General features: G+C 39.3%; 7 protein-coding genes across 10 annotated transcripts; 3 read left to right on the forward strand and 4 right to left on the reverse strand.

Annotated features, from left to right (window-relative positions):
- The first annotated feature begins 9,294 nt into the window (after positions 1-9,294).
- Positions 9,295-11,717, forward strand: tmem230b (transmembrane protein 230b). The gene is made up of 3 exons (XM_028457260.1): positions 9,295-9,595; positions 9,749-9,871; positions 11,014-11,717. Exons 1-3 carry the CDS (start codon positions 9,500-9,502, stop codon positions 11,152-11,154), a joined length of 360 nt encoding a protein of 119 aa, XP_028313061.1. The 5' UTR covers positions 9,295-9,499; the 3' UTR covers positions 11,155-11,717.
- Positions 11,718-18,314: 6,597 nt separating this feature from the next.
- Positions 18,315-53,563, forward strand: igsf9b (immunoglobulin superfamily, member 9b). 2 transcript variants are annotated; one of them, XM_028457258.1, is made up of 22 exons: positions 18,316-18,911; positions 30,515-30,610; positions 33,569-33,778; positions 42,039-42,185; positions 43,335-43,486; positions 43,648-43,765; positions 44,065-44,206; positions 44,342-44,487; positions 44,575-44,717; positions 44,800-44,940; positions 45,128-45,244; positions 45,331-45,481; positions 45,590-45,701; positions 45,799-45,974; positions 46,919-47,157; positions 47,263-47,347; positions 47,422-47,592; positions 47,677-47,713; positions 47,820-51,164; positions 51,315-51,484; positions 51,992-52,164; positions 52,381-53,563. In XM_028457258.1, the coding sequence occupies exons 2-21, from the start codon at positions 30,550-30,552 to the stop codon at positions 52,150-52,152; spliced, it is 6,024 nt and encodes a 2,007-aa protein (XP_028313059.1). In that variant the 5' UTR covers positions 18,316-18,911; positions 30,515-30,549; the 3' UTR covers positions 52,153-52,164; positions 52,381-53,563. The 2 variants fall into 2 exon arrangements, with proteins under 2 accessions (XP_028313060.1, XP_028313059.1); XM_028457259.1 differs by lacking the exon at positions 51,992-52,164 and having other exon boundaries at positions 18,315-18,911.
- A 597-nt stretch (positions 53,564-54,160) lies between these two features.
- Positions 54,161-74,698, reverse strand: gatd3l (glutamine amidotransferase class 1 domain containing 3, like). The gene is made up of 9 exons (XM_028456520.1): positions 74,692-74,698; positions 62,740-62,744; positions 59,152-59,273; positions 58,247-58,299; positions 58,041-58,154; positions 57,614-57,745; positions 57,441-57,533; positions 54,388-54,553; positions 54,161-54,292 (listed from the first exon to the last, which is right to left on the reverse strand). Exons 3-9 carry the CDS (start codon positions 59,266-59,268, stop codon positions 54,161-54,163), a joined length of 807 nt encoding a protein of 268 aa, XP_028312321.1. The 5' UTR covers positions 59,269-59,273; positions 62,740-62,744; positions 74,692-74,698.
- tmem127 (transmembrane protein 127) lies at positions 65,047-68,344 on the reverse strand. The gene is made up of 3 exons (XM_028456521.1): positions 67,641-68,344; positions 66,456-66,620; positions 65,047-66,367 (listed from the first exon to the last, which is right to left on the reverse strand). Exons 1-3 carry the CDS (start codon positions 67,882-67,884, stop codon positions 66,057-66,059), a joined length of 720 nt encoding a protein of 239 aa, XP_028312322.1. The 5' UTR covers positions 67,885-68,344; the 3' UTR covers positions 65,047-66,056.
- On the forward strand, positions 69,722-73,872 carry ciao1 (cytosolic iron-sulfur assembly component 1). The gene is made up of 7 exons (XM_028456519.1): positions 69,722-70,114; positions 70,998-71,146; positions 71,246-71,357; positions 72,191-72,279; positions 72,361-72,562; positions 72,663-72,729; positions 73,518-73,872. The coding sequence occupies exons 1-7, from the start codon at positions 69,967-69,969 to the stop codon at positions 73,747-73,749; spliced, it is 999 nt and encodes a 332-aa protein (XP_028312320.1). The 5' UTR covers positions 69,722-69,966; the 3' UTR covers positions 73,750-73,872.
- Positions 73,873-89,617, reverse strand: snrnp200 (small nuclear ribonucleoprotein 200 (U5)). Its single transcript, XM_028456518.1, is given in 46 exon segments — positions 73,873-74,347; positions 74,433-74,525; positions 74,609-74,690; positions 75,305-75,465; positions 75,546-75,722; positions 75,803-75,946; positions 76,054-76,175; positions 76,265-76,429; positions 77,224-77,413; positions 77,493-77,601; positions 77,685-77,793; positions 77,885-78,036; positions 78,119-78,297; positions 78,373-78,564; positions 78,664-78,891; positions 79,028-79,188; positions 79,300-79,473; positions 79,548-79,737; positions 79,814-79,968; positions 80,052-80,170; positions 80,254-80,360; positions 80,482-80,565; positions 80,716-80,796; positions 80,868-80,906; positions 80,909-80,944; positions 80,946-81,023; positions 81,135-81,332; positions 81,401-81,589; positions 81,676-81,918; positions 82,004-82,153; positions 82,261-82,384; positions 82,935-83,128; positions 83,201-83,371; positions 83,467-83,622; positions 83,707-83,844; positions 85,211-85,384; positions 85,482-85,559; positions 85,663-85,799; positions 85,882-85,981; positions 86,083-86,235; positions 86,783-86,881; positions 86,992-87,047; positions 87,521-87,713; positions 87,825-87,996; positions 88,976-89,139; positions 89,332-89,617. Coding segments are annotated over 46 exon segments (6,411 nt in total). The 5' UTR covers positions 89,377-89,617; the 3' UTR covers positions 73,873-74,197.
- Positions 89,618-94,112: 4,495 nt separating this feature from the next.
- On the reverse strand, positions 94,113-100,979 carry zfand5a (zinc finger, AN1-type domain 5a). 3 transcript variants are annotated; one of them, XM_028457268.1, is made up of 7 exons: positions 100,728-100,979; positions 100,551-100,641; positions 97,624-97,785; positions 96,605-96,707; positions 96,432-96,517; positions 95,941-96,069; positions 95,624-95,772 (listed from the first exon to the last, which is right to left on the reverse strand). In XM_028457268.1, the coding sequence occupies exons 3-7, from the start codon at positions 97,781-97,783 to the stop codon at positions 95,624-95,626; spliced, it is 627 nt and encodes a 208-aa protein (XP_028313069.1). In that variant the 5' UTR covers positions 97,784-97,785; positions 100,551-100,641; positions 100,728-100,979. The 3 variants fall into 3 exon arrangements, with proteins under 3 accessions (XP_028313067.1, XP_028313069.1, XP_028313068.1); XM_028457266.1 differs by lacking the exons at positions 100,551-100,641; positions 100,728-100,979 and adding an exon at positions 98,673-99,044 and having other exon boundaries at positions 94,113-95,772; XM_028457267.1 differs by lacking the exon at positions 100,551-100,641 and having other exon boundaries at positions 100,728-100,967.
- Positions 100,980-113,304: the final 12,325 nt, after the last annotated feature.

Raw genomic sequence — 113,304 nt, forward strand, 5'->3', positions numbered from 1 at the left:
TCTAGCCAGTGTACTAGTACTTGTTTTTTGTTTTAAATAAAAACTGCTAAACTTTGTACTCTTATTTTATTTATTTGCTATGTATTTGACATTTATTAACGTCATTGCCAATAAGAATGACAATTATTAAAGCTGATATCTGGAGTTACTGAGAAACGTCTCTTTGTCCCGCCCTAAACAGCCTCACTTCCTCCCACTGCCTCTGCCAATCTACCAGAAGCCACGCCTCTACTTTTCTGCATGCGCATAACATAACAAGGGCTCGCATTGATATAAGTCTATGGGTCAGGTAAGAACCAAAATCATATTGACCTGTTTGCTGTAGTGACGAGCGCCTTGTTTCCGTGCACAGTTCCACATTCATTTTAATTGACAGTCTCAAAAACAGGAAGTCGAAGCCTATTGGCCGGGCGAAGTCGGGGATCATTTTCATTTGTATAGAGGTCTATAGGACGAAGGAGGGACTTATATAATTAATGTATATGAATGACCAATGGCAGTAGACCATAGTAAAAGACTAGTTAGGTATTTTTTCGCATTTTAAAAGAATGATACATAGATTTCTCCGGATATCAGCTTTAAACGGTCAAATAAAATTTTTCAAAAAGGTTGAACTTTTCCTTCTACAACAGATTTTCATTCTGTTAAGTTCTTATTAAAAAAAAAAAAACTGAAGTAACTACATACATCAATAAAAGTGCCCAGTATGCTCTAGTGTGCTAAAGTTCAATCAACTTCCAAGCTAAAATGCATTGAGGAGTGAGGTAGTTTGACCGGCCCTTTAGATGCTATGCAATTTGAAAAAATTGATTTGGACGTTTTTTGGATCGATGCGCTAATCGCCTGGTGAAACATAGCAATATATTGCCAAATCAATTTTTTCTTACACTCTTAGTAATAAGGAAGCTGCACTGATTGTAAACATTTAGTGATTTTGTAATCCTTTGCTAGTATTTATTTTTGTTCTTACTCTCTGCTCTTGTGTTGCGGCAAATGTGAATTTCTCCTCTGGGGATCAATAAATGTGTATTCCATTCTATTCTATTCTATTCTATTCTGTTATGGTTGCCTTTGCTCACCACCTTGTTATGGAACACTTTTACTGAAGCATTTTGCAAAGGAACTGGACTTTATACATCATAATATAAACCCAGCAGAATGTGTTTCATCATCAGGGGAAGTAAAGCTATACATCCCATTCAAGCTCAACTTACATCTGTTGCACAACCCAGTCGATACTCATTTGTTGGTGTTTGAGTAATGCTAGTCAATTTTAATTTTTCGCTTGTAACTTCAGTGGCAACACTCGTGTTCATCACCTGATCAGGGGCCTTTCCCTGATTTCTCAATCGATCCGAGCTCAGAGATGAAGCTGCACCATGTACATCAGAGCAAACACAGTTAAAGAAGGTACATTGATTTTTCTCTCCTGTCTTTTTTCCCATCGTGGACAAATTCAAGGTTCAGCCAGTTGGAGCGTTTTGGTTTTCAGGCTAGATTCGGATCTCTGTCTGAGGTAGGTCAAATGAAAAGTTTTGCAACTCTCTGAAAAAAGCACAGGCAGTCACTGTCTATTCTGTATGCATATTAAATTTAAAGATCAGCTTCCATGTTTTCCTGTCTTTAATTTGTGTTGAAATTGATGTGAAGATTGAAAACTTCTATTGCAGCTTGCGTGTGTCTGTCACCCTTTGACACATACAGAATGGGTTCTAAATATGTATTCAACAAATGAACAATTGGCAAGTGATAAAGTCCCCCTAAGATTACAGCGGAGTTTTAAAAAATCAATAGTAAATTAGCTGTTTAATGACTTTCACATTTTTCGTAGCTTTCAGCATTTGATTTTAGTGCATTTGCGTCTTGTAAGCATCCATCCTGGTATCTGTTGGAAAAATAATTGCCTTTCTGAGCAGTCCATGCAGTGGCACTGGCTGCTGAGTTAGAAACATATCGTAAAATCAATACCTGGGCTTTGGAAGTAACATTTTCCATCACGTGGGCAACAAACCCGAGCCAGACATTCACACTAATGTCGGTATTTACAGTTAACTTTACACTCAAATGCAGATGAAGCCATTTCTTCTGAGTTGGACAAATCCTTAAGATGAATCAACAGATACACATTTCATTCATCACAGCAGGAACGTTCACACTACAGCTGATCTGCAGCTCAAAGGAAATCCTCCCAATTAAAACTCCAGGTTGATATTTACATATCTCACTGTCACCCCTCTTCTTACAGCCTTTGAAATGGTGTGAATTAATTAAAAAAAAAGTAGGAAATAAAAGAGGAAAGATGTGAAACTGATTCTGGCACTCCTTATATAGAATAGTTAGCTGTCCACCCACTTACCAGCTAACCTGCGGCTCACACCTGTAATGTAGATCACCAAGTAAACAGAGCTTGACTCATATGAGGCAGTGGACAGAATTAGAAACACATCTTTGCACATAAGCTGCAGCTGTATTCCTTTTACACAACACCTGGAAAGATTAACAACATCCTGATTTAATCAAAGGGGACCGACCCTTTTATATTTCATCGTCCAATCAGTTACACGACTGTGTTATGGCTGTTAATTTAACAGCAGGAGATTTCAGTGAACCACTATGTTCACTGAAGCAAACAGACAGTCATTAAGTGTGATTTGATTACATTAGTGGTGTGCATGTACGATAAAGGCCATGATGTATGGATGCAGGATTCTTAAATGTCTTTTCTGTTTTTAGTACGCTACACAGCCAGTCATCACACACACACACACACACACACACACACACACACACACACACACACACACGCACGTTTTCGAAGGAAATGCTGGTGGTCCTCACAAAAGAGCAGCACACACACCTCTGGCACAAATCAGAAAGGCTGTGAAAGCATTTGACACACACACACACACACACAGACACACACACACACAAACTCTAAAGCCATGAGCCATGTTCATACTGAGCAAACGCACTTACTGAGGTAAGCTATAATATAAACTACTATATACTGAATGAATGAACAAAGGTGAGATGATTTATTGTGAGACAAGATAATGAATAAAACATCACACCCTCACTGTAAAACAATCTATTCTTCCCCACCCTTTCTATTTCCTACCTTGAGTCTCTCCTCCCTGCTCCCTTTCCCCTCCCCCTCCCTTTCCACTTAGGTGTAACACTGCTCTCCCTTTTTATATCCTCCCTATAATTAAAGATTTCTTACCCTTCCTTAGGGAGGGCTGGTGATGGTCACAATTAAGCAATAAAATAAATCAATTTATTTTATTGCAATAACAAAACATGCATTGCTGTCTCATAATGATTGCACTTCTTGTAAAAAAAAAAAAAGATGATAAAATGTCACAAGATCATCACTGGTTCAAGTCAATATTTTTCAACCTTGGGGTCGTGACCCCATGTGGGGTCGCCTGGAAATAAAATAGGGTCTCCTAAAATGTCTAGTAATAAAAAAAACTAATAAATTACTGATTCCAATTTTTTTTTCATTGTATATATTTATTCATTTTTATTTAACGATTTTGCACGATTAAAAAAAACAATACATACTAGAGCACTCGGAGAGCACAGACCTCTATGTACAGCACAAGTAGTAGGCGGGACATACACACAATGCACTTCCCTACCACTACTACATTACCCATAAGCCACCGCGCTTAAAGGAGCAGGTTGGGGCACAGCTCCTATATTTTATGGTATTTTCTCATCTTTGGTAATCCAGAACATCACCGATATTGAATCACCTCACTTGACCCATTCTCAACATTTCCTGAAAATGTCATCCAAATCCGTTCATAGAGAGACAGACAGACACAGATAAACACAGGGTAAAACAACATAATCTTCCGCTTTGTGCTTGGCACTAGGCAGAAGTAAATATCACAGACAGAGCAGAAAGAGAGAAGCTCAAAGAGCTTAAAATATTTTTTTATTTGTTTGTTTGTTTGTTTGTTTGTTTTTTAAAATGAAAACACCACATGCAATCTCAAACAACTTTATTCTATACTTTCACATTCTCAAATATAAATCTAGTTTAAATAAAATGCATATAAAAATAGCTGAGCTGGCACGTATTGTCACTTTGTGCACTAATCCTTACTAGTCTGTATATGTAACACAGTATAAACAATATAATTAAAAAAAAATGTAGAGAAAAAAAGTATCTTGGGTCGCCAGAAATTTGTGATATAAAATGGGGTCATGGCCCGAAAAGGTGGGAACCACTGGTATAAGTGGTATTGCGATTGGGCGGGCGTCGTGTCAGATTAAAGAAATCCACATGAACACATTTTTTTTTTTTTCATATACTCACATTGAGTTGAAAAAGGTATACCCAGAGTAAGCATGTAGGTCCAGTGTTAAAGTCAAATAAAAGCGTCAACATTTTTACAACTGCATTTATTTGGTCTTTCTTCCTTTATAAAACGTCCATTCATCCATCTATCTATCCATCCATTTTCTGACCCGCTTTTTCCTATTTCAGGGTTGCGGGGTTCTGCCGGTGCCTATCTCCAGCTCCCGCTGGGTGCTGGGTGATGTTTTTGGGTTGTGTGAGAAATCCAGAGTACCCAGAGAAAACTCACATGGCACGAGGAGTACATGCAAACTCCACACAGCAAGGACCCAAGTGTCCACCCCAGGACCATCTTGCTGTGAGGCGCACGTGCTAACCACTAATCCACCATGCGCCTTTCCAAAACATATTGTATCATTTTCACAAACCAATTATCATCTATTGTATATTTAAAGTCAGTGTATCGCTATACATCCAGCTTCACATTTTGTTATTTTGTTGACTACATGGTATATATATTGAATTATTAGAGAAGCATGTGTGCGTGTGTTGAATTACATTTTAAAATATGAAATTATTTCCTATTTGTTGTATTCCAGTGATTGTTTTATCATCTGCAACTGTTGTAATAAAGAGTGAACTAATTCTATTCATAGACTGAGAGCAGTGCTATGAGCAGGACACTAATTATAGCCCTAATGAAGCTCTCTCACTGGTTTGTGTCACAGTCTAGGTCATTAAGGGTTGATTGTTGCACTTTGCTAAACATGTAGACTATAACACACACGCGCACACACGCACACACACAAACACACACCAAAGTGCTCAGCCGTTAGTGTGGTATACTGTACTGTAGAAGGGATTAGCCATTATGACAACACTCTGCCCCCCACTGAGTGGTGACAATCTTGCCTGCCTATTAATAAATTAATCACATCACCAGATGTCTCCTGAGAACTATTGTTCAGTTCATAAAGGAAAACAGTGATGATAACAATATTTTTTGGCCAAAAACAAAACTGAAATTGATGAAATCATTGAAAAAAGACGGGTGAAGAATGAGGCGATGTCTGAAAATGAACTGAAGAAGAGAAAACAGTTTATGACTCATGGATTCAGGTTCGGTCTGATCTCATTTTGTTTTGAATTTATGAATCTCAATTAATAATTAGTGTGCCTGTTGATGCAGATAGACCGACTCAAGGTTATAGAGCAGGAAACGGAAATGCCATTTTTTTAATGTCACTCTCTGAAATTGCAGTGGCCTTGACTATTAAGTAATACTAATAAATAAAAAAAAAAGACAAAAAACACACACACACACACACACACACACACTGCATTAGCTAATGAGCTTTTGTAATGCAGACATGGCACGATAAAGTGAAGGTGACGTTTAGTTCTGAGCTAAAGATTCAGGAGGAGCTTCAAGTGCTGACAACATCCCTGTAACATCTCAGAGACATCACTGGCTCACACTAGAGGACTGATTGATTTTAAATTGCCTTTTAAAACATTAACTCTAGTAATAAATAGTAGCCTTAAAGGGTGTGTAATTATCCGTATAGCCTGTGCTTTTAAGAAGGAACAGGTAATGTATGTTGCATTATGCTCGGCATGCAGTGAAAATTGCAAGAATGTCAGATTGGAAGGAAGGATTTTAGAGTTTAGGTTCCTCCAGAGATTCGAGAATGGCCTCAGATTACGTCAATATATGACTCAAGGTCACTAAATGTACCGACCATCTCTTGAGACTCATTCCCTGCCAACATGAAGTGTGTTACTGGTGTACGTCTACTCCAATGACGTGAAGTTGCTCTGTTCTCACTGTATATCCAAAGAGTGGCACATTGCATGCTTGTCATCAACATTTGTACATTATGTTTTGTAGATGTGTGACTCCAGAGCCAGGCAGGGCAGCTATCTCCCTCTCTTCCTTAAGGAGGGCTAGTATTTGTCTAAAGTGGCAGTTCAATTTTCCACAGACCTGCGAGGAACTGCTGAAAACAACTTAAAATGAAAAATGAACAGCACAATCACAACAGATTTAATTATTCATTTCCTGGGGATTGTAAAAGGAGCCATAGATTGTGCGCTTTGCTTATTTTACGGTCAGCTGCTCAGGTTTTTGTTGTGCATGACTAGAAAAACAACAGTATGTATGGATCATTTAGCATGCACTTAATGTTCCACATGGAGCAGCGCAATGTTTACCTGAAGTGTAGTAGGTCTACCAGGGATATGTTCTCTGTCTGACCACCTGATCTAATGGCCTTTTTTAATCATACAGCAGTCTAATTATGGCATCATGTGAATGTGTTTTTGTAAAAACGTTAGATATTTGCATGAGTGTAAAACAGATACTTTTGGTGCATTTCAGGCTTACGACTGTATGGAGTGATTGTTCCAGAGCTTTTATCGCACGGAATTGTTTTAAAACCCAAAGCTTGGATGGAAATGTAATCTCCAGAGAACACCTTGGGATTACAATGAAGTCTTTCAGGAACATCTTATGAAAGGAACATCCACACAAAGAAATGACTCCTGACCCTAAACTGCCAATGTGCACCTTCTGCATGTCCAAGGTCCTTTTAACGCAGCACAACAGCGCAACTTTGTGGCAGACATGTGCAGTGCAGTATGTTAGGGAAAAGGGTTGAGAACATTGTCGAACTTTGCCGAAATGAAGAATGGTCAAAATTAAACAATGTAAATTTAAATAACATCAAACACAGTTTTTTTTTTTTTTTTTTTTTAAAGTGTGCCACTAAACACGTTAAAAACTATCGTTTTATTTTTAAAAATGACATGGCAGCCCTGGTTAAAAGATTTCATTTTTGAGCTAAGTGTCTTATGTATGAAATAGTGTAGCGTGAAGGAGCAAATGTGTAGCAGAATTGCAACTAAAGTGCAAAGCAGCGCTTTTGTTCGTTATGTTACTTTGGTTTAAGTCTATGTTCAAGCAATGGGTAAAAACTGTAACATCTCTGCTTGGATATTTATGCTTATTTTGTCATTAAATAAATGTGTAAAAAACAGGCCATTTTAGGGCACTTTTTACAGACATTTTTTTTGCCCTAATGGCTTTGGTGGAACTGAAGGAAGCAGTTCCTGTCTGACTGCAGACACAGGCCCACATCACAAACCGTACACTTCCAAGCAGTGTTCTAATCGCAAACCTTGCAGTGCCGTCATCCCATGCTGGATCTCTGGGATTGGGACAGTTTGATGCTGCTTGTGGAGACAGGGAGGTGTTGATGTGTTACAGGGAGGAGCTGAGGTTCAATCTGAGAGCCGTCCACCATGTTGACCCCAAGGAGATGTGCAGTCAGCTCCTCCTGGAACTGTTGCCTGCTCCTGGGCTTCATCATTAGGCTGGCACAGTGAAGGACAACCATGGTGGGCCATCGTTTGGTTTCCTGATGTATTAAATTGGTTCCAATCATCTGGTCAGATGTGTCTACTTTATTCATGTACTTATTAGAGATGTCTCGATACAACTTTTTCACTTCCGATACAATACCGATATTGCAGCCTTGGGTATTGGTCGATACCGATATCGATCAGCACAAATCAGACATACTTTTATGACTTATTTTGTAGTGTGGAATGTTAGAAAAGGCTTGATCAAGTGATGTTACTCAAACAAAGAACAATAGTCAGCAACAGTAGGGATGAGAAAAACTGACCCATTTATTATTAACCAATTGGTTACATAAATTTTAACCTTCAACATAATATCTACAGTATTCTACAATTGAATAAATGTAATATAACATATATAGGAGATTATAGATGCAGTCCGATAAAATTCAATATTCCTTTTCTGGCTGATATCGGATCATTATTGGATGGGGACAACCCTAGTACTTATAGAACTCCGTGACCACGGTTGGCCTGGCGACAGAGATGTTGTCCATCACCAGTCTTGTGCTCTGTCTGCACTGTACACAGGGTGGACTGTGGAGCACAAGTTGCAAAAGTTTCTACATATATCACTACACTGACACAGCAGATTTCACTCTACACTACAACATCTAACCTCTATACCCTTGTGTTTTCTTAATTAAACACAAATAGCTTACACATGTCGTATATGTTTCATATCCAGTTTTGATGTTTTGTACCGAGTTTATAGCTATTGCTAAATTCCAACTCTTGTCCCTAGTTGGGCTTTCACATAAGATATAATAATCAATGCACTATAATGTAAATGTAAAGATGCTAAAACAATATTGTACACACATATATATAAAAGCACATACAATTATCACAACACTATATGAATACAAGTTAGTAAAATTGTGATTGAACTTCAGTAATTGAGAATGTAATTGTTATTGACTTTAAGGGAAAAAATAGTAATTTTGATTTATTTGTAATTGTAATCATAATTGAATTGTAATTGAACATGGATTATAGGTCGAGAGGGATAAAAACGTAGACGAGCTCTAAAACAGATCCTTCTCACAAACTCGGTCAGTCTGTTGATATTTCAAACCTAAAAGCGTTTGTATTTTTTGTCCAAAGATCTTAGTGTTAATATTATTAATTTTGCCCATATTCGGACCTACGGAGCAGACATGATATGGTGAAGAAGAAAAATACATTTTGGTCAATGAAGCGATTATTTTTCGCGGGTTTGTTACTAGGGAGGAGGCGTGATTACCGTAATGGTTGGCAGTAAAGTGCAACATCTCAGCTCTCAGAAAAGTATTTTTCCCGATAAAGCGAGTTACGGTCGTTTTAATGCGCGCATATCATTTAAAAAAATAAAATAAAATTGTCAACAGGCCTAGTCATCTGTGAAAATCTCATTGTAATTGTAAACACTAAAGCCTTTTGTTTCTGTGCAAATTTCAATGATTTATTTAAAGTTTCGTGTCACCGTGGCTCTGTTTAGTGTTTACGGTCTTTTTCCTTGTCTCGCTCCTTAAATATGATTGGACAGCGTCGCCAACACCATTAGCGCATGCGCAAAGCCATTCGACTCAAAACACGGAAGTATCTGTACGTTAAAGATTACAGGCAGTATTTATCGTCTGAAAACGTGTTTTGTTTGAACGTAAACAGCTCAAGTCTCTTCATGGTGGCTATAGCGGCTTTTGGGTGAAGGGTATTGCTTTTTTGGGCAATGGTTTCCATTTCTCGGGCGGAGTTTTAAATAAACATCCAGCAGCTGCAGAGATGCCTGCTCGTAGCGTGGTGACGGAAGGTCTACCTCACAGTAAAGTGCGCTATTCTCGGCTAGCCTCTGACGATGACGGCTACACTGATTTACAGGTGAGATGTAAAGCTGGTCAGTTTTAACCACATTTATGAAGGGACAGTTACATATACCGTGTGTCTTAATGAGCTGTAGCAACAGGATCTCACAACATGTGCTGATGTATGTATCACCAGTCCCTCACAGGTATTATTTGTGTTCCTCTGCAGTTCAAAAGGAGTCCACCTAAAGTCCCCTACAAAGCCATAGCGCTCGCCGCAGTCCTCTTCTTAATCGGCTCAGTCCTGATCATCATCGGTGCTCTTCTCCTCGCTGGATACTTTAATGTCGAGGTCAGCGTCATCCAAACTTTATTTCTCCTCCTTTCCATAGTAGGGGTCAAACCTTTCTAAAACTGTGAGATACTTTATTGGTACTGTATAGTCTGAAGGACTACCTGTTAGAAAAGCACTTCTTAAATATTACATGTTCAGGGTTTCACCTTAATTAAAGGGTAAGAAAGGAAGGAATTCTAGCAGTAACTTAAAAAGGTAGGAAATAATTCCAGCAATAATACATAATTCCATCTTTTTGTCTCTTTTTTGAATAACATGTTAAGGTTTAATTTTTTCAGACAACTTTTTTTCACATCAAAGCTTTCAGCAGACACCTCTGAAGAGGGCTGGCAGTCGAAACATGACAGGAGATCAAAGTACATTTCCTGAAAAACAAATTGTCTGAATACATGAAACCGTAACGTATTAAAAATGGAAATGGTGAGGTTTCAGGATGAAACACTTTATTTCTCCTAATTTATGCAATTGTTTTCATTATAGTTTATAGAAAATCCACCATTCATTTTTAAGAACATTGTATTTATATATATATATATATATATATGAGTGTCTAGAGATTAAACGTAGCCATAGCCCTCGGGACTGTGGATGGCTGAGTGGTCTAATGCAGCGCGTACAAGGATTCTTCCTTCCTCTTACGTGGGTTTGAATCTCACTTTTGACACATACATTCTTTTATTTTAATATATTTAACAATGGTAAATTCCACTTTTATAAATACATATCTGACAAAAATGTAAGGGTATTTCCTGGGTTAGGGATAGGTTTAGGGCTACAATAAAAGGGTTAGCGGGGTAGCTAAAAATAAAAATGAGCTAAAATACAACTGACGGAACTTTAAGTCACGTGATAGGTGCACCTATCACGTGACTTAAACTGGCCAATGAGGGGCGCTGCTTATTAATTAACTGACTGTCTATTGATACGTTTAACGTATCCATAGCCACGGCCTTATATATAACATACCACTGACCACACACCTGATCTGCAACATACATTTGTCACAATGTTTCACTTAAAATAAACATTTAAAGATGGTTAATTGAGGGCCCCTCACATAGTCCATGAGGGCTACATGTTGGTGACCCCTGATCTATTCTCTGATGTTGCTGAATAACCCTCTTCTTCCTCTCCTGCAGCACTCAGACCGCACCGTGCCTGTCCTCATCATCGGGATCCTGGTCTTCCTACCTGGGATTTATCACCTGCGGATAGCCTACTATGCATCAAAGGGTTACCCAGGATACTCCTATGATGACATCCCCGATTTTGATGACTGATCCACGCATGACTCTGTTTCAACTGTGCTTTTAGACAATCACAGACTTGCTTTTTCCAGCTACAGCATCTTAATAGGGTTTTTTTCCACAAAGCTTCTGTAATTCCTCGTCTATATTTAATCTATTTACGGACGGTAAATATCCTTTACATTACTAAAATACAGGCATCACACCAGAGTCAAAAAGGATGCCAAAACATGATTGGTATGAGATGCTTTGTGCCATAGTTTGCTTTACATAGATATGCTGCTGTTGTTCAGCTTTGAGGCAAACTTACCTTTGGAGCTGAAATGAATAAAGAGATTTAAAAATAAACCTGTTATAAATGATCATATATTCTGCTGCAGATTGACTTCATCGTAAGAATTTATGCTGAATGTTGTGTAATCACATGAATTGTTTTAGGCTGTGTTTTGTTGTGGTACATTTTTGCCAGGATGCTCTTAATATTATAAATAAGTTAAATTATATTTGAGTATTACCTGATTACCTAATAAACAACATTTTAAGTAAATATGAGTATAATTTTGATCCCAAGTATTGATTAAAACCAATGAAATTCACTCACAACTAATCTGAGTACTCTTCACATTGTTCACATTATTTTAAAGACACACATATATGAGGTTAGGGTTATTATACAGTATATACAGCAGTACATTCTGCTACAGTGACAGAGCTGCTTGGATTCAGTGTCTAACCCAAGAACACTGATTAATTCGCTGTCAAAATTGGAAGTTAAACAATCAAATCTAATAGGATAAAGAGGTTTATGACAAAACACTGACAAGAAAACAGTTTTTTTTTACTTCAAATCCCCATGACTCAAAAACTAAGGCATATTGAATACCTTTTTGTAACCTGAGCTGGAAGTTTATTACAATTAAAATATATAAAATGACAAATTAAAGCATTTTGTTCTGATATATACAATGTCAGATGTAATGCATTTGGTGTCAAAGTTGAGATTTTCAGTTCAGCTAATGTATTTGTTGGGTGCAGCGATTTTTGAAGAAGCTGAGTGTCTATTATAATCAGAGTGTTTTTTACAGGAAATAAATAATGCATGAAGACTCCTATTATAAATCTACTGTACAGCCCGGTCTGCTCTCTCCAATGTATTTGAAGCCTCCTTAACTATTTTGGTTCTACTTTCTTGTGATTAATTCCAATCCTTTGATCTCCATATGGTGCATTTAGTCTGAGATAAAACACTGTTTACAGGACGTGCACGAGTAAATGAAACCCGTGTTCTAATGACCTGCATAATGCAAACTATCCCTTGACATCTTCACTCACCAGTTGAAGCACCTTCCAATATTTTCACTACTAATAGTGTTGCCACTTTAGTTTTCTGTGCAGACATGTTTCATGTATTAAACAGCCTGTGAAGGACTTTAATAATCCTTTTAGATGCTCTGGCAGCCTGCTGTTTTCCCAATAACTCGTTTTAAGGACAATTGCTTGGGTTCCTTTTGTGTTAATGTTCCTGCTGACAAATGTGCACCCTTAATCAGGCATCTTTATCATTCTGTATTAAATCAGATTACAGGTTAAATCCGCTTTTTTGCTCCTTATATTTCTTTCAAAGAGACAGTCGCATATAAAGCCTCTTACAGAAAAGTGGGGATCACAGGCAGCATTTATCCTGGTATCAGGGCTCCATTTTCACAGATTGGAGAAGAATATGGACCCATTCACATAAGTATGAAGATTATTATTATTTTTATCTCAGAATAATTAACTGTAGCCTACTCATTAATTCAATTCAGGATCTTAATTGAAAGTCTGCAGACACTAAACTGAAAAATAAACTTCCTTTGCACAAACAAATCATCATGTGGTGGTAGAATTTGTTGTTTTCTAAGTGTAAGGTTTGTGGTTTGATTAAATAATTTGTGCCATTACATTTTATACATCTAGAACTTTGCTATATGGTAATGCAAATATCACTAATAAAGTGACATAGACTATTTTGCTTTCTGACATAGATGCTGTTTCAACAAGGAAAGCATTAATGCAGCCTATATTACAATATATTGACCTATATCATATGAAATTGTTCAGTTAATCCACTCATGAAAGCTCCCTGTATAAAACATCCCTAACACGAGGAAAGACAATGACCTTTTCTGGTCACTAGTCATAATATTGTGGTTCATCGCTGTATTTTCACAGACTTACAATGTGAGCTTTTAATGCTGTCTGAAGCTAGCTGTTAATTTTATGAAACATTTTTGGACACACTCCTATTTTCCCGAGTACAAGAACTAACACTGGATCACATCCAAATACATTTATTCAGTTTAATCTGGATTAGATAATCTCAAAGGGCTAAATACTGGGGTAAACACTTTATTAACTATAAAAGGTTGAGTTTTTACCATAAACACTATTGGAAAAAAAGAAGTATTTACAGGTTCTACTTCCTACAAACATTGGGTTTTATCCAAAGTGGTTAAATCTGGCCCAGAATGCCACAGATATGATGGAGATTTGGGGTAAATCTGTAATATAATATGGTGACATTAATAATTGTGGATTATCTTTTTACCTAAAATCATTTTTTTTTTTTTTTTTTTTTTTTTTTTTTTTTGCAATGTGATTGTGGTGTTTTTGTTTGTTAGAGATTTTAATTTGAATCCAGCATGTTTTTGCCCCCCTTGTGTGTGTGTGTTTGTGTTTGTGTGTGTGTGTGAAATGCTTTCACACCCTTTCTGATTTGTACCAGAGGTGTGTGTGCTGGTCTATTGTGAGGACCACCAGCATTTCCCACGAAAACGCGCTTTTGTCTGGGGCGCTAAGTACCAACTTTATCAAGGCTGCAGACATAGCAGGGGAAGTGGACTATTGTACCTTCAAAATAAAAGTGAGTCCGACTCCAAAAGGTAGCTCTAATATCTAGAGTAGGTCCTCTTTTGTGTTCTTTATTAAAGATAAGTCACATTGTTCATTAATTGTGTCTGTTACAATTGGAAATGTAAGTCATTCATTCTCGGTTTACGTCCAAATTTAGTCATCAGGACTGTTTTAGTTATAGTGTAGTTTTAGTCGACTAAATGACATTTAGATTTTAGTGGAGTAAATCTGTTATAGATATAATCGACTAAATTATAAAGCTTATTATTTCATGCATTTTTTTTTTTAAAGAATCAGTTACCATTTATCAAGCTGATATGTGATGGTATTAATAATGTCTGTAAATACACTCATGTGACAAAATTATAGTTTTGTTTTTAATAGTCAACATAAACATACATTTATTTTTGATATAGTTTTCATCAACATGGTTTAAAAATCAAAATCTAGTTATAGTCACTTAAAAAAAAATGCAGTAGACAAAAACAATGGCAAAGTTAACACATATGGCACAAATTAATGACTAGCCAATTACTTTGTAAATGATCTCATTATTTATCATGTGATCTTAAAGATAAACTGATAACAGTTTTTATTATCATCATGCATTGTTGTGCCAGTGAAATCACTGCACCCTATGACAATAGTCAGCTTAGCTGGATTTCTCGTACTTTTGGAAAATACTAAATTAGGCATTTCTTAAATCCCAGAAGACACCTGAGAAAAATCTATATCAAGCTTTAAACGTTATCAACTAAAAAAATCTCAAATGTCATCAAACCACATGACTTCTGCTTACACCAGTATATCCATATCAAAACTACAAATAAATTTAACATTATACGTCAATAAAAAAATATCTAGTAAAACCAAAACAAAACAAAAAAACCCAAAACAAAACAAAACAAAACTACATTTAATTAGTGAGGATCCGTGACCTTAGGTTAACTTTAGGTTAATGCTAACGCTAGGCTAATGTAAACACTAGGCTAATGCTAATGCTAATGCTAATACCAGGCTAGGCTAATGCTAATGCTAATGCATAATACTAGGTTAATGCTAACATTAGGCTAATGCTACCATTAGGCTAATGCTAATGTTAAGCTAATACTAAAGCTAGGTTAATGCTAACACTGCATATTTGCATTTCCTTCAGGAATATTCTAATTTAATTTAAAGTTGTTTTAATTTTTTGTTGTTGTAATTTGCCAAAAATAAAAAAGTAGAATCAGAGTCCACTTCATTTGCATTGTTATTAATAAGGAGATACATCTTGCTATAGATAGAATTATGTAGTTCATCCAAAATAGTTCCTAATTGAGTGTTGTCCTTTGAAATTATTATTCTTGTTTACAGTCAAACAAAACCAGAAATCTCATTGGATAGTCCCACGAGTGACCAAAGGAAAGTCATTGAGTGCATCACAGAGTGAGAGCAGTGGGAAGAAGTAAAGAGAAATATGGTGTGTGATCAAAGTCCAGTTCTTAAGCAACAGTTCAAAGGTCAGAGGTTGGACTGAGTCTGGATTTAAGCACCTGAGGGGTATTCCATAAAGCGTGTTATGTTCAAACTCTGAGTATGTTCAGGCTCAAATGAGGGAAACTCTGAGTATCTCATTCCAAAAAGCGAGGCATGTTCTTCTCTGAGTATGTTACCATGGCAACATTATCCGTGAACTAAACCTGGTCGCTGGCAGGTTTTATCAAAGAAACCCTGGGTTTCTACCTGGCTCCGCCCACCTGAACACCGTTTCTGAACACTTTAATAAACTTTAACACTTTTCTATGAAACACATTATTAACATCACACATCACAGACGTGTTCACATCATTACTAATGTTGTGTTGCTTTACGTCTTTTTTTTTTTTTTTTTGTGTTGTACAAACGCTAGTTTTCTTTATAATATTGTGGATACAGATCATTAAGTGAAAGTCACTGAGAGGTTGATCTGCATTAAAACATCTACTGACGTCTGTAGTAAAGTTCTCTAGATAAAAACCTGTAGATAATATAAAGGAGGAGATGATCATTTAAATAAATCAACTTTTAAGGCTCGATTATTGTTTTATATTGTTATACAGTTAAATCTGTAGATCATTCATCTTTGAAGGTATGATGGTGCAGTGAAGTGTGACGCTGCTCTTGAAAGCGATGGGTCGTGGGTTCGCGTCCTGCTTCAGTGTTTTTTTAGGACGTATAGATGACTGGCGACAATATTACATTAAAAATAAATATAAATGATGTGATATGAAGCAGTCTTTATATCCAGTGTAACAGGAGGGCTCTCTATGTAGTCAGCCTATGCTGCTGCCACGTCTCCTCAGACACATTTTATTCATTCTATTCACCGCTCGTCACATCACTGAAGTAATAAAGTGATGAAGTGACCAAAAAGTGTGACTAATTATGGGTGATTTAAGCCACTATAGTCACTGAAGACTGAACGCACCTTTAGAACAGGCTCTTATTCCTCTAACACTGGCTTATTTCACCCATCAGGGTGAATAAATCACTATCTTCCATTTGGTTGTCATGGCAGTTTGAGTATTCTTTGATCCATTGATGATGGCTTTTTATCGCGCGCGTGCACGTAAGTAACCCAAGGTTTACATACTCAGGGTTGATTAACCCACTTCATACCAGCTTTAATGGAATCCGATACCCAGAGTTTATGGATAGACTCAGAGTTTGTAAACCCGCCTTTATGGAATACCCCTCTGATGGCTTTGGGACAAAGGTGTTTACCAGCCTGCTGCATCTTGGATCAGTTGCTTGGACGTGTTGGCTTGGCAGTGACAACAGCCAATGTGTAAACAGTCCATGTTGCAGGTGAAAGAGCTCGGTGACAAAGCTGTAGTGTATGTGCACAAACTGAGGGCCTTGCCCTTCTCTCAAAGCGTTTACAAAGAGTATATGTGTAACAGGGGTGGACAGAGAGGGAACTGTCTGCTCTGATGAGTCACAGAACATGAATAGAAGAGGAAGAACAATGCAAGGAAAAGAAGGCGACAGCCGACTCCTGTGAAGCCCTGAGATAGACTAGTCCTATCCAGGAGGGTTTACACTGTCCTACGCCCTATCTCTGCTGGGAAAGGCTCCAGCATCCCATACAAGCCTGTACAGGATAAGCAGGTATAAAAGATGGGACGAGCCTGCACCTGTGTTTCAGCCAATGATAATTGTGATTAGAATTGATCAGCTGTGTAATGACTGGCTGAATTTGAGACTGCTGATTGAAAAGGAAGTAAAACTTAGCATATAGCTATGTACCAATTTCTCTATAACCATAGCTTTAATGACAGATGTCAAAAAGAGAAAAATAAGCATTCATACATGTCTTTTTAACATCACCACTAAAAAGTAAACTGACAGGGAACATATTCGTGTAGCCAGTAAACACTTTATTATTTATTCTTCTAACCTAGACATGGGTGACTGGTGGCCCGGGGGCTACATGTGGCAGCCCCCAAAATATGCAAATAAAATTACAGAAAAATGCACAAATTAACAACAAAAATGACTCTAACAACACCTAAACACAAAACACTCCAAAAACACACAAAATGAGAAATAATATACAAAACAACAAAAAAAGCACCCAAAATGACTCATACCCTTTGTTCTTTCCTTTATTATTACTCACATTGGTCATTATTCTAAATGCTGACATGAATGTTCATAATGTGGCCCTCGGATCAGATATAATCACATTTTTGTGGGCCCCACTGTAATATAAAATACTAAACTCTGACGTAACCTAACCCTAAACAACAAGGTTATAAAATATGTCATTATTTTATGCCATTATTTTCTATGTATACATGAGATGGGGGATTTGGTCTAATTATTTAATGAGAGGTTAGATTTTTGTACTGTTACCATTGTTATTATCTCTTCCATCCGATATGAGGAAACATGCATACTGGGTCGCATGTGTCTGCAATAAGATTATTACTTAGACTGTTAAAAAGTTGGTTTAATAAATTCTCCTGACTGATAATCATGTTTTTAGTCAGACTCTGGGACTCTTAACAAAGTTCTCTGTTCATGTGAGGTATGCACCCTCTGCCTAGTGCAGTTTGTCTAGTTTACTCTAGTCTTGCATTTTTCAAATTCTCCTGCACTGACCTGTCAATCACCTGGGTGGCACTTGAATTGTCCAATCAGGTTCCAGAGATAGCCCATGCCTTCCTGACCACCTCTTTGCCCCCGCCCCGCGCAACAACTACAACAAAGATTTCACTTTAACTCTATTTTGACACAGTTGGGAATTAATAATCGAGAGAGTAATCATCCATAGAGTGTTTGGGAAGCTTTTGAAATATTCCTGGGAGTGAGCAGGTGCAGCTTTATTTTGAAGGGTCAGGGGCGGGGCTTCGTGTCCGTCCACGGTGACTTGACTGCGGTGAAGCAGTGATGGTGAGTGTGAGTGAGTATCACAGACAGGCTGTAGTCTACTCTCTACCACAGTGATAGTGGCTGTGCTGCTGCTGCTGGACTCTTATTCCACCATTGATAAACTTCCACACAGTGTGGAGGACGCTTTGGACCATAAACAGGTGCAGGACTTGGACGGAAAGGCGTGGAAAGTTTAGGCAGACTTTAAACGGGCTGATGAGGGACCGCTGAGAACGTTCCGTTAATGGACGACAGTGAAGAAGTGAAGGAGAGCAGGTGAGCTGTGACCCAGGACATGTGAAGAACACCTGCACCTTCTACTTTTGGAGGCTGTTTTTTTTCCCCTCTCTCTCTCCTACTATTTACATCCTACATGTTGTCCCTCGTGGGGAAATAGACCAACGTGTAAATAAACCCCACGTGCAAGTACTACCAAAACAAGAGATTCCATGGATTGAAAAACTGGATTAAAAGCCTGGATATAAAGTGCCTACAGCAAGGTAAGCCAACATGGAAACCATGCTGGGATTTACTATATATTTACAGCACAAACAAACAGTCTATGGATTAATGCTGTCTTTGTGTCCTACTGTAGGCTCTGAATTATTCACATATCCCTATAATTTAGAAGCATCATCACACACACACACACACACACACACACACACACACACAGGGAGAGAGAGGTGTGTTAACCCTTTAATATACACTATGTTGCTATTATTAAATCAATATTTATTTATTTTTTTCTGTGTGGGATTCTCCCTATCCAGCACACTCCCTGACTGAGACAAAAGGTGCACCTGTTTTCTTTTATTATAGATCTGGGTGGTGACATGCAGTGAGCATCAAAGCCCCCTGTGGAGGAGCAGGAGGACATGGGTTTAGTGTGTGATGCTCACCACACACATGATGCTCTGCAAAATCAGTTTCACACTGGTGAAAGCAAAGGAGTGCAGCTTTTATTGTTCCTGAGTAAAATGTAGGTTCCCCTGTCCTTTGGTTTTTGTTGTGCGTGACATTTTTGCTTCAAGGGAATGGGGCGTGTGATTCCCCTGATGCCTTTAATTCCTCGTGGAGTTGGAGAAGGGTTTGTCCAAATTTAGACTCATTTTAGGGGCCAAATACACACCAGTTTGCTCTCAAATGGGCCACAGATCATAGGTGAAGAAAATAAGCAATTTGAGCATTAATGGACGCTTAGTGGTTAGTACGTTAGCCTCACAGCAAGAAGGTCCTGGGTTCAAGCCCTTGAGTCCTTTCTGTGTGAAGTTTGCATGTTCTCTCCGTGCTGCGTGGGTTCTCTTCCGGGTACTCCAGCTTCCTGCCATGGAGGTAGTTGATTGGAGTCTCTAAAAATTGCTCATGGGAGTGAATACCAGTATGAGTGGTTGTCTGTTTGTGTGTTGCCCTGTGATGGACTGGCGCCCTGTCCAGAGACCCCAAAAAACCTGAACAAGAGGGTCTGAAGATGGATGGAAAATAAGCAATTTCCTGTTTGCACTTCCATGGATAAATAATAATATGTACAGTATGCAAGGCACTGGGAATATTCAAGCAATAACTGACCTTAGACTTAAACTCACCAAAATTTCCTTGATTTTCTGACTGATTTGAGGAAATCTTGTTGAAAATTTAGAGGAAAAATTGCAGGATTTGGGAACAAATGAGTGTGTTTTTAACAATTTGAGATTGAAGCTGACTGCTTTCATGTGATATAAGCATGGGTAAACTGTGAGCCCTGGTAAATATTGTTGGCTTTTATTGAATTTGTGTATTTGGAAGGGCTGAGATATCTATTGTAGACCTGAATTATTTGTTAATTTTCACACTTTTCTTTATCATTTTTGGATCCACATGTCCTAGAGGGTCGTATTCCTGCGTGATTAGATGTTTCCTTTCCCAATGGTTTTTTTTGTCGAGCTGGATCTCAGAACTGCTGAGCTATGGACACCCATGTGCTAGAGTGAAGCTGTGAAGCTACAGGAAAACCCCTCTTTACTTCACCATTCGCATCAAATTCAATCCGTTTTGTATGATGTTACATTTTAAAAAATTAACACCCAACATTGGATTTTCAGGAAAAATGAGCTACAGTTGCCAATTACCATCAATGTGGAGACAGCTTTGCTTCAGTTCTTGCATCGGAACACTTTAGTAATACTAAGCCCTGCAGTGCACACCCCACCAGATCTGCACTGGTTCACCAGTTGACAAGTTGGTCCTCTTCAAACTGGCTAAAATGCTTTCACTTGACCTCTTTTTTTTACGTTTCTAAGACATCAACTTTGAGGATAAAATGCTTATTGCTGCCTAATCCATCTAACATGCTACAGTACAGAACAGTGTAAACTGGTCAGTAGGGGGTGTTGGGGGAAGGAGGGGGTTTCTTGTCCAAGAAGATCAAATCCACTCTGTTGTGTATATAAAGTCTCTGTGGGCTAGTTGCAAGAACTTTACTTTACGTTTGAAGAGTATTTGAACATCTATAGAACATCTATAAACATGATTCTGAATTCTCTTTTCCTTTCACATAGAAAAAGACACAATGTGATCTTTAGCAATTATTTCTGTGAGAAACCTGTCCGGTAATTATCAGCATTATGAAGGTTGCTGTTCCAGTTGGTTTTCATCCCACTAGAATGTGGTCATCCTGACTGAATGATATTAATGATCTAAAACCAACTTTAAAGTACAACAGTATACACACCCTGATCAATAGGCTACAAGCTACGTCTTGATATCTGTGCAACTGTAACGACTATAAGTATTTCAGTAATCTGTGCATTGTAGGAATCACACTGATAAATAATGAAGGCAATAGTGCCACAGCTAGAATATTTAAGAGCAGCTTAATGAGCAGATCGACCTGCTTAAGGACATCGATTGCACTAAAAAAACAAATTATTCATGAGGTGAAAGTGGTTTCTCCAAACTGATGTGTGTGCTGTGTTGGTAAATCAATAGAGGTGACTACAGGAAAGCTGTAAAATAGATTTGACCTTGTTATCAGCCAAGACACTAAATTCATTCTTGGACTCACGATGTAAATTCAAGATAACATAAAAATAATCACCTCAGCTTCTACATAGCTATAAAGATGACTGTGATTTCACACCAATCACCAACATTTACACTTATCAAACTGCCATAAAATATAAAATACCCCCAAACTGCCAATCAATACTCTATTACTGGGCTGAAATTCAAATAGTACCAGTGTCAACAAACGTCTCCAACTCAGTTGAACAACATTTTGGAATATTACCAGCTTTATTATTATCGGTTTATATTTGTATTGAGTTGAAGAGGTCATACCCAGAGGAGTAAGTATGTATATATTTCCAGATTCATAGTCAATTAAAACCATTTTTATTTCTCAAACTGCATTTTTCTTTCCTTTCTAAAAAAATATTGTATCGTTATCGCCATTATATTGTGTCGTGAACTCAGTGTATCGCCCCACACTATATCTATTGATCTAACAATAAGTTGCACTTGCACCCATTATCTGGCAGTAGCAGCCCAAGGATTAAAGTGGAAAGAATAGTTTTCTTTAGTTTTGCAACTGCTAAATAATTCATCATACAATTGCAAGTTTATTAAAATCAAATATATTAAACTTTAGTAGTGATCTTGTATATATTCATGGATATAATTTATCTTAGTATCACAGAGGCTTAAATATTGTATTTACTAGTTCTGGGCGATATGGACCAAAACTTATATCTTGATATTTTTTCTCGAAATTGTGATATACGACATTAATCTAGATTATTTTATAACTCAAGTCTGACCAGAAAGACCATTCTGGGTTAAATTTGCTGATGCAAACTGGCACACAGGCACATGTATTAACAAACAGCTGCACAATATGTGCCAACTGTGTGTGGGACAGCATGTGTGAGTGAGTTCTATAGTGTGGCTTGTTTAGGGGAAGGTCTGCCTTAGAACACACTCACAAATGTATCTCGCTGTACTTTTCATGCTGTTCTGAGAAAGAGTGAAAGCAGGCTGTATCATAATTCTAGTTATCGCCGAAATAGAAATCTCAATATATCTTGAATCTTGATATATTGCCTCGGCCTATTTATAACCCATTGTATTGATTGTATTGATTGAGTCTTCCCTGTTAGAAATGATCCTTTATTATTACACGCTGACATCATCCAAGCCTAAATGAGCAGGACAACACAACAAACTCAGCACTTATTCTTTCATGGTCCTTTGTGTCTCATAGAGCTCCATGTTTGCGCGCTTTCACGTTAGACCACTGAGTTCATGACCTTGTCTTGAAATTAGCTTTATGGACTGACCTGCTGCTAAGAGCTGGGGTGAGGGTAAGAGAGATGCACTATGGATTAGGGGGCCATGTTAGCAGCTTCCCTTTCTCTAGATTCTCATAATTCTTCTATCCCCTGTGGCGTCTGAGCAATATGAAAGTAAATCATCCTTGGACACTGAAACACAATCATTCCAAACAGATTTATTTGTGCAATTTGTTGCAGCATGTGGTTGCTGCCAAAGTTGCTCTGTGAGAGCCTGCTTTCTGCTGACCTGCCACTAGGAGGGAAATTCAAAAAATACCTTAATTATGGGCGTTACCGCAGTCGCAGCAAGACACGCTCTCTCTGTCAGCCCATACCGCTGTTTGCAGAGACAGTAATACACACAATGATGTGTCTGTACACACACACATAGCGAGTTCATATGTCATTACTACCACAGGCGCACACACAATCACAACGTGAACCTCACGCACGGCCTTACAAACACCACTCAGGTGCAAACAACCCTGCTCTCGCGCACATAGCGATAAAAGGACACACACGTCCTCGCACACGCAGAGACAGACGGGAATACACTCACAGCATGATGTGTCTGTACATACACACAGCTTGATTAACCCTCTGATTAGCACAGAATCTGCTCTTTATTGAAGCTCAGAGTCAAAAACATCATCGTACATGGAACACAGTGGACTTCCTCATTGCCTGTCAATCAATGCTCACTGAGGGCTGTGACTGGAGGAAACCCTCTCCCTCCTCTCAGGTTTTATAGGAGAGGCGGGGCCAACAGTAAAAGTTATGACGCAGGGGAACCTGGAAGAATCCCTTTCAGCCATTAGCAGAATTCAGTTGTAATAGCCGGCATTCAACCCTTAGTGGCCAGTATGACGGACATTTTACAGCTAAATACGCAAAATAAAAATAATTTTACCAAAATGGGAAGAGCGGGACTAGGATCAATCAACAGCACTACTTAATACTAGGGATGCACCGAACCCTAACCCTAACCGAATATTGCAAAAAAAAAGCAACATTCAGCCTTCGGTTTTGTGAATTAAAAGCAAGGCCGAATAGTAGCGTGTGACGCAATGATGCAATCAAACAACGTGCAGTGATTTTGAGTCGGTAAAGTGTGTGCACGTTGCTGCAGAACCAGCAGCAGCTCCTCCTTTCCACGCACAAACACAACCAGACTCTCTCCTTACCGCTCTCTGTCGTCCGTCACCGCGTAAAAGTTGGAAACCGTCCGTTGTTAGTGTTGTGAGCCACGAATCCATAAACATCCCCGTTGTTTCCGCCTTACACTACACCGGATGTCGCTGCATAGACTGGTGTAGCATTAGCATGGAGTGCTAACAGCTGATGTGTGTAAACAATGGGTCCATGGCTCCAAGCAGTGACTCCCAACATGATCGCCAGCAGAAAAAGTAGTGCAGTTTGGTCGTCCATTAGTGCAGTTTGCATTTACATATAAGGCAATAAAGAATCATATATTCTATATTAAACAGCAGTGTTGTTTTATCTGTAAAATAGTTGGAGAGGGAGGAGCTCACATTCTAGGAGGCGTGTTAGGTGACGTCACCTACAGCGTGGGCAAAATCCAACTCGCCCATTTGGAGCTGACTTTGTTTTTACAAAATGTGGAATAACAAGGGATGGAGGAAACAGAACTTTTTCAACTTTGTCCCTCTGAATGAGGCTAAAGGGATGTATATCACTGTATAAAAACCATTAGAAAGTGATTTTTTCATCATACCTCCCCTTTAATGCACTTTAGCTTTTTTTTTAATGCATGTTTTGTTTTATTTGAAAGGCTAATATAAATGAAAAACTTTGTTGTGCTTTTTATGAAAAGCAAAGGCTACTGGAATATTTAAAAAATGTCATATTATTCAATAAACATTTACTTTCTTTAAAAAACATGTCTAAAAATGTTTTCTAGGCTATTTATGCACTTTTTTAAAAAAAATAATGAAAAACTTAACAACCGTATTCAGTATTTGGCTTCGGCCTCAAATTTTCATTTCGGTGCATCCCTACTTAATACCCAAATACAGTACATATGTATTCAGCAAAAAAAAAAATCGGTTTTTGGGTTTAGTTTCTCTTTAAGCTAACATTGTGTGACTGAATAGTCTGGCATCACTTTTTAATATATTTGATGCTCAGCAGTAGCATGTGTCAAAAATCATTGTGTTAATCCATATACAGTCGACGCCCCCTTAGAGAAAAGACCCCACTCTGTGTTCAATGTGTGCTCATTTCCTTTAGTTCAAGTAAATATCAATGGGGTTTCTAAACTGGGTTGACCAAATCCATGAATTGAGCATTGCATTGCTCTGTGCTGGGCTGGTTGGTCTCCCCAGCAAAGGTTGGATTGATAGTTTTTACTCATTCCTTTGCTGTGACTCATACGTCTAGATCTTTGATCTCCTTGCCGTCGTGTTCTTAGATGTTTCTCGTGAAGCACTGGAGATTTTTTGCACCTGTGTGAGATTTGGCTCAAGTATAACACTTGAACTTCTCGCTCCAGTCTTTTTTTGTGCTGAGGCTACAGCCTTTCGGGATTAACAAGGATTACTAGGGGAGTAATGCTACTGCTTATCAGGCCTGTATCTGTCACTAGCCTCACTAATGGATCTGCTTAGGTACAGAGGGATAACACACGCAGAAACCAAGACACAACTTCAATATCTATAGGGGTTCAGGGAAAACTATAGAAATGTAAATAACCTTCACAGACAGAAGGAGTGGATGGATGACTGTAATTCTGGGTGTATATTTTATTGTCGGATGTCCTATTGGACCTAATGATTTGTTTTTATTACGTATGATTGTATTCTAAATCACCCTGGGCGACCTTTCTTTATTTACTTTGTACGGTGTATTTATATATATATATATATATACACAGTATATATATGTGTTTTCTAATGTAATTCACTTGACCTTCTATATTTCGTTTCGGGATACCACTTTTTCACTTCCGATGTGATACTGATATTGCAGCCTTGAGTATTGGCCAATATCGATCTGATACTATATCAGCACGAATCATACGTACTTTTATTACTTATTTTGTAGTGTGGGATGTTAGAAAAGGCTTGATCAAGTGATGTCACTCAAACAGAGAACAATAGTCAGCAACATTAGGTATGAGAAAAACTGACCCATTTATTATTAACCAATGGCTTACATGTAATAATTAACCTTTTAGAATACGAATATTCTATGATTTAAAAAATAAATAAAAAAGAAGATGTTGAAAAAATAAATCCAAAAAAACAATATATATTATATCGGAGATTTTAGATGCACTCCGATGAAATCTAGCTGATATCTGATATCAATATCGGATCAGGACACCCCTAATTTTGTTCTTTGTTTTGTAGCATAAAAATCTTAATTATGAGCAGCAAAAGATGTACCAATGTATGTTGTCTGACAGTGTGTACTGTATTTTAATGCTCTCACAAAACGAGCACGCAGAAGAAGAAGAAATAAAAACTGTAAAAAAAAGAGACATAAATAACATCAGTTATTTATATATTTTTATTAATAAAAGCTATTTATTTAGACAGTTACTCACCAACTAGCAGCAGTATAATGTGAACTCATGAAAACAGTATCTTAACTTGTGCATTATTAATAATGTTTGAATAACATAGTAGGGTGGGGGAGATATATAGATATAGGTGGTTTAGACTGACCAGCTGCTAGCTCTCTAAGACTCATTTAGTCATTTAATGAAATTAAATGAAAGACTTTTTAAAAGGTGATTTAAGTATTTATTGTGTCATCTGTGTTTTAAAAACAATATTCTGGACTTGTTGCTAAACGCCCATTGACAAATAATCACCTGTTTTATTACACTTTAATCTATAGTTTCATTATCAACAGATCAGAGGTATAAAGACCCAAAATGTGAGTGGAGGACATAACATCATAGCACTTTAACCGTATCACCTCCACCACCAGTGCTGAGTGCGGTATCCCAGTTGGCAGACTGGTGTGATCTGATTTAGCAGTGATTCATCACGCCACCTCACAGCGAGATGACAGAGTGTCCTCGATTCGTTTCACCAATTTGATCGCTAATTTAATTAGACCGTTAACACTCTGAGCAGCAGGGTTGGATTAGCCTGGGTGTTACAAATGTACCGTCCACAGGGTTTAGTCATGTTTGGATCAAAAGCGATTTTGTGCCAAAGGAATCCCTGTGCAACACTGGACCAATAACGTGTGTCCATATCCACAGTTAGTCTACTTTTCCTCACATACCCTGGTGAGGAGATTATTGTGCAGGTATTACCACGTTTCACCTGTGACTGACATGCACAGATACACGCCCACTTTCTTGGACAGAGGCTGTATTTAGAAGTTAACTAAAACATGTAAAATAATAATACCTAAAGAGCAGTGAGTGGTAATCGTTTGCAGCAGTCAGACAAACTATCAGAGATAGTTGGTAAATATATATCTAACTTTACTATTATATAATATAATATACAGTTTTATTTTCAACAAATGCAATAACACAAAAAACAATATTACAATAAACAAACTATTTGATGCGGATGGCTTCCCTCCAGAAAAAACCCAACAAAAACAAAACAAATACATATATTACTGCATACACATATCTTTATATGATTTCAATTAAATACCCCCTCCCCCCAAAAAAACAACAACAAAAAACAAATTACACACTTTCAAAATTGTCATACAACGTAAAGACCTTTTCTTTATATTTTCATCTAAATGTCTTGATATTTGTACACTCTTTAATTTGAATCAATCTTATTTCATACACTGATATACAAAAGCTTTTCCTTGTTGTCCGCACACTCAGACCTAAGATTAATTATATTTCTCAGGTTGTAAGCCCCTTTCCTCTCAAAGAGCTTTTGAATATTTTCAGGTAATAATTTATTCTTGGCCTTAAATACAACTTGAAGAGTTTGAAAAACAACTTAATCTGAAAATTTTAGTCACTTTGACATTGGAACAATGGGTTTGTATGATCTAAATATCTAGCGTATACAGTATAGCGTATTGCTCTGTTTTGAAGTTGAACTATTGATTGTAAATTAGTTCTGTAATTATTTCCCCAAACTTCTGTGCAGTATGTGAGACATGGCAGTACCAGTGAACAGTAAAGAATATAAACAGTGATCTTTGATCTAAAACCAGCCTTGCTCTACTGAGGACAGCAACACTTTATGAAACCTTTTTTTGCACGTACTTGTACTCGTACATGTGATTGTCAATTAATTTGAATGTCCATAATAACACCTAAAAAGCTAATTTCATTGACTTGTCTAATGTTATTACCATCCACTGAGACAATAATTTCAGCATTTACATCCTCCCGACACAAAAAATGTGGAAGGGGAGTATAGGTTTGAGCTCCATCCGTGCGTCCGTCCGGCCAAGACAAAGGGGACAGCTTTTCTCAGAAACTGTTTAAGATGGGATAACCAAATTCAGTGTGTGGCTTCAGGGTATCAATACCTTGATGGAGTTCGAAAGTGAGAAGTGTGAAATTAAATTCTTCCGGGGTTATTGCCCTTGTGCCATTTTTTTTACTCTGTTCGAGGTATCTTCAAAGGGGACAGCTTTTCTTAGAAACCGTTTAAGATGGTTAGTAATTTTATATTCTGATGTGATAATATTTTCTTATGTATAAATCTAAGTTAGATTTAGGACATTTAGGAAAAGGTTGTGAGTTTTAATGACAATTAATCTGGCGGAGGATGTTGATGACTGTCTTCTTGTTTGTTCTATTTCCAAAATACATAAATTTTGTGTTATTCATATTCAAGGATAGTTTACTATGGTTTGCTTCTGAGGTTTCTTATGTTCCTCTTCACCAAACAAAATGGCTTTGTAGTCGGTGCTGCCTGAGGAAATAGCGTGCCTGTCCTCTCATGCACCTGCAGACAAAGGCCTCCTACAGGTTTCCCTTGTCTGACTCCATGAGACAGTAATGCATTATACAGACAGAGTAACAGCTATGCAGTAGGAAGCAAAGACACGGAAGGTTTGTGGGCTGGCTGACGTTGTTTAATCTGCTCTTAACTTAAGCATCATCTGCATTTCTGAGAAGACAAATGCTGCGAGGTGCAATCACGTTCAACATTTCTTTGCCTGCAGGGATGGCACACAAGTCGTCTTAACCTATAATTGAGACCTATATGTTTCCACTCTCCTAATGAGTGATCATTTCCTGCACTGCACTTAAACACAGAGACCTTTGACCTGTGCTACTTATCCCCACCACCCTCCTTTTCTGAGTTCCCAAGGGCATGTATTTTAGGATCTGTTGTTTTTCTACGCTTTGCAGAGTTGTAGTATAAACTTTATTACAGATCACATTGCTTCAGCTACAACTGTCTACATATTTTTAAATACTACCGGTATATTCATTGTCTATACCAGGGATGGGCAACTGTATCATAGCGGGGGCCACAAACACGTGATTGAATTTGTTCCGAGGGTCACATGATCAATAGTCATGACAGCATTTTTCTTTGTCTGTGGTTTTGATGTTTTATAAGTTTTTTACTCGTGTGTTTGTTATATTTTGTGTTCTTGGTGTAATTTTGTGTATTTTTCTGTCATTTTCTACATTTTTGTTGTGGATTTGTGCATTTTTGGGGCCACTTTCTGTATTTTTGTTGTTGTTGTCTGCATTTTCCTGCCATTTTGTGTCATTTTCTTAAGAGTTTGTGTGTCTTCGAAGCCATTCTGTAACGTGTTGTTGTTTTGTGTGTTTTTGTAGTCATTTTGTTTGTTTAAGTGGTTGTTGTAGCTGTCTTTTTTTTTTAAATTCTTGGTGTGTACTTTGTGTTTTATGTTGTGCTACAACTTATTGAAATACAATTTTGGGGGATTTGCTTTCCCGGGCCACCACTTGCCCATGTCTGGTCTAGACCCATTGTACCGCTTTGCTGCTACAACAACCCTTTGGTTGTATCAGTGGCTAATATCCCATACCTACCTGCTCTATAGAAGAACAAGCCTCTGCTTAGGTTTCCAAAACAAACTGGGGTCAGGAGTGATTCAACCCACTTTAAAGGGCCCGAGTGCTGCTGTCATTATGTTAGAATAATAAGTTGTGTGTTAAAGTGGAGGGCCTCACAAGTGGCAGCAGCTGCTCTTATCTTTCAGGCTGTTAAGTCCCTCTATGTGTAAGTAAACTACAGTTGCTGGCTTCCATTTTAAACCAAAGAATACATTTGCATTCATTAGTCAGGTGAATCACACTTAATGCTGCAGGCTGCTTAGCCTATAACTTATTTCAAGTTTTTGCTTTGATATATTAATGGGATAACATCTGGAGTCAGGGAAACCCCTCTCTTGTTAGCTGTCGACAGCTGTTTGCCTGGTTAGTACATGACAAGACAAGACCCCTGGATCAGCTGGACCAATCACTGCTATGAGGTTAATCTGTTCGCACATTCAAAGCCATCTACGGTTTTTCTCTCTGGCCACACACAAACACATGGATAGATATACACACACCTTTGCATCCCTTAAGCATCTTATGCACCCTGCTCTCTCTGTTTGTAGAAAATAACTGTATATTACTTTGATCCATCCTAAAATCAGAGATTATGTGTTTTCAAAGAATAAAGAGGTTCAGTGACCACAAAACATCTGGAATATAGTGTAGTTGTTGGATAATGATTAGACGTGTCCACTCAGAGGATTACAGTAACGTGTGGGGGGTGTAGTGCAGAGCAGGATCTGTCAACTTTACAGCAGCATTCTGCTATAGACTAACTGGGATGTGTGGTTATGGTTTCCAGGTTGGGAGATGTGTGAAGGAGTGTGACGGACGGCCATGGGACTGGGGAGACGCTGGTTTCAGGCTGTCACCACTGCTGTAGCCATCTGTCTGCTAAGTAAGTACACACAAGCAAATGTGGATCACATACACATACATACATATAGTAACCCTTTGATATATAATTCTTTAGTAATAAATTAAGTCATAAAAATAAGGTAAAATAATAAATGAGGAATTAAAAATGTAATTGTGTAAGGTATATTTTAAGATGAAAACAGAAAATAAATTATGCAAAGCCTGAACTGTCAAAATTCCACTTTGAAAAGTGTTTCCCCTCAAAAAACCTCCCTCCTCTCCAAAAACAACAAAAAACATTGGGAACTTCATATACATATACTGTATATATTTCATTCCAGTTAAAAAATATCAGATTTGTTAATTTTATCAAATAAATAGAATTTTTAATTCCGATTTTGTTAATCACATACAGTATATTGGCTTTAAACTGGCCTGTCCAGGGTGTACCTGTGCAGTCTCCCTGAGTCAGCTGAAACAGGCTCCATCACACCACGGCCCTGAACAGGATAAACTCGCATAGAAAATGAACAGATGGGCTTAAAGGGTTAAAGCAATAAAAAAAAAAAAAGACACAATCATGAAGGTCTGAGATTAATAAAATCAGTAGACTTGAACTAGTTTTACCTTAATTTCCAATAAATAGATAAAACATAATAATGGGTGGAGATTACATGAATTTTGAATGATTTATTTTTTAAAGTAGCTTTTAAGTCATTTTTTTGTTTGTTTTTTTTTTTTTTTTAGCTCAAATTGCAGCAATAAATACTAAACCCAATAAAATCAAATTCTAACTTTTTATGGTGTTTTCTTTTGTTTTTATTTATAAACCACAGATTGGCAGCTAAGAGATGTTGCCCATTAAGCTGCCTACATACAGTTTATGGCTGTGATGAATCTGGCACACCTCCATTTGCCTTACGCAGGAGAGAGTGAAGGGGTTAAAACTCAGAGTGAAGGCTGGAGAAATGGGGCCAAATTACAACTTAAATAATATCTCTGGGTGTGGATTTAGATCAATCCTGGATTTATGCAACCCCCACCGCCCCCAACCCAGGGCATGCTTTGGTGTGTCCCTGCGTGTGTTAGTCAGGGGGTTGGTGGTGGGATTGATTGTGCTGGTCACAGACCATGTGTGGACCCCGGGGGGTGGTGTAAGGGAGGACGGCTGGAGCCGGCACAGAGGGTCCTGCTGTCCTGCATCAGAGTATCAAAACCACCACCCCCCCACATCTGAGATTAAAGTAATCACCAGGCCAGATGAGTAGCAGAGCAAGCACTAGCAGTCGCACACACCCACGTGAGCACATGTTAGTGATGGAGGAAAGCGCCCGCTCCAGGTGTCACTAATGGGATTGCTCTGTGTTTGAAGGCTTTGCAGCTATGTGATCTGGCCACTAAATGGCACAAGACTGGTTTACATGTCCTCTGATGGCCTACCTTTTTATAGACTGGGAACGTCAGGGGCGGACTAAGGAATATTTGTTCCAGTTTGGGATGAACTATTAAAGCAGTGTTCATGTTTCTGTAGTTCTTCGTCTTCTTTTTATTATTATTATTATTATTATTATTATTATTATTATTATTATTATTATTACCAAAAGAACAGAAGTTGTTCTGGTAGCTGGAGAGGTGCCAAGGCACTTCTCAAGCACTGCCGAGGTGCCCTTGAGCAGGGAACCGACCCCCAACACTGCTCCCTTCATTGTAAAGCGACCTTGAGTACCCAGAAAAGCGCTATATACAATTGATGTATAATAATAATAATAATAATAATAATAATTATTATTATTATTTATTATTACTCACTAACAAAAAATAAACATTATGAGTGATTATGGGTTACACAGCGGAGGATGCACACAGTAGTAGGGCCCTATAAAATCCATTTCATTTTTTCCAAATTCCGTTTTATTTTTTTCCAAATTCTGTGTTCTCCGCATTAGTTTTTTAAAGTTCTGGGTTAGGGTTTTTTTTAGAAATATTAATACATTTTTTCAGAAAATATTAGTTTTAACTCCTGTGAGGAAACAAAATAAAAAAGAAAGCCATGATTAAGCAAAAAATGATGTCAAAAATAAAAAAAAACACAATTTAAAACAATGAGTAAAATACAATTAAAAGGTAAATATAAGTTGTACGTAACATGGATTATTTTGACTGCTTTTTAATTATTTATATGTCTTGTAAATATGTATCAGAGCAGCATTTATGTCACCCAATTTCCCCTCCGGGATCAATGTTTTACATTCTGTCAATTTCCATGTTTAACAGTTTCATTGGTCAATTCCGTGATTCCTTCCTCGATTCCATTAACGTGGATTTTATAGGAACCCACAGTAGAGCTTTAATTCGGCAGAAAAAAAGACCTTAACTTGCTCGAGAGAACACGGCCCGAAGCTGTCCGACCAGAATGAAGTCGAAGTCTCTTTAAGCCAAAACACGTTTCAACCAGACGGTATCACATCCATGCACGTGCATGTAGAATGATCCGTTGTTATAAACACTCACGTGTTGCTACACGCTATGTCCCGGTTGAAGCACACTGTTTATATTGGATGGTGATAATGGTTACCAAGCGGAGGATGCACACAAATAACGTCGTGGGCAGCTAAGCGGCTGTGGGGGTCCTCGGGGTCCGCAGGTAAAGACGGGAGCAGCCGAGCATATCGCCTGTATTAAATAGATGGTGGGGCTGGAAGTCCCTTTTGTGTCCAAGTCTGCAACAATTATTACAACAGTACCCATTAAAGAAGGAAAGAACTACAGAAGATCCCCCTATGCTGCTGAAAACGCGCATCACTCCGTAAGGGAGAAAAATTACAACGTCAGGGGCCCGTATGCTCAACAGCGCTGGCAAGTAGCCTGTATGGCTATGTCAAAAGAGCATGATTTATATGCTTCTTAAATGTTTATTGCATATATCCTTCTCTGCTATCAGCAACTGATCACTATGTCCTCATTGCTTCACCTTTATCTTATACTGTTGTCCTTCCAGGTGTGTCTCAAGGAGTGGCCTCGTTGGTTCGTGCCCGAGAAGGAGGCTCTGCAGAACTCAGCTGTAGTTTCACGTCTCCTCCGTCCAGAGAAGCCACCTCCCCAAACCTCTTTCCACTTCACGTCGTGGAGTGGGTGCGTCTCGGTTACAATGTTCCCATTCTCATCAAATTTGGAGTGTACGCTCCTCGTGTACATCCAAACTATAAGGGTAAGTGCCAGTCATTTATGATTAGTTACGCTGCCCTCAGAAAACTGCAGATCTTAGATATTTCCTTCTTTTGCTTCTGTGGTCTGATTGCACTGATCCCATAAAGAGCTTCAAAAGCATTTCTCGGTTGGATAAAAGAAGAGCTGAACTTGAAGCTACAGTGCTGACATATTACGACAACCAGTTGACAGATTTTTCCGGTCATGCATCTGGTGGGGGTGATACTATCTTGCAGCTAAACATTTTTTTGCGCTCTTCTGCTTCCTGGTGGCTCAGGTAGACTCAAGAAGTTCAAAGTAGTAATTATGAGGACTTTGGGGGGGATGGAAGAAGTTTAGACGAGACAACACCCCCAATACATTATCCACTGACAGAGCAGTCCCTGTAATTATAGCTAGTGTTCAGTTAGTGTTTCCTGGGTGCTTGTGCACTTCAGGAAAGGGAAGGATGAGAAAGGGTTTAATCGAGGCAGTTAAAGGGGGTGGGGTAGCAGAGCAGGAGGGGGATACCAGCAATGCTGCTCATGCAGGGATTAGAGGTGTAGGTGGGGGCTTTGTGATCTGATGTCCGTGCTGTATTAGTATGCTGTAGGGTGACCCAGTAAGAGGAAATTGTTGTCCTGGAAGGAGGATGGTTGAAGCACTGGAAATAATGGGAGTTTTCTTGCTGTAGCTCGATAATCCCATCATTGTCTGCCAGAGGACAAAAGACAAAGAGGGGTATCACGAACTCTCTTAGTTCCACCAAAGCCAACAGGACAGCTAGGGCACCCCAAATCCTGTACTGTCCCAGCTAGACCCCAAATAGGTCACTAAAATGTGTAGGCAACCTCTTCCTGAATCCAAAATAACTTGTTTTTAAAAGCATGTTGGAGATGCTGCAGAGACATGGAGCTTCTGATCCATAACATGTTTTCAGACATGGCATGAGCCTCACTAAAGGTTGAAAAGATCCGATTGACAAACAACATCCTCTTGTCACCCGTGAATTGGACTACTTGGGGTTCGGCACATTAACCCTTTTGTAGGCCATGTCATTGTTTTTAGCCAGTCATCTGCTGCAGAAGCTGCTGTAATGAAGTAAATAATACTGCAGCAATATAGCTGCTGGTTGCTATATTGTTACGCAGTGTACCAATGTTTTTCCATATTCATCTCTTGTGTATACATGTCTGGTGCCGGCTCTGCTGCTGTCTGCCTCAGATCCTCATATCTCCCCTCCCACTGGAGGCAGATGGCAGTATGTGAAGCGTGTCAGAGATGTGAGGTCTAATGTATTCTACCCTCAAATTAAAATGTTGTGGGGTTTCCAATTTGAAAGCTCAAGGCCGTCAAGTTTCTTGGTCTTTGTCTTGACTTGTCTGAGAACGGAAGCAAGATGAGCCATATGGTCTGCATTCACAAATGTATTCTCAACACACTTGTACTTGCAACAAGTATTTGAATTATTAAATATCTGGCCTTAAATTCTTTAATTGTCCCATTGCAGTAAAGCATGTTAAAATGATCCAACTGAGGTACTGTTGACAGCTGTCAGTCTGGTCTTCTGCTCTGTCTCATCCTCACTGACTCTATTTGCAATTTTTAGCAGATGAGATCAAGAATCAAAGCAAGCAATATCTTTATTCCCTTTTCACATCCATTAAACTGCCATTTTTTGATATGATATCAGGTGTACTTCAGATTGCACTTGTATTTTAGGAGTCTTGCATCAAAAGCACGGCGTCCTTCTGTCGACCCCATTAGACATGAGACTGTCTAGACCTCAAAGATCGTCTCTTGCCTTTCTGTTGTGAATGAGGAAACAGCTTCGCTTTTCCTTTCTGCTTCATGTACAGCATACCCAGCAGGGTTGAACATTAGTCAGCTCACAACAAAGAGGAAACAACCAGATAAACTCTGACTGACACTCGATTATAGCTCCTTTGAGTTGTATTCGCAGGAACAATATGCTTGAGTATCACAGTGTCAGGATGGTTTACTGTTGCGAGGCCAGATCAAATGTCTGTGGGGAGTTGAAGTAAAGCAGTAGAGACTGTGAGCAGGCGGGACTTTGACCTGAGGTTAGAACGACAATGAACAAACCTCCAGATCTCAGCAGGCCTCCTTTACACTATCTGTGTGACCTCTGAATACTGGAAAGGTTTAGCTTGTATTTGCATTCAAAAAGTCACATTCACATTTTTATACTTGAACAAACCAACTGTATCCTTTCAGCCATTGAATATCATGACTGAAGATTCCCAGAAGAGTGACTGGGAATTGGCTAAGAAGTGTCTGTCTCCACCTCAGAGGCAGAAACTCAACTGAAATGTGAAACTGATCGCTTTACCATCTCCAACCAGTTTTTCTGCTATGGCTTGACTGGATTGAACTTCACCAAACAATTCACACATTATGAGAACAATGTGTGGCAACAACCTGGGGATTTCTTGTTTTCTGCATGTATTTTTCTAATTACCACATTGCCACTGGCTAGACTCACTGTTATATATGGCATTTGTATACAAAATGAAATACAATGTTTTATTAATTCAGTAAGATTTACACAGTTTTTGTGAAAAGTTGCATTTTTCATGTTATTTCACAGAAATAATTAAAAATAGTCGTATTTTGCAGATTAAACAAAATCCATTGGTCTGGCACTAATTAAAATCAGCATTTTGCCCCCCTCCTCTCACTGCACTAGACTTTAAATTTGATTGCAAACCTTGCACTGGAGCACAGAGTACAGAGTTGCTGAGTTGTTGCACGTGAGTTGTTGCTTTTGGAGGTTTGCAGAGCTGGACGAAGCGAGAGGGACAGAGTTAACTGTAATCTATCTCACGACAAAGAGCTATTCATAAGAGGGTTAAACTGATTAGGGGGACAGGAGGATTGAAGAGAGAAATTTGGGGGAATGGGAGGGGTAAGCAGTCAGAGGCTGGGGGCCGGCCCCAGACTTATGATTGTATTCAAATCAAAACACATCCCATAATGCACCACTGCTCGGCTCCCTTATGCACATACGGATGGACAAAGAAAAGCAATACTGATGCTTCTCCAAACAGAATAATCTGTCTTCCTCCATCGTGACCCTGTTATTGTTACACGGCCCTCTCATTACTTCATGAATTACTTCATGAGCAGCAGTGGGACTCCACAGTGTGGAAAGTTAATTTATTTCTTTTTAGCAGAAGAAGCATTATTCAGGTTCAGGTATTTGTTATAATCCTTAAAGTGGGCCTTAGATATGGGTCAGGGAGCAGATAAAAACAAGCATCAACAAACACATGTAGGACAACAGCCACATGTTTTTAGTAATAGGGGTTTATGACCATTTTAGTTATTAATTCCTAAAGTAAGGGTAGCGGAAAAACATTTGAATTGGAATGAAATGGTCTGTTTTATGTAGATAATGATGAGCTATCATTATTATTATCCAGTTATTGCACTGGAAATGATAGTTTTCTAACCATTTGCATCTAGCTCGAATCCATTTAAATTATCACTCTGATGGTAACATGTCAATGGTTCTTTGATGTTTGTCAGTTCCATGTGTTCTCAACCTTGGGGTCGCGAGACACTGGGAAGGGGTCGCCAGATGCTATAAAAAAACTAAGAATATTTTCTGAAGAATTTGTGCCCATTTTTGCTTTTTTTTTTATCCTTTTTCTGAAACTACACCAAACTTGCCATATTTTAACCTATTTTCATCACTTTTTCTTGCCATATTTTTGCCCCATTTAATTCATTTTTGCTACATTACTCCCACTTGTGAAACTTCTCCATCAAATTTCAATGCCTTTTATGCAAATTTACCACTTTCAAGACCTTTTTTAGCATTTATAAATAGGGTTGTCTCGATATAACTTTTTCATTTCCGATATGATACAAATTTTGCAGCCTTGCGTATTGACCTATACTGATATTGATCCGATATCAGCATGAATCATACATACTTTTTTTTTTCTCTCTCTCCTTTCTTTAATAAAAAATAATAACTACTTATTTTGTTGTGTGGAATGTTAGAAAAGGTTTGATCAAGTGATGTCACTCAAACAGAGAACAATAGTCAGCAACAGTAGGGATGAGAAAAACTGACCCATTTATTATTAACCTATTGGTTACATAAATTTTAACCATCAAATTAATATTTACAGTATTGTACAATTGAATAAAATAAATAAAAAAATAATTGCATGAAGAAAAAAAAATCGGAAATTTGAATCCGATATTCGTTTCCAGGCTAATATCGGACCGATATCAGTTTGGGACACCCCTACTTATAAACCCTTTTCACCACTTTGCCCACCTAATGTTATATAATTTGACCCATTATTGTCCCTTTTAACCTCTTTTCACCATATTTAATGCTTATTTTTGCCAATTTAACCACATTCATGATTTGTTATGAGCTTTATTTGCCAGTTTAAGCTGATTGTTCCTAGCATTACCCAACCCCAAAGGATTCTTTAAGATGACTATATAGTATGGCACAAATAATAAACTGGGTAACAGTGGATATTATTCAGATAAATAAATAAATGTGGTTTTCACACATTCATAGAACAATGGACGTTTTGCTGACTTTATGGATGGGCCCCAAAAAGTTTGCCCCCTGTCTCCACATGACTGTTCTTAAATGTTCATGTCTGTGTTCAACCACCTTCACCTACAGTCGGCTCCTTTATTTTGGGGGTTGTGGGGTGAAAAGTTTGAAAACCTCTAACCTGGGCAATCATGGAGAAGGGCTAAGACAGACTCAGTGAAACATTTTTAGAGGTGTACTTATTATTTTAAGGTGATACATATTGACATCCTAATTGTTGCTAAATCAAACATGGAGTGAAGGACAAGTGGAAGAAGTGTCTTGTTTCTGGTTGAATTGGTTTAAGTGTCTTCATCTACAACACAAGTGACATTGCTTCAGTGCAGAAAGGTGAAACATGAGATCACATCAGACAGAAACGACCAGCTACTGGTTAGAGAGACCCTCTATTGTTGCCACCCATTGGGTGAGAACCTGACTCCTAACATGAAGACGGTCTGCTTCAGCGGTTCAAAAAGCCCCGGTGGATTATTGCTTTCATTTTTTACCCCTGACTGCACTGCAGCCCAACCTGCTGGAAACAGAAACTCATTCTAAGATGGACTGGAGCTGTCATGTGATAGTCGCTGCAGGAAAAACAGTGTGAAGGTGAAGGAAGATGAAGACCAATGTGTAGCAGAACCATTGTTGGTGTTTGTGGAGGATGACTCGTGGACATTGTGCTTTTGTACGACTGAGTGCAGTGATGAATGTGTCTGCTGGAGAGCAGAGTTCATTAAGTTCAACCTCCCATTGGTTGTCATTGGATTATCAATGCACATGGTACGACTCACCCCTGTGTAACCCCTCTTTCTCTCACTCTCTTTGGGCCGCTTGGCTTTGATGCTAGAGTTTGGTTTTTCCAGGTCTTTTTCAAAGCTTGTGTTTTTGTGCATCAGGCCTCCAGAGCACATGAAGGACTTTTTTCATTAAAACCCTAAACAGAGCACCTGCCAAGTAACGCCTGAGTTTTCACTTTAAGACCCAAGATGCAACATTCAAATTTAAATAAAGCCCAATTTGTCACACAGTATGTCTGCGAGCTGAATAGACCACTCTTCTGTTATTCTGCGTCTCATTTATTTCTTTCACGTTCGCTTTCCTGCCTCTTGGATATTCTAGGTATCACAACATGTTTCCCCCACTTGTAATTTTTCAAATCGGTGACAGTAGAAACCCACCCCCACACGATTGCACCGCCTCTAACCATGTTTGGTCGCAGCATGTTTCTACAGCAACCGGATTCAAACATAGACCTACGGCCCGGGTATTCCTTCGTCTCATCGCTATGGCAACCCGAGGGAATGAGGAATTGGGGGCTGCCATCTCTTTGTAATGATAGACAAGAGGGAGGCTACAGGAAAGGGTTAACTGTTGGACAGGGAAAATTCCCCGGTGAAGAGCCAGGGGGCAGGGCTGTTTCCAAAATTTGAAAATCAACATGTATGCACACACCCCCACGTGTTTCTGAACACAAGATGAGTGCACATGGCCCGTGTGTGGGGATTCCACAAAGTGATCTTTAGTTTCACATCGTAGTTGCCCATGTGGCTTCAATGTAAAAGATTACAATTTCAATCTAAAAGAGTGTGACATTGCCAAGGACACTGGTTTTTCCTCAGCCTGGAGACTTTTCCCTGTGCGACGGAAACCTGCTTCAGAGGGATGAACCTTCATTGAGATAAAAGAGGAATGCCCACATTTACCCTCATACCTGTTATCATCCGTCAGCACATTTCCTCCTTTCCCAGCCCTGCCCAGTCATTTGAACGATGCTGACCTGAAATCAAAGGCCATGGTTTTTTAGAGCCTCCACTTGTGGGAGGTCAGTCAATTATTAAACTTAACCAGGAAGCACAGCAACAGCCCCGGCCAGGAATGCAGGGTTAATTGTTAGCCATTGTAGCCTGCCTTTATTCTCAGTGTGCTTTTTACTCCGTCTGCCTTAAGGTCGTATATAGAGCTCAATAGATTTCATAGCTTTCAGACTCTGCTGTCTGGCGACTAGTTGGATATTGACGGCAATTCGTTTCTTATATTAGATATTGTTCTAATGTTGCAAGACATTCAAGTCCTGGTTACTACACTTTGAATGGAGTAGATGATTTTGGGTGTTTGCCTGAAGATGTTTTTTAATTCCAAGATGGAGTAGGTTGATTTTTTTGGTCTTTCTTTAGCTGAGTCCAATTGTTGGAAGAAAATAGAAAAACTCAGGCTGTTAAAAACTTCTTCAGGTTTCCTTGTTTACTTTCAAACTGCTTTGGCACGGGCTGTATGAACTGTGTGCGTGCGTGCGTGCGAGAGAGACCCCCACCCTCTAGATGCATCCTCCTGTCTTTTAAAGCCCAAAGATTGAAGGACGGAGGGAAAATAGAGTTCATTGAGGGATAAAATAAAAGGAGGCGCTGTACCCTAAAAAACAGGCTTCAGTCACCAGGCAACCAGCAGATCAAGTTTCAAAGGCTGATGAGGCATTGTAAGAAGTACAGAGTGGAGGATAGTGAAAGCGGAGTGTTTGTGTGTGTGCTCTTTTCTCGAATCCAGCTGCTAATGGCCCACACGTTAAAGGAACCATCATTTGTCGACCTTCTATAAACCCATGATGCATCCCATTCTGGTGGAGATGTCCTCTCTTTAAAGTAAAGGCCCAATGAAGTTTAGTGTTTAATATATTTATTGAACTTTCAGAAAAACATTGAAACATCGACCCAGCCCACACTGGAACATCTTAAAACCCATTTTCACATAGAGAAAAGTAAAAAGAAAAAAGCACAAATTACAAAGTTATAAAGCATTCATTTCCCACATCTTATAGACCCCTTAATGGCCTACGTCACAAGTGACGTCACAACTCTAGCTGGAGGCAAAAACAAACTGGTTAAAGACTGTGGAGGCTAGTAATATTACAGCTTTAGAATGTCGTCTTGTTGTGTGTTTGGGTGCCAGAATAGGAGGAGTAACATTAGTGGATGTAAATTAAAGTTTTATAGGATTCTAGTGGACACTCGTGCTCTGAAAAAACAAAAACATTTGTGGTTTTGGTTCCAGGCTAAGCCCCGCCCAACAAAATACGTCATAATGTTTACAAACAATCAAAGGGTCTGTACTGAAAACAAAATAACAAAAATAGATGAATGCATCAGCCAGTGTCAGTTTAAAACTAGTCTTGAACAGTGTTGATGAATGATCAAAAAATCGAATTTTCTCCAAATTAAGAATAGATATCACACATTGGAGATTAATGTATCCTTTTCCAAAACCTCAGCCCAGAGCGATTCACTGATATCCGTCTGTAGATCCTGCTCCCAACACAGTTTGATAGCTACGTTTGAGATAGATTCCAGGTGAGCTACCAGTTGTTGCAAGATTTCCTTTTTCGTAAGTGGATTGAAAGACATCAGCTGATCAGTTACTTCACAGTGAAGTGGCTTTTAACTTTCCCAAGTTTGCATGTCTTATTCCTCTGATGTAAACAAACCTCTAATGACAGGACATCATCATCTGTCATCTTGCATATTGTATCATAACGGTGATTTTTTCATTGATTCATGGACTTACTCCCCGACACAGAACTACTTACCTTCTGCATATTTGGGACCATACCTTTGTAAAGATAGATGCCCATGATCTCTCTATGCTAATCCCTGTGCCTCCATATGCTGACTCTGCTTGTCTGTCCTCTCCCTCATAGGCCGTGTCTCCCTGACCCGCGGTGCTTCTCTGCTTGTGGAGCGACTCACCCTGGAGGATGAAGGCTGGTTCGAGTGTCGCATCCTTCTCCTGAACAGCAAAACTGATGACTTTCGAAATGGCACATGGACCTTCCTCTCCATAACAGGTGCAGCACAGTAGGGCTTTGGGCAACCTGGGGCGTGCTCTTTTCATTGCCACCATCCATTTTTAGATCACTCTCAACCCGAGGCCTAGCGGGGTCTTTGAATGCAACAAATGATCTTTGCTCTGTTTGCACAAAGCAAGCTGCAAACTGATGTTTCTACATGGATAATTACACTTATTATAGGTCTCAGTTTCACACACACTGGGCCTAATGGTCACCAATAACCTTTAAATAGTAATTGACTAAACCTTTACACTATACTTAGCCATTGAAGCTGAATTAATTTGAGTTAAAGGGAAATAGGTTCAGTTAAGTATTTTGAAAGCAAAAGCATGACTTTTTTTTAAAATTCTAAATGGTTAATATATTTATCAAAAGAATTAGATTTGCTGCAACATTACGCACATACATAAATCACAATCTGTCATAGAGTAAAACGTGCAAATTAAAATCATCATATTAATATTTACGACTATTGAACTGAAATACACAAAATGTATGTACATATAATTAAACTCATCAAAAATATATAGATACATTAAATGAATGGATGGATGGAATGTTAAACAAATGTGTTGTACATGCATGTGTCATAAAGCATACATATTTTAGAAATACAACGTAAAGAGTACGTAGAAAATAAATGAAGAGGAAAGAATATTTTGAGGGTCAAATCCTCTTTAGATACGGAGTAGTATCTGCACTCCAGTGGAGGTTAAAATGGACTTACCTGTGCGAGGTAGTAGGAATAACATGATTGGACAGTGGTAAACAAAACATGATGGAACTGCTTTAAGTTACACTTGACACCCTTTTAGCATTACATTACACATATACGGATATCAAACAAACACGGCACTATAGTGTCTGTTGAGTACAAATATACTCAATCACAGCTTTGTGGCAGTGATATAGTTTGATAGGTTTTATGCATGTATGTATTTTTATGACTGAAAACGATATGAACACAAACCCTAAACACAGTCTGCACAATCTCTTGAAATAAGTGAGTCAGCTGCTATAAACGTTCATGCTACAAAGTCTGAAACACAGTTACAAAGATGTCCTTTGTGCAAATCTCTCAATGGAAGTCAATAAAATCTCTCAATGCAATTAACTATTACTTTTGCTTCGTTTTTTTTTATATAGCTCCACCTGTGTTTATTAAAACACCACCAACATTTGTGGAGGTTCTACTTGGAGAATCTCTGACGCTCAGCTGTGGAGCTCATGGCAACCCACGACCAACTATTGTGTGGCATAAAGATGAGAGCCCGATTGAGAAACATGAAAAAATAAAAGTAAGGAGGATAGCTAATGAAGATTCAGATGAAACACTTTATCATTTGTATGTTTGGACCTTTGTAGTTTCTTTGAAGCAGCGCTGCTTTGTAGCCTCTCGTGGCGGCTCATGGTCTCTGCAGCCTTTTCTTCATTGTTTTCACCTTTGCCCCCGTTTCAGGTGCTCAATGGTACCCTGTCTTTGGCATCTGTCTCAAGAAATATTTCAGGAGTCTACAAGTGTCATGTGTCTAATTCAGAGGGGAACCTGACTCACTCCACACAGCTGCAGGTCAAAGGTCAGAGTTGAACAATTAATCAGGGCTGAGACAGAAAATCTCAGCTTTCACACGGTTAATGTTTTTGACTGGAAAATTCAACATTACTGAGCATTTTGGGCAAATAAAAGGGTATTTTTTACAACTCATGGTCAAAGCATAGAATCTTATATTAATGGACATAATATTGGACAAAAATATTGCCTGTACTGCCATCTAGAGGCCAATCCTTGCATTACTATTACTCAGTCAATAACCAAAGCATCTGCCTGATGGCTCACAGAGTTTTATGTTGTGTTTTCTTCCTGCTTGTCCAAAAGGTCCTCCCATCATTATCATCTCCCCAGAGGACACGACTCTAAATATGTCCCAGGATGCAGTTCTGCAGTGTCAGGCTGATGCCTACCCGACAAACCTCACCTATGAGTGGCTGAAACACGGGCAGAACGTTTACCACATAGAGTAAGTAATTCAGTCCATCCAAATTAATTCATCACATTATTTGTAATGTGTTGATTTACTTTAAGCATTCTGCTAATGTAGTGGGATTTAATCAGATAATCAATAGAAACATTGTATTGCGTGCCTTGCTTTCAGGTCACTTAAATCCAGAGTTAAGATTTTGGTGGATGGTACTCTTCTCATCCCTAATCTTATTCCAGAAGATGCTGGCAACTACACCTGTGTCCCAACCAATGGGATTTTAATCCCACCCTCTGCTTCTGCTCATCTAAAAGTGAAACGTTAGTCTCTTTATTTTCAGGGTCCCTTGGCTGCATTTGAGGTGAACAGTTTTTGAAGTGCCTTTGTTTGCTAATTCTTCATTGCAGATCCTGCACGGGTAAGCCGGATGCCGAGGGAAACGTATTTGCCTGCTGGAATGGAAGGGTTAATTGTCTGCCCTGTCCAGGCGGATCCACCTGTGTTGTATGTCAACTGGACCAAGGACGGAAACTATTTAAATCTTGACAATGTAGGTCATTTGACAAGGGGCGATAATCAGTAAAAGCTCTGAACCAGCATGACTGTTATAACTGTCTCTCTCTCCTGTTCAGTTCCCTGGTTGGATAATGAACTCTGAGGGCTCAGTTTTTATAACAACCTCCAATGACAATGCAGTGGGCATGTACACCTGCACGCCCTATAACAGCTATGGCACCTTGGGCCAGTCCCAACCCACACAAGTCATTTTGCAGGTGAAGCTCAAAACAAGGAAAACTAACCTGAACTGATGTATTTCATGCAGATTTTTGATTAGCCCAGCTATAATCGATATCAAATCTACATTTTGGTGTAGTCTGAAAGCGTTGTTAGCAGTAGCACTCAAAGATCTTCTCAAATGTGAGCAAAGACAGAAGGGAATCATTTATTTTCCTGCTGTAGGATCCACCAACATTTCGAGTGCCGCCTCGGGCTGAGTATCTCCAGGAAGTGGGCCGTGTGCTGATCATACCATGTGACGCCACTGGGGACCCTGCTCCTAATGTAACCTGGAGCAAGGTACAGCAGGTTTTTCACTTAAACCAATCAAGAGTCAGCACCACATAATAAGTAATAAAAAACGTTGTTGATTGTCATCTTTCCAGATTGGTTCAATTCCTCGCTCCCCATACACTGTGTTAGCTAACGGCTCGCTCCAACTGCAGCCACTCAGTAAAGATCACCATGGCGGTTGGGAGTGCCTGGCTAGTAACCGTGTAGCGACTGTCAGTGCAGGCACGGTGGTCACAGTGCTGGGTAAGAGAAATAGTCTGACTACGTCACACAAGACAAATGTAAAATATAGCACAAGTTTGTGTAATTCTAACACGGATATTGTGACCGGGGTGTTCTTCTGTTCTGTAGGCACCAGTCCTCATGCTGTGTCCTCAGTGTACGTCACCACAGAGATGAATCAGGCCAATGTGTCCTGGGTGCCTGGGTTTGATGGCGGATTCACCCAAAAGTTCACTGTGTGGTCCGTAAAACACAGCACATAAAACGTGTACCACCTCTTCATTACTACCAGCAGCAGCAGTTCTGACTTTTTACCCTGTTTTTATTGTGTCTTTCAGGGTAAAGCAGGCATCCAAAGGGAAACATGAATGGGCGTCTTTGCCTGTGCCGACATCCAAACACTACCTGCTAGTGACGGGGTTGCTCTCTGGCACCTCCTATCAGCTCAGTGTTCTGCCTCAGAACAAACTCGGCTCTGGACCTTTCAGTGAAATTGTGACCGTGCGAACACAAGGTTTTTGCATTTGTTCTTTTTTTCTGTCATGTTTGTAATAAAGTTAATCAAAAATGATTAACGTGCAACATACACATAAAGGCCCCCTTTTTACCCTGCTTGTTGTTATATGTAGGTACGTTAGTATTGATTCTAGAAGAAAAAAAAGACATTTAACCAAACGTCAACCTGCCAATCATTATGCATCATTACTCAATCCCTCCCTCTAGATCATGCAGCCTAATTTTGTGGTAATATTTTTTGGTATTATTGCAAATATCTTGGAACTTGCTTGCATTCCTGAATGCTTTATTATTTGTAGCATATTTATGGTATAATTTGATTAATATAAATAGTAGGCATAAAGAAATGTACTCGCTACTATAGCAAATTTGTATCATTTGCTTTGATTTTTGGAAATGTAATATTCAAGGTTTTTGTAGGACTGATCATGAGTGAGAACCAAGCTACTGCATAAGGAATGACGAGAAAACAATTGTGCAATCGTTGAAATTATGCATTTACAGACAAAGTGACTTGTGGACAGCTTTTAAAGACTGCGTAAAGCAAATGCAGCCATTTTCTTCTAAACACATTAAATAAGTCATACATTTATTCCTTAAAACATGTAAAAAGCCCTTCAAACATTCATAATTTAATTGTGGAGCTCGGCTTCGCAAACTGTTTCAAATTTTTGTGTCTCAGGATTTAACCGGCGAGTCTGAATTCATAGCCGCGTTACGTTCCAGTGCCTCTAACTGACACGTCCCCAGCGTTTCAGAGCAGAGAGAAGTGCTTGTTTTTCTGTGATTTTGAGACCTAATTTTAAATACTTTTCTGTGGAGTGACAAACCCATAACAGTTTTATTTCTGCTTTACACGGACTTTAAGAGACACTATCTTAACTGATTTGCTCAATATTTTGTCCAAGTATAACCTTTCTCTGTGTTGCTTCTTCTCACCAGCTGTGCAAACGGAAGTGCCAACAGGAGTCACCACTGTGCCATTAGTGGATCCTCCCATGTTTCTTACTGCCAACCGGACTGAGCAGGGTGTTGTCCTGCAGTGGTTTCCCCCTGAAGCTCCTCTTTCTCCACTGAGTGGTTATGTGCTGCAGGGCCGTAGGGATCAAGGCCAGTGGGTCATCATCAGCAGCAGCATCGGTGCCAATCAGAGTGAACTTCTTGTGCAAGGACTGCTAAGGGTGAACAGATTATCTACCTGAAAACTAATGGGTTTCGCTGGTTTGACTGTTAAATTTGTGATGGATCATATTTATTATACAACATATCTGATGCCTTTCTCTCAGGACTCCAATTATGATCTAAGGCTGATGTCTCGCAGTGACAAACGGCTCAGTGAACCAAGTGAGTCTGTCAATGTTTCCACTGCAGGTAAGTGGCTTTGAGTGACTTACTATGAGTTATAGTGAGAACAATCAGGATAAAACAACGTGTGGTTATTACAGGGATGGAGATGTATCCCCTGCGCCCTAGCTTCCTGGAGGTCATCCCCGAGCCTCTGCTGGCTGGAGTGATAGCAGGAGTGTGCTTTCTGATTGTGGCCATCATCCTCTCGTTGGTTACAGCGTGCTACATGAGTCAGAGGAGGCAGCGCAGACGCAAAAAAAGAAGACAAGGTGAGGCATTCCAAACAAACTTTGTACAAGTTACGTATACTTTCGTCAACTTACTATTTTACCTCATTCTTTACAATATCGCAGATATACCAGCAGCCTTCCAGAAGAGTCCATCTCAAGAGTAAGTGTGGCATTTGATACGAAGTTACTTTATTCTTATAAGATGTAACTACTTTACAAGAATGCATAAATCAATTATTCCTGCTTTTTGTTTGTCTTTATCTCAGAGTTCGCTCACCGCCTCGTAGCCCTGACAGCGTCCTAAAGTTGAAGCTGTGTCCACCACTTCCCTTCTTTCCAAACTCCTCCTCCTCGCAGTCCAATCGCTCGTCTTTTGACAAAGGAAGTCGCGGGGAATACCATGACCAACGGAGACAGCTCTTAGCCAATTTTTCTCCACCCCCTCATTACACACACTTTGAAAGCCACCTAGGGTCGCAGGCCCTGTCGCCAACTGCTCTGGAGTCTATTTCCAGAGGTCCCGATGGACGCTTCACTGTCCAGCCAGTGCCAGAGGGCTCCAGTCCCTCTAATAAGAAAAACTTGAAGAAAGACATCTTGCACAGTAATGGATTGACAAGCGGCTCAGGCAGCAATGGGACGTCAGTTAGGGACTCACCAAAGTCAAGCATTCTGAGCTCAGAGAAGGATGATAGGAAAAGTTCTCCTCTGACGGTGGATGTTCCCGAGCTGAGTCGACCATCTTCCTCACCTGGAAGAGTCAGAGCCATGGCCAGAAACTTCTCACGTCATGGCTGCTTTTATTCTGATGATGAGCAAGGCTCAGAGGCTCTCATAAAAAGAGCCAGCTTTTATTCGGACAACAGTGAAAAGAAACCAAGTGATGCTCTGAGGAGGCATTGGGTGCAGGGCCCGACTGAGGAGTTGTTCCCTAGTTTAGGAAGGAGAACTAAGCTCCTTGATAGAGACCGAGATAGACTACACCAAGCGGGCTATCAGCCAATGGAGAGCATATTGACAAATAACAGCACCCTTGTCTCACAATTGGACTGTGAGCTGGAGCGGGACAGCATCAGCAAGTGTGCCCAACTAGCTAAAGAGAGGGAAGAGATTGAGACAGGATTAAAAAGTTTCACAGCCGAGCAAAGAGGGCACGGTCGTTTAAGGGAGGAGATTCTGGCAAACATGGAAATCTCCCAAAGGGAGAGTGAGGAAGAGCCCGTGTGGAAGCCTCAAGATGTCACTATCAGGCAAAAATACAAGCCCTCAGGGCAAACAAGTCATGTGTCTGACTACCGGAGGGCATGCTACTTTGGTAACACCAGCAGTCCTATGGACCGGCTACCTACGTCTCATATTCATTGGGACATCAGCCCTGTTACATCTGTTACGAGCCTCATTCCTGTACAGCCTGATCAAGAGGCCACATCGCCAAGGTCGCAACATCCTTGCACACGTGGTGAAACCACAAATGACTCTTTTACCATTGATTCATCTCGTTCTCCTGTCACCCAGAACACCTCCCTTCCTTTGCTCTCAGCTAATATGACCTCTGAAATGCCTGTTCTATGTCTACAAACACCAGATAGAAACAAGTCTGTGAGTCCTCAGAAAATGAAAGACATTTGCAGCAATGCGAGGGAAAAGACTGAAAATGGAGATGTTGCCTCAAGGTTGAGAAATTCATATGTCGTTGCTGGGAATCAATCCTGGGACTCAACTTCCAGGGGTACATCGGGCCCCAAAGAGGGGCCTGGAAGTTCAGCTTCTGCACCATATAATCAGCCTGAGAACCCAGTGGAAGGAGGCTACTGTGCCTCAAGGGATGCCAGTCCTTCTAGTTACTCTGCCTTAGCCTATGAGCATCATAACACAGGGACAAAGGTCAAAGACAGAGACACAGATAGTCAGAATGACCAGCAAGGCTCTGAGTTATATTCAGAGTTAGAGAGGGAAGGGGTTCGTGCACGATGCAGGCAGAGTGACCGTTGTCTGTTCTCTGATAGTCCTAGTCCCATCACAACCTTGACTCTTGTTGAAGAGGTTGAGAGTGACCAGTCTCAGTTTTCTGTCCCTAGAATGTCAGAGTCCCTTAGAACCAAGCCTGTGGCAACATCTCCCAAAATGTCTTCTTTACAGACAAGTGCCATACTGGAATACCTCAGCCTTCCAGGTTTCATTGAGATGAGCGTGGATGAGCCTGATGACAAAGCTGAAAAAAGAGACACTGACCAACAAGGTTTAGAACAAATATCAGAAAAGACTGTGGTAGCTAAGCCTGATGTTGTTCCTAAAAACTGGGAGGTTCATATTCAAGAAAACCAGGAAATCGGCTCCAACCAGAGGAGGATGTGCTTTGAACAAAGCGGTGCCGGAGATTCAGCACATTCTAGATTTGATCCCAGCCATAAAAATTACCGACATGTGGAATCTAGAGTTAGATTTCCGGATGGTAACAGACCATTCTCACCTGGTCCTGAAAAAACCAGCAGACAGCTTTATGAGGAGAAAACCCAAATTCGTGTTGGTAATAAAAGTCTAGACAGACCTGAGTCTAGACTGGGGTCCAGGTCAGCTCACACTTTAATAAATGCAGCTAAAGGCATGGCGGACATTGTGTCAAAGAGTTTCAATGGTAGCAATGAGTTTTCTTCAGATCAATCCCAAAGATCCCATTCTCAAGGGAGCAGGACTAACAACATTGTATCACGGATAAGTCAAGCACCTGTGCCATTTCTAAAGAAGTCCTTAAGCATTGGACCTTGCAGGACTCTCTCTGGAATGGGACCTCCTCGTCCTTTCCTTAAGAAGTCCATCAGCTTAGGCTCACAGAGGTGGGAGCACTTTGAGAGCCCAAGAACATATGTTTCTGAGAGATGTTATTGGGACGAGTTCCCAAATCCTGAAGTCAGGGTGAAGTCCTATAGTTTAGGTCGCATGCCGTCTTTCCTACCCAGACCAGGCCCCTCCTGGAGGGAGTATGTACCGCTCAGGCGACCCAGCTTGGGAAGCTTAGAGAGGCCTCATCATGCACAAAGGTTTTTACCCAGTCCTCCTTACCTGTGTCCCTCTGCGTACCCACCCAGACATCATTCGGTCTCTCCAACGCTAGAGCCCGCTGATACACGACGACAGGCCGCTGTTTTACCAGAGTCTTCCAGGTGGTCTCCCTCTTATCAAGAAACTCTGAGGTCTGCCCAGCATGCATATTTCCCCAAGCCCGGCTCCATCCCCATACCCCAGTACCAGCCCTGGCCAGGATATAGAGCAGAAATCATAAGACCAATAGACCCCAGAAGAGGACCGCCCAGGTCCTACCTACCTAGGGGCCTCAGCTGGCCCTCTCCTTACTCTGCCCCTTTCCCGCTTAGAGAGGTAGACGGCTACAGACATCCAGACAGGATGGATGGTAGAGGAGGTGAGACAGAGGTCAGGAACATCCGGGAGGTTGGCAGGGCCAGTTATGCCAGTCAGAGCAGCGGAAGGGGAAGTGCTGGCCTTTTCCAACAGTCACTGTCTGTAACTCCCACTCTGCTCAGCTCCCCTGAAACCATAGAGGAGAATGAACGGCACCAAGCTGACATGGAGCGGCCTGAGAGAAGAGCCAAAAGGTGAAACTCCAGCACATGTGGGAAAATCAGCGCACTGGAGCGTCCTCTGGGTGGACGGGTTCATTCACAATGCCAAAATATAATTACGGTTCTGTGTATTGTTATTTATGCTCACTGTTCTCTGACCATTTGTCCTGTGTGTCTCATTAGAAGGAACACATCAGTAGATGAGAGTTATGAGTGGGACTCTGCTGATGCCTGTGTGGACAAGGAGGTCCTGGAGGCCACAAAGTTTGGTCAGTCACAAGCAGGGTTTCAGAGAGGACGGGGGGAGCTCCGACATGACCAGACAGGTGGCCTCCAGGATCAGCCACAGCAAGGTGAGCATTTGCTTTAATTGATTTTTTTTCTATAGTTTTCTGTTGCATACAATATCTGATGTTGCATGTGTCATTACGTGCATAATGCTTGATGTGATGGTGCTGCATGTGATCACCCTGTGATTATTGTACTGTGAGAACCCAGTATCTCCCCAAAAAACATGTTTTTATTTAGTTTCTGCAAACTCAGATGTATGTAGAGCTAAATATATGCTACAGCATATACTGTAAGAAAGAGGCTTGTACTGAGGGTGTCCCGATCCCAGTTTGTATCGGATATCGGTCTGAAAAAAAAGTATTGAATTATAATGGCCTTCATCAAAAATCTCCGATACAAGCATGGACAATATTGTAGGTTTTTTCCCATACTCATGTTTTGCAGGAACATTTAATTCAAACATCTTTTTGCCTCCCTCTGAGACTGGGCCGTGCTGTGATCACTGTGAGTTTGTCCCTTGATGTGCACATCCATGCCTTTCCCCCCCCCGGTGCCTCTCCCCTCCCCAGGCCCGCCTCGGGATCAGTTCCCACGCTCCCTCAGTGAGGAGCGTTTCACCGCTCTGCGTCTGGAGTACCAGGAGTACAGACGGGCTCAGGAGTCGCTCTGTGAGCCCCGCCTCCAACCTGGCAACGAGTCAGACTCTGACTCCAGCTCGGCGCTGCTCTAGCAGCTCAACCCGGTCCGTTACTCTCCCTGCCCTCTGACCTCTGCGCTCTTTCCTCCTTTTTTTTCATCTCTCATTCCTGCTCGCATGCATCATCTCTTGCTTGTTTCTGTGCATGCAGTGTATTATTGCATGCCAAATCTTTAACGTTTTTTTATCAACATTGATTTCGTTGTTTCCGTTGTTCTGTTTCCTCACTCAGCTGTGCTGGTGTGTGTTTGCTCCTTACAGGCACATCTAAGGCAGCCCCCAAAAAGCAGTTTAAATGAAGAGATGGCCGCACTGTAGTCCTGGCCTCCATCTTACCTGACTGGTGCTTTTATATTGAAATAGCTCATTGTTAAACATGTTAATCCTGTGTTATAGCAGATGGATATTTATCTATTCAATGTTAACCTGCAGCTCCTCGGCTAGTTTTATGTTTTTGTTTGGAGAACTGAAACACTTGTATTTATTTTGATAATCGTGTTTTGGGGTTCGGAGAGCCTTGACAATCAGGCACTGAGAAATGAGAGAAGGTTTTGTTTTACACCGAAGAGTTCTTTACTGGGGAGGTCAAGCTTAGGACAATTAAAGATTTGAGTCCAAAAAGTGATCTGTTTGTCTTCCTTTCATAGGAATACTAAGTTAGTGATTCATACAATTCCCTTGTTTTATTTCAACATTTAAATGAAGGAGTCACTCATTCAGTGTTGTAATCTGGTTGCCTGCATGGCCTCACACTTGACTCTGTATTTCTCAGATCACCCCATGTGTGTTTAAAGTGTACAAATGTTGATACATAGTCTAATGTGAACGTCCCCAGTTGTTAAATTGTGTATTTCGTTGTATTCGTGGCTTCATCCGACGACTTTGTGCTACTTAACTCCACTTGTGATTAGACACTGTAACACACAAACGCAGGGAAACAGACTTGGCCTTATTTGAAATGAAGCTTCTGCTGTTAGTGCACTGTTACTGCCTGACCAGGGAAAGAAAAGCCCAACAGATCAACAGATAAGAAATGTAATGAATTCCTTTTTTTTTTTTTTTTTTTTTTTTTACATTAGCTTCGCTCACTGGATGAAGATTTCTGTGTATTTATTAAAGTGAGGTATAATATGCAACAATGTTTACAATTTACATCACTGATGTGAAGACACCACTGTGAATATTTCATCAACTTCTGATGCTGTGTTTGAAATCTTTTGTGCCCATTGGACAGCTTGTTTTTCTTACTAGAATATGACAGAAAACATTTTTCTACTTGACCAGACACAGATTTTAAGAGCACCTTTTGTTGCTACCCATTGCGATCTGTCACTGTTTGTATTATATTTGTTTAACAGATTTTTAAAATACCTGTAAGTGGAGTGAGTGTGCGATTCTGACGATGGTTGTGGATGCATTGTACAAGCTGGACATTTTTATGTCCCGTCACCGACTTGTTATTGTCATTTTTACATGTTTGTACTGAATAAATTGTTTTATTCTGAATTAAATTGAAAAAAAGTGTTATGTTTTTTCCTTCAATGATTTAAGAAAATGTGTCATTGCTGATATGTGTCCATTAATCTCTCATCCATACTTTATTATCCTGATTGATCAGGGTAGTTTAGATGCTGAAGCATAAACACTGAGAACAACCGTAACATGTAGAGTCATTAAAGGGTTTATTAATAGAACAACAGACAGCCACATGTACAGTTAGTATGATTTATTACTTTGTAAAGTGAATTTCTTGCAGCCTACTGTTATTGTTTTGTGTTTAAAGAATTATTGTTCTGTATTTATTCATGCTTTAGAAGTAATTTGACTTAAACTAAACAGCTTCTTTAGTTTAAGTCTTTACTTTAGTTTTAGTGTGATTGGACTTAAACTAAACAGCTTCTTTAGTTTAAGTCCAAGTCTCACAAATCCAGATTCCTTACTGGGCATGAGTTACACCCCACACATACAGTACACACATACACAATAACTCTATAACCCTTATAAACAGTTCTGCCTCATGTTAACCTCTTGCTTTGCATTATTAGGTGGACAAACGCAAGACGTGTTTCACCATATTCCCAATACCATCGAATATGTAGTGAAAGTGCTGCTCTGTCTCCCACATGAAGGTTGGCGTGCTGACCACTTTGTTCTTTTCATCCACGTAGACTTCGTGATGCACAGAGTTAAGGTCAAACAGATTGAAACAAAGGAAACAGTCTGATCTGAAACATTGCAGATTATGGTCACAGCTCTTTAAAAGGATATGTAGGGCTCTCTGACGTTGTGGCGAGCACCCATGCCTTTCACAGCTTGCACCAAGCTTGAATGAGGCCAGTTTCCCCAGCGGGAGCTGTCGTCCATCTCATGGCCCATAGTCACCTCGATACCAGGCAGTGCCCGACAGGCCAGTAAGGGAGCCATGCTGGCCAGACTGGAACAGAGTGGGAGAAAAATGAGTCACACAGGAGGGATTCTGACATACCACAATGACGTTTATATGACCCATTAAGTCTGATGGGTGCTGTGGAATCTGGAACCAAAACATTTTCAGGACATCATCTAAGACAAGTGTCAAACTCAAGACCAGGGGGGAACAAATCTGGCCCTTTAGAGCAGTACTAATGCTTGGCTAATGCTAATATTAGGCTAATGCTATGTTGATGCTAATGCTGGGCTAATGTTATTTTGATGTTATTGCAAGGCTAATGTTAATGCTAATTTTATTGCAAGTCTAATGTTAATTAATGCTGATAAGTTAATGCTAGCTCATGCTAATGGTAATGCCAGGCTAATGTTAATGTTAATGCAAGGCGAATGTCAATGCTACCAAATGTTAATGCTAATGTTAACTAATGCTAGTTAATGCAAATGATAGGTTAATGCTACCTCATGCTAACGGTGCTAGGCTAATGCTAATGCAGTGCTGAATGACGTGGGCTAGCACCTGCATCCTTACTTGTATTTTCTTTAGGAAATGCAAATATTCTGTTTATATATGATTCCTCAACAGCATAGGTAAAATTCAGAAACAATGTTCACTGTAGGGAGCATGGTGGCTTAGTGGTTAGCACGTCCGCCTCACAGCAAGAAGGTCCTGGGTTCAAGCCAGGTCCTTTCTGTGTGGAGTTTGCATGTTCTCCCCGTGCTGCGTGGGTTTCCTCCCACAATCCAAAAACATGACTGTAAGGTTGATTGGAGTCTCTAAATTGCCCATAGGAGTGAATGAGAGAGTGAATGGTTGTCTGTGTCTGTGTTGCCCTGTGATGGACTCGCGCCCTGTCCAGGGTGTACCCCGGCCAAGCACCCTATGAGAGCCGGAAATTGGCACCGGCAGACCCCTGCGACCCTGTTAAACGGGAATATGCGGGTATGGATGGATGGATGTTTTTTAAGTGCATGTAGGAGTAGGGGGTATATGGCTTCAGGTCAAATGTCTGAAGGGGTACGGGACTGTGAAAAGTTTGGGAACCACAGCATTCTTCTCGGCCCACAGGAGAAGTGAACAATGACAGAGAAAACATGAATCATTGTGTAAATTGTGGTCATATCCAGTTATAGAGATCTCAACCTTTCCAAGTACACAAATGCATTAAACCTCCACAATATTTGCCAGTTGCTCACAGCTTTCCCCATGTGATTACATTTTAGAAGCAAATTGTTAAATGAACTGCAATTTTACTCATAGATTCCTTAAGATACTACAAAGATTCCCTAAATTAAATTAAAAAAAAATGATCACAAAATCAAGGAAACTTCAGTGAAGATCCTGCAGGGACTACATTTTGTCATTTTCTTGCTTGCATATTGGCAATGGCTCGAATACTGTTGTATTATTTATGCAAAGAAGTGTGAACTATAAGGCATAATAATGTTGAAATTGCTGGTATTCCCACCTATAATCTGCAGCCCACTTCCGATCAAACTGGTCCGTATTTGGCCCCTGAAGTAAAATGAGTTTGACACCCCTGACCCTGTAATGTGTGCAGTGAAGCCTCAAATAACCTCAATCATCTGTCTAGACTACAGTACACTAGACTACACTTTTAAAGAATTTGGAGAATAAATCAAAAATCCTCAATTTACGAATGTCTTCCTCAATGAATTCCAACCTTTTTGTCATTAGGGGTACTTAATGCTGCTCATTATTAAACACCAAAAATCACACAAGTGTCTATATTTCCCTGTTTTTTACATGTCCAATATGAGACACAATCATTCACATGTAGCCTGTTTGAGGTGCCACAGTGAATCCGTCAATCATCCAGTTTTATGTTTCTATATGCTAGGACATTAGTGCAACATCAGCTGATGACGGGCCACATAAGGAGGTTTCCGTGGTAACACTATTGATGAACTGATTCTGAGACCAATATGTCCATATTAAAAAGTGAAGGGCTTCATTGGACATGTGATGGATGAATATTTGACATAAGGGATTTTTGAGAAATGACTGACTCTCAAATCCAGTAATCCAAACAAATGTGACCATTTTTTCTCTCTCTTTTCAGTAATACAATTTCTACTCAGCTCTCATCAATAGAAAAGCAAAGACAGATTTTAGGGAAAAACAAAAAAATGTAATTAAAATAAATTTTAAAAAAAAGATTGATTTAACTGGTTAAATTCCTAAATGTGGTTATAGGATGAGGAGGCCATTAAAGTAGATGTTTTATCTCTGTTTTGACAAAGAAAGAAGAATCTAAGTGAAGCAAAGTAAATATGTGAGAAGATGAGCTGCAGACAGTGAAGGTTCTTTCTACCATATTGTACAACACGGGAAAGTTCAACATTGCTGAACAGATTTTGGTCTTAATTTCAGCTCAAACAGAAGGTTTAGTGAGAGGATTAGAGAACAACACACATCAGTCGCTGAATTAAGATCCTCTAATCCTGACCTCAGACGTGTCAGTGATCCCTCACCTCTCACATGGTGACAATGACTCATCCTCACAGAATGCTGCATGGTTAAACCTCCATCCTGGGTGGAAGCTTTTTACCATCATTATTATTATAGATTCATCTGTATTAGACTGTGCGGCCGGTTGTTATCATTTCTTTTCTCTTTTATAACCTTTTTCTTACCTTTTCAGTTTTTAAGTTAGTACTGTAAATGATGGAACATAAAATATTCCCTTAGGTACACAAAGTAACATAACATAACAATAATATAAAATATAATATAATGATTATAATAATAATATTAAATATGAATATACTGTATAATATCTTGTATATTTGCTCATTTTTGCACATTATAAATCTCGATTTCAATTCAAATATAAGTATATAAATAAGTCCTGATATCAATGAGGTGATACCCGATGGGTTTGGAAGAGCGGTGGAAGTCTTTGAGCACTCTCTCCACATCAGGTTGCAGCTTACAGTCTTTTCCATCCTTCACGAAAGACGATCTGAAGAGATGACAAACATACAACGTTAGATCTACAGACACGTCGCTCCCTACGTGCTTTTCCCCATCCCTTAAGCTTACAGGTTCTTGGTGACGCCGTGGCCTCCAGGAAAGATAATGGCGTCAAAGCTGTTGGCGTCCAGCTTGGAAAGATCCTGCATCTGCATCCTTCCCTGACCATGACTGAAGCGAGCCGCCTCCATCATCATGTTCCTGTGTGAAAGTCAAACACAACCATCAATACTCTAATGTCATCGCTAATTTGGATCAACGCACAAAAAACTGCTTTCAAACAATGTATTGATTGAATTTATGTATGAAATCTTAAAGGTTAGACTAAATGAAAGTGTAGCTGCGTCAATAAAGTTAAAATCTGTGCATCTTTGCTGGAAAACAAGCTCAAACCTCAATGAATACTTGTGACAGGCATGAGAAACTCTTAAAATCAACTGTATGAACACAGGTCAGGCCATCTGAAATGTATGAGTGTAGCTCCTGATCAGCCCACCGGTTCTCTCCAGTAGCTGGTTGCTTCCTTGTGTGATCCATCACTTGCATCTGCTGTTGAACAGGTGCAAACATCTGGAAGCGAGCACCGTTACGGCTCAGGTGGTACATTGTGCTAAGGGCAAGGTTATAGAAAAACCATCAGTGCAAAACATGATTTAAAAAAAAAAAAGCTATATTAAGTAGGAGATCTGAGCTGGAACTCACTACGCGCCCTCATGGACATCAGTCCCATCCCACCATCCACATCCTGAGAACACCTAGAAACACATAAATGATTGAGTCACTGCAAAGACTCCAGTTTGCCTCTTTTTACTGGTCCAGCATTGATTTTCTTCACTTACCACCAGAGATGTAAAGAGCACTGATATATATATATATATACACAAGTAGAAGTACTGTGACTTAATTGAAATTGTACTCAAGTACACGTACAAGTAAATCCTACATGAAATACTGAAGCACAAGTAAAAAGTAGTTAAATGAAATAGTACTCAAAGTAAAAGTTACTAGTTACTTTCACCCCCCATGTTTATTTTTGGTCATAAATCTTGCCACGGTTCCCTTGCATACAGTAAACATCTCATGTATAAACTTAATAAGGAAGCGATTAAATCTTGCACAATTGGAACTTGATTTATTTTCCACTAAGGCATCTGTATAAAATAAAAGGTTAGTCAAAATGTACATTTCTTTTTTAAATAAAATAACACCAATGAATTTAATTCAAAATTTAAAAAAAAAAAAACAAGTATAAGTATAGCTACAATCATGAACTCTAAAACATAGAAAATAACCAGCATTCAATATTGGTGCCGTGCATTACTTTTAATCTGATGGCTCGGCTATGATTGTTGTCTGATTATTTCATTTTTTTGTAGTTTCACAATGTCTGTTGATCATTTTAAAACAAAAAAAATAATAATATACTCAGTCACAGTTGGATGTAGAAATGTAAATTACTTTTTAAACATACTTAAGTACAAGTAAAATACTGATTTAGAAATATAGTAAAAAACATAAAAAAAAAAAAAGAAGTACAAGTACCCATAAAAGCAATTAAATTACAATAACTTGAGTACTCGTAATCTGTTACTTTCACCTCTGCTTACCACTGCAATGTTAGTGTTTCCCCAGTTCCCATAGTCCCCTTGGTGAACAAAGCAGACCGGCTGGCGAGAAAGAAGAGCTTTAGTCTGTTTGGAGAGCAAAGTCCTGGAGGCCAGCATGGTTTCTCACAGTGTCACAGAGAGAGGAAGATGAAGGTAGAAGAGACGTTAGGTGGAAGGACCCACAGTGAGTTTGTCCCTATATATATACACGCTGTGGACAAAATGACGTGAGCATCTTAAACTTTCTTTGCCCTAACTGACATTTAACCTCCTGGAAAAACCTTCTCTGCTACCACATGGTTTACTTATCTAATCACCATTTTTGGCCAGAGAGCAAGATTGCAGCTTAACAAAGAAATCTGGACAAGCAAGGTGAACTTATAACCAATAGAATACATCCATTCCATGACAGTTCAACCACAATTTTAATGTTTAAAAGAACATATGCAGCGCTAATAGTCTTCCTTTTATTACATACTTGCACACAACTCTATTCCAATGCTGCAGAATGTCTTCTGAAGCAAACGCACAAATGTTGCCCTTTAAAGACAATTACATGCTAAGACTCTTACTCTGTAATGCCATGTTGTGTCTGCAATGTTCAGACTGTGAACCCTGAAATACCCAACGCAGACGGACTGTGTCAAACTCAATACAGCCTTCTGTCTGGAGGGAAAGGGATGAGAAGCATTGAGACGGATTGACAGGAGGATAGAGGCAATTTCAACTGAGGAAAAAGAAAGCACTGCTTCATCATGAAAGCTGTTATTATGTGGGTTATTATTCGGCAAAGAAAGCATTCTTTCTCATAACGGATGTAGAAGAAAGGAGTCAGGAATTGTAGAACATCCCAGTTTATTTGGAATGAGTCCCAGATCAGGGTGCCTGTTCTTCTAACAACTGTAGAGTATGGGATGGTACAGGGGCATTTTTACAGGAAACAACAGACCTGTAGTCTAGGGCAGGGATTCTCTACCTTGGGGTCACAAGAAACTGGGAGGGGGTGACCAGATGCCTTCAAGAAACTAGGAATATCTTCTGAACAATTTGAGCCCATTTTTTTCCCACCAATTTCTGCAACTACACCAAACTTCACCATATTTTAACCTATTTTCATTACTTTTTCTTGCCATATTTTTGCTCCTTTTGATGCATTTTTACTACATTATACTCCCATTTCTGCCACTTCTCCATCAAATTTCAATGCCCTTTCTGCACATTTTTTCCACTTTCAAGACATTTTTGGCACTTAGAAATCCTTTCCACCCAATGTCACTTTTAACCTCTTTTGACCATATTTCATGCTTAGTGTTGTCAACTCAACCACACTTACGATTTGTCATGCCCATTATTTGCCAGTTGAAACTAATTGTTCCAATAATGACACTTTGAACCCTTTTTTTTTTTTATTTTTTTTTATTTTTTATTTTAACCACTTTTTCTGTTCATTTTGGTCACTCTAATTTACAACTTTTAACCAATTTCTGTGGTTTTTAAAATCCCATTTCACCATTTTTTTCACCATTTTTGGTCACTTTCAAACCATTTTATATCCCTGGTACCTTTATTTTGGGGGTTTTGGGCTGAAAAGGTTGAGAACCCCGGTCTAGGGGTTGATTTACTTCTAATGACAGTGATATCTGTCAGCGAGACAATTACTTAAAAACTAGTCTGAAAAAACTAAATAAAAAAATTGTCTGAGATCAGTGTGAGAAACACAAAGCAGTGTTACCGTACTTTAGATCAGAGGTGTTCAACTAATTTTAGCCACAGATATTAGTGAAGGGGGAAAAAAAAGCAATTACAGCATCAAATACATTGCTCTTCTATGTATTAATGATATGTAGTGCATGGAAGGCACCAGCAATATCCAACCAATAAATGACAGATGTCAGTCCCTGCAGGATGTTCACGTAAATATCCTTGATACCATGGATAATTTTACTGTAGTTTAGCACTATGGTTTGTGAGAAATTGCAGGATTTTAGAAAATTTGAGAGGTCTTTCCACAACTTGTGAGTTAAAATGAGTGTGATATATTCACGAGAACATACAAGCTGTGCTACGACAGAGAAAATAGATGATCTTATCAACAGTGCAATGTTGTCACTGCACATAGCCCTGGATGCTGTTGCCCCACTTAAAAGGAAGACAATATGTTATAAAAAGGTCGCCACCTGGTATAATTCTGAATTGCGTCTTCTAAAACAAGCATCGGGAAAATTAGAAAAGAAGTGGCTCTTCTTAAACATGGTAGGAAATCATACTGCCTAGAGAAAAAGTTTGTTAGCTTATAAAAAAAAGCTCTCCACAAAGCTAGAACCTTCTATTATTCAACTTTAACAGCGGAAAACAAGAATAAACCTCAGTTTCTATTCAACACTGTAACCAGGCTCACCAAAAGCCAAAGCTCTATTGAACCCTCTATTCCTGTCAACCTGAGCAGTGATGACTTCATCAACTTCTTTACTGATAACATTAGAACAATTAGAAACAAAGCTAATGCCCCCCCCTGCAGGAGTGCTCAATAATTTCTTGAACAGCATACTTACATATCACATAGTTTCACTCCAATTGGTCTATCTGAACTGACCTCAATAGTTAGTGCGTCTAAATCAACAACCTGTCTTTTAGATCCAATCCCAACTCCACTATTTAAAGATGTTCTTCCACTAATCAGCACTAATATGGTGAACTGGATTAACACATCTTTAGTAACAGGTTATGTGCCACAGACCTTTAAAACCGCTGTAATCAAACCTCTCCTTAAAAAACCTAACCTTGATCCAAGTGACTTGTCCAATTAAAGGCCAATATCCAATCTCCCTTTTGTTTCCAAAAATCATTGCAGGTCAACTATGTGATCACCTACATAGGGCAATTTATACAAGAGCTTTCAGTCTGGCTTTAGAGCCCATCACAGCACAGAGACTGTCTTAGTATAAGTGACCAATGATCTCCTCTTAGCCTCAGACAGAGGGTTCGTCTTGGTTCTGGTGCTCTTGGATCTCAGTGCAGCCTTCGATACAGTAGATCATAATTTATTGCTGCAGAGACTGGAAAGTGTTTTTGGGATTAAAGAAACAGCACTGGGTTGGTTTAAATCCTATCTATCAGACAGAACCCACTTTGTTCATGGTAATAATCTCTCCTCAACTCACGCCATAGTTAATCCTGGAATTCCACAAGGTTCAGTTTTGGGACCAATACTATTTACATTATATACTGTATGATTCCACTAGGTAACATTATCAGAAACAAAATGTAAATTTCCATTGCTATGCGGATGATACACAGCTTTATCCATCAATGAAATCAGACGAAACTTATCAGTTATTAAAACTCCATTCTTGTCTTAAAAACATCATATTCTGGATGAGCTGTAACTTTCTCCTTCTTAACCAGGAAAAAACCGAAGTGATTTTATGTGGTCCAAAACACCTTAGAGAGAAATGATCAGAGCAAATAGTGTTTCTGGATGGCATTACTCTGTCAACCAGCACCACAATAAAAAAAAAACTTAGGCGTTTTCCCTATCAAAAAGGGAGCAGCATGTCAAACACCAAAAGTACTACCTCTCTCCAGAACCACCCCTACACCCCGCGTTCTTCCACCTCCGTAATATCTCTAAAATTAGGAATATAATGGCTCAGAGTGATGCTGAAAAAGTAATCCATGAATTTGTTACATCTAGATTAGATTATTGTAACTCCCTACTGTCCGGATATCCCTGTAACTCACTAAAAAGTCTCCAGGTAATTCAGAATGCTGCAGCTAGAACACTAACAGGTAATAACAGGATAGAGCATATTTCTCTAGTATTAGCTTCCCTTTATTGGCTTAAGGTAAAATCTAGAATAGAGTTTAAAATCCTCCTGTTAGCTCTACATGATCAAGCTCCTGTATATCTTAGAGACCTGTTAGTGCCCTATCGTCCTGGCAGAACACTCCGTTCTCAGTTTGCTGGTCTTCTTGAAGTTCCTAAAGGCTCCTCGCCTTTGGAACCAGCTCCCAGTCTTAGTACGGGAGGCTGCTACTCTCTCCACTTGTAAAAATAAACTCAAAACCTACTTATTTGCTAAAGAGTATATCGTTTATAGCAATAACCTAAAACGGACATGGGCTCATTGTTTTGGTCACAATCACAGACCATTTCATGTAAATGATCAACACCTAAGACCGTTACATTCAAAACCTACTTATTTACTAAAGCGTACACCGTATAATTGCCATAATTAAAGCAGACAAGCACGCCCTCTGTAGTGATCGCCAAGATCAATACGTGCGCCCAGTACAAGATGAAACCTCGTCAGTAGTGGTAGCATTTGAGCATGGAGGAGGCAGCACGTTTAATATTAATAACTGGATTAAAGACGGCCCATCGCACCTACGCCCGGACCACAGCCTGTGACAAGGAGGGAGAAAACGCACCACCAGGTGAATTACACTCACTGGAACAACAAGCCACTTAACTTATTTAACAATGACATCACAATAGATGGCAACTAAATATCGGCCTGCTACATGAACCCCCAGATGCAAAACACCAAACTGAAGAAATTTCTAAGATTTGGAAGTCATAAAACATCAAATTGAACTGTTAAAGTTGACAAAGAGACTAAGGGGCTCTGGGGGGGTATGTTAATGAGCGCCTTACAAGAAAAAATGCAAAGATTGCATGGCAAACGAGAGTATTAAAGAAGCAAAAACGGATTCAGGACACATGGACAAGGACCTGCAAAGTAATGATCAAATTAAATGGATCCCCACAGCAAGCAAAGGTGATAACTATAAGAGAAATCACGGATTTGGATCAATATATATAAATGATGCGTCTTTAGCTTGTCTCTGAGAACTAAAGAATATCTGAATTGATTCCACTCATCACATAAGGGAAAAATAAACCAAGATGGAAGAAGCTACAAACTTTAAGATGGTTAAATACCAAGATTACAAGCCTTATGACTTAGAAGACTACATTGACCCTGATGGTTACTTGAGTGAAAAACTCAACTTGGACTGTAAACATTACTCTGAGGAAAGTTTAGAAGCATCAACTAGAAACTTTTCTCTTATTCACTTCAACAGCAGGAGCCTCTATAAAACCTTTCCAGCATCAAAGACTATCTGCAAGACATATACTTTTCCCGAGAAAATGAAACTCCCAATATATAAAGGTAGTGGAAATATAATATATATATAATAGATCAACATCTTTAGCTGATTAATTTTATAGAAAGTATAGCAATAGCAACAGATGAAAAAAAAAAATGCCATGGTATATTTATTGACTTACGAAAAGCATTTGATTCTATTAGTCACTCATTAATATTACAGAAATGTGAGAGATAAGGATGAAATGAGGGTTGGCACAAAGATGGCTATCTAGCTATTTAATCAATAGATTTCAGTATGTATAAATGTCTACTAGTCTGGGACACTGATGGTCTATCCCTCCATCCTGTTCTGATCGTCCTTCTGTTCACTAAACCCTAACCAGTCGAGGCAGATGACTGCCACCTCTGAACCTGGTTCTGCCTGAGATTTCTTCCAGTTATAGAAAAAAAATTAAAAAAAATACGGGACTTTTTTCTTCCCACTGTCGCTAAATGCTTGTTCATGTGAATCTTGTTGGGTTTTTTCTTTCTTACTATGAATTTTATATTAAGCACTTTGAGATTACTTTGTTGTATTTTGTGCTATACACATAAAGTTGAATAGAATGTGTCTGCCTTGCTTTTAGCATTTAGTTTTAATCAAAATGCTTATAAAAATGTATTTGCTGACTAATTCTGGAAAAAAAAGTGGAAAATTCATCAGAAGTAAACCAAATGAAAAATTGCTGTTGAAATTAGGCTAATTTAATGTGACAGACAAAAAAACCAGGAGGCAGAATACTGCATTTATTTTATTGTGACCGCTTTTTATGAAAAACATTCACTATTTACATACCGGTGATTAAATTTAAGCAACACAATTGAGAAGGAAGTCAAATGATAAAGAAGCATTAAAATAACATTTCACTTGTGTTCTCACGCAGGAACATGATTCCCATCAAACGGAACGTTTAGAACCTGTACACAAACTCTCGCATCAGAAAAACAGTGCGACAGACACACAACAGGTTGTCACAAACTACAAACAAGGACTATCAAAGAAACAAAAGAAAAAGAAACACACGAAAACAACTGATGTGGAGATGTTTCTGTCACTCAGTGTCATCTTTACATTGTAGAAAAAAAAGCCTGTGGCCACTGGACAAAAACAGATAAACTCAAATAATTTGTTTAACACCAAAAACCCTTGTTTTACTTTTTCTTGTTAATTTACTCACTTGTTTCAAGTATAGAAGTAAACAACGACCACTATACCAGTGACAAAAGCCAAGAAGAAACATAAGTCAACAGCACAGAGAATAAATAAGGTCCTTTTGTAACTTTATATAAAATAAAGTTGGAGACAATCTCGTCAGTGTGTCTTTGCATTTATGACGCATCAGTAAAATAAAAACGAAAGAATGGCTGAGCTCAGTTGAATCCAAACTGCTGTTTTAATAAAGCTTCATCCAAAGAGCAAGCTTCAGAGTCTTCATCACGCTGTGGCTTTCATTAATCATTCATGACTAGAAGTGCTGTGGACTCCTTGCTGTTTACTTTTCTCTATGTGAAAGGATCAAATCCTAAAACCCATTTACATGCAAATCACAAACCACTTTGGTGGCGAGAGCAAAATTATCCTCTATATTTCTGCCTCCCAGCAAAAAAAGCTTTCATGCACCCAAACGCCATCATTCGGGGACTCTGTGCGCCAACAGCATTCGTCGCCAAGGTATCAGTTTGATTAAGAGTTGGGCTTTTGCTCATGAAGCTGAAAGCTGTGCTGAGAGAAAGATGCTGAGACGAACATTAGGGCGTGTAGGCGGGCGGCGGCTGAAATTGATTGGCAATGTCATAATCTGCAGGAAAAGTTTCACTGCTGTCCTCCATCTCTGACAGCAGCTCCAGCGCCTGCTCCTCCTCCTCAGTCGGGTAGTGGCGAAGGAGGTTTGCGGCGGTGGCGAGGATCGACGCTCCGCCTGCGCCTGCCACCAGGTAGAAGCTGATGGCGAATGTGACATAGATGAGGGAGCCATGGTACTTTTTGTGTTGCTGCTGTAGTGACAGGATCAGCTCTGAGGCCCAGTAGCAAAAACCTATGACCGTGGCACACTGTAACACTGAAAGCACACGGCATGGAGGGCAGGTTAGAGAGCATGAATCACATCCGTCTGTTGATAAAACAACAGCTACGAAAAAAAACAATACCTGTGAGAATATGTGCAAAAGCATATCTGCGAGTGATCTTCAGAGCTGGGTGTTTGGGACCAAACACATCCAGTAGGAAAGCTGTCAGACTGCACAGGATGCCAAGGAAACAGAAGGCGGCGATTACCCTCAGCAGGAGGACAGTCTGTGGGTTTACACAGTAATCTGACACACACACACACACACACACACACACACACACACACACACACACACACACACACACACACACACACACACACACACACACACACACACGAGAAAACAATTGGACTGATCAGTACTCTCTGTGTAGTACAGCTTCTAGTTTAGTTCAGATGTCAAACTAACATCTTCTAATAGAAGTTAAACCTTGAAATGCCAAATTCATTCATTATATTCAGACCAAACAATTCTAAAGAGATTATCAACCCAGCAAAAACTAAATGTGACCAAACTCCTCATTCTACTTGAGCTGACACAAAGGGTAACTATCTAAACTAACTGGATAAGGATCATAGACCAATGTGCTTAGATCAAGCCAACAGATGCTTAATAAAAACTGAAGAAAAGTTTATTAAAAACAACTGAAATCTATCATTCAGTTTGGAGCATAAATTAACAACCCAAAGAGGAAATCTATTATGGCCTGTTATTACAACAAATACAACAATTCGGACATCAGGATTTAAGGACAACCATTCAAACGAGGCATCTTGGTAAATTTCTTTGTCACCAGATGTAAAGCAGAGGAATCAAAACTAAATGTAATCAAATCAACATTAAATGTATTTATTATTCATAATAATAATAATAATAATAATAATAATAATAATATATTTTGATAGCACTTCGAAATTACTGTTGTTGAACTGAATTAAATATAAAGACCAAACATTTAATGAGTCATGAAAATCAGAACTGATGACAATCTGCCAAAAGTCACAAATTAAACTTAAGTCCGATACCTCTCCATGTCAACAATGGGGGTGTCTGTGAAGTGTATATTTATCTCAACTTGTCAACAAAGTAAATAAAATGTTGGCATAGTGGACTTTACACTTCAATGCGTGTTAAATCATGTGAGTCACACAGTCAGTGGGATGTTTTGCAATGTTTCTAAATTACTCAATATATGTTAAATATTACCACAGTCATGTGATTTAAAGAGGATTAGTATTTAAATGTTATAGTGTTGGTCCTCACCATCCAGGAGTTTGGGGTCGATGTATCCCAATACATCCGACACTCCCAGCTCCTGCCGAGGACAGGTGCCTCCGTGCACACGGAGCCAGGCGGGCTCAGCCAGGGCTGTGCACAGCGCGGTGATGGACAGAGCTCCGGGCAGGGCCGACACCAGGCTCCGCTCTGGCTGCTTGGGCAGAGAGGGGGTCCCTCTCCTCCTCCGGCCTCCAGGGACAGCAGAACCTGGTGGGGCGTACATGCTCATCCGGCCTCCTGGAGCTCAGCCGCGGACTGAGATTCTACCCGTGGTCGGAGTTTCTGTGAGACGGATGTTACGGGAGATACGGCCAGCTGTCGGTAGTGGTTGAGAGCTCAGTTCACCAGGATAATCCTCTGAGTCCGAAAAAAGTGTGTGAAGCACCGGTGACAGAGAGACTGACAAACGGGGGACGCGATGAACTGAAAGTCAGGGCCTGCTAGCAGCGCTGTTAGCCTTTCAAGCTAACCAACAGTTGACAGCCTAATGTCGATAGTTTACTTAAAAAAACAAGTACAAAAATAAATAAATAAAACAGAAACCATAAATCCCGTCAATTGATCGACGTATTTAAAGGACAATTAATGACCTTAATGGTGGTCCACGACAACAAAGAGGAAACAAAACAAAGAACCGTTTCCTCAGAAATGTTGACTTCCTTGTTCGCCAGTCTTCTTCACTGCCATTGGTTCACTAACACCGCCCCCTAGCGGACTAATGAAACACTTTCCTTAGAACTTTTTTAACTCCATCTCTGCTCGGTCCCCCACACTGTTCTACCTGAAATTACTCTGTTGTTGTTATTGTATAAAATTGCCAAATACATTGTCCTCGTAAGAGTTCCTATTATTTTTCTTCGCTCAAGGTCATATTTAAAGTAAAAAAACTCCTCAGAAAAGTGAACAAAGTCAGTCCTCCATGCTCTCAGTATGACAAAGCTCTGCCAAAACAAAATAATTACTTTTTTTCCCTAAAGCTTGGCCACACATTGAGATACAGTGCTCAGACTGGTACCATTGAACAACATTTCCTTTCAATGTAAAAAATCAAACTTGTCAACAAATCCAGACACAGGTTGTCATTTTTGCCAATTTTCAATTGCCAAATACGTATTCGCCTTGTGAATACAGGCCTGGCCTAGTTTTTAATGTATTTCTATTTGTTTTCTTAAAGAGTTGGAACAATTGCAGATCTTATGAGGTGTTTCTTGTTTGTAGTGTTTGAACTTACATTCATAGTTTTAGATCATTCTGATACAAATGTCATTATGTAAAGTGGAAACCTCAAATTCCCAGCCCATCTTCCTTTTTCCTACACAATCATGTTTTCAAAGAAAAAAAGAGATATTCTTCCTGTGAAATACTTTTGACAACCAAATGCATGTAAGTTTGTGTAGTTAAATAAAAAAAATTTAAAAAAAAAACACCAGCTGCTTTAATTTTTTTCTTTATTCAAAATGTTGAACAGTACAGAGCTGACAGCTTTCAAATAATTTGATATACTTAAATATGTTAAATACATGTTAATCTTCTTCTATGGAACAGGAAGGAATGATGACTGTTTGTAAAGTATTTATAAAGTGTAGTTTGAAATTTTCTTTGTTTGTTAAATAAATAATAATAAAAAAAATGTTATAATCCATTTGCACACTTCTCTTTACAATAATACTGTTTTGTTCCTGTTAAAATCAGTGCAGCCGCAGTCATACGGAGGTAGATTTGGGTTGTTATTATTCAATAAAAACAACAGCTTTTCAATAAAAAAAATAAAATATATCACTAATAAAAAACAAAACATTTTAAATAAATTAAAATAAAAAGTTTATTTCAATAAAAAATAAAATAAAACAAAAGATTCAATCAAAGAAAAAAAAGTGTTTGGGTCTCAAATATTTTATTGCATTTGAACACTTTTTTCTTTGATCGAAAATATTTATTTTTGATTAAAGTAAACTTTTTTTTGACACAAATCTACATACAGCCACATAATTGGAGCGGCCTGTCTTAGTGACGGTTCTCACCCATAGGGGGCAGTAGTGAGCATATAGCCACAGTTTTACCTCAGAGAAAAAGACAAGTCCTCTGATAACAGGCAAAGATGGAGGGAGCTGAACTTTAGCATGTTATCATGTGGTCCATGTAAAACGCATCCTTTTATTTCTCCTCCATTAGGACTGACATTTATATCTACGGACTATTGAACCTTTCTGACAGCGCGGTTTTTCGCTCTTCTCTGCGGTCACTGAGACGCTCTGCACGGCAGGAAGTGACAGTTGTCATCGGCCCAGGGCTTTAGTTTGGAGCTTCAATAATGTCTGACATGAAGGAGAATCTGATTCTGGAGCACAGACTGAGTGCACACCCGGACTCTCGGTGCTGGTTCGTGGCCTGGAGCCCGAGCGGTTCTCTGCTCGCTTCGTGTGGCGGTGACAAGAGCGTCCGCATCTGGGGACGAGAAGGTGAGGCATGAAAAATACAACGTAGTGGCTATCCGTACATAGCCGTACGAATAACCCCCGGTGCTATTTTAGGATTAGTTAGTTCTTAACGTAGTTTAGGAATCTACGTACAAATAGTAAACATAAGTGCTGGTCAATGAGGAGCGCTCACGTGACCTAAATTGGCCAATGAGGAGCGCGACGTACGATACGCTACGTACGGATAGCCACGGCCAAAAAACAAACACCTGGAAGATTATTTTTTAATTAAAGATTATAAACTGAAATTAAAGATGCAAAATGAGAGTGTTTTTTTCCACTGCATTCCGTATTGTATATCAAACAAAAGTTGAAAAGTGGGGATTAATCTGTGTACAACAACATTTATTAATGTACATTTTAGCTACTGAAACAGTTATGTTAATATAGAACATGTTGTCTGTTAGTAATAGAAGTATACTAAGTTAATAATTAAGAAATCATATATGGGAAATACAGTAACTCAGGATATGAATTCCAAAATGACTTAAGTACTCAAAGGTTAAATTATTACTTATTTACCATTTATTTCAATGCTAAGGCATTGAAAGATTGAGCTTTTAAAACACAATCATTTTTTTTTTTTTTACTTATACTTACTTTGCCCCAAACCATTATTGTTTGTACAATCAGTGTGTTTGCCATTCTGTGTCATTACCAAGGTAACAACTAATACTAATCATAGTTTGTTTGTTTTGTGATTGGTTAATAAAGAGAAATACCCAAGGACATCAGATTATATACTAAGAACATCATAAAGTTATGTCAAAGCTGTCAGAAAAGTAGAATTTTGCAAAAAGTACTAGACTTTTCTGAAAATATTTGCTAATGATTAAATAAGTAATTTTTGTCCCTGTGTTTCTAGGCGACTCATGGGTTTGTAAAAGCATACTGGAGGACGGACATCAGCGCACTGTAAGGAAAGTGGCGTGGTCTCCCTGTGGGAACTACCTGGCCTCTGCCAGCTTTGATGCAACAACATGCATCTGGAAAAAGAAGAATGATGGCTTTGAGGTTCGATGACAGAAGTCTGTTTGTGATTGAACGCTTTTTTTTTTTTTTAAATGCTTTGTGAAAACTGATTTTATTCCCACCCTCACGCTGTGTCTGTAGAGCTTGACGGTGCTGGAGGGTCATGAGAATGAAGTGAAATGTGTGGCGTGGGCACCGTCGGGGAATCTGCTGGCCACATGCAGCAGGGACAAGAGTGTGTGGGTCTGGGAAGGTTTGTTTGTGTTCATTGAGTCACTGCAGACACTTTATTATCCCACGCCACTAAGTGTGGAAGGAGGATATAGGTTTGAACTTCGTCCGTCCGAGTTAAAGGGGACAGCTTTTCTCAGAAACTGTTTAAGATAGGATAACCAAATTCAGTGTGAGGCTTCAGGGTATCAATACCTTTATTTAGTTTGAAAATGAAAAGCGCACATTTTTTTTTCTGGAGTTATTGCCCTTGTTCAGTTTTTTTTTACTCTTTGAGGTATCTTCAAACGGGACAGCTTTTCTCAGAAACCGTTAAAGATACGATAACCAAATTCAGTGTGTGGCTTCAGGGTATCAATACCTTGGTGGAGTTCGAAAATGAGATGTGCGCAATTATTTTTTCCGGAGTTATTGCCCTTTTTTCAATTTTTTTTTACTCTGAGGTATCTTCAAAGGAGACAGCTTTTCTCAGAAACCGTTATTCAAGATACGATAACCACATTTGGTGTATAGTTTCAGGGTATCAATACCTTGATGGAGTTTGAAAATGAGAAGCTCGTAATTATTTTTTCTAGAGTTATTGCCCTTGTTCTGGTTTTTGGACTCTGTTCAAGTTATCTTCGAAGGGGACAGCTTTTCTTAGGAACGGTTTAAGATAGTAATTTTATATTCTGATGTATACATAAGAAAATATTATCACATCTAAGTTCTTAGATTTAAGACATTAAGGAAAAGGTTGTGAGTTATGACAACTAATCTGGCGGGGGATGTTGACGACTGTCTTCTTTTTTATTCCTTAACCTTTTCCCCTCTACCTGTTGACACACGATCCATCATTGTTTTATTTCTCCATAGTGGATGAAGATGATGAGTATGAGTGTGTCACAGTTGTGAACTCACACACACAAGATGTCAAGCACGTTGTGTGGCACCCAAATCAGGAGGTTAGTCCACCCTGTTTTTCTTAGTGATGTCAGTCTGTTAGTGTCCCTTTAACTGACCGTACTCGCCTGGTGCTCGCACAGCTTTTAGCTTCTGCCAGTTACGACAACAACATCTGTATCTACAAGGAAGAGGATGATGACTGGGAGTGTCGAGCCACGTTGCAGGGACACACCTCCACTGTGTGGGGGTTGTGTTTTGACACGAGTGGAGAAAGGCTGGCCTCATGCAGTGATGACCGCACGGTGAAAATTTGGAAAGAGTACCCGAGTGAAAGCGGACAGGGTGAGATCATTGTTTGATTTCGTGACTCGACACAACATCTGATGCACTGTTGAAATATGTTTAGATCTCTAAGGAAATGTTTCTTTGTTTTTGTGAATAGATTTGTCATGGAAGTGTGTTTGCACCCTGTCTGGATACCACCGACGGACAGTGTATGACGTTTCCTGGTAAGACTTTATATTGGTGCCACTCTGTTCAGTTAATCACGTAATTTGGAGCAGGGCTGTCACGCCTTCAATTTTCTCAAATTACAAATATTAGACATAAAAAAACGCTGTTTTGTACGCACTGGCTTTTGGACAAACCTAAACTCTAAAGTTATTGTGGACCACATTTGGGTTACAACTCAATTACAATTATTACCTGAAAGTCAATTACAAATGCGTTCATCATTACTAAAGTTGAATGACAATTGCTGAGCTTGAAATAAATAAGTCCATAATATTGAACCTTCTTCTTGTGTTGGCTTTCTGTTAGCATCTCTTATAACGGGTCAGTTTTGACCCATGTCTTAAATCAGCTGTAAAATACACTAAAAAATATTATCTATCGGTTATTAGTTTCTCATCTCTTGGTTACTTTGTTAGGCTTCCTAATCAATGAAAATATTGATATTAACATTTTTGGTGTCTGCGCCTTTTGTGTCAGTATACCCTGAAACGTATAGTGGGTATATGTAAGCCATAGGACTAACATGGTTCCCCAGTTTTGTGTTTAATGAAATTATAATTGAGTTTTTATAGAATTTCCATGTCAATTAGTTACAAAATAAATTATCTGAACTCAATTACGTTTACAACAGTAAACGATTGTTTAAGTTATAGTTATAATTGTAATTAATGATCAATTACACAATTACAATTATAATTGACTCCAACCCTGGTCAATACAGCTAAAAGTTAAAGATGTGATGATTGTGCATCACATCATGTACCTATGTTTATTCTGTGCTCAGGTGTCAGCTGACAGCGGCCCTGGCCACAGCCTGTGGTGACGATGCAGTGCGAGTGTTTAAAGAGGATGAAGGTGGTGACCCAAACCAGCCTGTTTTCTCCCTGGTTGCTCAAGCAACCAGAGCTCACAATCAGGACGTCAACTGTGTGGCATGGAATCCAAAGGAGGCGGGACTTCTCGCCTCATGCAGTGATGATGGTGATATTGCCATTTGGAGATTCAAAGAGGATTAATTGCTTTGCAGAATGTTTTCTTACAAGTTACACTGGAAAGTATTATATTCATATTCAGTTTTTTTTTGTTGCTTTAACTGGTTTTCTTTTGCTACAGCTCAATAAAAATAAACTAAACTGAAATTTGTGGCTTCTCTTTATTGCAAAAAACATGACATCAATTCAAACTTCAAAGCTTTAAACTGACTGTTATATAAAGTCACAATTATACAAAAAAAAAAGTCGAGTGTTGCATCTGTAATGTTTGAATTATGACAAATCCTGTACACATGGAATTTAGATTGTTGTTAAGCTTTATCGAAACAGTTTGTTTAAATCTACTGAATAAAATAAAATAAAAAGCAAAAAGTTATGACACGGTCAAAATATGAGTCATGTCGAGTATCTACAGGTAAAATAACCACTGCTCTTAGGCTGTGGACAGGACCAGATGTAATCCTGTCACTGGTTAGTCTGAGTCACTGTCTCCATCACTGTCAGCCTCCTTCACATCTACACTGAACTTGTACTCCTGATCACAGCCCATGTATGCGTCGCTCATGAAGTACAGTGTGTAATTGTGAACGCCCATCACCGGGGCAACAAAGTCCAGCTTGACCTAAAGAAGAAGAGGAACAAAACCAATTAATTTAAATGGTTTAATGCGTCTTTGGGTGCAGTTTGATGATAAATGTGTCACTGACCTTTGCTTTCTGCTGCAGAGTCAGTCTCTTGATAGAAATAAGACTGTTGGACTTAGGATCTCCAATTACGACCCACCAGCCCTCCTCCCGTTTCTGTGACAGATTAAAAACATCCAGCTGTTAGACGAATGCTGAATAATGTAAACAGAGATGCAACAACCAGCTTTCACATGTACCTGAGGGAACAATGGTGCTACAACGGGACCAGTGACCTCCTCCTCTCTCTCCAGTTGGACCTGAACCAAAACTGGACTGCCACTGTACACACACACAAGATTTATGTTAGAGAACAGCATTTTATACACTTCAAAGCTCTGTGGTCAAAATAAGACAACAAAGCCAAGCCTAAAACTTCAATGAAATAATGATAAGAATAAAATCAATCTACATAAACTAGGGCTGGGTGGTATGACCAAAAATGTATATCACAGTATTTTTCAAAAATTCTAACGGTTTCACGGTATATGACAGTATTTTTTTTCATGCATAACCAGGTGTTCACAGCATTTTCTACTGGTTGAGAGAAATTACTGCAGTAGATTGACTTAGGATGGTCTATTTTATTGTCATAATGAGTGAATATTGTAGAATAATTCCACACTAGTAGTAACACAAGTTTGCAACAGCAGCCCAATGGCTCACGTAGCATTCCAAAAGTTGTGTAATAAAATACACCGGTACATAAAAAATTTCATATAACGAAAATATATACCGGGATTCTGTATGAACCAGGTATACCGCCCAGCGCTAACATAAATGCTATTTAATATTTATCACGTGCGAGAGCAGTGTAACTCAGAAAAAGTGCAGTTATTGTTATACATTCTATGGATTAATGACCCATGTTAATTTAAGAATGAACACATTCAAACCTCTTAACGTTGTCTTTTTCTGCCACTTCGTATGAAAGCTCAATGTTGGGGTAGCGGTTACAGAATCGGGCCACATCAGCCATCTGTGCGTCTGACAGCTGCAGCAGAGCCGTCCTGTCTTCATCTTCCATCTCCATGATGTCAAAGATGCTCTCCACACCCTGAAGAACACAACCACTTTAGCATGATGGCCTTTAAACTGCAGATGAAGCGTGTTTACTTGTGCGCCAGGGATGATTACTTTATCTGTGCAGCGCTTGATGTGCTCCGAGGTGAAGAAGGGCAGCTGTTTGAGGTATGAGTCCTTGGACCACATGGCCTGAGTGACCATCTGAGCCAGCTCCATGGCAGCCAGGGCAGGACTCAGCCAGCCATTGCTGGACAGCACGTCCACACAGGCCTGGATCAGACGGACTGCCTACAGACACAACAAGCAAGTGCAAAAAATACAATTGAAGCTAAAATCTTAAATATCGAAGTATGTGAAGAAATGTGTACCTTGCTGAGGATGTCCTCTGTGTCTGACTGGAGCTCAGCACTGAGCTGCATCCTGGACAGATGAGCCTGCAGCAACAGGTTGGTCTTCATGTGAGGATCGTTGAACTTCGGGTTGTTCAGTTTATGCGGAACCTTTTGTGCCAGCTGAAAAGAGGGACCAAACATTTAACTTCATCCAATTGACCTGTTACAGATGTTACTGTTGCCATTGAAACACAGATGGGCTTTTATTATGATGGGCATTCATTCACCTGACGTAGAAGTGTGTCCTCATGGTGTCTGATGGGTATGTTCTTATACTCTGCAGCGTTGGAGATGATCTCGATCAGGCCCCGGATCTTTGTCTTTGCATTCAGCGACATGCTGAACAACTCTGTGCAACACAACAGGGAAGCAGTACTGTTCAGTTTCAGTTCAACACACACCAGATAAACTATAACAGGGACCGCACTGAGCACTGACCAATGGTGGTGTAGTTGATGTAGTAGTAAGCGGCGATCATGCCCAGATTGAGTGGCGCCACATCCATTTCATCCTCGATGCTGATGCATTTGGACTGCTCCAGATCATGCAGCGTGTTTTCCACCAGCTCAGAGAGATGATCAGACAGGTGACGATGGGACATCCCTGAAAGAAAGAAAGCGGCTTTAACATCCAGAGTTCTCTACAAAACCTCTTTATTAGATGTTTAGCTGCATAATACAGTATATACAATCATTCAAGCATTTTCCATTCCATACATACGTACAGAGTTTCTTAAGGATTTAAATTTTCAAATTAGGGGGGTTCTGATACATTTCCCCTCCCCCACTTACAATACGACACCAATATTGCAACCTTTATTTATTATTATTATTATAAATTGTGAAATACTGACCCAATTTATTACTAATCAAGGGGTTACATAAATGTTATCCTTAAATATAAGAATATTATGCAATTAGATAAAATATATAAAAAGATAAATAAATAAATAAAATAAATATATATTTATTTTATTTTTAAAGTGCAAAAAAACACTAGTTAAACTTAAAGGCATATTCTACAATTGAATAAAATAAATAAATGAATGAGAAAACCCTGAAAAATGACCTTAATAAATCCAACAACAAAATTTTACTTACAGGTTAATATAATCAGATACTGTTTTGTTTTTTGTTGTTGTCGATATCAGAACAATATCTGATTACTATCAGATAGGGGCACCTTTATTCCAAATAATATCGTTAAATTATTTTTAAACCAAAAAAACCTTTCATTTCACACTTTTTACTAGACAATGTAGGGCTGGAAAAAAAAAATCATTAAATTCAATCTTGTCTATATAGCACTCATCTTCTGTACCTGAAGTATTCTGTTACAACGTTCTGCTGGGGCCTAGAGCTCATTTTTACACACACTGTTCACAGATTGCGACTCACCTTGCAAGTTGTAGTAGTTGGGGTTCTGGGTCATGCGGCGGTAGAGGAATGTCCATGTCAGGTAGTCCACCGCGTCCTGCTTGTTCTCCACCGTCTTCGTGACGATCTCAGCGTTGAAGTGGTCATGGAGGCAGTGATCGAGGTGAGACTCCACAGGCAGCGGCTCATACAGAAACTTCTTAAAGAAATCCTACCAGAAAAAAAAGAATATGGTTCAGTTGAAGTATTAGAACTCTGATGTCGATGACACAAATTGATGTGAACTTTACCTTCTTGGAGCCCTGACACATGATGACACAGCGTCCTTCATCATCTAGCATTGGTCTGTTAGCTTTCCCAACCATCTGGAGGACGTCGTATATGGGATAGTCCACATATCTGAGGGAAATATGAGGAGTTTGTTATCTGCTCAAAAATTATCAACAGTTCAGTCATGTTTTGATTACAGATCAAAGTCTTACGCATGGATTTTGCCGTTGTAGTACTGAGTGTCCATGACAATGACGAGGTGAGCAGAGATGTTGATGCCCCAACAAAGAGAACGAGAGGATACAACAACCTGCACAGCTCCTGTAAAATGGCACAACAACTTCTATTTAGGTTTCTGCTCTTTGAACTGCCTACCTAGCTGACATACATGAGAGGCAGGTGGGACTCAAACCTGAGTTAAAGAGCTGCTCCACTATTTTGCGCTCAGTGGCAGACAGACCCTCGTGCAGGTATCCGACTCCATTGGCCAGCGTCTCCTTCAGAGTGGGGTCATTGATTTTGTCCAGGAATGGAACCAGATCTTTCTCATTGCAATGCAGGAACCTACACAAACAAAGACGTGACATTACTGTTGTAGTGAAGTGCAATCACTGTATTCTGTCTGAATCTTGCTGTGCTAACAAACCTCTGTGGAACCACGTCAGCTGCACAGAAGGTGAGGATATCAATGGCTGTGAGACGAGTCTGTCTACGTGACGGGACAAACACCACAGCTGGTTTGGAAGGTGAGTGCTTCATGATAGCGTGATACACAGGCTTAGCCATGGAGAGCAGGCGGGTTTGTGTGTGGCTCACATTGAAGCCCTTCAGACAGAAAAAAAATATTATGAACCTCATAAAAAAGGATTGCTCAAAAAATAAATTCCTTCCTTTACAGACCTGGATGTGGAGCTCCAGAGGCACAGGTCTGACGTTGGGGTGGAAGTTGAAGGTGGCAGTGGTGCTGCAGCCCAACCAATGAGCCACGTCTTTGGCATTGGACAGAGACGAGCTGAGGGCCACAATGCGGATTGGACGCTCAATCTGGGAGGAAATGTATCTCATCCTGGAGCAGATAACCTCCAACACGGGCTGAGAAAACAGTAAGAGAAGTTTAAAAAGTGTACAGGAGGTGACAGCTGAACCCCACATATACCCAGTACATCACACCCAGCAGCCCTTTGCCCTTACTCCGTTTTCCCCTCCAATGAGGTGAGCTTCATCCACAATGAAAAGGCTGACGTTTTGGACATTCTTCCTCTGTTTCCAGCGGCGAGAGAGGATGTCCCATTTATCGGGTGTACTGATTATGATGTCACCCTTTCCCAGGAGCTTCAGGTCTGTGCTGGTCTCACCAGTCAGCAACACCACCTTCTTGCTCAGGATGTCCTGGAACTTCTGATGCCAGTCAATAAACACCTAAACAAACAGTGAAAATATATTAAACTATTAACTATGTCACAAAAACACAGTTTTCATTTTCTGACACTAAAACAAAACTTTAGTCTTTGTACAGAGTGTGGGGACACCATTCCAAACACATCCAATTGCCCACCTGTTCTGCCAGAGCCTCCATCGGGGTGATGTAGACACAGCGACCCTCTGAGCTGTGCAGCAGCATCCTCAAAATAGCAAACTCAGCACAGATGGTCTTTCCACTGCCGGTGGGGGCTCCCACAAACACATTATCATCACTGTTGTACACAGCATTGAAAACTGGGAGAAAACAATTAATCTCATTAGTCCTCATTTTTAAATTAAAACAATCATAATAAACAAGGAAAATTCCCCTTGTGAAAGGAATAAATGGGTGTATTTTTCTCATACCTTGGGTCTGGATGGGGTTGAAGAAAGGGAACTTATTCTGGTAGAGAGCCTCGAAGGCAGAGTTCCTGAGGGCAGTGACGGGGAGCGGCTGCAAGTCCAGCAGCTCAGTAGGTGGAGGGTATTTCTCTGGCAGGATCAGGTGGCGGAAGGACACTGGCAGCTGAGTCTCACAAGCTGGGACAGAAACAAAGCAGTCAGCTGAAATGTATCCTTTAAAATGATTGTGACAGATATTAAGCTTCACTCACAGAGCCAGCGGTCTGAGACAACACGGATGAAGTATTGAGGAGGCAGCGGCTCAAAAACGGGTACAAAGAATGTCACCAGGTGCTCGTCCTGGGCGTACTTGGCTTTAAGAAGAAAGTACTCATGATGGAGAATAACCTCACTGTCCACATCCTCAATCAGAATCCAGAAAGCCTCTGATGATCCATGAATCTATGTAGTAGAATAACAGTGTAATCATCAACAAAAGAACATGAAAGAGCAGCATATTGTCCGTATAATTGCTAACCTTGTCGTCCCACTGGAAATCAGGTGTGATGGTAAGTTCCACTTTGAGCGTGGAGCGAGTGATGGGCTGCAGATGCACGGCCAGGTCCAGTTTGGGGAACTGGTGGACGTATTTGTGAATAGTCTTTCCCATTTTTGGCATTCTGATGAGCTCACCTAATCAAAGGAGATGAACGTCAGGTTTTTCTAGGCTGCGTCTAAAACAGCTAAACCTCTGGAACACGGGAAAAAAAACTCACCAATTTCATTGTGGTTAAGATCATAGAGACGCTCAAAAGGGAAGTTTTTCTTCTCGATCTTCTTTATCACTTCTTCAGGCAGTTTCTTGAACTGTCGCAAGGGAGACATGGACTGCCACCTGTTTAAAAAGAGGCACAATGGATAATATAGTAAGTAGCCTGCCTTTACAGTAATGGTAGACATTACTTCATGTACACTTACATTCTCTTGTCAATCATCTTGCAGAGATTCAGGGTTTTGTCTGTGAGCTGAGCCCAGCCCCTGTTCAGCACAATCTCGAAAATGGCTCGCATCAACCGGCCAGCACTCTGAAGCAGGTCAAAAAAAAAAAAAAAAAAAAATGATTTATTGAAACAATTGAATTGCAGAAAAATTGCCAAAATGACTATAGCTTTAATAGTTTTAAAAGACAGAACGAGCTGCTTGTACTTGTGTGACGTAGACCATGTCGGCCATGAGGGCAAAGCCTTCGAGTTTAAGCTGAGAGATGTACGCCTGGAGCAGCACGTTGATCTGAAAAGGAAATAAAGCAAACAATTGAATAAAACACAGAAATGAAAATAAAAAAGAAAGAGATGAAGTCTCCTTTCTGCTTATGGAAACATTTGTAAAACATTTGTAATCCTTCTGTTTGGGACTGAAGCTAATGCATCATTATTGTACCTTTGCACTGGGCTCCTCAATACTCTCTTTCACAGGTATAGGAACTCTTTCAAGCAGCTTCTGAAGCTCCAGTTTCTCCTCCTGAGAAAGAGAGTGTTTGTTATTTCTTTAAACATGTACCGTTTTCTTTAGGGTTGTGTGGAGTTGGCTACTTCTCTGACGTTGATGTTCCTGAATTCAGAGGAGAGGGAGAGAAAACTCGGAAAAGCTCAATCTCACTGAGAGTGGGGTTTCAGCAGCTGGTTGTAGGTTTGAATTGAGTCATGAGTGATGTAGAAGTGGCTAGCAATCCGCCCCAGATCTGTTACCTTTACAACAAAAAAACACAAAATAAATCACAAAGTTTCATTCTTGATAGATTTACATGCACTGGTGCCAGCATCACGATCAAAATCCTATTTAAGCATTGTGGTGCAAACCTGAAAGCTGCCAGTTCGCTTGTCATACTTGACGAGTGTGTTCTTGTCCAGCACACTGGCTGCTGTGTGCACCAGGTCCGTTCTGCGCCTCTCCAGCAGTGGGTCTGTGCTTCGATCATCATGAGAAACTCCGTACAGCGTAGGGTTGCGGAGCATCCTCACATACAGGTAGGTATAACCCAGCCAGTTCACAGCATCCTGACAACAGGAACACAGTTTGAATGCAAAAACCAGTTCACACGCGTGACTGCATGCATTTGTCTGACCTTCACAGTCTGCACATTTCCCAGGACAATCTCTGCATTCAGCATGTCGGACAGCTTCGCCACCATCTGACTCTCTATGGGCAGCTGCTGATTGAGCAGTGACAGGTAGTACTGCAGCTCTCCATGGGACGTGATCAAAATTCCTTCCCCTTTGGTGTCATACTGAGGACGACCAGCTCGTCCAAGCATCTACACCAGGCATCAATGGCTAATTAAAAATCAGTGAAAGAAGAAAAGAGCAAACTTTGGTTTTGTATTAAAAGAAAGATACCAACCTGTAAAATGTCCAAGGCTCCCAGTTCAGTCCATCTGCCTTTCTCTGGACTGTAAACTTGGGTTCCTTTGATGATGACGGTGTGTGCTGGTAAGTTGACACCCCAAGCAAGTGTGGCCGTAGACACTAGAACCTGAATGTGCCGATCCGCAAATAAGTCCTCCACCAGCGTACGGTCCACTCTCGTCATTCCAGCGTGATGAATCGCAAAACCGTACGGCAGCAAATCTTTCAGCTCCAGGTTCTATAAGATACAACACAGTTTAAGGGTCGAGTCTGACATCAATTTGTTTGCAGATAGAAGTTTTATATCATAGAAAAGTGCTTACCTTGCACTGTTCTGCCTCAGTCCTCAACACTTCTGTGGAGGCGGAGCCTTCTCTGAGAAACAGACCCAGGGTGTCCTTCTCCAAGCACATGTCTCGTATGGCCCGGGCAGTCTTTCCTGTCTCCTTCCTGGAGTGGACAAACACCAGCACCTGTTCCAAACAATCAATGAGATGAATATTAGTTGAGATTCAAGAAAGAAAACAGTCTTTGTGGGGGAAACAGGTTTCCCTGTCATGATCAGTTTAACAGGTCGCACCTGGTTCTTTCCAGCATGTTCCATTATCTTCTCATAAACGATTTCATTCATGATCTGAAAACGTTTGATGGCTTTCTTCTCAGTGATGCCCACATACGTTTGCTCCAGAGGCACTGGACGAAAACTGCAGGAAAATCAGAGAATCCCATTAAATTGCTCAGAAAATGCTCTTAAAACTGCAAAATATAATTTTTGTGTTTTATTTGGTCAAAAATCCATAATCATCTTATTATATTGTATTCCATATCGTAATCCAAAGTGTTCTGAGTTGACAGTGAATCTCTTGTCCTTCTCCAGGCGCTGTAAATAAGCTTTAGAAACACAGGAGCGTGACAATGGACTTAAGCCAATCAGAGATCTTTCTACCAACACGGCGATCCCATGAGCTGTTTTAAGCATTACTATTGGCTGCTCGAGCTGCTCGTCAAAAGTCTACGCGCATTCTGAATCTGAAAGTAGGGACAGTCCCATGGCAAAATACTCAAGCTGAAGTCTCTAATAAGGCTTTTAGCACAGCGGTTACACGGCAAAGCAAGAGGAAAAAGGAAGACCGAGGTGGAGAATTTTTCAGGAGGGGATGGGGGAGAGTGAGGAGCGCCTCACGATTCTATACTGCAGCTTTAATATGTAAATAGCTCTTTGTTTTCATTAGAATATTCAGTTTGGCAGCATACCTATTGTCAAAATAAAAGAGCCCCTTTGCAGGATCCACACGCAGGCACGTAGCCACGTCCTCATAGTTAGGCAGGGTGGCACTCAAACCCAGCAGACGCACATCCTCCTGGGTCAGCTCCACATTGCGGATGGTCCTTGCGACCAGCGACTCCAACACGGGTCCACGGTCGTCGTGAAGCAGGTGGATTTCATCCTGCAACACAGTTGCTCAGTTATGAGAGTTTTAAGAGCTTCTACACATCTTCAAACCTTTTTTGGCCCTTACAATGATAATAAGGCGCACAAGCTGAGTGTATGTGCGCTCTCCTCCTTTTCGTGTGATGATGTCCCATTTCTCTGGGGTGCAGACGATAATCTGAGTGGCGTTTATCTCCTCTTTGCAAAGCTGGTGATCTCCTGTTAGCTCAGAAACGATGATGCCGTAACTCGCCAATCGCTGGTCGGAGAAAAAAATAAATGATTTTAAAAACAGTTGCCGTTTGGGATAATTCAAATTTATCTCTGAAAAGGAAAGTTATGGAAGACTTTTACCTTACTAAAGCTTCCCACCATCTCCTGTACCAGGGAGCGCATTGGTGCAATGTAGATGATTTTGAAGTCATCCACGTTTATTGTCCCATCCAGGTTAATGTGCTTTCCTATTTCTCTCAGCATCGCCATCAGAGCTACATTGGTTTTACCGGCTCCCTGTCAGCACATCAGTAAACACAAAACCGCTTTAGGCTGAACTACAATAATATTTAGAACTTTGTATAAAAAGAGTGTGCTCACCGTTGGCGCACACACAAGCAGGTTCTCATCTGTATCAAATGCTGTTTTAAACAACTTGCTTTGAATGCGATTCAGTGTTTTGAACCCTTCAAATCCAGCTTGTGCATACTTGGGCAACTTATCAATGGACACAAGCACCTGAAGACAGAGTTAGATTGGCAGATATCAGTTGTGTGTTTGTTGTTAAAGACAGGTTTTTAAATAACACATTTGTTACTACGCACTAAAAAATGTACGATTTATCGCGATTTTTAGGGTGCCGATTTTAATAATTGATTCTGCTTCCCAGAATCGATTTTTTTTTTAATTGTATTTTTCACATTTTTGTGGGCAACCACTGGGTGGCGATAATGTACCAACAAGTGAGTGTAAACACAAGGAAGGCAAAACCAACAAACATGAATAAACCTGCTACTGTATCATTCAAATCAAAAGTATGTACATTCTTTTGATCGATTCCATGGCGAACGGGTTTAGACGTGACCAAAGATTAAACTCTGCTCCGGACAAGTAGCGCATTGTGTAACACAACAAACTACTGCTCATCTTGTCCGTCACCATCCAGACATAAAGCTAAAGCAAGCAAAATAAGACACACGGCAGCAGACTAACGGACTCTGGATGGGATATTGAAAAAACTTATCCAGGTAATAAAGCCAGTCAAGGTGGCTACGTGCGTTATGTCAGATAAGGCGGAAGGATGGTGGTTGCTGCGTCGCGGAGCAAATCAGCTGTGTGCCGCGGTGCACACGTCAGCTGCAGGTTGTGAACTGAAACTCTGACAGACGTCAGAATTATGTCCACGCTGGTCAACTATTTTAACACTGTCCAATGTAAAGCCACAGTTTGATCACACTACAGAGTAAATAACAAGTGAAACATTGATGAGAGATGATGACGACTAGTGTGCGCTGATAATTTCTGAATGTAAGAAGTTAATAAAATCAGGCTTTCCACACAAACAAACGTTATTCTGTCATTAGTATGAGGGAGAAAAAAAGATATTTTAAATGTGGCTCAGACAAAAAAATGAGGCCGATCTTTACACTGCAATACATTGTGAAATCTCTTTTGAAGCAGCCCAACTACCAGCATGTTGACCAGCTACTGTTCCTATGCAAAAAACTAGACACTCCAAAGCACTTGATGAACATTAAAAGTTTCAGTTAACTAACTTCAAAAAGTTATGCACAAATTTGTTTTTTGTAAATGTTGTTTACCTCCTTTCTGATGGAGGTTTTATTTTATTTATTTCCATCTAAATAATAATAAATCACTGAATAAATAATGATAACTCAGTGAATGATTGAATGTGATGTGCATTGTTTTTTGGAACTGTGACATATTTCTAGAAGTTTAGGTTTCAACTTGTGTGTCTGGATAAGGAAAAAAATTGTGAAAATGGTCACTGTAGAATCGCAATACTTGTAAATTCAGAATCGCAATTTAAATCGAATCGGCACCAAAGAAGATAAAAGGGTATCATCCCAGCCCTACTACGCACCTCGTTGTCTGAAAAGGGTTTCGGTTTGAGGGCTGGCACATGGACTTCTTCATAACCTTTGCGCTGTTTGCGGAAAGAGCCGTCTGGCAGCTGGCACCGTTTGTTGGCCATGAAATGACTCCCCTGGGCAAAAGTCAGGTCGTCCAGGTCCAGCAGCTGCCGGGGTGCCATCGACTGCAAAGATCAGAAAAACAGCTCGCTTTAATACATGTAGAAAAAAAAGCATCAGATGCTGACCTGGAACGTTTAGAGCCAGTGTTGCTTTACGAACCTCCCCATGTTCAACATCCATTGCTTCCAAGTCATCAACACGGGACTTTCTAACCCTCTCCCTTCGTGATCGCTCCTCCTATAAAAGGTTTTAAAATACAAATAATCTGAATAAAACGTACTGGAGAAAATATTTATTTTCTTAGGTGCGAATCATTTCTTATCCAAACAAGATGTCATACTCGAATGATGTCCTCCTTTTCGGTCTCCTGCAGCTGGTACAGAATCTTCGACAGATCTTGATCAGACTCCATCTTTGCCATAATGCGTTCCTTCTCACCTTCACTCTGAGCACTTGCCAGCATGGTACAATATTGAACTGTATCAAGAGAAAAGCATTAGTTTCAAGGAGGGATTCGAATTAAAAAACAGGGATATAAGTTATTTTGGAAAAGACCTACTCATGCGTCGATGCTGACGGAGAATTTTAATGAAATCAAAGGTGTTGAAGCCCAAAAGCAGCACCAGCTGGTTCTCACATTCTCTGTCATCGCTGGCCGTCTATGGATTAACAGAGAAAGGAAAATGTCAGCAAATCTCTAAAGAAAAAATTCAACCTGCTTTAATGACAACTAAATACAGAGAAACTAGGAAAAATATACCTTCAGGATTTCCAAGACTTCATCTGCCTTCTTTTGAGAAACTATGGCATCGTCATAGAAACGGCTGAGTTGACGTTGAAGCCAAAAGGCATCAATGTCTCGGGGGTGCAGATCCTTTTTCTTTACAGTCATCACATCACCTGTTGCACCGAGCTGAATAAACAAAATAAACTTTTATGTAGGGGTGGGAATCTTTATGCAGCTCACGACTCAGTTTGATTATGATTATAGGAGACTGTGATTCGATTATGAATAAATTATTTTCCCCATAACATTTCTTTGTTTCTCACCGTGACCACTGATGAATTGCTACTTTTAAAAACAAACCAATTGCATTCAGACAGGAGATGAAATTACCTTTTATTAAAGCAGCAGAGGACATCTCTAAATTGTTCAGTTAGAGCTACATGGTTAAGTGCCAAAGTAGCAGCATTCTCGCTTGTAACATACAATACATAAACTGTTTTTTTAAATATATTGTGCTATAAATACTATAGCCTGCTCACTTCTTTGTAATCGGTCAAACTTACTAAATCAGCAGGGGATCAAATAATTATTTTCTCCACTGTAAATAAACAATTATAGTAAATGTATGCATCAATTATTGATTATTATTTCTGAATGACGATTAATCAATTATTTCTCCTATCCTTTAATGCAGCAAAAAGAAAACTGTATAAAAATAGATGATCACACTTACATTGGCTGTAAGAGTGCAGCCCACATCTGCCTCCTCTCCTTCACTGTCTTCATCAGAGTGTTCATCTCGCACCTCACCAAACTGATCCTCGTCTCCTTCCTGTTTTGAAGGAAATCGGTGAAAAAAAACATGTGGCACAAACATCTTTTACCTTGCAGAGATTTAAAGTGTGATCAGCACAGCAGTTTAGGAAGAAAGAGATTCCTCACCTCCTCATCAGACTCAAACTGGACATTAACTCCATAAGTTTCATCAATGTTGTCATCTATAAGGAGGAAGAGTAGAAGACAAGATGCAATAAAGAAAAGCGAACACTTCACCACAGCACCATCCTGCTGTTAAGAATTACATTTCACTTGTTTTTTCTCCTGCACTACTTATCAATGCTCTACTGCACTATTTTCCTTTTATTAATATTATATTTTATTATTACCTTTCTTTTCTATTATTTTTCCCTTCTTTTTATCTTATTTTTTTTTTTAATTTTTATTTTGTATTTATTTATTTTTTTTATACTATTATTATTATTATTATCATCTTGTTATTTGCACATTCTAGTCTAACTACTGTTTATATTTATACTTATGTTTATACTTATTATCATCTCTTCTAGTTGATTGTTTATTATTGAATTGTTTTCACTATTGGAGAGAGCACAGTTGACCGAGTCAAATTCCTCGTGTGTACAACATACACTTGGCGAATAAAGATGATTCTGATTCTGATTCTGATTTTTACCCATGTTCTGCAAGTCTTTGTCGCCTCCATAGTCTGTGATCTTTTTTCCCAGATTAACCAACACGTGGTAACGTGTGTCATCAGCAGGTCCCAGAAGCTGCTCCACTTCACGCCGCCTCTCTTTATCCCTCATTTTGTCATTCTTCAACACTGCCAGCACTTCATCGGCTGCTCCACATAAAATGTCACGTGGCTGCAATCACATTATAAGCAATTTGATACCAGACTTATTCACCATGAAGCACAATGGTACATCCAATATCCAATATTAGTTGAAAGAACAATAAAATGTCAACTGTCTGACCTGGTCTCCCAATGCAGCGTGGATAAAACTAAGCAGCACCTCGTAGGTCTCTCTGGTTTCTTTGGTTTTTGGCTTGTACACGATGCCCACCATTTCATCAATGCCTTCAGAGAGAAGGGTAAAGCCCTTCATTTTGTTGATGTCATGCCTGTCCTCGTCTCTTTTACGTCTCCTGCAAATGGAAAAAAAAATGTATCACCATACATAAATATACAACTCGGCCATTTTTCAAGACAAAATATTAGATTCTATTGCAAGCATCACTGCATGGAGCGTTTATATATGCTCAATAGGGCTGGGTGATTTTCCCTTAAATTTCACCCCCCCCACCTCCATGCACTTAAAAACGACTTCAGACACAACTTCATTGCTGTGATTGTCCTCAAGAGGTAAAATGCATAGAACAATCCCAAAACAAAAAGTAAATGAGGTTCTGTCATTCAACAATTTCAAGCTTTAACTCAAGTTTAAGCAAAAGTGCAACAACAACTTCACAGTAGCTTAAATTTTCAGATAATCAGATAACTACATATTTTATAACATAACATTACAATTAGAAATAATAAACTCTTCCGTTAGCATCTCAGCATAGTGTGAGTATAACATTAAACATGCCTGTAGCACACATATAGCCCTACCCAAAGGGTAAACACAAGAGGGGGCTGGCTCACATCACGGAATGTGAAAAGGTCAGAAAAAACTGTGGTGGGAAAATAACTGATCACAATAAATACAAAAAATAAAACATTGTTTTTTTAAATCGAATTTCCTAAATAAAATGTTTTTTTATCTATAAATTCGATTAATAGATTTTTTTTGCCCAGCCCTAATGCTTAAGTTCACTAATTAAAATCAAGACTTAAGAACTAAGGAAATACTTCTCATTTATTCACAGCAAACATTGACAAACCAGTTCTTTACATGAAATAACATTAAACTAGGGTCTGTATTTCCATGAATTATAGATGTAATACAAACATTTCTCTTTAGTCAAAATCCACTTTTTTAGAATAATAAACACATTAGTGCGACCTATTCTAGCAATAAAATAAATCAAACATTAACCAAAAAAGGAACAATTTCGTAGTCGAATAATCTCTTCCATAGTTGTGACTTAAGGAAAGCTTTCAGTTGTTTTTAACAACACTGACTTGTCTCGTCGTTCCTCCAACTTCTGGGGCTTGGTCCTCTGATGTTTGTCACCCATCTTGGTCCCCTCCAGCTTCCCCACCAAGGACAGCACCTCTCCGGTGGGCTCATCTCTCCGTGTACGGTCAATCAAAGACCGATCAGCTTGTAGAACCAAGTTTGAGTTCTGTCAGCAGCAACAAAAGACAAAGATACTGAGTCAGGCAAATCACAGATCAACGAATGCAGGTAGCTGGGTTAGCAATTAGCCGAATTAGCTGTCCACATTTATTAGCGTTAGAATTGCTTCTTATGTGAACGTCAATGGTGTAGAAATAACTTCCAGTTAGTTAGGCAGATTAACTGTGAACATGCTTACCGCTTTGTACTCATACTGTAGGCTACGAGCGGTGACATCCGCCATGATGCCGCTGCTCCTCTGGGTTCACCGCACTTTGAGACGCGGGCTATGGATATCCTCAGAGTAGACGTTACTCTGCCACTTTACACAATAGTTCCGAGCATTCACTAAGTCTTTACATGAGAAGCATCAGAATATGCGTAACACGTTCGCGTTTCATTGAAGTCAAATGCGTGAGACGAACGTACAATGGCACCGTTGCTAACACGAGCTAAGGAGCCGCTTTCACTTCCGGTGTCAAAGGTCAGCGTCACACATACGTAAAAGCAGCGCCTCCTACAGGACACGGCGAGTAGTCACATTATTGTGTTTTTCTATTTTATTCATGCAAATATTAAGAGTCGCTTTTTCTATTACAGTTGGATCATCAGAGTGCATATTTTTAAAAGATAAGTAACTAAATGTCTGTCATGATTGGCTACAATGTCTGTGATCTATCTCTCCGTGTAAATATGTATATATTATATTCAAGGATAAAAATATATAGCTATATTCTTTATACTTTTCACATTTTTTTTCTATTTATATTTATACATAGCCTCTATTATTGTATTGTTGTATTTTATCTTCTTTGTTGCACTTTTTTTTTTAAATGTCTTTTGGGTATTCTGTGTGTTGCCTTCTGTTTTTTATTTATTTATTTTACACTTTATCTGAGCTGTCGTGACAGTAAATTCCACCACTGCGGGATCAATAAAGTTACTCCACTCTACTACTCTTATCTGTTGTCACATTTTATTGATGTTTACAAATGATGTTTTAAAACGTTATGGGGGCAGATTAAAATGAACTTTGGGTTCCTCAGCCTTGGCCTGGCTCTGTCTGTGATCACTAGTGTTTGGTGCACACATCCATGTTGTGTTAGTTCTGGCACTCACACCCAGATGGCAGCATGGAGAGCAGTTTTTTTTTTGTTTTGTTTAAAGGAAATGATGACGTGTGCAGGAGAAACCAGCTGTTTGCTACTCAATCAACCATTATACTCCCTTTATTATTATTAACATTCCTATTAAGGACCATTTAAGAAAAGGTTAAAAATAGATGCTCTCTTTACCTTAAACTTGTAGATAAAATAAAGAAAAGGCTGAATTTGTGCATCTAAATAAATAGATCTCTTTAGGGCAGGAACTTATTGAGCCAAGCTGATACAGAAAATTGAATCCCTATCACACAAATATTAATAACAAACTCTTATCAACACAGTGGTCTAGATTTTATTAATTTTGCTGCACTTAAAAAGAAAAGGATCAATTCCAAATATGTCTTCTCAAAGCATTATTTTTGACCTGCAACTTTATATTATTATTTATTTTATTTTATCATTGTTAACAAAATCCCTTTTCACATTTTATTTGAAAACCTTATTTTCCTGCTCACAAATATTTTACTTGGAACAACAAAAACATTGCAAACACAAATGCCTAATCTTAGAAAACTGAATTGCCTGTTGTTATTTCATATCTTAGTTTTATTTTTTATTTTTTTTTAAAACAAATATTGTGTTCCTATACCCTCAAAGGAATATGCTGTAATTAATGTCTGTCTGGTGTAATAACTCAGAAACTCAGACACATTATCTTCACTTTTTCCATTATCCTGCTGTCACTTATCTGGGTAAAATTTCATTTTCACTCAAAAAAGAAAGATAAAAACTGTAAAATTAGAGTTTTGTTTCAAAATGAGATGATTTCTTCCCCAAATGTTGTCCCTTAGTCGATTCTGATCTCATAAATGAAATATGGCATCTATAACCTACAAATATGTTTGTTTGAATAAAATAAAATAAATTAGTTTCAAACTGATACACCGCATGCACCCCTTTTTCTGTCCCGCAAAGAAACAAAAAGGAAAATAATGCAAACTGTTTTTGTAAACAAGCCAACGAGGATGATCATCCTTTGTGAACTTCACTTGTACGGAATCGTCATCTTTTTGCGCTTTTTAAAATAAATTTATTCAGAAATGACTCTGTCCTGTGTTGAAGTGCTGTTTGGATTATTCTCTCAATCATATTTGAAAATGAAACAATGTTACATTATTAACCTCATCATAATTCTTGATAAATTCCATATCTGTAAATCAAAATTATCTGCCATCAAAATGAAACTGTACATCATTCACTCAAAAAATAAAAATCTTTTAGAATATTTGGTTTATGTCGCATATATAACAATGTTACCAGTCAAATAGTTAACTAACATACACCCCTGTCATTGTACACTTAATACTTGTTCATGTTGTGTTTTTTGTTTACCATTCTATATCATTGCTCCAGTGCTATACTGTTACTTTTGATTAATCAAAGCATGGATGGGAAAAACAAAAATCCCATCAACTTCTTTTATGTCAGAAATGTAAACTCCACGTCAAATATATTTGCCCTTAGATAAAGTTCCATAAATTTGGATATTAAAATGCTGAGTTCAGCCTATTCATTATGAAGTATGAATACACGAGCCTGAGAAATGATCACAATGAGAAAGATGAAATGAATGTGGGTCACGTGTGATAACTCATCCAAGAGGTCTATAGTCACATTTTTTATGTGACCTCAAGTGACTACCATGCCATTACACAGTGATTCTGCAAAATCTGTTGTGCATATTACTTCTGCAGCTTCACAGCATCATCTGTCTCATCCAGTGGCTGACATGATATTAAGGGTGGCTTTGATAAATGAGCTGCACACTCCCAAAGACACAATAGGTATCTTAGCCTGCAGGTAGGGATGTGAGAGATCAGCGGCATTGAGAAGCATGCATTTTAAATCCCTGGCACATGTGCATGGATGCATTGTAAAACAGTCACTGTTGGTTTCTACAGTTGTTCCATGTCACATTCAGAGAGTTTTGATCCTCTTCTCATCTTTAGCAACAGATTAGGGCTGGGCAAAAAAAAAATGATTTTATCGATTTATTGAATATGTAGATAAAAACAATTTTTATTTGCAAATTCAAGTTTAAAATTTTTTTTTTAAATCTTTTTCGCGTTCTGTCCTTGTGGGTTACCGTAGTGTGATGTGAGCCAGCCCCCTCTTTGTTTACACGTGTTTACCCTTTGAGTAGGCTGTATGTGTGCCACAGGCATGTTTAATGTTTTATTCCCACTATGCTGAGATGCTAATGGAAGAGTTTATTGTTTTTTTAATTGTAATGTTATGTGTTATAAAATATGTAGTTATCTGATTTTCTAATCAGAAAATTTAAGCTACTGTGAAGTTGCTGTTGCACTTTTGCTTAAACCTGAGTTAAAGCTTGAAATTGTTGAATGACAGAACCTCATTTACTTTTTATTTTGGGATTGTTTTATGGATTTTAACTCTTGAGGACAATTGCAGCAATAAAGTTGCACTTTTGACAATATATCTGATGTCTGCAGTCATTTTTAAGTGCATTGAAAAAAAAAACAAAAAAAAAAAAAAAAATCGAAAATCTAATCGAAACTTGATTTTTTTCTTCAAAAACTCAAAACTTCAAAACTTTTTTAAGGCAAAATCGTCCAGCCCTACTACAGATCCTGTTTTCCTAAGTAACATTTTGTAGATGTGGAGTCAACATTCAAGAAGATGAAGTAGTGCATTTTATGTACACTGGCTTTTTTTTTTTTTTTTTTTTTTTTTCATCTTATTGTCAAATTTTAATCACTTTTCACACATTATTCTCATTGGAAATGTAAGACTTGTGTTCTGACAATGTGATCTCTCATTCATGAGCACACCTCAGCTGTCTGCGCAGCTGCTGCTGAGAGGCCTGCAGTGAAGGCATTCGGTCCTGGTCTGTTAAACATACAGGAATACTGAGCATGCCCATTCATTAACCTAGATAGATTGAAACACCACTGTTTCTATTCAGGATGCACAGATTAGTGCTTCATGTGGGACCCAGACGATGTTTGAATGGAGTCTGTTTGACGAGGTTTACAGTATGAGGACGGGTTAGCTTGGGTGAGGTATTACAGGGTAATACTGAAGCCTCGGACATGTGCTTGTACACTATTTTGGTCTTGACTCGTTTTAGTCTCACATCTAACCATGTGCTGTCACTAAAGCCTTTCATCTTCATAACAACTTTACTTGGTGTATTTACAACACTTAAAGTGTATAAAACATACATTTATGAATAAAAAATCAGATTATTGCTTTCTGTTCATGTGTTTAAATTCAATGGAAGCATATTAAACTCAATTGAGTGTCAACTGGGACAATCTTGTCATATAAAATCAATGTAAACAAAGTCAACTATGATAGTAAAATCTCCACTAGGACTTCATTATATATGACTACTATGGATTTCTGAGTGTGTTAGCTGTAATTACAAGCTCGATTTTACATGTATTCAGTCTCTACATAGTGATTAAATGTGTTCTGTTTGTCTATGAATTAGGAGGGCTCTTGAAATACTGAAGACCTGACCAGGATGTACACAGTGCCTTTTTAAGCTAGGCTACAACCAAAAACATGAGAGGAGAAAATGGAAATTTAATATTTTATATTGCCCAAAGTCTGTCATTCAGAGAATAGTTTAGAGCTTGTTTGAACCTCATTAATAATGAAAATCCAAAGCTTGGTAATGTCTCTCTGTACAGTTTTATTTACATGATACTATTCTGTCATAATGCTGGATAGCAAGATTATATGTAATACATAAATATCAACACAGTTTGTTGTTTTTTCTTTTTTTTGTACAAATTTGCATATAACTAAGGATCAGAAAGGAGAAGAAAAAAAAACCTCAAACATATACATACAGTTCTCTTTAAGTGAAAACCACATCCTTACAGGGAAGAAAAACAAAAACAAAAAGAAAAAAAAAAACACAAAGGAGTAACACAAGCCACAAACACACATGGGTTTCAATGTCCGGTAGCCTGTAATACACACTTGTGCACATGTATGTGCCCATTCACAAACACTTTTCTACAGTGCAGCTATACAAACCCATAGCTGTTAGACGGATGAGAAGTTACACCTACTTTTGGTAACTAAGTTTTGTCATATCTCTTTAGCTCTGGCATGCTCCTGTAGCTCTGTAAACATGTGCTGATAAACCGGGTCGCTCCACAGTCCACGGGCGTTCAACGACACACACACACACTGTGCTCACATTAATTTTGTGTTGGCGCATCAAAACAAACCATGGTCACGTACTCTAAATCCACAAATGCACTGAAAACATGCGCTAACGTTGGTAGAACGGGTAAAAAAAAAACAACGGATAACTGTCGCTGAGCAAATAACACAGCTGAAACCCAAAAGACAGTGAGACCCCAAACGCTATTGTAGATGAAAAACTCATGCATTTGTCCCATCCATTCAAACCCTATAATATTCTAGTCTAAGTTCACCCATCAGGCCTGCAAGGGAAAGGTGCTGTCCTTCTTCTCAGGCCACATGACGGTACAACACAGCCCCGTACCAGGCTTCTGTGATTACAATCTGAACCCAGACCAGTTAAAGATCTCATGATTTCTTAGATGGACTATAACATTAAGCAGTCAATCACTGACCTAAAGGAAATAGCATCCTCACAATGAAACTGATCACAGTCTGTGGTGGGTGTGTGCTGATCAGTGGGTCACTGAGGCTGGGGGAAAAGGGTGATGCACGGCTCGAGGCTGACGTAACGAAACAGAAGGGAAGACAATGTAGCTCAACAGCAGCTGTGAGGTAGGTAAAGCCAGGAACAAGACTAAACAAATCCCCCTGTGCATGGTGGGAGACTGACAGACCAACATCTTTACCAACGCAACACATGAGAAGTTGAGTAAGTTGGATTACAGAACTCATGAGTACCAATTCTGTGTCGTTTTGAATGGGTTCAGAGAGCTTACAGTATGTGGTATACAAATAAAATGGCTGTTCACTTTCTTTTTTTTGGCACAAAATGGCGCCTGGTAAGAGGGAGAGAAGCACAGTATATCCTTGACACTTAGCCGGGGTTGATCTGAATAAGACAATACATACCCTTAGAAAAAAAGGATGACTGAACAGCGGCAAAGTCACACCACATAATAGGATAAAACAAACTAATGAATTAATCAAAAAAAAAAAGGAGAAAAGTGATCATTCATGCATCTTCCTCAGACAGGATCTTTTCATTTTTTCTTGAGGTTGTTTCTTTTGTAAATCAAGTCCTTTACGATCCATGGCCACTCATGCCAGTGTTTGTTTCAAACGTTCACACTCATACTCCAGTCTCTGTCAAAGATGTTTCCATGTAGCTGCAGCCGATGATATTTTTGCTCTATAAATCTATATTCTCTGGATCTTGTCAGCCACCACCACGGGGTTCTCTTTGCGGATCTTGGCAGCAGCCTCAGCCTTGTAATCGTAGGGACAGTTATGCTTGTCAGAGTATCGGTGGATGCCACAGAACAGGTTTCCACAGCGACAGTCAAACCCTGGGAGCACAAATCAGGTGTTAATAACAAGAGAGGCTTTGTAAAAAAAAACAAAAAAAAAAAACGGGTCAAACACAACATGAATCAACTCAAATACAATGTTCATGTGTAGAAAAGAGTATGTGATGCATCAGGAAATTTGATATGATGTATCAGATGAGCCCTTACCTGTGAAGCCCACTCTTTTGCGGCACATGAAACAGCGGTTCTTTTTGGGTTTGGGGGTGTCACCCTTGTTTTCTTCACTGCTTGAAGATGCTACAGGAGTGGGGCTAGAAGCAGCAGGTTGGCTTACAACTGTAAATTAAATAACACAAAAAGAGTCAGATTGAAGTTAAACTGCTTCATTTATCACGTTAATAAACACAGAGGGAAACAAATTGTCCTACGTCTTGGTAATTGTAACGTTGTCTATATATTTATTTTGTTAGTTAGTTAGAAATAAGTACATCACTCTACACAGCCCTAATGCACATGGCTTGTATTCTCAGACTGTAAAGTATTTTAAAACCGGTTTATTTTTAGGCACCTTGGACAGATTTGGGCACTCAGTGAAGCATAAACTGAGGCGACTCCAATGTGTTCCTAAAACAACTGTAGGAGTGCTTTGCAGATGCCTGCTGGTTTATATCTGTTCATAGTGTGTTTATGTGTCTCACCAGGCTCTAAGGGTTCAGGCTGGTCCTCTCTTGAAATGCTCATCTCTGTCATTTGTTGAGTCACAGGGAGAGACCCTTGAATGGTTCTGCATCGAGTTGAAGTAATAAAAAAAGACAATTGTCAGGCAGCAGCTCTACAATGTTTATAACAATATTGAACATACAATACGAACCTAGACATTTCTGGTGAAGAGGTGGGAGAGGCATCCACCTTGGCTAGGCTGGCTTCTAATCTCTGGATGGCAGAAGCCTCTGAGGTAGGACTAGCAGTCGAGCCTGAAAAAGCAAATAGTGAGCACAGATATACCTCAACCACATTTAAAATCTGTAAAACAGATATTTTCTACATTTAAAACAAAGTTTAGATATTTCCTAGGTTTAGTTCCATTGAATTATTCCATAAGCTGTCTTCTGTTTGGTTGTTTTTTTCTTGCTGCAGTGATCAAATTTTGTGTGTTGTCAAAACCTTTAGTTACTCAGAGTGAGCGACAAAAGAACAGAGTAAATATTGGAAGGCCTTGTGTTACTATACAAACAGAATACAAGTTATTCCTTATGTTTAGTGGTAAATATATAAAGGATTGAAGTTTGTTACATCAAGCGCTAGACTCTGTTTTGGCTTATGTGCTATGTTGAAGGAACAACAACATTAAAGCTTTTCTTTTGAAAGTATAAAGGTGAGCTACTTGCAATCTGTATTTATTATTGTACCATTCTTGTGAATATAAAGCACTGAAGTGAAAAGTCACTAATGCTGGGATGGGTCTGAGACTAGTGATAGACCGATACATCGGCCGGCCGATATTATCGACCGTTTTTTACATTATTGACAGGGAGCAGAAATATTTTTTACTTGATCTTGTTCTACATCACCTGTTTTTAATATTTGTTAAATATTTTTTTTTACTTGTTGTCGTTCTACCTCACCTTTGTTCATTTCAATAAATGTTCCTTTTTTAAAAATTGAGACTCGTACCATTTGTTATCATCATTATGTAATTTTTATGATGTAAATTGAGGGAGCAAAAGCAGTATCGGCTACAAATATTGGCTCAAGAAAATCGTCAGTCCATATCGGTCATCGGCTAAGGCTGATGGGAAAAAAAATCAGTATCGACCCTAAAAAAATCCATGTCGGTCAATCCCTATCTGAGACACTGATGGGTCTGAGTGCCGTGTGAGGAGTGCTTACCCATGGGGCTGAGGGGGCTCATGCGGTCGCTGCTCTGCTGCCGTGTCAGGTGTTCCTTATAGCAAACAGAGCACATGCCATTGGTTCTTGGGTTTCCATAGAAACCACAGCCCATGGCACAAAGCATGGGCACTGGGCTCTGGTTCGTCTCTTGAGCCATTGCTGAAAGAATTAGAAGGACAGAGCAACAAAGCTTATTATACTTACAATCATTTGTACCATTAATTCAAATCAAAGTAATAACAACAAATTATATCAAAACAATGCCGCTCCAGGTATTTTCGAACACAAGTCATGTTATGAAGATGCATCATTCATCCGCACTTAGTTCAACAGGTTAAACAGAAGCTGAACTCTTTACTGGGCTGTATCTTGCTTTTTTGCATTCAATTTCTCCCTTTACCATTCCCGTCCCATCACCTCAAACACGTGAATATCTTTCAAAGTGATTTCTAACATCTCCATGACATCTATTATAAAGGCTCTCCTTCCTGATTACATCATTTACTCATAACCAGGTCATAATTGTGTTATAGTGAATGAAAACACCCACATCGGCGAAAACCAACCAAGGGCTGGATAGCTTTCTGGAGCCAGAGTTTTTACAGCAATTGACTGAGTAATGGGGATTTTAACATTGATTATTAAACAACACATACCTCTGATTAATTACGATAAGATAAAGACAAATGAAAAGGGAAATTAGCCACCAATGTCCTACTCTCTCTGTAAAACGTACAAGTTGCATTTCACCACAAGAACACATGGAAAACAAAGTTGGGGGTGGCAAAACATGAAGACTCGTGGCATCACCTGCATCTGCTGCAATAACAGAAGGAAGTTGTGTAACGAGAGCCTCAGAGGGAACAGATCACAACAAGCACCTTGGCAAGGCAACCAAACAGATGAGCCAGGAAAGCCTAAATGAGTTGGGCAGGAGGCATCCTGGCTGCCAGTGTGGACCTGGCTCTCGTACAATTTCACTGACCATATCTGACAACATATACCTATGTAGACATCAACACTACCATATTTCTTTAGTAAACAACCTTTGTCCATTCTCCATGTTGTGCTGCAGTACGCCAGCTGCTTTAAATGCGTTGGTGTGTAGGGCTTGTTCTGTATTCTGGTCACGGACACAAACATGCAGGGAGAGCAAAATGTTCCATGAGAACCAAGCAGTTATTTCTGAATGTCCCATCGGTTCAGTTGAATGGTTGCGACCTCAACAACTAAACAAGTGCCATTAAACCTTGGAGCACCCCTTTAACAGCACCCCAGCCTTCTTTCCATTTCTGCACGCTATCACCCACTGTGTCAACAAAGGGCTTCCTTGGAAAAGCCCACAAAGACGTTCTCTCCCATTGGTGTCACGTGTTTGCCTGCTGACTGCTGAAAAATCCCAGACACGAGGACTGAGGCCGATTTCTTTCACACAGGGTTAAACCAGGAACGGGTGGAGAACAGCTGATCACATTTATCACCTTGATTTGGACATTTTGATCTGCTCATTTCTCAACTATGCAACCTTAAAGGAATATTTCACCTCATGCAATCCATGTATCATCATATAGTTAAATGCAAAATCTGACTCTTTTGAAAACATGCTACACCATACCTAACAACAAAAGAAAAAGGCAACAAAGAACACCAGTATGGAGCTATGTAAAAAAACACCTGAAAGTTGGCTTCAAGGCACAAATAGACATCCCATCAGCCCAGTCATGATCCAACACACAACACAAGTTCTTTGGTTTTCAAGTAAATAATTAATTTCATACATCACACGTCATTGATCTGGTAATAAAGTAGAGATTATAGCTGGGGATATTCGGGACTTTCCAGCAATGAGCACAACACAACTCCCCTTAGTATCAACAGAACACCTTCACAGCTATGGAAAGAAAAACTAGTCTGACTTGAACTGGGGCTGTTTACCGTCTCTTGTGTGATAAATATTTGAGGCCTCTAAAGGGGACATGTGTGTGATAATCTGTGGCAAACAAAAGAGAGAAAAACACTGCTTCTTTACCAGCTGCAGGATGAGCTCATATTTCAGGCCCTGCTGGCCTGAAAACTCCTGAGTCACACTGAACAGAACACAGGCCTCTGTTGTTTTTGTTCTAGGCACTGAATTACTACCTTTAAAGAAGACCTTCGGCGACGAAAAAATAAATGATTATCTGAGGTCGATGGGGAAGGCAACGACAGTGCATGGTGTTTGGTGAAATATGTCAGAGTCTAGACAGTGTGCTCTCCTTTGTTTCTTCCTTCGTTCCTTTGTCTACATTCCCTAAGCTTCCTGTTTAGACATCCCTGTGTGTGTGTGTGTGTGTGTGTGTGTGTGTGTGTGTGTGTGTGTGTGTGTGTGTGTGTGTGTGTGTGTGTGTGTGTGTGTGTGTGTGTGTGTGTGTGTGTGTGTGCGTCGCCTTCATCGCTACATTTATACTGTACACTCACAGCTTCTTTTTCTGTGAAGCAAATGTGAACAAACCTCCATTATATAACCACACTAAAGCACTTAGAACACGACTGGGTACCACATAGGTCCAGGCAAAGCAAGCTCTTAATCCCGAAATGACACGAGGAACATGAAAGAACAAGTAGAGGAACTTAATTTCATATTTGACCTAAAAAAAAAAAAAATTAAAAAAAAACACGTCTGGTGATTTCCGAGCAACTCTTTCTCTCTACTTGCCCATTCAGCTTATACATTTTCTATTTGTAGACAGGACTTATCTGGCTTTGGCTTCCCATCCCCCAGCAGCTCGGTACGAATAGAAAAAACAGAAACCATCTCTGCCCTGTTTTCCCCTCTTCTCCTCGAACAGAAGCACGTCTAAAGCCCTTTGTAGTATTCATTTAGGAAGAAAAGACAGAGCCAGCCTCAAGAAAAGCTGGTTAACATCACACACGCAACACCTGACCTTTCAATCCACCGTTAAAGGTCGCCACGACCAACCATCGTTCACATTAACCGTGGACAGAAAGCTTTTTAGTCAATAAAAGCGAAGCTCACTAAAAAAAAAAAAAAAAAAAAAAAAAAATGAAATAAACCATCCATGTTGTCGGCAACATATAGAATAATAATCCAAGATCATCACCTGATAATAGTTGATGATGTTCCCTAAAGAATAAAGGGGATGAAAAGTGGCTCTTTGAAGAAAAATGGTGGAAAGTCTTCCAGGGGGTCTTCCTTTCCTCTGTGGCCGGAGTCAGACGGGTTCAAACGGGTTTAGGTGGTCCCAGTCCTCGGCCTCATGCCGTCCCTCCTCTCTCGCTCCTCTCTAGTCTCTGTGATGGATGTGTTTGTTTCCTTCTTTAGTAAGGGGCGGGACATGTGACGTCATTAATGAAAAAACCGCGACGCCATTGGTTGCCCGCGGAGCCCCCTGTGCACCGTGTACAGTCCCAGTCAGACTGCTGCTGTGTGCGCATGCGCACGGACGATTGCATTATTACACATGTATTCGTCATCCATGATCCTCCTACGAGGACATGAATAATTTTATTGAGCAATAGACCAAAAGGAGAGGCTGAATGAATAACCGCGCCGACACGTGTTAAATGACGGGAATAAAACACAACGTGTGATTATGAGCTCGTTGTGTGGGATCTGAAGGCACTATTTGTGCTGCTGACAGAGCCTCGCCCTCCTCACTGCTGCCAATCTGCTCTTTATCTGAGGGACGAGGGTAGATTTACAACCTGAAAATAAAATACACAGGCTGTTTGTTGAAGAAGAGCTCTGACTGACACCAAAACACCCCACAAAGTGTAGACATGTTCTTAAAGGGACAACAAAAAACAAGTCAGGCAGAACTCAAGCTGAAGAATGACTGGTTCTGGGCCCCCAGAAGAAGGATGATATTGACCCAATGTAGAAAATGCTTCTTTGTTGTTTTCAGTTTTTTTTTTCTTTTCCAAACAAACATAGAGACGCCAAATGAAATGCAATGAGATAAGACAACAACCAGATGATACATCAGTATAGTGTTTTTGTTGTTGTTGCATTAGAGCAGGTGTCACCAATACAGCATACATCATTGATTGCCAATGACAGCACTACTCAATTTTTGATCCATTCATAATATCCTCTAGTTCTGATGTTATTATATGTAATGTAACTACATGGAATAACTAATAAATATAATAGGTTAATTCAGAAATACAGTTTAAAAATACTCCAAAAAAACGTCAAACTTTGGTCAGGTCACTGTGTTATTTGAGTGAACCTTGTTCTTTTGGTTTGAATGCATCCAAAGCTTTATTAGGAAATGTATTTATCATGTATTTTAAACTCCAAAACAACCCTATGGCTCATAGTGGAAAAACACACCCTCACTGTTTTTAGCCTGCTATCTCATCCTGTTCCTGCTTTTAAAAAAAAACACACACACACTCCATCAACGTAATCACTAAGTCATGTGTACTGCACAGTTTGTCTTAAGGTCTAACAAGCCTCAACAAATTTCCCCACTTGGTGTGTGTAGCGTCACGCACATCCCCGAGCACTGCAGATGTCATGCTGAGCAAAAAACACACACTTGAAACTGAGCTTTGAGGTGTGAGCCTGGATTTGGAAATACATGCTGACATTTATTAGAAAGAGGTTTCGTGGAAGGCTGGAGGGAGTGTCTGGATGCCCCTTTGGCTGAAAACTGTTGTTCAGCCTGATTGGTCTGGTTTAGACCAGAAACCATTTGGGTAACTGGGAAAAGGTGGACCCAAGTGAAAGAAACATATGAGTGCTGTTGAGTTGATTTTCAACCAGCATTCAACTCTCCATTGTCTCTCAGCCTTCTCTTACAAACAGAGGGCTTTGATTACGCTGACAACAGTGATTTCATCATTGGTTAATAAACACACAACATATTTACAAAGCCTATGGTAAAGTTTGAATCACGTAATGACATTGATTATTTTGAAGTGGTCATCAGACTGATAAAAGACTGAGAATTATTTCATTACCTCAAAGACAATCTATTTAAGATTAAATTAAAATGTAAGACTCAAAGCATGTTTTGTCAATGAATAGCTTTGTTTGACCCATATCCGGAGTTTAGGACAGCCTGAATTACTCACTCACATGACTGTTCTCCTGCTTCTTTTCCAACCATGACATTTGATCTGTTTAGTAATAGTTTACAAGCAGTCAATTATACAAGGTCCTTCTTGGAAGATCACAACAGGTTATACACTGAAAGGCCACAATTCAAGGACAATGATGAATAAACCTAGCCAGCTGCATTTTTATGCAAATCAAAATTTCCTCTACATCTCCTACAAAGAAGTATTACAGGTCCTCTATTGTACAATCTACAGCTCAAAAGCTTTTCATGAAGGCCGGGCGGGGGGGTAAGGCACCTAGGACTTGCCTTTGTGTGATTGTTGTGTTAACGGAGTTCAAGAATAAGCAAAGAAAAAGGAACATGTGCATTTGAAATAAATATCCGTTTACTATGTGAAGGTTCAGGAGTTTCAGGGAGGAGGGTGCAGCTGAGGAGAGAGGGTGGGAGGTGTTGAATATAGAGTATCATTTACCCATCCCCCTTTGCTGTCAGTGCTTGGTTCCTCCTCTTGTGTCTGAGGGTTGTCCATGTCTCCTTTTTAGAATCATTATGAATAGAAACACAGTGTAACCCTGACGATAGCTGTAATTTACACAGTTTATCTATTTATTTAACATAATAACATTGCACATGTGCATCTGTCTTTGCAAGAGGGTGGGGGAGGATTACTTCAATGAATCTGGAACAGCCAGTCTGTAGTTACTAGGCAGATAGTGGCCAATGCACGCACCCACACACACACACACGGGTATAACTTGCCTGTGTCTGGTGTGTAGTTAGTGTGGTGAAACACTGCTGATAAAGGGACTTGTGGTAGAAATGGCAGCTTATCCATTTCCACATACTGTGTGTGGGCCTTGATAAGCTTTACACTGAGGTCCACTATAACCATTGCCTTTTAAACTGCAATCCACCAACTTCCATGTGTTGCCCTTACCAAGAGAGCAATGAGGAAAGTGAACTGAGGGTACTGATCTGAATTCTTTGAATGGATTGTGACAGATGTGCTATAAATCCTTTATATCTTCATCTACTACCCTGTTGTTACATCAGCTCAATGAATAACAAAGTTGGGAGGCACTACTAAAATAAACAAAGGAATTAATGAACACAAACATCAAAATTGGATGTGAATTTAAAGAATCTACCAACTGCAGAATTTAGGTCACTATAAGTCATGTACGGTATATACAAGACACAAAATATAAAATGTCATGAGAATTAAATGAACACAAAATTAAATCTAGTACAGTAATACACAAATATGTTCCTGTGTTGTAAACCAATATAAACTGTATACCCAATGCTATTATCTTCTAAATAAAAATAATCTATAACATTAATTTGATCTACATTTGTCAATAGTTGTTTATCTACAGCCTATCTCAGCTTACCCACAGTGAAACATGGTTTACATAAAGCAAACAATCACAAAAACACTATTGCCAACTTCTACATATTTTTAGACAGTGGGAGGACATACTTCCTCTAATCTTAGGCCACTCAAGGAGAACACGCAAGTTCTACTAAGAAAAGCAAAGACACTGATTACACAATAAATAATGACATGCATACACAACACACTACCAAGGTGCAGTTTTTAGTGTTTTAATAGGTCAACAATCTCATCATTATGCTTAATGTTATTTCTTGTTAAGAGAAGAAAAACAAATAATTTGAACTTTTTTTAAACGTTGAAGCTTGACCACCAGGGGTGTATTCCAGAAAGGAGGTTCAACAAACTCTGAGTCTATCCATAAACTATGGGTCAACATACCCCGCGATGGAAACTATGGGTATCTGATTCCATTACAGCGGGTATGAAGTCGATCAATCAACCCTGAATATGTAAACCTTGGCACGAGCGCGATAAAAAGCCATCATCAATTGAGCAAAGATTACACAAACTACCATGGCAACCACCCGGAAGAGAGTGATTTATTCACCCCAATGGGTGAAATAAGCAGGCATTTGGGGAATATGAGCCTGTTATTAAGGTAAGTTCACAGAATGCCACCTTAGCGACTATAGTCGTTTAAATTGCCCGTGATTAGTAGTGCTTTTTGGTCGCTTCATCACTTCATCGTGCCAGTGGCGTGACAACTGGGGCATAACAAGAATAAAATGTGTCTATGGAGCCGGGGCAGCATCGCTGGGAGGGCTGCTGCATAGAGAGGGCTGATCACTTCTTCTGCAGCTGTAGGACTACAGCACTTATCTTGACAGCTCCACTTGTACTTACGGTATAAGTGCTCAACTTACGGAGTTTCTAAAGGATGAATTCACTCAAAATGTAATAATAATTTTAAAGGTGTATTCAAGGAGTATTCCACTTCCATTTGGCCCCACTAAGTTGGGGAAGTGCACAGCCCTCCTGCTACAGCGGCTATAAAGACAGCGACGGCCGCTCATTTATATTGATTTCTAATGAAATGTAGTCGTCTCAACATCCAAAAAAGACATCATTAAAATTATGACTGAAAAAAAAAAAAAAAAAAAAAATTATGACTGAGCTTGGATTCAAACCCCCAAACCCTACACTCTAAAGCGCGCTTCCTTAACCTGCTGCGACACCGTAACTTTTAAACTATGGTGGCAATGCATCCACCTGTACCACAGTACAAAACAATGTAAAGTTAATGTTGAGCCTTAAATGTGTATTCATTTTAAATAGACATTTCCCCTTTACATTTACCATAGGTTTGTACCCATGGAACTTTACTACAGACGTCAGTATATATAAATCAGATCAACCTTATTCCCTAAATGCTCTGCATCCACAATGTAATAATGAAAACTACAGTTTGCAAAAAAAAACGTAAAGCGGCACAACATTTGTAATGATGTGAGCCACGTCTGTGGTGTGTGTTACTAATGTGTGTCAGAGAAGTGTGTCAAAGTACATTAAAGTGTTCCTTGAGAAGCGGTGTTCAGGTGGGCGGAGCCAGGTAGAAAACCAGGGCTTCTTAGACAAAATCTTCCAGTTCATGGAGAATGTTACCATGGTGACATACTCAGAGAATATCATACCTTGCCATCAGGAATGAGAGTTTCCCTCATTTGAGCCCAAACATACTCAGAGTTTGAACATAACCAGCTCTTTGGAATACCCCTCAGATGTTCTGTGCAGTGCTAAAAACCAAAGTAGTCACTTGCTGAGCAGTATTTATTAGAGGTGGAACAATACACTGAGTTTACGATACGATAGAGGATAATAAGCTTGCAATAACAATACAATATTTTTGTAAAGGAAAAATAATTTCAGTTGGAAAAATAAACATGCTTTTATTTTACTTTAACTCTGGACATACTAACATACCAACTCTTGACATGACCTTTTTATCTTAATAGTAATAAATAAACTATAAAATTCTGGTGTGTAGTAGATCATGTGGATTTATTTTAATCCGACCCCACCCCCTCTCGCGATACCACTCGTACCCTCGGCAATACATCTTATGACATTTTAATATCACATTATCTTGTAGCACGATTTGTTGTCCCACCTTTCTTATTTATGTACCATGAACAAAAGTCAATTGCTCTTCTGTTGACTTATGATTTAAACCTTATGTACAAATAAGGAGGGTTAGGGTTGAAAAGTATTTGGGTTGAAGCTGTTTGTGTATAATCTTTATTCAAATTCCTTCACTATGGTAATGTTTGGCAGTTTGAGGAGTAACATGTTTAAGGTTCAAGTTTAGTCATGCAAGTCATGCATAAGCATAAGTCATCACACAGAATTATATGGGCAGGGGGAAGGGTGGATAAACACTAATAATATTTTTGGGAAAAAATGTGTAACACCAATATCAGCAGATCTTTTGCTGATTTCTGTAACAGAATGCACATTTCTAAAGAAGCTTGAAGGATATGGTGAATGAATTCATGAGCAGTTCCTACATATCCTGCCATAGCATTCTTCAGGACTGCTCATGAATGGTTTCTTGTCACTTCTGACCAGGGAGGAGTCCCCCTAAAACTTCCCTGCACCCACCCTCTCTTGATACTTTCCCCCAAATTCTTTCTTCTTCTCTCACTCAGACCTCGCCATACATGGATATGAGGTTGATTATCAGATTCAGACATTCAGAGATTGTGTTCTCAGTGGTTCCTGTAATTAAATCAAAGGAACAAAATCCAGTTGTTAAAAACAAAACAAATTGTTGAGAGGATTGGTCAAAGTGTGCCTGTAAGCTCTTTAGAGTTTGTCCTTTTCCAGCTGATATATGAGCCTGTGTGAGGCCAATGTGAACCCCTGCATGTGAGTGTGTGCGCGTACATGTGTGTGCAGCAGATGTCCTATGTTCTGTTCCTCAGACTGGTGGGTCTTTGTTGCTGCTCCCTCGTGCAGACGGGCCTGGCCACGTGCTTCTCTGAGTGCAAGAACAAGCCACGCCCCAGTCGCTTTAAATCTGTCAATTACACCAGCCAAGCCCCGCCCCTCGTGACACACAGCCGCCTACCCACATGATGACGCTGATTTTACTCACGTATCCTCACCACGCTCCGTTGTTGTCACACACACACACACACACACACGAAACCTAACTAATGCTGAGCTTTGCAATAGATCCACACGATTGTGAAACATTCTTCCCTTTTCGGATTTTCCACAGTATGAAAACCAATATTTTATGTATTTTTTTTAATTGTTGGACTCTGAACTGATGAAAACACCATAAAACCGATGAAGTCAGATAGTTATATGTCTCATTTGTAACAGAGCAGATAGCTTTACAATGATCAGGGTTAGTATATAGTCATCTGTTTGAGGTGATGAAAGAAATAAATTGAGTTGTCCAGGTCATTGGAAACACCAGCATTAAAAGTTGAAAGTCTCTATTTGTATGGTTGCCGTACGGACAACCCCAGGTGCCATTGGTTACCGAAGTACAAGTGTAGCGTCTTAGGAATAGGGTTAGGTTATAACCCAATATCGCAACAATTTTTAGGGTTAGGGTTAGGGTTAGGTTTAGGGTTTAGGGTAAGGTTTCGTCTTCGTTACGTGACCTAAACTGGCCAATGACTGACCTGTCACGTGAACTACACTGGCCAAATAGGGGCGCTGCGTACAGATAGAATGTCGGTATATGGATACGGCAACCGTATGGATAGCCACTTTAGGTTCAGTTTCAGTTTAGGTCGCCTGACTAAGAGTAAACCTAACCCCAACCCTAAACCTAAAAATTGTGATTACTAAAAATTGGGTTAAATTAAATTAAATTAAACCCTTAACCACTAGGCCACCACTCCTGACCCTAACCCTAAACCTAATCCTAACCCTTACCATAAGACGCTACGTACGAGTACTTTGGTAACCGTACCAATAGCTCCGGGGGTTGTCCGTATGGCAACCGTACAAATAGACACTTTCTTCAAAATATAGTGTTTTTGCACCAATTATTTAGTAAGGTACTAAAGAAGGGTTGTATATAGCTGTACAGGTTTCTAACATCCAAGTTTTCAGTGAAACTCCCACATCATTAAAATATTTTTTTGTGTAAATTGTCCTCAGTAAAATCCACCGTATGTCACAGCTGACCTGGCAGGTAAACAACCTAAAGCATCACATAATATCGAGGTAAAGGGCAATATTTACTGACAGCTGTGTACTCTGGTTGTCTCAATCCAAACTGTGCAGGCAAAAAAATATGTTTGGAATCTGAGTTACACGTGCATTAACCTGCACTCTCCTCTCAGCTCCCTTCATTGTAGGACAAAAACAACCAAGGTTTACCCCCAAAAAGCCCCTGCTGATTGGTTTTAGCATCAACAGCTTTATTATGCATAAGGTTTCATAGTTTTTTTCTTTCTCAAAATTTGAAATTAAAAACAACTTATTGTCATTATGTTGTTGTTATTGTTCTTCACATTTTGGAATCTCCTTTAGCACATACAGCACTGTATTAAACCTTGCTTGGCAGGATTCCTTTAAATCTGTTTTGCCTCTGCTCTCTCTGGCTTGCATTAGGGGGCAGGGAGCTCGGTGACAGACAGATCATCTGTTACTCTGCGGCTGGTTGAGTTGCACAGTCCATGCAGGCTCTTCACAAGACTCGGTAGTCTTTTTATCAGGCCGACAGATGGATGAATCACTGCATTACGCCTGCACACTTATTACTATCAATTACTAGTGGTTTCTCTAAACAAACACAAGTACAGACTGTTCTCTGTGTTCACAATTGAAAACTCTTATCTTTACTACACAGGTATCTTGTGTGTACCCTAAGGACTACAAGTTAAAGCTTATTTGTTACTTTTAGTAAACTGGGAATGTACAGTATGTTCTGATGAAAGATGGAATGGTTTGTACAAATAAAATCACAATTCTGGCAGTAATATATATATTTTTTAATCAACTGGCTTAGGTGAGTGGTCTTCTCTTTTTGAGAGGGTCAAAACAGGTTTTGATTCCCTTTTTTGCTCAAGTGGCCTTAATGCCTTCTCGCCTGACTCCCTCAGTAGCTCTGGCTAACTTTAGCAAAGGAAAACGGATAGCTTTTCTGCTCTCCATTTCAACACACTCACGTGTAACACACTGCTTTTTTTTGTAAGTAAGGAAGTAAGTAAACTTTATTTATGTAGCGCTTTTCACAGACAGCGGTCATAAAGTGCTTTACAGTGAACACAATGAAATTCAAAACAATAAAATACACAATTGTAAAAGCAGGTCTATTGGTTCTGGAAAGCCTGTTTAAAAAAGGAAGTCTTTAGCTGCTTTTTAAAAGTCTCCACAGAATGATCGAGGAAGTTTATTCCAGATACTGGGTGCAACAGCTTTAAAAGACCTGTCTCCTGGGGTTTTGTGACAGGTTCGAGGGACCATTAGCAGGTTTTGGCCTGAAGACCTCGGACTCCGAACTGAAGTGTAGGGCTGGATCAGATCAGTGATAAAATCTGGAGCCTGTCTGTGAAGCGCCCTGAAAGTCAGGACCAGAATTTTACATTTCACCCTGAAGGCAACAGGGAGCCAATGGAGAGACTTCAGAACAGGAGTTATATGGTCTCTCCTGTTGGTTCGCCTCGCTGGAGAGTTTTGAACATACTGTAGGAGGGTCAGCTCCTTCTTATTTAGGCAGGTGAACAGGCTGTTACAATAGTCCAACCGCGACGACACAAATGCATGAATAATAGTCTCCACTGAGCTAATAACTGTCTCGACGGCTGCACCAGAGACATGTCTTCATCAAAGATAACTCAGAGATTTCGCAAACTAGTTTTGACTGAAACGCTCAGGTCTCATTTTTCTCTGAGTTTAATTGGAGACTGTTCTTACTCAGCCACTGCATTACATGGGCCAGGCAGTCCAGTAAAGAGGTAGGTTTGTGGACTTCAGAGATCGAGCCGTACAGTTGTATGTCATCTGCAAACGATACAAAGCCACGCAAACGTTAAATTGTTAAAGGAAACACCGATTATAACGTAGACCTTAGAACACAACAAATGTTTTCCAGACTAAAACATGTCTGGGTTCAAATAAAGGAACACAAAAATAAATGATCAATTTCTACATTTTTGTACTCAAATTTGGCCTTTAAAAAATCTATAAGATTCACTGAGAATTATTATTAATAACTCCAGGATCTCGAACTTCAAAAGTTCTAGAATTTGAGGATTTTCTTTTCTTTGTCTAAAGTAATTTGAGGAAATATTAGGGAGAAATAGCATGGTTAAAAAAACGAGAGTTCTGGCAACCAATTTCCTATTATTATGTACAGAAATCGTGTAACTATGAGCAGTAAAAAATGATAAATTACCAGTCCCTATATATTTGTGAGTGTCAATTTTTGGAATTTGGAGGGACTCAATAAGCCTTTTCACACTCGGAAATCTTGTTCTCGTTCAGTTCTTGTGCATGAGGTCAAACGTCAAGTGGGATAAACTGCCCATGGCTGACGGTGCAGGCAGTGAGTCTGACAGAGATCTAGATTACTTTTCCCATTGGACCATTGAGTCCATGAAAGATTTTTCACGAAAATGTAGTATCGGTCTTCAAGGCAGAAAGGCCGAGTTAGCTGCTAAAGCTTATGCTGCACACGAGCTGAAAATTCAGGTTTTTCCTGACTTTTCAAACAGTGACCAATCAGCTGATCAATGATTTTGTGCACTTCCTTTAAATTTGTAAATTGAAATAACAATAATAGCTTAATAAAAGTAATCATGGACCCATGGTTAGTGAATGGTGTACCTCCTAAATTTACCTTTACTCATACTGTCCTTTTCACACTCGGAAATCATCCTTGTCCCATCAATATTACATTCAATTTATAATTGCTTTTCAAAAACTCTTATGTAGACCAAAAGACACAAAACAATGTTAAAACAATTACATTACACACAGGTCAAAAAAAGAAGAAACTAACAACAATAAAGGTAATTACAGAAAATACATAACAATCATACATTAAAAGCTTTGGAGGAGTGTGGAACCATGAGAGGTCTATAAAGGTTTATTATGTGGCACTAAACTAAACTGATTCATATAATGATACATACTGTATGATATTACATCATAATGTACAAATATGCAAACAAAATCCTCCCACCAGCTGAATCAGAATTCTCTGTAGGGCCGGAGTTGTCCCACAGACCTTGAGCTTCACATCACTGCCTTAAATGGTACAGAAGGGTAATCAGGAAGTTCGGCTTCACCTGTGAGAGAAAACATGCACAACTTTATCACTCAGCCACAAACACTGACAAGATATTGACAGATGAAACATAAACCAACAAGAGAAAAACTATTAACTGACTCCATTGAAGATCAATTGAAACCAACTCCCCACTTGTAATTTCCTGAAAACAAGAAAAAAGCCAGATAGCCAAGAAAGACTACAGTAGCCACTGATAAAGACGCATATGTATAGGTTACTAGTCTATTGACTCATCCACTGTTTTCTTGTTTGTGCTGTATTTAGAGGAATTCACTGCACTTCAAAGTAGAACTGAGGTTACAGGACCATCCTGTTGTGAAAAAACCTGTATTTGAAACCACAATTTTTTCTTTCCTTTTTAATTTAATTCAATTTTAAAACTTACAATGTTCTGCAAATGTCCCTGTAACAATCATTATTGTGTGGCTGTGTTACAGTAAATCCCTCTCAAGTTTACTCATAGCAGCATTTAAAATACAACATACTTTTCATTCCTTTTTACGTGCATAGGAAGACTCCTTTAACCAAAAGCACTTCAGATAGACTGGAGAAGAAATGGGCTTTTTGCAACTATCTGAATAATTGTGGAGCTTTTGCCCCCTCTACAGGTTCTTTCGTGCTGGTACCAGTCATATTACAGTAAGTTCTTTCTGCATTCTTTTCACCTGCTTTCTGCATCAAATCCAATTGTTGTGTGTGTAGTTTATTTACAGTAGAATTTCAATCCCTCCATCAAAGATTCTCCGATGTTTCTGGTAGTTATGAAGATTGTTACACATATCCACATTTCACAATTTTTTTAAATTTTTTTAGAAAACCCCCCAAAACTGTATGCAAGTCCTGCTTATTGTAACTTCATATGTGCAATTTTATCCTGCCTGTTTATGTACATATTACATGCTTATTATAGGATAAAAAATAAACATAATATGATTTTTCTGATTGGATTTTGCATGTTTGCAGGATTTTTCCAAAGCTCCACTGCAAAAAAAAAAGGACACATGCTTCATTGTTCATTGTGATAATTAGTGAAGGCAAGGCAAGGCAAGGCAAGGCAAGGCAAATTTATTTATATAGCGCATTTCATACTCAAGGCAACTCAATGTGCTTTACATGATAAAACATTCAATTGTTTAAAATCAATAAGAACATTTAAATCAATAAGAACATTTAAATCAATAAGAACATTTAAAATCATCAGTAAAATCAATTAAAATCATCGGTAAAATCATCATTACATCAACAACATGACAAATAGTGAATGACATGTTTATTTGGTCTCTGCTTCAGAACAAAGCCAAACCACTTAACATGATGGTCTTAAAATCAATGCACATGTCGAGTATCATAAGTTGAGTGAAATAAAAACAAACTATCGTAAGCAGCAAGAAAAACAGCATAATATATTATAGAATTCAGGCAGATTTTAGGCAAAATATCCACACAAAAGGTATAAAATCTTAGTTTGAGGTCATTCACTTACCCAATAAGAATGATATACTGTCAAAGCAACCTCAAATAATGTGCTGATTCACTTATATATGGTTAGGCTAATAACCGTTAGGGGTGTTCCAATCCAATATTGATATTGGATATCAGTCCGATATCAGCCTGAAAACGAATATCAGAATTTATCAAATTGCATCTAAAATCTCCGATATAAGTGCTCAGTTAATTTTTTGTTGTTTTTGTCCCCGACCTCAGTTGTTCCCACCATATACTGATAGTACAAAATAACTGAAGTGAACTTGAGTTGTTTGCACTTTAAAGGTTCCATATCATGCTATTTTTCACCCATCTCCATTTGTTCTAAGAACTCTAAAAACATAGTATTGGAGGTTTATTTTTCCAAATTCGCCTGTTTTCCAGAGTTTTAGCCTCTGAAAAGTCACTTTCTGAGCAACTCTACACAAACAGGCTGATTTGCGGCCTACTTATGCATGGTCATGAGT

This window comes from Gouania willdenowi, chromosome 9 (genome assembly GCF_900634775.1).
Source record: "Gouania willdenowi chromosome 9, fGouWil2.1, whole genome shotgun sequence".
NCBI lineage: Eukaryota > Metazoa > Chordata > Actinopteri > Blenniiformes > Gobiesocidae > Gouania > Gouania willdenowi.

Bases quoted from the DNA above. Each gene is read 5' to 3' on its own strand.
- tmem230b (XM_028457260.1), top strand. From the start codon at position 9,500: ATGCCTGCTCGTAGCGTGGTGACGGAAGGTCTACCTCACAGTAAAGTG. The intron at 9,596-9,748 runs GTGAGATGTAAA...GTTCCTCTGCAG, and splicing joins ACGGCTACACTGATTTACAG to TTCAAAAGGAGTCCACCTAA. The intron at 9,872-11,013 runs GTCAGCGTCATC...CCTCTCCTGCAG, and splicing joins CTGGATACTTTAATGTCGAG to CACTCAGACCGCACCGTGCC.
- gatd3l (XM_028456520.1), bottom strand. From the start codon at position 59,268: ATGCTGGCCTCCAGGACTTTGCTCTCCAAACAGACTAAAGCTCTTCTT. The intron at 57,534-57,613 runs GTAAGCTTAAGG...TCATCTCTTCAG, and splicing joins CACGGCGTCACCAAGAACCT to ATCGTCTTTCGTGAAGGATG. The intron at 54,554-57,440 runs GTATCACCTCAT...ACTCTGTTCCAG, and splicing joins CGCTCTTCCAAACCCATCGG to TCTGGCCAGCATGGCTCCCT.
- ciao1 (XM_028456519.1), top strand. From the start codon at position 69,967: ATGTCTGACATGAAGGAGAATCTGATTCTGGAGCACAGACTGAGTGCA. The intron at 71,147-71,245 runs GTTCGATGACAG...CTGTGTCTGTAG, and splicing joins AGAAGAATGATGGCTTTGAG to AGCTTGACGGTGCTGGAGGG. The intron at 72,280-72,360 runs GTTAGTCCACCC...GTGCTCGCACAG, and splicing joins TGTGGCACCCAAATCAGGAG to CTTTTAGCTTCTGCCAGTTA.
- igsf9b (XM_028457258.1), top strand. From the start codon at position 30,550: ATGGGACTGGGGAGACGCTGGTTTCAGGCTGTCACCACTGCTGTAGCC. The intron at 45,702-45,798 runs GTCCGTAAAACA...TGTGTCTTTCAG, and splicing joins ACCCAAAAGTTCACTGTGTG to GGTAAAGCAGGCATCCAAAG. The intron at 47,593-47,676 runs GTGAGGCATTCC...ACAATATCGCAG, and splicing joins ACGCAAAAAAAGAAGACAAG to ATATACCAGCAGCCTTCCAG.
- tmem127 (XM_028456521.1), bottom strand. From the start codon at position 67,884: ATGAGCATGTACGCCCCACCAGGTTCTGCTGTCCCTGGAGGCCGGAGG. The intron at 66,621-67,640 runs GTGAGGACCAAC...TGTGTGTGTCAG, and splicing joins CGACCCCAAACTCCTGGATG to ATTACTGTGTAAACCCACAG. The intron at 66,368-66,455 runs GTATTGTTTTTT...GTGTGCTTTCAG, and splicing joins TTTTGCACATATTCTCACAG to TGTTACAGTGTGCCACGGTC.
- zfand5a (XM_028457266.1), bottom strand. From the start codon at position 98,769: ATGTTTGTGTCCGTGACCAGAATACAGAACAAGCCCTACACACCAACG. The intron at 97,786-98,672 runs GTTGTTTACTAA...TAATTCTTTCAG, and splicing joins AACATGGAGAATGGACAAAG to CAATGGCTCAAGAGACGAAC. The intron at 96,708-97,623 runs GTAAGCACTCCT...TTGCTTTTTCAG, and splicing joins GAGCCCCCTCAGCCCCATGG to GCTCGACTGCTAGTCCTACC.